This window comes from Rhinopithecus roxellana, chromosome 14, assembly GCF_007565055.1.
Source record: "Rhinopithecus roxellana isolate Shanxi Qingling chromosome 14, ASM756505v1, whole genome shotgun sequence".
In the NCBI taxonomy this organism is placed as follows: domain Eukaryota; kingdom Metazoa; phylum Chordata; class Mammalia; order Primates; family Cercopithecidae; genus Rhinopithecus; species Rhinopithecus roxellana.
The window spans coordinates 57691970-57831317 of record NC_044562.1 but is presented as its reverse complement, the minus strand read 5'-3'; the positions used below and the strand labels follow the sequence as shown (position 1 = coordinate 57831317).

General features: G+C 56.8%; 4 protein-coding genes and 1 long non-coding RNA gene across 6 annotated transcripts; 2 read left to right on the top strand and 3 right to left on the bottom strand.

Annotated features, from left to right (window-relative positions):
- Positions 1 to 15714: 15714 nt before the first annotated feature.
- Positions 15715 to 18560, bottom strand: LOC104673092. Its single transcript, XR_749472.2, has 4 exons — positions 18421 to 18560; positions 17927 to 18025; positions 16052 to 16188; positions 15715 to 15779 (listed from the first exon to the last, which is right to left on the bottom strand). It is a non-coding gene; the product is annotated as an uncharacterized LOC104673092 (long non-coding RNA).
- An 8382-nt stretch (positions 18561 to 26942) lies between these two features.
- Positions 26943 to 37602, top strand: AGXT (alanine--glyoxylate and serine--pyruvate aminotransferase). Its single transcript, XM_010377020.2, has 11 exons — positions 26943 to 27500; positions 28211 to 28403; positions 29666 to 29730; positions 30375 to 30475; positions 31670 to 31740; positions 32665 to 32749; positions 33804 to 33899; positions 34631 to 34700; positions 36029 to 36124; positions 36513 to 36641; positions 37204 to 37602. The coding sequence occupies exons 1-11, from the start codon at positions 27270 to 27272 to the stop codon at positions 37309 to 37311; spliced, it is 1245 nt and encodes a 414-aa protein (XP_010375322.1). The 5' UTR covers positions 26943 to 27269; the 3' UTR covers positions 37312 to 37602.
- Positions 37603 to 39699: 2097 nt separating this feature from the next.
- On the bottom strand, positions 39700 to 49719 carry MAB21L4 (mab-21 like 4). 2 transcript variants are annotated; one of them, XM_010377017.2, is made up of 5 exons: positions 48418 to 49719; positions 44518 to 44743; positions 43007 to 43160; positions 41310 to 41666; positions 39700 to 40199 (listed from the first exon to the last, which is right to left on the bottom strand). In XM_010377017.2, exons 1-5 carry the CDS (start codon positions 48929 to 48931, stop codon positions 40107 to 40109), a joined length of 1344 nt encoding a protein of 447 aa, XP_010375319.1. In that variant the 5' UTR covers positions 48932 to 49719; the 3' UTR covers positions 39700 to 40106. The 2 variants fall into 2 exon arrangements, with proteins under 2 accessions (XP_010375319.1, XP_010375321.1); XM_010377019.2 differs by lacking the exon at positions 48418 to 49719 and adding an exon at positions 44859 to 45244 and having other exon boundaries at positions 44518 to 44748.
- A 10115-nt stretch (positions 49720 to 59834) lies between these two features.
- CROCC2 (ciliary rootlet coiled-coil, rootletin family member 2) lies at positions 59835 to 138219 on the top strand. Its single transcript, XM_030916117.1, is given in 33 exon segments — positions 59835 to 59912; positions 70834 to 70984; positions 71805 to 71956; positions 74362 to 74468; positions 76453 to 76609; positions 80494 to 80597; positions 81235 to 81432; positions 82616 to 82712; positions 82994 to 83224; positions 83450 to 83661; positions 83988 to 84170; positions 84659 to 84803; positions 85244 to 85390; positions 85687 to 85917; positions 97025 to 97108; positions 97110 to 97219; positions 100062 to 100180; positions 100614 to 100783; positions 101418 to 101594; positions 106950 to 107063; positions 110311 to 110454; positions 114630 to 114847; positions 115508 to 115667; positions 116374 to 116511; positions 116629 to 116986; positions 117219 to 117403; positions 118341 to 118461; positions 119130 to 119263; positions 129249 to 129398; positions 133925 to 134056; positions 135898 to 136077; positions 137432 to 137514; positions 138003 to 138219. Coding segments are annotated over 33 exon segments (5187 nt in total).
- LOC115893262 lies at positions 127886 to 131159 on the bottom strand. Its single transcript, XM_030916821.1, has 2 exons — positions 130992 to 131159; positions 127886 to 130052 (listed from the first exon to the last, which is right to left on the bottom strand). The coding sequence occupies exons 1-2, from the start codon at positions 131065 to 131067 to the stop codon at positions 129739 to 129741; spliced, it is 390 nt and encodes a 129-aa protein (XP_030772681.1). The 5' UTR covers positions 131068 to 131159; the 3' UTR covers positions 127886 to 129738.
- Positions 138220 to 139348: the final 1129 nt, after the last annotated feature.

Sequence of the window (139348 nt, the reverse complement as noted above, 5' to 3'; positions counted from 1 at the left end):
GGAAAAATGGTTATGACAGAGCAGGTAATTGGAATGAGTCAGGGTGGAGCAGGTAATATGAATGAGTCAGGATGGAGCAGGTAATCTGAATGAGTCAGGGTGCAGCAGGTGATCGGAATGAGTCTGGGTGAAGTAGGTAATCAGAATGAGTCAGGGTGGAGTAGGTAATCGAAAAAGGTTGCTTTACAAGGAAGTTAAGTTTAACAGTAGAAGGCAAATAATTGAACATACTGACATATTGATTCTTTGAAGAGAAATTTAGACCTTATATCTAACAACCCCCTCTTGACCAAAGAGACTCCGCTGAAACCTGAAAAGCTGAATTCCCAGCCATGATAGCAAGTAGAGTCAGAAATACCTTATTCCCCTCCCTGTTGGGATTTAAGCACAGCTGGGTAGCATTAACCTTGAAGTGGAGATCATGAGAGTGACAGAGCAGACTCCTTGTGGCAATAAGACACCAAATTCCAGCCTGACTCTGGTGTAGCCTCACATGACAGATGGCAGACCCTGAAGGAAATCAAAATGTTTTACTCCAAACCATATTTCTTTGACATATTTTGAGAGGGCCCTGCAAAGCCGTCTTTTGTGGGGGAAATTTGCATCTGTAGAGAATCTCCATTAATGCAGCCAGGCCTTTCTTTCTAGGCCTTTCCCGGATCTAAGGGAGATTAAATGAGAGTCTGACACTTTCAAAGTCAGAAAAGAGACATTCACCTTCTATTTTCTGAAGACTGCGACCTAGGAGGCTTCATCTGCATAGCAAGAACCATCGTCTCCACAACCCCCTTATCTTAACCCAAGCCTGCCTTTCTACTGACTTCTAGTCTTTAAACAAAGTTTAGCTCTTTCAACCAATTGTCAATCAGAAAATCTTTGAATCCACCTATGACCTGTAAGCACCCCGACTTGGAGATGTCCTACCTCTTTAGGCAGAACCAATGTACACTTTCCATGTATTGATTTATGTCTTTCCCTGTAACTTCTGCCTCCCTAAAATGTATAAAACCAAGCAGTGACCCAGCTGCCCGGCCACCCAGCTGCCCGGCCACACTTTCTCAGGACCTCTTGAGACTGTTGTCCAGGCCGTGGTCACTCATATTGGCTCAGAAGAAACTTCTTTAAATATTTTAGAGTTTGGTTTTTCTTTGGACAGGTTACAGAAAGAATGGAGGCTCAAGCACAGCCAAAAACAAATCCCAGTGGCATGGCAGGTTATGGGAGGGGGAGAAGAGGAGGCCAGACTCACCAGGTTATGGGACCTCATAGCTAGCAAATGGTAAACGCTTCTTCTAGCCTTTAAGGGTGACAGACTGACATGGTTTGGCTCTGTGTCCCCACTCAAATCTTACCTTGAATTTTAATAACCCCCACATGTCAAGGGTGGAACCAGGTGGAGATAATTGAATCATGGGAGTGGTTTCTGCAACGCTGTTCTCCTGATAGTGAGTGGGTTCTCACGAGATCTGATGATTTTATAAGGGGCTTTGTTTGGCATTCCTTCTCCTTCCTGCCATCATGTGAAGAAGGGCATGTTTGCTTCCCCTCCCACCGTGATTGTAAGTTTCCTGAGGCCTTCCCAGCCCTGTGGAACTGTAAATCAATTAAACATCCTTCCTTCATAAATTACCCAGTCTCAGGCAGTTCTTTAAAGCAGCATGGGAATGGAGTAACACCATAAATTCTTACCACAGAGAGTGGGGTGCTTCTATAAAGATACCCAAAACTGTGAAAGCAACTTTGGAGCTTGGTAACAGGCAGAGGTTGGAACAGTTTGGGGGGCTCAGAAGAAGACAGGAAAATATGGGGAAGTTTGGAACTTCCTAGAGACTTGGAAGGTTCAGAAGACAGAAAGATGTGGGAAAGTTTGGAACTTCCTAGAGACTTATTGAATGGCTTTGATCAAAATGCTGGTAGTGATATGGACAATGAAGTCCAGGCTGAGGTGATCTCAGATGGAGATGGGGTACTTGTTGGGAACGGGAATAGAGGTTACTCTTGCTATGCAAAGAGACTGGTGGCATTTTGACCCTACCCTAGAGATCTATGGAATGCTGAACTTGAGAGAGATGATTTAGGGTATCCGGTGGAAAAAATTTATAAGTGGAAAACTGTTCAAGAGGAAGCAAAGCATAAAAGTTTGAAAAATTTGCAGCCTGATTATGCAATAGGAAAAAAAAAACATTTTCTGGGGAGAAATTCAAGCCAGCTGCAGAAATTTGCATAAGTAACGAGGAGCTGAGTGTTAATCACCAAGACAATGAGGAAAATGTCTCCAGGGCATGTCAGAGACCTTCACAGCAGTCCTTTCCATCACAGGCCCAGAGGCCTAGAAGGGAAAAAGGGTTTCCTAGGCTGGGTCCAGGGGCCCCCTGCTGTGTGCAGCCTTGGGACTTAGTGCCCTTTGTCCCAGACACTCCAGCCATGGCTAAAAGGGGCCAACATACAGCTCAGACCATTGCTTCAGAGGGTGCAAGCCCCAAACCTTGGCAGCTTCCATGTGGTAATGGGCTTGTGGGTGCCCAGAAGTCAAGAATTGAGATTTGGGGAGCTCCACCTAGATTTCAGAGGATGTATGGGATTTCCATGATGTCCAGGTAGAAGTTTGCTGCAGGGGCAGAGCTCTCATGGAGAACATCTACTAGGGCAGTACAGAAGGGACTGTGGGGTCAGAGCTCCCACATAAGAGTCCCCATTGGGGCACTGCCTAGTGGAGCTGTGAGAATAAAGCCACCATCTTCCAAACCCCAGAATGGTAGATCTACCGACACCTTGCACTGTACATCTGGAAAAGCTGCAGACACTCCATAGCCAGCCCATGAGGGCAGCTGGGTGGAGGGCGGGGGGTGCTGTACCCTGAAAAGCCACAGGGGCAGACTTGCCTAAAGTCATGGGCAATGGGCAACCACCTCTTGCATCAGCATGACCTGGATGTGAAACATGGAGTCAAAGGAGATCATTCTGGAACTTTAAGGTTTAATGACTGCCCTGTTGGATTTCAGACTTGCATGGGGCCTGTAGCCCCTTTGTTTTGGCCAATTTCTCCCTTTTGGAATGGGTGTATTTACCCAGCACCTGTACCCTCATTGTATCTAGGAAGTAACAAACATGCTTTTAATTTTACAGGCTCATAGGCAGAAGGGAATTGCCTTGTCTCACATGAGACTTTGGACTTGGACTTTTGGGTTAATGCTGGAATGAGCTAAGACTTTAGGGAACTGTTGGAAGGGCCTGATTGTGTTTTGAAATGTAAGGACACAAGATATGGGAGGGGCCAGGGTGAAATGATATGGTTTGGCTCTGTGTCCCCACCCAAATCTCACCTTGAATTATAATAATCCCCATGTGTCAAGGGCAGAACTTGACACGTGAATTGAATAATGGGGGCAATTACTGCCATGCTTTTCTCATGGTAGTGAATGAGTTCTCATGAGATCTGATGGTTTTATAAGGGGTTTCCTCCTTTGCTTGGCACTCTTTCTCCTTCCTGCCTTCATGTGAAGAAGGATGTGTTTACTTCCCCTTCTGCCATGATTGTAAGTTTCCTGCGGCCTCCCTACCCCTGCAGAACTGTGAGTCAATTAAACCTCCTTCCTTTAATAAATTACCCAGTCTCAGGCAATTCTTTATGGTAGCATGAGAACAGGCTAATACACAGACTCTCAGCTTATCTTTCCTAAATGCAGACAAATGAGGGCCTCAGCAAAAGCCTGACTGCATCAATGCAGGTTTTCTATACAGATGCAAATTTCCCCACAAAAGAAAGTTTTGCAGGGCTGCTTCTGTTTTCAGGCCCTCTGAACAGTCATCTCAAAATACGGCAAAGAAGTCTATTTGCAGGGGATATATTTTGGTTTCCTTCCTGGTGGAAGCTCAGATCCTGGGGGAACGTGAACCTCCAGGCCTGCCTCCTCCTCTCCCTCTCCGCTGCCCAGGAACTCCTGGGACAGGAAGTCTGGACCCTGGTGAGACAGTCTGAGAGAGTGGACTGGCCAGGCAGCCCAGGCAGTGGGCAGCCACACAGCCCTGCAGAGAGCACTGGCCAGACTTGTGGCACAGTTGGCCTCCTGCCAGGAGCTGCCCGTGTGCCAGGCGCCATGGCCAATTCTTTCCCTGTCAACCCTAAATAAAGAGATTCAGAAAACAGGATGAAATGGACAGTTAACTTGAGCGCAAAGCATGAGGACAGCCACCTGGGAGCACAGACTCCAAAGAATGGGAATCAGCACTCCGAAGTTCTGAGGGCTATTCATATAGATAAGGTTTGGGAAGCTTACCAGGTGATATGGTTTGGCTGTGTCCCCCAAATCTCATCTTGAATTGTAGTTCCCATAATTCCCAGATGTCATGGGAGGAACCCGGTGGGAGGTAATTGAATCATGGGGACAGTTTCCCCTATCCTGTTCTCATGATAGTGAGTTCTCACGAGATCTGATGGTTTTATAGAGACTCTTCCCCCTTCACTCTGCACTTCTTTCTCCTGCTACCATGTAAAGAAGGATGTGTTTGCTTCCCCTTCCACCGTGATTGTAAGTTTCCTAAGGCCTTTGCAGCCATCTGGAACTGTGAGTCAATTAAACCTCCTTCCTTTATAAATTACCTAGTCTCAGATATTTCTTCATAGTAGCATAAGAAGGAACTAATACAACAGGGCTTTGATACATTCCACACAAGTTTAGCACATAGTTATGTCAGAGGTATTTGAACCAGAGCAACTCCATCTTAGATAGGGGCTGGGTAAAACAAGCCTGAGACCTACTGGACTGCATTCCCAGACAGTTAGGTATTCTCTCTCACAGGATAAGACAGGAGGTAGGCACAAGACGCAGATCATAAAGTGAGACATGAGGTAGGCACAAGATACAGATCATAAAGACCTTGCTGATAAAACAAGTTGTGGCAAAGAAGCCGACCGAATCCCACTAAAGCCAAGATGGTGATGAGAGTGACCTCGGGTCATCCTCACTGCTTCAGTCCCACCAGCACCATGACAGTTTACAAACGCCATGGCAATATCAGGAAGTTACCCTGCATGGCCTAAAAAGGGGAGGCATGAATAATCGACCCTTTGTTTAGCATGTCATCAAGAAATACCCATAAAAATGGGCATTTTGGTGCAGTGCCTCATGGACATTTGCTCCCATTCAAGTATGAGGACTGCAGCTGTATATTAGAGGTGAGGAACACCACTGGGCATTAGAGGGAGAGGAGCACCACTGTACGTTAGAGGGTGAGGTGCACCATTAGGCTTTACAGGGTGAGGAGCATGGGTGTGCATTAGAGTGTGACAAGCAACAGTGTACATTGGAGGGTGAGGAGCTCCGTTGTGTGGTAGAAGGTGAGGAGCACTGCTGTGCACTACAGAGTGGGGAGCACCACTGTGCGTTAGAGGGTGAGGAGCACCACTGTGCATTAGAGGGTGGGGAGCATTACTGTGTGTTAGAGGGTGAGGAGCATGGGTGTGCATTAGAGTGTGACAAGCAACAGTGTACATTGGAGGGTGAGGAGCTCCGTTGTGTGGTAGAGGGTGAGGAGCACCGCTGTGCACTACAGAGTGGGGAGCACCACTGTGCGTTAGAGGGTGAGGAGCATGACTGTGTGTTAGAGGGTGGGGAGCATCGTTGTGTGTTAGAGGGTGAGGAGCACCGCTGTGCATTAGAGAGTGGGGAGCACCACTGTACGTTAGAGGGTGAGGAGCACTGCTGTGTATTACAGAGTGGGGAGCACCGCTGTACGTTACAGGGTGAGGAGCACCACCATGCGTTAGAGGGTGGAGAGCATTACTGTGCGTTAGAGAGTGGGGAGCACTGCTGTATGCTAGAGGGTGGGGAGCACCGCTGTGTGCTAGATGGTGGGGAGCACTATTGTACATTAGAGTGTGAGGAGCACTGTTGTGAGTTAGAGGGTGGGGAGAACCGTTATATGTTACAGGGTGGGGCACACCGCTGTGCGTTAGAGGGTGGGGAGCACTGCTGTCCATTAAAGGGTGGGGAGCACTACTGCGTATCAGAGGGTGGGGAACATTGTTGTGCGTTAAAGGGTGGGGAGCACCGCTGTGTGTTAGAGGCTAAGCAGCACTGTTGCACGTTAAAGGGTGTATTAGTCATTCTCAATGCTATAAAGGAATACCCAAGACTGGATAATTTACAAAGGAAAAGAGATTTAATTGACTCACAGTTATATATGGGTGGGGAGGCGTCAGGAAACTTATAATCATGGCAGAAGGAGAAGCAAACTTGTCCTTCACTAGGCAGCAGGAGATAGAAGAGAGAGGAACGAAGGGTGATGAGCCCCTTATAACACCGTCAGATCTTGTGAGCACTCACTTACTATCACGAGAACAGCATGGGGAAACTGCCCCCATGATCCAGTCACCTCCCGCCAGGTCTCTCCCTATATATATAAGATGGAGATTAAGGGGATTACAATTCAAGATGGGATTTGGGTGGGGACACAACCAAGCTACATCAGAGGGTGAGGAGCACCACTGACACGAAAGCTTGAGTCCTGGGCCCCACAGCATGTGATACGGGACCTTGTTTACATCTCAATTCTTTAAAAAGATGTTTTTTAGATGACTGGGCAAGCATGTCTATGGCCAGGCTCCCAGACGATAGGAAGGAATTGTGATTAGTTTTCTAAGTGTGACGATGGCATTGAGGCTGTGTGAAAAAGGTCCATCTGTTTAGGTGTGCACTGGAAGATCTGGGTGCAAGAACACATTGTCGGGGTTTGCTTTAAATCTTCAGCAAAATTAAACGAGTAATATGGAGGGGGTCCTGAGAAAAGAAGCTGGACAGCAGGACGCTGCCGGCTGTTGAGACCGGTGCTGGCGCCCACAGTTTCGCAGTCCTCAAGTCTGTGCCACTGGAGAACATCCTCGTTACTTAGAAGATATTTTAAAATGGGACTGCTGGGACGTGTGCTTCAGTGGGAGGCTCCCTCCTCCCTCACAAGGAGGCTCGGCTTCCTGCCCCACAGATTCACCCCATTACCCCAGGGCTAAGCTGAGGGAGGAACAAGAGGGCTCACCCCACAGACCTTACAGAGTTTCAGTTCAACCCACTGTCCTGAGGAGAAGTGGAGGCTGGGCCAGGGATGGGGTTTGCCCAGGGACATGCTGCAGGTTGAGGGCAGAGCCAGGCACTGAGCTTGTCGAGAAGGCTGAGAAGCAGCCCCGATGCGCAGGGCCCATGGCTATGCCGAGTGCCATCAGGAACCAGGCTGTGGAAGCCCCTGGGGGATGACCAGAAGGCCCAACCTAGGGGCCTTCAGAGCAGCGCACTCACAGCAGGGAAGACACAGTGCCCGAGCAGTGGAGGGCGGTGGGCGCCACCCAGGGCAGGCCCAGCCAGGGAGGGTGGTCAGGCTGGTCTGGGGGCCTGAGCCCCGCATGAGAAAGCCCCATCCGCTGCTTGTTGATGACGAATGGTGGCAGACGGGGGTCAGAGGGCACTGGGAGCACCAAGGCTGGATGGGGAGATGAAGACAGGCTGGCTGGGCTACAGAAGGCAAGAGGCACATAGACCCCACAGGCATTTTCACTGCAGCCCCCGTCAGAGCCACCTGGACACCCTCTGAGTCATTCAGGTGGAAAAACAAACCCACAAACAAGTCCCTGCCTGCTTAAACCTGACTGCCTCCTGACCGTCCTCTGGTCACGTCTGAACTCCTGGCCCCCTGCGGCCGTTCCCTGCTGCATCCACCCCACGTGCAGGCTGCTCCCACCCCAGAGGCCTCGGAGGCCAGGGACCCGTGGGGTCCCTCCGTGACTCGGCATCCTTCCCCTTGCTGTCCCCTGAGTTTCCTGCAAATCGAGAAGCCCCCACCGGCCCTGGCCCGCTGGGTCCCTCCCCGAGATCCAGGTCACCTGTCACTGTCTCTCACCATCCTCAGCCCCATGGACTGTGCTGCAGGAGGCCACTGCCACGTCACCGAGGCTGAGCTCGCCCGTCGGGATTCCCAAGGCAGGGTCAGTGTCCAGCGGCTTCTCTGAGGCTGCAGGCCCAGGCGGGCTGCAGAGTCTGCCCACATACTGCAGGCAGAGCTTGCTCCAGGCAGGGACGGGGTGGGAGACGCAGGTCCTCTTTGGGCCTTTCTGCCATTCCTCCTGCCCCACGTGGACATCCCAGCTGTCACTCGCACCATCAGGAAGAACCAGAACCCTGTGTGCCCTGCGGTGGGGCCACAGTCGGCCGCTGGGTGTCACTGTTTCCTCGGAGACCGGCACATTGTCCTTCTCTCTGGCTGGCAGCTCCCCGGGCAGGGTGGTGACCTCTGACCCCAGACCCGTCCCCCCTGCGCCGGTCCTTGCTTCACTGGGAGCTCCGTCCCCTGGGCTTCCTGCTGATGTGTATGTCAAGCCTGAGCTGCTGTGTCAGGGCCATTGATCTGGGCAGAGCTTCGTGGGGTCTCCCAGGGGCTCAGACATTGGCCAGGACCCCACAGGGTGGATGCTCAGGTCAAAAAGATGCCCGTGCTCCGGGCACTGCCCAACGCTCTTAACTCTCATGCTGAAAACGGCTTTGTGTGCTGAGTGCTTCGCACACCCGCAGGCCCCGCACGTTCTGCCTTCTGTGCCCTGTAATCCTCACCTCGCCCACCCGGGAGTGGCAGGGCCACCCGCTTCCGGAGGAGCAGTGGAGGATCGGACTGTTTAGAGCACACACGCTGGGGAACGAGGGGCAGAGTTGTGAAGGGGTTAAGCAGAAGAAGCCTTTCTCCTGGGCTTGTAGATAGCCATCTTCTCCCTGTGTTTCCACATGGCTATCCCCCCTGTGTTTGTGTCCTAATCTCCTCTACTTATTAGGACACCGTTGGGTTGGATTAGGGTCCATCCTAACAGCCTCATTTAACCTTAATTACCTCTTTAAAGACCTTATCTCCAAATACGGTCACATCCTGAGGGACTGGAGGGAAGGACTTCAACACATACATTTTGGATGGCACAATTCAGTACAAAACACCTCCCAGCCCCAGCTGGCGCCTGCCTTCCCGAGTAGACACTCCAGGCTCTCTGTGCTGTGATCTGCCATTGCTGTAGGTAGAGTCCATCCTCCCATGATTCCGTGGGGCTCTCAGCATAAACCCAAATCCTTCCTGTGGCCCCCACACACCCTCTGGCCACCCTGCAGCCTCCCCCTGGCCACACTGTCCTTCCTCTGATCCTGGTTGCACCCGCCCCTGCCCCCAGGGGTCTTGCAGGTGCTGTCTGGCAGGCCTGGCCGCTCTGGGCCCCACCTTCATGCCCAGACTAACCCTTCTCCCCAGGCAGATCTTGGCTCAGACATGGCCTCCACTAGAAAGTCTTCCTTTCCCTCCTGCTCACTCCCTGCCGTGGCCACCTCTCCTCTGAGGTCGTACCACGTGGTTGCCCAGGTCCCCGCTTCTGGGCCGGCACTTTGGAGCAATGAGCCTGTGCGTTTTTCTCACTGTTTTATTCATGATCGTTTATTCTCTTATGATTGATCCAGGGAACATTATCAATAAATGATGGTGAATAAACAAAAACATGAATTAATGAATCAAACCTCAGAACTCTCCCGGGACGGGAGAACAAGGTTGTCAGCACAGAGGACGGTGACTGTGGCTCTAACGAGAATCAGCCGTGTGGAGGGAAACCACACCATTGCCTGAGGTGGAAACAGGTGGCTGTGCAGGTTAGCCAGGGCTCCAGGCTGACAATTCTCCAGGAGGACTTGCTGACCTTTGATTTTTTACAAGGAAAGGACACACACACAGTCAGCACAGGGCAGGGCACGGGGCAGAGCATGGAGGAAACCGGCGCAAGCTTCCAGCGTCCTCTCCAGGTGCAGCCCACGGGATGCATGTCTTTCCCCAGCACCGCATTATGGTGACGCGTGTGACATGTTCCAACCATGGAAGCCCTTCAGTGCCTCACAGCCTCAGCGCCAGGGCTGTTCTGGGGCTGGTCATGGCGCACCCTCTGCCTGGCATGCCTGCAGATCCCAGATCCCCGGGAGGAAAGCAGGTGCCCAGCAGAACTGCTTGTCTGCACAGACAGCTTAGGCGCAGTGGCCCCTCTGATCCGCCAGGGTGGTGAGGACCCCCAAAATCCAGTGCCGAGGGAGCACCCAGCCTGCTTGTCACCCTTCCCTACACGAGGGTGATAAACCGCTCGCTCTCCTGGCATCCAGCAGATCCAAAGAAAGGAGATTCACCCTGGAAACGCCTTGGTAGAACGTTCGATTTAAGCTGTGGCCAAATCACTCTGATGCACATGGGTAGCGACGCTGCCTCTTTAAGTGCTATCAGATGACTTCAGTTGTTTCTTTCAAAAATTTTGTGGGATAGTAGACACTGATAAATCCACCAGGGTCACACAGTGCACAGCACCAATCTGTCCTTTCTGTTACCTTCCACTGGGGCCCAAGAATCTTCTGGTGTTTACTCCATTCGAATACCAGTGCGTATTGAATGATTTCAGTTATATGGACCAAAATGTGGCAAAATAAATATGAGAAACTGACACGCACCCCCACTGTTGTAAAAGTGGGCTTTGGCTGGGAGTGGTGGCTCACGCCTGTAATCCCAGCACATTGGGAGGCCAAGGCAGGTGGATCACGAGGTCAGAAGTTCGAGACCAGCCTGGCCAACATGGTGAAACTCCGCTTCTACTAAAAATACAAAATTAGCCAGGCATTGTGGTGCACACCTGTAGTCCCAGCTACCTGGGAGGCTGAGGCAGGAGGGAACCTGGGAGGCGGATGTTGCAGTGAGCTGAGATTGTACCACTGCACTCCAGCCTGGGCAACAGAGCGAGACTCTGTCTCAAAAAAAAAGGGGGGGGCTCATCTAAATAGAGGGTATTAAGGCATTTTTAAGGTATTTAATTTTTTAAGCAACGTATTTTGATGTTTTAAAAGTATTTACAGGCCGGGCGCGGTGGCTCACGCCTGTAATCCCAGCACTTTGGGAGGCCGAGGCGGGTGGATCACAAGGTCAGGAGATCAAGACCATCCTGGCTAAGACGGTGAAACCCCATCTCTGCTAAAAATACAAAAAATTAGCCGGGCACGTTGGCAGGCGCCTGTAGTCCCAGCTACTCGGGAGGCTGAGACAGAAGAATGGCGTGAACCCGGGAGGCGGAGCTTGCAGTGAGCCGAGATCACGCCACTGCACTCCAGCCTGGGTGATGAGCAAGACTCCATCTCAAAACAAACAAACAAACAAACAAAAAAAGTATTTACAAAGAGCATACAATACTTTTACTGTAAAAAAAAAAATCAATTTAAAAAGTGCATCTCAAGTAGGCATCAAATTGGTTTTCCTGGGAAAACCCTTGAGAAGGGCAAGACCACCAGCTTCTCATCGGCATCAGGGCTGAGCTGATTTGCGGCTGTAGTTTCCCGAGTGTCCTCTTGTTACCGAAACACCAGGAGTCTGGTCTCGGTCCTGCAGCTCACCACACAGAAAGCCAATAAGAAGGCTTTAATGGGAAGCAGCAGCCAAGGAGGTGGGAGATGCATCTCAAATCCATCACCCCGATCAACTAAAATTAGAGGTTTGCAGAGCAGAAATGTAACTACCTGCAGGAAAACAGGAACGACGGAGAGTGAGGAAGAGGAGTTGGTCAGGAGGAAGCAGGTGGCCTGACAGGCAGCCATGACGGGGGAAGGGTCTGGCATCTCTTTGTCTAGATGCCATGATCTGGTGAGTCTCCATTCCTTCAGACTACCTGGGAGGGCTGAGGGCCAGTTCCTGAGAAAGGAACTCAGATAAGACAAATGTAGCTTTCTCAAGTTTTAAGACTGGGAAGGCCAATTTTTATGTTTATTTAAAAGAAATCATCAACATCCTTCTATGGCACAATTGGGCATGTTTCACTGTGGCATGTTATGCCCGCTGATGCTCATAAAATCCCTGAGATGCAGGCCAGGGTGGGCGTGGACATCCCCCCTCCACAGGGCAGAATTCCAGGTGGAGAGGCTCGTGAGTGAGTGTGGGCCATGCACAAAGGAGAACCCAGCTTGCTCAGACACCCTTCTCCTCAACGGCATCCGTGCCGGCCTCTGTGGAACAACCATGTCCCAGCTGGGGCTGGAGCCCTCACTGAGGTTCAGGCTCGGGAGGCCGGAACCGGCAGAAGTTCCCAGGGCTGGTGCCTTCCCTGCCACGTGGGGCTGTTTCTACATTTTTCTATGAAGAGCGGAGTGTTTTAAAAGTTTTTACAAGCACATGCTGGGGCTGCACATGGGCACCTGCCTGCCTTGCTCTGTGGCCACTCAGCTCCTGCCACCCAACGGGCGGCCATGATGCACCGCACGTTCCTGCCACGGTCTGAGCTCTGCACAGCGCCCAGTTGTTTCTCAGAACTGTGTCCTTCTGCGGGCTGGTGTGGCCAAAGAATCGTTCCCACATGTGTGCACGTGCTGGATCAAAGTCTCAAAAGTCTTAGTAAGGAAGGAGACCACTCCTACTCCTGCTGCCCTCCTCCCCCACACCTTGCCTTGTTCACAAGACAGGAAGAAAGAGAGAAAGAAACAAAAGTAAGATAAATAGCCAGACAACCTTGGCACCACCACCCGGCCCTAGGAGTTAAAAAAAAAAAAAAGTAGTAATAATAACATCAACCCCTGACCTAAACTACTTGTGTTATCTGTAAATCCCAGACGCTGTATGAAAAAAGCATTGTAAAACTTTCTGTTCTGTTAGCTGATGCATGTAGCCCCCAGTCACGTGTCCCACGCTTGCTCGATTTATCACGACCCTTTCACATGGACCCCTTAAAGTTGTAAGCCTTTAAAAAGGCCAAGTATTTCTTTTTCGGAGAGCTCGGCTCTTAAGACGCAAGTCTGCCGACGCTCCCGCCGAATAAAAAACCTCTTCCTTCTTTAATCCGGGGTCCGGGGAGTTTTGTCTGCAGCTCGCCTGCTACATTAGGAGGCTTCAGAATGGAAAGAACAAGGAAAGGGTGTGAATGAGACTCTGGCGGCCCTTTGAGGAGCCGGGCACAGGCCACGTGACCAACATGAAGCTGGAGGGCCCTGGAGAGACGGGAGTTGGTGGGGGCGGTGGCCAGCGCTCTGTGGCAGACAGCTCTTACAGATGATGACAAAGGCCATTGGTGAATTCAGGCATTAGGAGCTCATGGATGTGCTGTGCAGCTTCCCGAGACTGCAACACAAATGACCTCAGGCTGGGTGATGTAAAACAACAAAAACCTTTTCTCTCTCATTTCTGGAAGCCAGAAGTCCAAAATTAAGGTGCTGTCAGGGCCACGCTCTCTGAAGCCTCCCGGGGTTGGGGGTCCTTCCTGGCCTCCTCTAGGTTCTGGTGGTTGCCAGCAGCCCCGGGGCTCCTTGTCGCAGCTGCACCACCCCGCTCTGTCTCTGGCTGCGTGGCTTTTTCCCTGTGTGTCTGCCTCTGTGCCTGTATCCAGCTTTCTCTTTTCTCAGAGGGACACCAGTCACTGTGATGCAGGGGAGATTCCTGGCTTTGCTCAGGAAAGAATTCAAGTGTGAGCCAGCGGTGAAAGAAAGCAGCTTCGGGGAGGCAGTGGCAGTGCCGCAGCTCCGTGCCTGCTCCGGTGGAGCGGGGCTACCCATGGGCAGGGAGCCGCATGGGTGACCAGCAGCCGTATTTATACCCTCTTTTAATGGCATGCAAATGAAGGGGCAGGTTATTCAGAAATTGCTAGAAAATGGGCGGTAACTTCCAGTTGTTGCCATGGAAATGGGCCGTGACTTCCGGGCATTGCCGTGCCGTTGTAAACTGTCCTGGTGCTGGTGCGGGTGTTCTGGCTGATGGGCAGTGAGGGTGGTCAGAGGATGTCCTCCGTGCTGCTTGCTGCTTTTGGCCTGTCTTCAGTCCAGTCTGGAGAATGAGTCCTGCTGGCCTCCGACCTCAACTGGGCTAGGGCCCACCCTCATCCAGCATGCCCTTTACCTGATCACATCAGCAAAGGCCCCAGTACAAGGCCATTTTCACAGGAGTTAGGACTAGGACACGATATTCCTGGAGCTGCAATGCACCCCGCACCCACTGCTCGCCGCTGAGATGTGTGGAGGGTGCTGTTTCCCCAGCGGAGCTCCCCAGTATCCAGAACGCTGGCCTCATGAAGGCGGGGCAGGGGCGGCAGATGGGGCCAGCCCCTCACAATCTGAGGCCACACCTGCCCGGGCAGCCTCTTTATCAGCTGTTCCACTTTCTGGTTCGGATTCTATGGTCACTTGGGAGAAAAGGGTGATGGGCTGTCTTGGCATTGGGGTGCTAGGGCCCTCCAGGGTGTTGGGGGTCAAGTGGCGGGCCCAGGAGCAAAGTCCAGAGACTGCGGCAGTGGGCAGCTGCCCTCTCCCCACAAGTCACCGTGGCCCTCACTGCCCAACTGCCTGTCCCTGCCGTGCAGATGAGGACGTGGGGTCCCAGTGGGATAAGCAGCTGCCAGGGTCACACAGCTGAGGTGGCCCTACCTGTCCTGCCCCCCGCAGCCACCTCCAGGAAGGGGGCCAGGCCTATCCTGTCCAATCCCACACAGGGTCTCTGCTCACATCTCTGTGGCATGGGCTTGGGAAGGTCTTGAGGGCCAAGGCTTCCTCTCCTCTAGGAATGCAGAGTGGACGCCAGGAAGACAGTGCTGGATTCTACACCACCTCCTGCCCCCACCCCACCCACCAATGCCAAGAACTCGCCACAGCCAGAGGCTGGGGAAAGGAGCCCTGGAGGCCGCCTGGAAATCCCTGATGTCCTGGCTTCTGAGTCCTCCAGCATTTAGGGGGCTGTGCTGACTCCCAGGGAGGTGCTCCACATGTCCCCGACCCCTGTCTGGGAGGACCATCAGTCTGGCCAGGGTCACATGGGGAGGGGGCAGTGCATCAGGGCGGCCTTGGCCCAGGTGGGAGAGGCAGAGCCGGATTTGTCCACCACAACCCTCATTACTGTGATCACACGTGGCCCCTGACATCTGCCCTGTCACCCCAGGTGAGAACTTTACTCCACTTCATAGATAAGAGGTCCAGGGACAGCCCTGCCTCCACACGGCTGGATTCCTGGCCTAGCATGGGCAGGCTGTCCACACAGGGCTTGGTTTTACGCCCAGTCCTGGGCACAGGCACCTGTGCTAAGCAGGGACGCAGCAGCAGGCTCAGCATGGGAGGGGTTGTTCCAGGGATGGGGTCACAGCATAGGCATGTGTGGCAGCCCTCATGGCACACCAGACCCGGGTACAGCACCCAAACATGCACCCCAGGACGTGGCGTATCATCAGGAGCCACTGGGTGGCATCCGTTCAGCAGGACCCTCACCTGCCAGAACCAACACTCCTGCCATTCAGGCCGTGACCTGGAGGGAGTAACTTGTGCTGGACACCCCCGAGGCACCACTGCATTACATGCACAAGCCCCATGGCCCAGGGGTCCCGCCCTCAAGTTGAGGCAGTGGGTTTTACACCAATCCTCCCCTTTCTTGGAACCCAGCTGCCGCCTGTGAAAGGGCGAATGCCCCCAATGGCCACCTGCAGCCTGGATGTCCCGACAGGCTGGTGTAGCCGGGGTTCAATTAAAATGGTGCACGGCGGGGACGCCTGGCAGGAGCAGCGAGAGCACCGTGAGACTGGCAGGCCACACATCATCTCCCTAGAGCACCTAAGGGTGACGGGCTCGCCTGCCTCAGTGAGACGGGCATCAGACCCAAAGAAATTGTTTGCATTATTTTATATAAATTACAACAAAACAAGTTAAATTTTTGAAAGAGACTCAGTTCTTGACCTTGTGTGTCAGGTAGCAGGCCGGCTGGTTCCACTGGTGACTTCGTCTGGGGAACTAAGACAACCCCAGGTCAGTCCGGCCCAGGAGGGCAAGGCAGGCCAGTCCCGGCTCCTGACCCGGACTTCACACCCCATCCTGCCAGCCCAGGCCCACCCCAGGGCCCAGAAAGGCAGGTGAGCTGAGCAGCTGGTGCCCTCAGCTCCCGTTTCACAGCTGCGAGAGGCCATTCCCAGGGCACTGCTGCTGCTGGCCTTGGCTGGAATGGCCTGGGCACCTGTCCAGGTGGCCCTTATCCCCTGGACTCCTGGGAGACAGAGGTCGGTTACCTGCCCTGCAGCTTGCTGTCGTCAGTAGCTCCTAAGCTCCCAATAAGCTCTTGGCCTGAGGAAACACCCTCCCTTGGTGGTTGCAACAGCTTCTCCAGGTTACGTTGACAGAGGACAAGCGAACAACACCTTGCGTCCTGGAACAAAGCACACACACCTCTCTGGCTTTCCGAGGGCGGTCCACCCACCCTCCAGGACCAGTCAGCCAACTCTGTGACCAGACCTTCTATGCTCTCACACATGCCATGCCGGGCACACAGAGCTGCATAGAGGGGGTCCTGCCCCAGGGAGGACAGGCAGTCAACAGATGATGTGACAGGTGGGGCAAGTGGCCTGATGGCAGCTGAGGACATTGGACAATTGGGATGACTCCCTGGGGAGGGACGGGGAGCTGAGCAAAGACAGGAGCGAGCACTGCTGGCAGAGAGGCCAGCTCACAACCTGTGAGCTGGCTGAGGCCAGCAAAGACCACCTGGTGACCATCAGGCAGGCCATCCAGAGGCAAAGCTCCGTATTTGAGGAATTTAGAAGTAATTAAACTTCTCCATCATCTAAAGTTGGCACCTGGTTCCAGGCCTCCTTTCAACCTAACGTTTATAAGTAACTAGAATTTCTATACATCTCTGGAATGCATGGCTGATGAAACTCAGTGTGCACCCCCTGCCGTCACTAAGGCACCAGAATGTCTACAAATGTAGCATTTATCGTGCGAATCACCCTTCAGCTCCCGCCGTGAGGTCCAGAAATGCTCCTAAGGAAAATCCCCAGTGGTGCCGAGTCCTCCGGCAGAGGCACCCACTGCCCTCCTCTGCAGCATTCTTTCTTCCTAATAAAACTTTCCTCTTCCAAACCCATACTGTCATTGGTAAATTCTTCTTACCAGCCCGCGAGTCGGCCACTTCCCGATGCTGGGACTCCAACACCTCGCCCGGCACCTTGGTTGTGCATGTGGGACTTCAGTGGGATTTCTCCCTTTTTTTTTTTTTTGCGACGGAGTCTCGCTCTGTCGCCCAGGCTGGAGTGCAGTGGCCAGATCTCAGCTCACTGCAAGCTCCGCCTCCCGGGTTTATGCCATTCTCTCGCCTCAGCCTTCCAAGTAGCTGGGACTACAGGCGCTGCCACCTCGCCAGGCTAGTTTTTTGTATTTTTTAGTAGAGACGGGGTTCCACCATGTTAGCCAGGATGGTCTCAATCTCCTGACCTCGTGATCCGCCCGTCTCGGCCTCCCAAAGTGCTGGGATTACAGGCTTGAGCCACCGCACCCAGCCGATTTCTCCCTTCTTTTCCCTCCCTGCTTCCCTTGATGATCTGGTTCTTTACTCGGGAACTGAGGGCCCTGGCCAAGACCACTCTTCAGTGGGATCCTGAAGCCCTAGAGAAGAGATATCCTTCCATCATTGCCCTTAGGGGTGAGGAATTAGCCAGGGTTCTTTTCTATTTTCAAACCGCCAGGGAACCAGCTTGAGTACTCTTCGGCAATTGAGGGTTTCTGGCCAAGGGCGCTACCTGGTGTTACCTCAAGGCCAAGACAAAAGAGCGAATTTACTATTGCCCTTTGGGGTGGCAAGTCCACTGTCACTTAATGCCCTGTAAACCACGCCTTGGAAACGAGCAGCAGTGACCCCCACTCTGCGCAGACACACCCCACTGGTTGCAGACCCACTTTTGGATTCCACTTCAGGCGTAAACCGCATCCCAAGTTACGGGTGAGTTCTCCTTCCCCTTAGGTCTGAGCTGACCACTCAAACACGGCACACCTGGAGTGGTCATTCAGGCAAGGGCAGGCCCTCCATCTGTGGTGGACACCCCCGAATAGAGTGAGCCAAAGAGGCGAGGTCCAAGTCCCTCAGGGACACCTCGGGAATCTTGCAGTACCTGATGTGAACCCAGCATGGGTCCAATTCATTCTTCAATTCCGTCTACTCGCCCTTGGATTGCATTCTTCAAAACTGGTCTCATTTTGACCCACAAACTCTGAAAAGGAAGCATATGGTTTTCTTTTGTAATATATCTGGGGTTCAATATATGCTCCCCAATAATTTATATTGGCCTCTTAATGGGGCCCTGGATTGGAATATTATTTTACAACTAGACTCATTTTGCTGGAATCTCAGAAAGGATGCAGAGGTCCCATGTGGTCAAGTCTTTTTGGCTTTATCCCAAAACCCAAAATTACACAGAAATTGTCACATATGCTTCTAAGGAACTTCCTCCCTCCCCGATTCTGATGTCTTAGATGACCCTTCCTTTTGCCCATCACACTCTCTGCAGCCTGCTCCCGCTTCACCTGCACCCTCTCCATCTGCTCCATCCCCCAGTCAACCCTCCTGCCCCCATGACCAGATACTCTATCCCTCTCACATACTCACACATGCCACTAGCAAAGAGTCCTCAGAAGATCCCACAAGCGTTTTACCTCTCCACAAGGTGGCAAACGGAGATTTGGGAACAATTCGAGTTCATGTCCCTTTTCCAATGTCTGATCTTTCTCAAATCCACACTGGGTTCATTTAGCTAGGATCCCACTAAGTTCATTCAAGAATTTTGAGCTTTAGTTATTGTCTTTGATTTAATCTGGCAAGACATATTTGTGGTGTTAACTACTTGTTGTTCCCATGAAGAAAAATCACACATATGGTCTTTAGCTCAAGCTGGGGCAGATAAAGCTCACGCTCATAATCCTAATGCTAATAGAGCTGGGAAAAATCTGTCCCCAACACAGAACCCACTGGCAATACCAGGCTGCTGAGGTGGTCCAGACAGAGGCAGGGGCAGATGAGATTATAACTTACTTGTTGGAAGGAATGAAAAAAGATCTAATAAACCCTGTTAATTTTTCTAAATTACGAGAAATCACTCAGGAGCCACCTGAGAACCCCTGCTCTTTTCCAAACTAGACTGGTGTAGGCCATGCATAAATACACCAACTTAGACCCCAGAACCCCTGAGGGCCAAGGCTCAATTGGAGGAGGAAAAATGGCATGGTCAAGCTACTGACATGGCAACAGCATTGGCACATTCTTTTCATTTGCTACTAACCCCAAGGCTTGTCCCTATAACACTAGCAGAACAAGGGCCTGTCATTATTTCAGGAATCCAGGACACCGGAGTACAGAATATCCCAAACCTCTGAGTTACAAGCTGCCCCCAGGACCCTGTCCTTACTGCACACAAGAGGGTTGTTGGAAGCGTGCATTTCCCTCTCTCCCCCACGACAGGGCGTGGGACACATCTTCCTTCTGGGCCATCACAGCCACAGCCGTGCCAACCTACCCAACAAGGGAGTCCTGCAGAACAAAGACAAGGATGAGGGCAAGGATGGCACCTCTCACTCTCTCCAAGCCTCTGAAAGTCATTCTCCAAATGACTGACGGGGCTGTGTGGCCCTAACCTCTCTGTCTCGATGGAGGAGCCCTGGGGAAATCTGATTGAGACTGAACAAGAGGCAACGTTCCTCGGAGATACAGGGGCCAGTTATTCAGCTTCAAACACTTACTGTGGCCCAATGCGCTCGTCCTTCATTTTCCTCACAGGTGTGGATGGAAAACACCGACGAGGCTGCTTCACACCACCACTCCCTTGTAAAACGGAAGGCTATTCCTTTACCCACTCCTTTTTAGTCCTGCCAAACTGCCCTGTTCCATGATTAGGGCATGACTTACTCACAAAATTACAAAGCTACTTTGTAGCTAAGGCTTCACCTTCTCGCTGTTGTAACTCACACATCACCAAAAGAGCTGCTACAATCTATAGAACCTCACATTCTAAAACAAGTGCCATTTGAGGTTTGGAAAACTATTCCTGGCCGTTCAATATCAGCTGCTCCTGTCGTCATTCAGCTTAAAAATCCCAGTAAGTTCCCCAGAACCCCCCAATACCCCTTGAAACCAGAAGCATGAAAAGGGCTAAAACCTCTAATAACAAAAATGTCTAACCCGTGGATGAGTGTACCCATGCAGCTCGCCTTGCAACACTCCTGTTTTAGCTGTAAAGAAACCAGATGGCTCCTACCTTAGAGTCATCACCGAAGCTGTTATTCCTATTCATCCTGTTGTCCCAAACCTTTGTACCCTTTTTGGACAGATTCCCTCCACCACAGCTTGTGTTACAGTTCTTGATCTTAGGAATGTGTTTTTCTGCATTCCTGTATGCTCAGATAGCAAATATTTGTTTGCTTTTGAATGGCAAGACCCAGATACTCAAATAACTCAAGAGTTAACTTGGACAGTTCTCCCCCAGGGATTCAGAGATAGCTCCCACCTTTTTAGACAGGCCCTAGTTAAAGACCTGTCCACACTGCAACTTCTCCCAGATGGCAATCTACTCCAGTATGTAGATGACCTATAATCTGTAGTCCTAGCAAAGCTGCTCCAGACCAAAACACAGTATTAGTACTAAACAAACTTGCTGATTATAGGTACAAAGTATCTCCTTCTAAGGTACAAATCTCCACACAGGGTGTTCAATTTTGGGGTCTTATCTTAACTCCCAGCACAAAGAGCCTCTCTAGCACTTATAAAGATCTTATCTTAGGCCCGGCACAGTGGTTCACACCTATAATCCCAGCACTTTGGGAGGCCGAGGCAGACGGATCACTTGAGGTCAAGAGTTCGAGACCAGCCTGGCCAACATGGTGAAATCCCATCTCTACTAAAAATACAAAAAAAAAAAAAAAAGTGAGCTGGGCGTGGTGGCAGGTGCCTGTAGTCCCAGCTACTCAGGAGGCTGAGGCAGGAGAATCACTTGAACCCAGGAGGCGGAGGTTGCAATGAGCCAAGGTCATGCCACTGCACTCCAGCCTGGGCGACAGAGTAAAACTCAGTCTCAAAAATAAATAAAATAAAATAAATAATAAATTTAAAAATAAAATATGAAATATAAGATCTTATCTTAAACATGACAACTCCAGGAACCAAACAACAGCTTTGGTCCTTAGGGGGTATGGCCAGGTTTTGCAGAATATGAACTCCTTCCTTTGGATTAGTAGCAAAACCTTTATATGAAACCCTCAAAAGAGCTGAGGAACAACCTATCACGTGGGCTAATAACATGAAGCTCTAAGGACTTTAAAACAGGCTTTCATCTGAGCCCCGGCCTCAACCTTACCAGATCTGACCAAGCCATTCTTTCTGAATGTACATGAATGAAGGGGAAGTGCTTTGGGAGTTTTAGCCCAAGATCTGGGGCCCTCTAAGCTCCCTGTAGCATATTTTTAAAAACGTTTACTTGGTATCCGAGGAATAGCGCCCCTGCTTACGAGGCTTAGCAGCGGTGGCCCTCTTCGTCCAAGGAGCCTCAGAAACAGCGCTCTAGGACAAACCTTAACCATTTTTACCCCCTCATCAGGTCTTGGATATTCTAAATTTTAAGGCCTTCTATTGGATTTCGGATAATATAATTCATAAGTACCAATCACTTCTTTTGCAAACTCCTGAACTCTCTATAAAACCTATGGCTTCTCTTGGACGTTCCTGTGTAGAAACTATTGATCTTACGTGCAGTGCTAGGGCTGATCTAAAGGACACTGCACGTAAAATTCCTGATTCCACCTGGTGCACTGATGGTGGTAGGTTCATTTTAAAGGGAGATAACACATTTCAGACTGTGCTATACTTAGCCTAACTAAAGTCATAGAATCAGGTCCTCTACCCAGAGGAACCACCTTGGCTCAAAAAGCTGAACTAATATCCCTTATCACAGCTCTCTAACAGGGGACTGGAATAAAGCTCAAGTGACTTACATCCTGACTCAGCCTGTGCGTGTCACGTGACGCGTGTCCATGCAGCCACTGTAAGGAAAGAGGATCTCTCACAGCCCATAACACAACCACTAACCATGCACTTCTCACAGCCCATAACACCCCTATTCAGCATGCCCCTGAAATTTCAACCTTGCTAGAAGACATACATTTCCCAACTGTATGTCTTCTAGCAAGACAGTGAAGCAAAATCCTTCACTGTCCGGCTCATTAGAAAGATAACTCGAATCCTGCCAAAGGGAATAATTAAGCAGATAAACAAACTAAACCAGCTGCTGGGCCACCCTCTTTCCCCACCCAACCCCACCAAAACCCCAGCACACCCCACAAAAATTACAAAAGGCACTAAAACAGGGTTTCACATTCATTCCTGAGGGATGGCTTCAAAACTCTGAAAATAAATTTCTCCTCCCTGAGGCTCCACGATGGAAAATCCTCTAAAATCTCCATCAAGCTACCCACCCGGGGAGCGGAAACTTTACAAGCCTTCAGAGACCCTCTTTTTCAAGGGCCTAACCCCAACTCTGTGAGACATTTCTCAATCCTGCCCAATTTGCTGTCAATCAAATCCTGAGGGTGCAATGAACTCCCTGGCCTTCCTCCAACCTATTCAACGTAGAGGGCCTGTCCCAGGGAGGACTGGCAAGCTGACTCTGCCCTCGCGTAAGCGATTCAGATACCTTTTAGTCTTTACAGACACTTTCACAGGCTGGACTAAACCCTTCCCCACTCAAACAGAAAGAGCCTCAGAAGTAACTACGGCTCTTTTAGAACACTTTATTCCTTGATTTGGGGTCCCTCAATCCCTCCAATCAGACAATGGCCTGGCCTTTATTTCTTCTATTACTCCAGAAATCAGCGAGGCCCTCCAAATAAAATATCACTTATATGCTGCTTACCACCCACAGTCATCAAAGGGCCAATCTAGCTTTGAAAACCCTTCTACTAACTCTCTATAGAAACTCAACTGTTTTGGATAACTCTTCTTCCTATTGCCCTGTTAAGATCCAGAATAATTCCCAAAGGTTTCAACCCACCTTAGCCCTTTAGAAATTCTTTCTGGATGTCCCTTTTTACAAACGGACTTATTACTTGATCCAGAGGCTCATTATCTGTCTCAATATGTTGCCTCCCTGGCAAACTATCCAGGCCACTACTGCATACCAGGACAAATTTTGTCCAAAATCCGACCCCTCCTCATCAGAAATAAGCCCTTTGTTAACCTGGGGGACTGGGTATATTTAAAAACTTTGCCTCAAGACAGAAAAGCCCTTCCGGCCCTCTGGACTGAACCCTTTCAAGTCCTCGTAGCCTCTCCCACAGCTGTCAAACTGCAGGGATTCTCCCCTTGGGTCCACCTTTGCCGCATAAAGTCCGCCCCAGCACGAGAACTCCAGTCTGCTTATACTCTGAGCCCTTGGAAGATCTATGATGTTTGTTTTGCAGACAACCAGGTGACGCTAACCTCTCTTCAGAAGCAAAGGATACCACGTAAGCCTTTGGCTGTCTTTATCATTCACTTTCCTTCCCCTCCCTTGTCCTTTCCTTACGTGCTCCAGACGGGTTTCTAGGTCCTCCAAGTTTCTGAGATTATCCTCAATTCACTTTTTTTTTTTTTTTTTTTTTGACACAGAGTTTCACACTTGTCACCCAGGCTGGAGTGCAATGGTGCCGATCTCAGCTCACTGCAACCTCCGCCTCCCGCATTCCAGTGATTCTCCGGCCTCAGCCTCCCAAGTAGCTGGGATAATAGGCACCCACCACCATGCCTGGCTAATTTTTTTTTTTTTTTTTTTTTTTTTTTGTATTTTTAGTAGAGACAGAGTTTCACCATGTTGGCCACGCTGTTCTTGAACTCTTGACCTCAGGTGATCCACCCGTCTCGGTCTCCCAAAATGCTGGGATTACAGGCATAAGCCACTGCGCCCAGCCAATTTACTTAATCTTCATCCAACCCCCATTTCTCAAGACCCAGATACAATTATTCAGCTTGCGCTAGATTTTTATTTGCAAAGTGGTTTTTCTAATTACACTTGGAACAACTTTTGTAACCGTCCTTGAATTAGAACAATGAGACCCCTTTTTTCTTTCTTACAAGTTTTTCTCTTTATCTCTCATATAAAAACTTCCCAATCCTCTTGGTTTGACAATATCATCTGCAGCATCTCATATGCTATTGTGAGAGGAGAAAATCCTCTGTGTGGCTGGCTTTGCCGTCCAAAACCCGCTACTCCAAGCCACGTAGATTCTTCTTTGCAAGCGCACCCTGTCTCCAACCAAACCATACTGTTGGGGTTTCATTATTCTTCTCACCACTCCTTCCCACCCCGACCATTTCCTTCTGTGCTGGTAAACTGGAAATCATCTCCCTCCTGGTGCTATCACGTCCCTTCCCCCACCATCCATACTTATAATATCACTGAAACGGCCTTAATTCGTAATGTTATTTTGGGATGTACACCTTGTTATAATAACACCCATGTGGCTAACTTTGACCCATTTGAGGCCTTAGCCTCCTACAGTCAGAACTCTGACTCTGACCGGGCACGGTGGCTCACAGCTGTAATCCTACACTTTGTAAGGTACAGGAGGTGGATCACCTGAGGTCAGGAGTTCGAGACCAGCCTGACCAACATGGTGAAACCCCACCTCTACTAAAAATACAAAAATCAGCCGGCCGTGGTAGTGGGCACCTATAATCTCAGCTACTCGGGAGGCTGAGGCAGGAGAATCACTTTAACCCGGAAAGTGGAGGTTGCAGTGAGCTGACATCATGCCACTTTGCTCCAGCCTGGGCGACGGAGTGAGACTTCATCTCAAAAAAAAAAAAAAAAAAAAATCCGACTCTATCTCATCACTGCCAGTTTATAAGCCGTTAAACTGGACCAATATAGCGGGGCTCCCAGTATACACCACCCCCTGCACTCCTAATACCATCATGTATGTTACTATAATGATGTAACCAGTGCAGGAAATAACCGTCGTGCCACCTAGTTTACATCCTACACCATGCACTGGCACCCGCCTGCTTTTAAACCTCCTCCCTCAGCACAAAAACATAGTCTTTCCCCCATATGAGGCCTCTTAAAAACTGTCAAAAGGCCCATTTCCTTTTTTCCCAACATTTTAATCAAAATAATCATCCTGCCCTCCTGGGCTCTTAGGGCCAAGCAGCCTCGCTAATAACTATTTAAACCCTTTCCCAGCTTTAGCCCTATCCCACCTTGATCATTCTCATCACCATGGTGATTGTAGTCTGGGAACAACAGCTCCCACCCAAATCACTGTCTTGAACATCATTTCCAATTCAGAATTCTATTCAGAAGGAAAAGGGCCCTGAGACTTATTGTGACCAGAGTTGTGGGAACTATCACAACTCTTACCCGTTGGGGAGGTTTTACTTACCGGGAAATCACAACTAAGAGAACCTACTGCCTCCCTTGAAATAGCAAACGCTGGCACCTGTCTGTCAGCTCTACAAGTTGCCAGCAGGAGTTCGCTGCTTGGTAACAGGTGATTCTGGGTTACCTCCTAGCTGAACAAGGAGGGGTCTGTGCTGTCATCAACAGGACCTGTTGCACCTACATTAATGTTTCTGGAGAAGTGGAAACCAATGCCCAAGAAATCTTCAAACAAGCCAAATGGCTACACACACTTTCCCAAAGTAACCAAGACTGGGCCCAAACTTTTCCTGACTGGTTTTCAAAAAACCCCTCGGCTTCTCCCGTTCCTCAGACCTTTCTCTTCAGCGATTTTTCTTTTCATAGTTGGTCCCTGCCTTTTTTAATGCTCTCGTTAAGTTTCTATGTTCCAGATGACAACAATTCCACCTGCAGACGGCTATGCAGTCCCAATACCGGCCTGCAACGGCAGCTCGATTTACATGGGGCTTCTTGACGGAATCCCGTCACGCACCTCCATGCATAAGCTTTCATGACCCTTTATTCCCTTCACGACCAGAGCAAGAAAGGGAAAAACATGACCTATCACCCGAACTCCCTTTCAGCAGGAAGTAGCCAGACGCACTGGACACCCCTCTTCACTGTGCCAGTTCCCCTTTCTTGAGACCCCAACAGGAAGCAGGTGGACATGAGCATAGCAGAAAAGGAAGGTCAGAGATTTCACCAAGATAGTTGTCAGAGGGAAACTGAGGAGAGCAAAGATCACGTGGTGACCATCAGGCAGGCCCCGGGGGCTGTGGGGGGAACCTCTGCATTTGGGAAATGTAGAAGTAATTAGACTTCCCTATTATCTGAAGTCGGCACCTGGTTCCTCTTTTCAATCTAAAACGTATACATAACTAGAATTTCTATACGTCTCTGGAGTGCAGCATGCCGAAACTCACTGTGCAACTCCCCGCCTTGTGTGTGTCTGCACACCGTGCAGGTTTGTTTGCTAAATTGAGCCTGTAAACCAAGAAGTACCTGAAACAGGTCTCAATTAATTTAGAAAGTTTTTGTTGCCAAGGCTGAGGATGCACCCGCGGCATAGCCTCAGGAGGGGGGACATCCTTGCCACGCTCAAGGGTGCACCCCGACCACAAGTGCCCAAGGTAATGGGGGCACAGCTTGCTTTTATACATTTTAGGAAGACATGAGCATCGATCGAATGTTGGTTCCATCTGGAAGGCTGGAACAACTCGAATTGGGGGCTTCCAGGTCATAGGGAGATTTAAACATATTCTGATTGTCAACTGATTGAAGAGTTTGTATCAGCAGAAAGGGGTGTCTGGGTTATGAAATAGAGGCTGTGGAGAGCCGACGGCGCCTCCAGGTAGCGGGCTTTAGAGAGAAAATAGATGGTAAACGCTTCCTATCAGACTTAAGGCCTGCGTCGATGTTAATGCTGGCGGGGGATGCTGTGGCATGGCCGAACGTCTTCCAGGTTAAAGTTTAGAGTGCCGCGGCGGACAGGGAAGCCCGTTCAGACGGTTGCCGGGAGGTCTTCAAATTTTATTTTTGGTTCACAAGCCTTCCCATCAGCTGTGCCAGGGTCAGCAAACTGCACTCCATGGGCCCAGTCTGGCCTGCCACTGCTTTTTGTAAATAAAGATTTATGGGAACACGCCCAGACCACTGGCAGCTGCTTTGCAAGCACACGGCAGGGTTGAGTTGTTCCAACATAGACCACAGGGCCTGCAAAGCCTCGACGATCTGTGCTCCCGCCCTTTAAGAAACAGTTCTCTGACCTCTGAGCTAAGCAGGATCGGAGGGGCTGGACGTGCAGGACTCAGAGGGTGAGCGAGGAGGGCTGGGGTGAGGACACCTTTGTCACACGCTGCTTTTCTGTCACTCAGCCCTGGAGGATCCCTCTGCCTGAGGGCTCAGTCCCCTGCTGCCTGACCCTGACCCGCAGGACAAGCACAGATAAGGCTCAGGGAACAAAAGCAAAAGGCAGGGCTGCCGTGGAAGCCTGTCCACCAATCCTCACCTCTCACCTCTGTGTCCCGCCTACCGGGAAATGTTACAGGCTCTGGTCAAGTCCAGTGCAGACCCAGGTCCCCAAGCGGCAGGTTGGGTGCAGACCATGGCCTCTCACAAGCTGCTGGTGCCCCCGCCCAAGGCCCTGCTCAAGCCCCTCTCCATCCCCAAGCGGCTCCTGCTGGGGCCCGGTCCCTCCAACCTGGCTCCTCGCATCATGTCGGCCGGGGGAATGCAGATCATCGGGCCAATGGACAAGGAGATGTACCAGGTAGGAGCGGGGGGCCACTCGGGGGCCTGGGTCTCACCTGTGTTCCCACCCGCAGATCACAGACGAGGGGAGAGGTCACTGTCTCTTCACTCGCGGGGGCCTGGGTCTGACCCTGTATCCACCCACAGATCACGGACGAGGGGGGACCGGGAACCTGGGTCTCGCACTGTTCCCACCCGCAAATCACAGACAGCGGGGCAGGGAGCCTGGGTCTCACCCGCTACCCAGCCACACGCAGATCACAGACGAGGGGGGGCGGGGAGCCTGGGTCTCACCCTGTTCCCACACACAGGCAGATCACAGATGGGGGGGCGGGGAGCCTGGGTCTCACCCTCTACCCAGCCACACACAGATCACAGACAGGGGGCACCATCTGTGGTCCACGTTATCCATTGGGGTAGCCCCTGGAAGCCGAGCCATGGTGGGTCAGGGTGCTGGGCCCCAGGCCCTCAGTTCTTTCCTGGCCACTCCTTGGTGTGAGGCTGGGAACTTCCAGAGCAGTGGAGTCTGCACCCTGCACATGCCCACGGCCCTCCCCTCGCCTGGCCTCCCCACTCCCCGTGAACGCAGTGCCTTTGGCCTCCCGGAGGGTGGGCAGAAGAGTGCCAGGTGCTGGAGGAGCCTGGGGAGGCCCTTCCAGCCTGGCTCCTGCCCCTCCTGCCTCGGAGGGCGGGGAGCCTGGGTCTCACCCTGTTCCCACACACACGCAGATCATGGATGAGATCAAGGAAGGCATCCAGTACATGTTCCAGACCAGGAACCCGCTCACACTGGTCATCACTGGCTCCGGACACTGTGCCCTGGAGGCCGCCCTGGTCAATGTGCTGGAGCCTGGGGATTCCTTCCTGGTCGGGGTCAATGGCATTTGGGGGCAGCGAGCCATGGACGTCGGGGAGCGCATGGGTAAGGGAGAGAGCCAGGTGGGGACGGCCCTGGCTCCATCCTTCAAGGCCTCCCTGGTCTCCCTCTGTTTGAAGCTGGCGGCCCTGTCCCTGGGTGAGCGCTTACCCACCCTGTGGCCCTGCACGCACGTACCTCCTCTCAGCCCACTGCCTCCTCCAGGTGGTGTCAGGGCACTCATGGAGCCTGACTCTGATAGGGCTAGGAGTAGCACAGGTGCCCCGATCCCTCCAGTCGCCTCGAGCTGTTTCTGGAGCGCGTGGGGGATGGCACTGCAGGGAAGCCTCTGGTCCCAGCACACACTCCTGAGAGCTGCTGTCCAGGGCCCCAGGCACCAGCTCTGCTCTGTGACAGGGTGGGGTTTCAGAAGCTGAAGCCTCCCCTCAAATCTCAGCAGCCCCCCTTCTGGAACCTTGATGTGATCTACAAAATACGGAGGTATGGACAGAGTACTTGCCTCTGGAGTACACTTTTCTGGGAGAGACAGGAGCAGGAGTGTGCCCTGGGTTTAGTGCTTGATTGTGGCATTGAGGGACATCGGCTTGGCCAGCTCCACAATGGCCACGCTGGTTAATACTCAACCAACCGCCACAGCCAAGAGGGTCCCGATCCCAAGTCCACAGACTTTTCAAGGGGACCCAGGGTCGGCAGAGGCCAGGACCCCAAGTGGACATCAGGGCACCCAGGCTCAGATGCCTGCGGTATATGGCCTCCCCTGTCCCCATTCTGTACCCTCCGCTGCAGGTTCTTCCCCTCCCACAACCCTGGCCACGAACAGCACACAGGATAGGGGAGAGAGAAGGAGGGGACGAGGGCCTGATTCCTGAAGTCCCCAGCTCCAACAGAGGGCAAGACTGCTTCCTCACTCACCCCTCATCCTTCACTCTGTCATCCACCACACCAGTGGTGTGCCAACCCTGGGCCAGGTGCACTCCTTGTGCCAGCCCTGGGCCAGGTGCGGCCCCGACCCCCGGGAGCTCACTCTGCTTGGGGAGGTGCTGGCCAGTGTGACCTGAGAAAGGGTGTTTGAGCTGAGCTCTGTCAAGAGCACCCCAGGAGCCTTGGCTCCAACAGTCGGGGGTCAAGATGGCCCTGGCTCTACACACAGAGAGGCTCTCACTGGGCAGAGTGCACCCTCCTCTTCAGGCAGCCAGGGTGGGATCCAGCCCTCACAGGGCCCCCCTGCTCAGCAGGGCCACGGGTGCCCAACACTGGCTTCTGCAATGTGTGCGGGACACTCACAGCCCACTCTGTCCCGCACCCAGGAGCCCGAGTGCACCCAATGACCAAGGACCCTGGAGGCCACTACACACTGCAGGAGGTGGAGGAGGTAGGGAGACCCCGGGTGGGGGTCAGGTCTGGAAGGAGGTTGGGGGGCATGCTGGCTCATAGGCTGCCTGGAAGTGGCCAGCCAGGGGGTGGGATCAGAGCCGGAAGGCTGGGCCCATGGCTGGCCCTCAGCCCATCCTAGCATCTCCTGAGTGGCCACAGGGGAGGCTCCATTACCTGGGAATGGTGGGAAGACTGGTAGGGAGGCTTCTGTCTGGCAGGGAAACTGAGTCAGGAGCCTGGTCCTGTGGGCAGGGCCAGAGGGGCTGGAGGCAGGAGGCAGGGTTGTGGTCAGGGCTGCAGAGCATGACCCTGACACTCAGGATACTCCACCCTATGGGCTGAAGTCAGCCTCAACCTACCTGGAGTGTGGGGACTCCGTCCATCTAGCAACAGCCCTCACAGGCCGGGCAGCAGGCTGGGGCCACCTTTCCTCCATCTCTGCACAAAAGTCCTGTTCTTGGAAAAGCCCTCCTCCCAAATCGGAGATGCCCCAGCCTCCTCCTCGCATGCACACTGTCAGGGAGGGGTTGAAGCACACCCAGCCCCTCCTGCCTGGAGCTGCGCCACCCATGGGGGGTTTGTTGGGGGGGTCCTGGCCCCTGCCCCTCTGAGCTTCGCCTGCAGCCATCCCTGCTTCCCCAGGGCCTGGCCCAGCACAAGCCGGTGCTGCTGTTCTTGACCCACGGGGAGTCGTCCACCGGCGTGCTGCAGCCCCTTGACGGCTTCGGGGAACTCTGCCACAGGTGAACCTGGCCCCAGGGCGGTGGGCAGGAGCACAGCTCAGAGCCAGGCTGTGGGGAGGGGTAGGTACTGGTCCCTCTGGCGCTTCTGCCCCTGGTCCCCACCTCGGCCTGTCACATGGTGTGGGGTGCAAGCACCTCCCAGGTCCTCTTTGCTCTGGGCTGAGTCTAAAGACACCCCCAGGCCCCGGGGCAGGCTCAGGTGCTCCCTGGCCGAGTGCCCCTACGGTGCCCACTGACCTCTGTCCGCATGACTGAAGAGGGCTTGGCGCAGACCTCCAGATCTTGCCAGGGCCTGTCCCCACCTCGCCCCGAGATTCCAAGGGCACTAAAGCTGCCTGATGCCCTCCACTTCCCTCCTCCAGCCTCCCTCACCCCCACATGGGGGTGCACAGGGCAGGGCCTTGAAAGGAGTCAGATGGGATTCCTGAGAAATGGGGACAGAGCCCCTCGGGACCTAGCGGTCCGGTCGGCAGGTCTGAGCACAGGACAGAGGAGAGAAACTCCACGGCCAGGGAGGATCCTTCAGCAGGGCCCCCAGCCCGGACAGCTTGCTGCATGGACCGTGGCCATGAATAAAGCTCACAAACATCACCTGGCTGGCTTCAGCAACACCCAGGCCGTCCCCACCTGCAGCCAGCACGAGATACTTTCTGTATCTTTTTTTTCTTTACAAGAAAACATGAAGGTGGAGGAGGGTGAGAGTTCGGAGGGTGAGAGTTCGCGGTGCTGCTGTTTGTGCTGTTCCGGGACTCTGTCCCCTCCGGCCCTGGACTCTGGCCAGTGGCTGGGCCGAGCAGCTGTTGGCAGAGGGAGGCCCAGCCTGGTGCCACCCTGGTCCCTGGGGTCCACACAGGCCCTCATGTGCCTGCTGTCCCTGGGGAACCACAGACTGCCCGGCTGACCCTCTTCAGCACCGCCGCAGTGCCCTGCAGCTGGGTCCCACCAGGGCCGTGATGCTCCCTCACTCCCCCAGCTCCTTCTGCTCCAATGATGAGGGCTGGAAAAGGAAGAGCCACAGGTCCTGATGGATCCTGACAGGCAGGAGAAGGCAACTGGCCAACTCCTGGGGTATAGGTGGGAGGCACCCCCCTTTCTTACCAGCCTGAGGCTCAGAAACCCCATCCAGGCTGGGGCCCAAGCCCTCCAGCTGCCCCTGCCTCACCTGCGGCCCTCTGTTCCATCCCCCCTCTCTAGGTACAAGTGCCTGCTCCTGGTGGATTCGGTGGCATCCCTGGGTGGGACCCCTCTTTACATGGACCAGCAAGGTAAGGGTGTGCTCTGAGGGCCCTACCCAGCCCAAGCAGCCAGGGGCTCCGCGTGCAGGAAGCCCTGCTGGAAGCGCGCGTCTGGCAGCCAACACTGCGGGTTCGGCCTCATCTCCACCAGGCCCAGGGAAACTCTCACTCCTTACCGGGGCAAGAGCAGCTCCATGAACTACCCCGGCACCCCAGTGTTTCCACTGAGCTTTCAGATCCAGGCATGGGGACTGGCAGGGGGGATAGCTGGTGGGGGACATTTGAGAGGCCCCAGAGCTGTAGTAGAAGCAGTGGGAAGAGGAAGAGCCAGGGCTCCAGTCAATCAGGTGTAGGGGACCCCTCTGCCAACCCCCAGAGGCTCAGTTTCACATCCACCCTGCACCCCGCCAGGCTGCCCATAGCAGTGAGCACCACTGCACAGGATCACCTTGCAGGGAACCTCAGCCAGGCCGGCCGAGGGGACCAAGGAGCCTCCTGTGCCCATCGTTTACGGGGGAGAGCCTGCACCCTGCACCCACTGCGGTGCCTGCCCGCCCACTCCATGGGAGCCTCTCTGTTTCTGCAGAGCCCCTCCTGATTTGGGAGATCTCAGGCAGGAAGGGAGGGATTTCTGGGCTGATCCTCAAACTACTACTGAAAGCAGGGACCTGGGGAGGGACCCAGGGACATGGTGCCAGGGGTGGCAGGGCTGTCCCTGGGGACCAGCACAGTGGAGGGAGAAGCTGCACTAAAAGGCTCAGGCCTGAGGTCATGGCTGCCATGCAGCAGTGCTGAGATTCAAACCCAGGACTCCCTTCCATGTCTCCCCTCCCATCATGTACGGATTCTTGGTGGGGTCGTAGCCCACCAGCCCATTAGCTAGGCAGGCACCCCACTGGACTGGCCTGCCCTGTGGTGGGGCTCACCCATCCCAAGCAAACCACCCATCTACAGGCATCGACATCCTGTACTCAGGCTCCCAGAAGGTCCTGAACGCCCCTCCAGGCACCTCATTCATCTCCTTCAGTGACAAGGCCAAGTGAGTGACCCACAGACCCTCACCTCTGTGCAGGGCTGGGCTTGCAGGGAGCTCAGGTGGCCCGAGGCAGGAGGGGCAGGAGCCAGGCTGGAAGGGCTCCCCAGGCTCCTCCAGCACCTGGCACTCTTCTGCCCACCCTCCGGGAGGCCAAAGGCACTGCGTTCACGGGGAGTGGGAGGCCAGGCGAGGGGAGGGCCGTGGGCATGTGCAGGGTGCAGAGTCCACTGCTCTGGAAGTTCCCATCTTCACACCAAGGTGTGGCCAGGAAAGAACTGAGGGCCTGGGGCCCAGCACCCTGACCCACCCTGGCTCGGCTTCCAGGGGCTGCCCCAACGGACAACGTGGACCACACATGGTGCCCCCTGCAGTCCCAATCTCACCTCCCGCTCCTGGTGTCCAGATTCCGAGCCAGGCCAGGCAGGGGTGGGGGAAGAGGGCCAGGCCTCACAGGCGGTTCACATCCAGCTGCAGCCTGGCAACTGGAGGTGCCGTTCCCCAGAGCAGAGAGGACTTTGGGGTGAAGTCAGGAATTCGGTGTTGGACATGGGAAGTCTGAGATGCCCGCTGGACCACAGGGGAGGGTGAAGGAGGCGGCTGGGTGTGAGTCAGGAGCCTGGGGAGAGACTGGGGCTGGCCCACCAACTTGGAGTTGTAGAGATGGACATATTTAAAGTTTCAAGCCTGGCCAGTGTGCCCTGGGGCCCGAAAGCAGTCACCTTTGGATGATGTGAGAAATGAAGGCTGACCCTGTAGGAAGGGCTGGGGGAGAGAAAGGGGCACACCGAATGGAGGTAGCTGGCCTCGGTGCCCCCCGCAGGGTCACACCCACATGGGCAGAGGTGCAGGCTGGGTCCAAGGGCCAGCGGGACTGGACAGCTGAGGGACCCAGGACCTGCCCGGTCTCACACTGGCCCCTGAGTACAAATGCAGCTGGGGCAGGCCCTCCTGGGGGCCCCACCCCACCTCACTCCTGTGAAACAGGACAGCCAGCAAGACTGCTCCGGCCTTCAGCCCAAACTGAGGGGCCGGTGCTCAGGCTGCTTTTCCTCCCCAGAAAGAAGATGTACTCCCGCAAGACGAAGCCCTTCTCCTTCTACCTGGACATCAAGTGGCTGGCCAACTTCTGGGGCTGTGACGACCAGCCCAGGATGTGAGGCAGGGACGGGAAGGTGTGGGGGGGCTGGGCATGGCTGGCTGGGGGGACGCTGACCTTTCAGTGCACTCAGGGATTCTCCGAGCCCCCCACCTTCATGCTGCAGGAACCCCAATTGGAGTCCCAGAATTCACCTGCATCAGGCAGTCAAATGCCCCACCCTGGGTTTCCCCATTCCTCAATTGCCCCGAGGCTCTGGGCAAGGGCATGGCCCCCACTGCCCCTTCCACAAACACTGTCCCCGCCGCTCAGAGGTCCCAGCACATCCTCGGGCACTTTGGACCTGGCCCTGCCATATCTCCCCACTCCTGGGCCTCAGTTTACCCCCTCTCAAAAGACAACCTTGACCATAAACCCAAGGCCCCTTATGTTACACACAGGGACAAGGCTCCAGGAAAGCTGCCCTAGCCCAGTGGGCACAGAGGGCCAGTGCTGGCTTCGTGGGCACGCTGGGCCTGAGGGGCTCAGCAGGGTGGCGGTGGTGCGTGTCTCTGCTTCTGTACCACCCACTGCATCCTGGCCGGGCCCCACATAGAGCCATGCTCTCTCTGGCAGATGAAGCTGCCTTCCCAGTCCACAGTTCTGAACCCAGATGAGACTCCTCTGTGGGGGATACTGGCCTGTGCTCAGAGAGCCTGGGCTGTTGGGGCTGGGGCAGACAGAGCTAATGCCCCGTCTGCCCCCGAGCCTGCCCATGGTGCTGGACCAAGCCCCCTCGTATCTTCCAGGTACCATCACACGATCCCCGTCATCAGCCTGTACGGCCTGAGAGAGAGCCTGGCCCTCATTGCGGAACAGGTGCGTGGGCTGCACTCCACAGGAGGAGATAGGGCCACTGGCTGGATGGTCGAGGGCATGGCCTGCAGAGAAGAAACCATTCCTGGTGCACAGAGAGAAGGGAGCCTGCCTGAGAGAGGCCCTCAGTGGGGGGGAGAGAGGACGGGCCCCGGGCGCACTGGCTGTGGGCAGGGCTGGGAGGACACAGCCCCAGGGACAGATGCAGCAATGGGGCAAGTGTGGACGCTCCCAACCATTCCACTGCCGTGTGAAGCAGTAAGTGAGGCCCGGTGAGTGGCGGGCTCAGAGAAGGGGAGGCCGCCGAAGGGGCCAGAGACATGCAGCCTGCGGATAGGTGGGCATGGATGTAAAGTGAGGGACTGGAAGGTCCTGCAGGCTTGTCCTGTGTCCCACAGGGCCCATTGCCAGCCACCAGTCCAGAGTCCAGGAAGGGTGCCCAGGCTGCAGTAAGCTTCCCGTGAGGTTGCAAGGCCGTGCCCGCCATGTTAGTTCTCCTGGGTCCACTCATAAAGCCACTGCCTAGGGCTGGGTTAGTGCCAGGGTACCCCCGTAAGCTGGATGCCACCCGCACCCCTGGGGGAAGGCGAAGGGTCAAGCGCTCACACAGGGAGAGGCTCTAGCGTTGTAAAGGTGGGTGGGGGTTGTGAGTCAGGCAGAGAAGGGAGAGAACAGGACCAGGGCACAGTCAAGGGTGGAGGCGTGGGGACCTGGCAGAGTGAGGATTGCAGGGGCACGTGTTCAGGGAAGACAGGCCAGGGCCAGAGTAGAGAGCAGCTGCTGCCCCGGGGGACCCACCTGGGGTGGCCATGGGAGCTGGTGGCTGGAGACCGGGAGGACCCGAGGTGATGACACTGAGAGGCCCAGGGCTGGGAAGACCACCCCTCACCTGTCCGGAGCTGAGACAGGAGCAGTTCTGGGGAAGATGCCAGGTCGGGGAGCCGGCCATGAGAGGACAGGGGGCCTGGAAGCCAGCAGCCTGAGCCCTGGCCCTGATCCACCCCAGCCCTGTGTAGCCCAACAACCCTTCCCCTCCCTGCTCAACCCCCTCCCCCCTGCAAGGCGTTCTCCCCTCCTCTCCTCCGGGGCCACAGGCAGACCCCCCACCCCGTCTCTCGCAGACCCCTCCTCTGTCTCTCCCAGACCCAGATGTTTCCTCCTGCCCTGGGGTAGTCCCAGGCCCTGCTCCTGGGCAAAGCCAAACGGGGAGCTCCAGGTGCTCCCCTGCACCAAGGCCCGCAGAGTCAGGTTTTTCCTCCTGCACCACAGAGGGCGGGGCTTCCTGCCTACCCCACCCATGCCACTGCCCACTGGTGCCATCTTCCACTCAGGGCCTGGAGAACAGCTGGCGCCAGCACCGCGAGGCCACAGCGTATCTGCACAGGCGCCTGCAGGCGCTGGGGCTGCAGCTCTTCGTGAAGGACCCGGTAAGGAGGCCCCTGGCAGTGGGCAGCCCTGCACCCATGGGGAAGGATGAGGGGCTCCTGCCCAGCTCCCTCAGGAGGGACACTGGCTCCTGAGAAGAGGGGGCGGCTGCCGGGTGGTGTGGCCCCAGGTCCAGGGAGCAGTATCGACAGGAGCCATGAAGTCACAGCTCCCAGCCTCTGATGCCAGATCTCAGGACGGCCTGTGATCTCCCAGTAGGAAGTTGCCCATCCACTGCCTCCTGAAGGGTGGGGACCCTGCTCTCCCCCAGCCCTTTCTCCCCCGGCTCCTCTGTAGCCTGAAACCAGGGCAGATGGCCCCAGCCAAGAGCTGTCACGAAGGCCCGTGTAGGGCCTCTCACCCACTCACTGAGCCAGGTCCCTCCTGCAGGCGCTCCGGCTGCCCACGGTCACTGCTGTAGCTGTGCCTGCTGGCTATGACTGGAGAGACATCGTCAGCTACGTCTTGGACCACTTCGACATTCAGATCATAGGCGGCCTCGGGCCCTCCACGGGGAAGGTGAGAGGGAGTGCCTCGAGGGCCTTTGGCAGAAACCAAACCCACCACCCCTCCTTGAGCAGGACTGTGCACCAGGTCTGGGGGAGGCCAGGGTCATCCAAGAGCCCAGACCGAGGAGCGTCCAGAAGGGTCTGCTCTCCAAGGGGTATCCAGTAAAGTGCGTCCTGTCTCCCCTGCTCCCACCCCAGCCTGCTGAGGTCACCAGGTGCAGCCTTTGTGATTCCACTCGGAACGTCCTTCCTTCCCTCTGAGCAGACCCTGGAACCAGCCGGGAAGCCCCACACCTGGGTCCGGCTGTGTCTCTGAGTGGCAGTGGGGAGGGGCCTTCACTGCACCACCCTGCCCTCCCGTATGGCTGCGGGTGCAGAGGGAGGAGAGCCTGCCCTGGCCTGGGTGTTCGGGGGCCTCCTCTGCGACCTGTACGGGGCTCTCAGCTCCCCTCATGGACACTGGGTGGGTGGTCCTTGCTCAGGAGAGCCCATCCTGGCTCTGGCCAGCCGTTGGTCAGGGTCAGGTGGGTCCCAGGCGGGAGGCTGACGTCGGCCTGGCCCGTGCCCCCCAGGTGCTGCGGATCGGCCTGCTGGGCCGCAATGCCACCCGCGAGAATGTGGACCGCGTGACGGAGGCCCTGGGGGCGGCCCTGCAGCACTGCCCCAAGAAGAAGCTGTGACCTGCCGGCTGGCACACACCCGGCCCATGACCAGCCCAAGGGATCAGGAGGATCAGGAGCAAACAGACCCTGCAAGGTCCCCCAGGCCTGGGGACAGGCAAGCCACTGACCCAGCCCGGGAGGCAGAACCAGGCAGCCTCCCTGGTCCCAGGCAGCCCTTTTCCCTCCAGCAGCACCTCCTGGAAACAGTCCACTTGGGCGCAGGACCCAGTGCCTTCCAAATGAGTGGCAGTTCCCCGGCCATGAGCCTCCCGGGAATGTTTAATAAAGGGCCTGGCCACCTCTCCTCACTGTGTGGGATGGTCTGTGAAACAGTCTGACAGGAGAGCATCTCTGCTCCTTCAGCTGCCTGATTGTGGACTTTAGGGGGACACTCCTCATCCTGGAGCCCACAGGGTAGATCCTCTCCTGGAGGAGGTGCCGTCACTACACTCTAGCCCCAGATGTCACACCCCCAAATGTCCACACGCATCACCTCCAGGTGAACCACACGGCCCACAGGGCTGGTTGGAGACCCCTCTCACGGACAAGGGCACCTGCGTGCTCGAGAGCACGCAGCCAGGACCTGAGCCCATGACACGCGGAAGCCTCCAATGGAAGGTCCCCTATGCTCCCGTCCAGCCAGTGCCCACCCCTGGACTGCCTGGCCTCTGTGGCCATAGATCAGCCTGGCATATTTTAATTTATTTATTTATTTATTTGTTTGTTTGTTTTGAGATGGAGTTTCACTCTTGTTGCCCAGGCTGGAGTGCAGTGGCACGATCTCAACTCACTACAACCTCTGCCTCCCGGATTCAAGCGATTCTCCTGCCTCAGCCTCTGGATTAGCTGGGACGACAGGCACGCACCACCATGCCCGGCTAACTTTTGTATTATTTAGTACAGATGGGGTTTCACCATGTTGGCCAGGCTGGTCTCCATCGAACTCCCGACCTCAAGTGATTCACCTGCCCTTCCATTCCATTAGGAATCAGGTGGGAGCCATGATTCTGCCCTTCCACCAGCCCCCATTCTAACGGGGGAGGAGCAATGGCATTTTGTGTCCCCTTGGGTGTCGGCTCAGGCCCTGGATCTTGCAGCCTTCAAGGGGCCTGGGCATCTCCTGTTGTGAGTGTGCGCTTTCTCTGGCAGATGGCCAGAAGTCCCTTTCGAGGAGGCTCCAGGGAGCTGCTGCTGCATGAATTGCAGGTTCCCTCCAAGAGCTTAGGGTGTGAGCTGCGGCTCAGGCACTGAGGGGTAAATGCCCCTGAGAGGTCAGAGGTGGAGAACAGGAAATGTCCAACAGGCAGGACCCATGCAGGTCACCGGCTGCAGGCAGGCAGTGCTGGGCTGATGAGAGAATGTGAGGTGCGGGGGACACAGAATGGTAAGGACAGAGTGGAGGTGGCATCAGATGCCAGGAGAGGACACCTTACATCAGAGAGAGAGGATGTATTAGGAGGTTCTTGTACTACTGTAAACAACTACCTGAGACTGGGTAATGAATAAAGAGGTTTAAATGACTCACAGTCCTGCAGGCTGTGCGGGAAGCATGGCTGGGAGGCCCCAGGAAACTGACTCGCAATCCTGCAGGCTGTGCGGGAAGCATGGCTGGGAGGCCCCAGGAAACTGACTCGCAATCCTGCAGGCTGTGGGGGAAGCATGGCTGGGAGGCCCCAGGAAACTGACTCGCAATCCTGCAGGCTGTGGGGGAAGCATGGCTGGGAGGCCCCAGGAAACTGACTCGCAATCCTGCAGGCTGTGCGGGAAGCATGGCTGGGAGGCCCCAGGAAACTGACTCGCAATCCTGCAGGCTGTGGGGGAAGCATGGCTGGGAGGCCCCAGGAAACTGACTGGCAATCCTGCAGGCTGTTCAGGAAGCATGGCTGGGAGGCCCCAGGAAACTGACAGTCAAAGTGGAAGGTGAAGGAGAAGGAGGCACATCTGACATGGCCGGAGAAGGAGGAAGAGAGCAAAAGGGGAGAGGGAGGACCCACACACTCAAACAACCAGATCTCATAAGAACTCACTCACTATCAGGAGAACAGCAAGGGAGAAATCCACCCCCATGATCCAGTCACCTCCCACCAGGCCCCTCCTCCAACACTGAGGAGTACAATTCGACATGAGATCTGGGTAGGACACAGATCCAAACCGTATCAGGGGCCACTTCCACGGGGACAAGAAGAAGCAGATGGGACTAGTCCTTGGCAGGTGGGCTCATGGCTGTGTGTGCACCCTCAGTTGCCTTTAGTTTGCTCTAAGAACAAGGTAGGAGTGGGGGATGGCTGGGGAAGGGGGGGTCTTTCACAGAGAATGGAGAAGACTCAAAATTATCCGTCTGCACACGAGCCTCTTCTACTTCTAGGGGAAATACTTTCCACACAGATATACAAAAAGTGGAGAGTCCCCTTTCTGCTGTGTATACCCAGCACATTCATTTTTTCAAGACCAAATATACAGCATTTCTTCTCCAAGGAATGGCACACAGTGCAGGCAGGGCCAAGCCCTCAGCTCCAGGTCTCCTGCCGAGGCTGTTTGCTTAACAACACCATGTGGCTGGGTCAACATGCACCACGTGGAGTTTGGCACCCGCATCTAGGCCCTGACCCAGGGAGGAGGTGCTCCAAGAGGGCTGCCATGCCCCACCAGGCACTGAAAGACTCTGAGAGACCACTCCTGGGGACAAAATCCCTCCACTGTCCCCCTCAATGAGAAGCCCATTCCTTCCTCCAAATGTCCCAGGAGCCTCCCATGGCGCAGTGCAGAGTCTGTCAGGCAGCCGAGAACAGGTGGCCAAGACCAGGTGGCCCAGCTCAGCTCTCCTGGCCGCCCAGAGTCCTGGTCTTCTGGAAGATGCTCTGCATTGCAGAGATGCGGTCTTTATCCTGGATGTTGAGGACCTGGAACTACAGGCAGGGTTGCAGGGGAGAAGGGTTACGAGGACCCCGGAGCCCACGATCAGCTCTCAGGGCCAAGAGCACAGCACGGAACGACTGGCCGTCCCTGGGCCATGCCGGGCCTTCCTGTCCCGGGTATCTGCCTGGATGGGCATCCCAGAAGCAGAGCGGCCCCGGCCTCTGCTCCTTCCTGAGCCCCGTCTCACACACGGTGCCCTGGCGTGGGCCTGCACAGAGGAGGCCCCACGGGGTGCTGCTTGAAGCCTGCCTCTGGCGACCACCCCACCCTCACCCCACCCTGCCCACACAGGTCTGCTGAGAGCAGAGCATGGCCCTTGCCCCCTAATCTGCAGGCTCTGGGGTAAAAATTCTTAAGTGCTGGGCATGAGGGGAGACCCCAGGAGGCCATCAGCATCGCAATAGGCAGAAGTTTGCTAAAATAGGATAGGAGATGCCCAGCAGAGGGCAGCTACCCTGTGGCCTCACTGTGACTAGGACACGGGAGAGGGTGGCTGAGAAACCCCCAGTGTGCCCTGGAAGGAGACCGTGTTTGTTCCTGGGATGAGGGTGAGGGCTGGGCCCTGGGCGAGGAGCAGGGTGGACTCTGGGCAGGCTTGGCAGAGGTGGCAGAGCCTGGGACACAGGGAGGGACAGTTGGTGGAGCGTCCAGGCACCCATGAGAAGTGGCCCAAGGGACACAGGGTCCCAAGGAGCATGGCTGTGGATTCTTGAGTCCAGGGAGAAAAAAATGTTCCCTGTGGGGCCCAGGTAAGGCCACAGCCCTTCACGAGGAATGGAACTCCAGGGTGGGCAGCTGGGGCTCTGAGCATTTACCAAGTGTGAGCTGGGGGGCAATTCTGGTGGGAAACGGAAGCAGGGTCAGACCCACTGCCCTGGTTCCAGGGAGCAACCCCAGGCCCTGAGGGGACCCACCCATGGCCCGTGTGACCCCCAGACATCACACGTCCCCACAGACGCTCTCCATCTGAGCCCTGACCTGGCCTCAGCATTCCTGGGGCCACTGACCCGGGAAAGAGTCGGCAGGGAGCTGGGCCAGGGCTCCGCCCCCACCCTCCCACGCCCCTGGGCCTGCCCAAGGCTCCCGTGGCCAGCACCCACCTTGTCCAGCAGGACGTCGAAGTAGGCAGTGGCCCAGTAAGTGGGGTCACTGGCCGGCAGCTGCAGGAGCGCCTTGAGCCCGGAGCCGATGCGCGGCGGGGGGCTGCGGCCCAGGTGGGTGGCGTGGATACGCAGGGCTGCCTCAGGCTGGCTGGCAAAGCCCTCCACGCGCTGGTAGATGGCGCCGAGGTCCAGGCCGCTGCCCTGCAGCAGGTTGCGCTGAGGGTGGAGGAAGTGGGGCAGCTTCCGTGTGGCCAGGCAACAGAGCAGCACCACCAGCAGGCGGTACACGGCGCCCTGCAGCTCTGCCCAGTCCTCGGGCGCTGGGAAGAGCACGGAGGCCCACAGCAGCACCGTCTGCGGGACAGCAGGGTCATCCCTGGCCTCCTGTCCCACCTGGCCCACCCTGTACTCCCACCCTGCACTCCCACCCTGCACTCCCACCACCCTCACCCTGGCTGCCCCTCCCTGCTCCCACCCGCACTTCTCCCTACTGTGCGCCCTCCCCTCCACGTCCCAGTCAGAGTCCTAGGCCCCTCCCACCCGCTGCCCTCAGCCTGCTGGCTCCCGAAGGCATGAACCCCCTCTCTCTCCTCCCCTGTCTGGCTCTGGCCCTGGCGCCCCACCCCAGCTCCTCCTTTCACCCCCCAGGACCTCCCTTGGGGGCCTCTGCAGCTCTCAGCATCCTCTGGGCCTTTCTCTCCTTCCCTCTGCTGCTTTGAGCTCCTACTCACCCCCTACAGCCCAACCCAACGGGCCCATAGCATTGTCACAGTCCTAGTCTGTGTGCTCACGACCCCTGGCCTGAACCACAGACCTGGGCAGCCCCAGAGACCCTTCCCCTCCATCCTGCCCCAGGCCCTGTCCCACAGTGGCTTTTCAAACCCTCTTCTTCTACCGCCCCCTCACCCTGCAGTTGAATTTGGGGCTTCAGAACCACCACGCATCCGACCTCAAGGGGGGCTGGAAGCTCCAGGTCAGGTGGAGGCCTGAGAGGGCGTGGCCAGAGGTCACCTGGGGATTCCCAACACCAGAAGGGGCACCTCTCCCTCAACACTGAGCCAGGTGGAGGGGCCAGCCCCATCTGTGGAGCGGCGCCCGGCCAGCTACGCACTCTAGGGAGCGGCCAGCCGAGCAGACACCCCAAGACAGCACGGCACCTGCTTCCTCAGGGTTGGGGTAGGTTGGAGTCCCTGGCCCCTGCCTGTTTCTTGTTCTTCTCAGCATTTGACACTACAAAGCCCCAGGACAGAGCTCTGCAGAATGGCACTGTGGCCCAGGAAGCAGAGACAGGGGTGTGCCTGGGCTCTCCTGGGAACCCCAGAGGGAGGTGTCCCAACCGGTGACACTCCCAGACACTGGGAGGAGGCTCACTGGGCAGGAACACTGGGCTCTGTGAGGCCCCACCCTGAGCTTCTACCCAACAGTGTCCCAGGGCCAGGAGGGCCGCCAAGGTCATGGCCCAGGGATGGCGAAGGCCAGCCTGCAGCACCACAGCACCTGCGGCCACGTTCCCATGACCCCCATGAGCCACGGCCTCATCTCAGAACCTGGACAGGCCCTCAGAATTCCCCCAACTCCGACTCAGGGCTCATACCAGCTGCCCACCAGTCAGGGCTGACAGGAGGGACTCGCCTGGGTGCACCTACCCCTGGGCCCTGCTGACAGACAACCCCCCTGAGTCCCGCCCTGGGTACCTTCAGGTGGCCAAAGGTCAGGCCGTCAGTCTGGCCGCCGTCTCGCCAGCTCTCGTGGTTGACCCGGTCGAGGATGGAGAGGCTGTCCAGGCGATGGCCCTGCAGGGAGCCCAGCTCCCCCAGCAGCCTGGTGAGCAGGTAGTCAGTGGAGGTCCTGGGGCCCAGACAGATGCACTGGGTCAGCCCCCGCCGCTGTTGGCCCCCAGCATGGGGAGCTCCTGAGCCCCGGAGGTTCAGGCCCTGGCCGGGGTCATGCTGTGCTGCGTCTGCTGGTGGGACCCAACCTGGACCCCAGGCTTCTCGGGAGCTGCGGTCATCAGCTGTGCAGTGTGCACGCCTGCTTTTCATGGAGACTCCCTGGCCCTGAATACAGAGGGAGGTTGGAGCCTCCAGGCCAACCCGGCCCTTTATGTAGACAGGAAGGTGCCTCTCAGACCTGCCCAGGTTGGAGCCACCCAGCCCGGGGGTGTGACAGCTCCACCCATGGCCCCTTCAGGAAGCCCAGGGCAGCAGCCTCCAGTGGTGACCACACGATGGGCTCAGAATCTCTGCTCTACACCCCAGCCCCGCCAATGCCCATAGCTCGGAGCAGCTCATACCAGAGGACTTGCTGTGCGCGTGCTGGATGGGGTGAGGTGGTGGAGCTTTGGCACCGCACCCTCATGGGCCCACCCTTCACGGAGCCACAACAGAGGACAGTCATGCGCCCAGTGTCTCCCCCAAGTCTATGGGACGTGGAGCACCAAAAGTGTCATTTTCCCATTTAATTGCAAAAATGACTCTGCCCAGCCAGCCCTTCCCCTTCCTTGGCAGGCAGACAGGTAGTTATTCCACAAGCCTGGACACCGCCCCTGCCTTGCACCAACGGGTCAGCGGGAATGCAGGGCAGGTGACTGGCGCTCCGCCGAGCCTTTCTCTTTTGGGGAAATCCACAGGAGGGGCATGACCAGCTTTGCAAAGCCCCCCACTGATGAGCGTGGATTCGACCATCCTTCCAGCGAGTGAGGGGGTGTGAGCCACCCCGAGGGGCTGTTGCAGCGGTGTCAGGTCTGGATGGGGTGAGGTCCCTGGCCAGGTCTCCAGGGGAGCTCAGCCTCTGCCCAGTGCCCCTTTCCTTCCTCTCACAGACACCAATGTGGACGCACCCCCATTGTGTGGGGACCCTCTCAACTTCTCTGGGAACCCTCCTGCCTGGACAGGTTGCCTGACCTCTCAGCTATTTTCCTGCCCCAAGCAAAAGCTGGGTAGTGGACGGTCCCATCTAGGGCAGCCAGGTCTCTCATCACCCAGCGTCAGATGCCACCAGGCCCCTTTCTACTTGGGAGAGGACACATCTCCACCCTCCCTACAGCCAGAGACCCCAGTAATCTCAGTGGAACACATGTGCCCATGGGGGCAGAGGCAGATGGAGGACCCTGCAGATGCTCCTGGCTGGGGCCGGGGGAGCATGGGGGCAGTGGCACCTTCCTGCCCACTCCCCAGGAACCTTGTGACCGGGAGGGTGCACCTACCTCCAGAGCTGGGTGCTGGCCGGCACCAGGTCTACCCCTTGGCTGAGGATCCTTCTCAAGCTGCCCTCAGGGAACCCAGGCATCTGCTGGGCCCCCTCCAGGGCAGGCACCCCAAGCTTCCTTCTCACCACGGGCACAACGTGGAAGTTGATTGTTCTCCAGCCGCTGGACACCAGCAAGGACAGGTGGAGCTGCTCCTCCCTCAGGCTGGCTGCGTTCAGCGAACCTGCAAAGACCCAAGTCACACGCTCCTCCTCGACCCGCCTCAGCCGCCCAGGACACTCCACAGCCCTCCTCCTGCTGCCAACTTGGCTCCTGCCCCTCATCACCTCTCCCCTGCAGCCCTCTCTGCTGGCCCCCACCAGCAGGCTGCAGCTCCCCAACCCTGGACACCTGCGTGCATCCCTGGACCTCAGCCGAGTGAGGAGCTGGCCACCATGCCATGAGTGAGGAGATGGCCACTGGTGACCATCCTCGGCACAACTGTCAGCTCAGCGACCTGCAGCATCAGTGATGACAGCAGCGTCCGACGTGAGGTTTTCCTTTGCCAGGCACTGCCCTCACCCCGTACCTCAGGACCACGCCTGCTGTGCCTTCCCAGGCCTTCCTAAGCCTGCTCGCTCTGCCCCAGCCCCCTACCTTCTGACGATGGCCCTGGTGTCTCTGCTGCCTTCTCTGCGGGGAAGGAGGCAGCAGTAGTCCAGGCTGGGGCCACAGGGCTCCCACTCCAGAACTGGAGAGGGTGGAGCGAGGCTAGGCCTTTCCTCCCCAGAATTTGCCTCCTCCTCCCCATGCCCCCTACCCCTGCCCCTGGAAGCTTCCCTGAGAGCCCCCTCCACTCAAATCAACTGCATGCACAGGAACCCCATGTTGGACCCAGCTAGCGGACCAGTCTACGCGATGAGGGCAGCTGGGGCAGGAGGGACAGGCCCAGGCCGGGACTCAGTTCCCATGGAGAGAAGAGGCGGCGGCGGCCGCCAGTCGTGGGGAGCCAGCTTGGCCACCTGTGTTTCTGGGCTGCCCAGGCCAGCAGGCTCACAGCGAGAGCTCAGCCGCTCTTCCTGACCAGGTCTGGGTCCTACGCTTCCCAGAGAGCCCCTGCCTGAGAGCCCCATGGCCTCTGTCACCCCACGGGGGGCACATTCTGGCCAAGAGGTTTCCCACCCCCTTCCCTACTCAGACCCCACCCGGGGCCCAGCCCAGTGCCCACTTCCCTAACATGGAGCCCAGAGCCCCCGGAGGGCCCGTTCCAGGGTGTCATTGGGCTGGGGCTGGGGGCATTCTGGTGAATCCAGGGGCCCTCTGACCTCTGCCTCAGTCACCCAACCCCCCCAAAACAAATTAATACCTGAGAATGAAGAGGGTGAGGTGTCACTCAGGGTGACTGCAGACACCGGCACGGCCCCCGCCCAACACTGGCCCAGGGTCCAGGGGAGAGGCCGCCCCTCCCCTCCCCAGCACTGTCCAGCTGGGGTGCCCAGGTCACAGGGAGCGGGGCCCAGGCAGAATGCTGGCGTGTCCCCAAGGGAATCTTGGCATGTGCCTTGGGAAAGGTCTCCATCACGAGTGAGCATGGGGCCTGCCTTCCCCCCATCCCACCGCCCTGGGGCCCTCCCAGAGGAAGCCTGGTGCCAGCTGTGTGGGACCTCAGCACCCACAATCTCCCGCGGGGCAGTTCTAGGGACACCTCTGGGACACACCTCAGGGCAACCCTGGCTCTGCTGCCTGGGCAGCCCATCCCACAGGGGCCTCAGTTCCCATCAATGAAAGAGAAGGAGGCCCCCCCAATCCAGCATTTGAGGTGCCTGCCATTCAGAGCCGCCTCTAGTGGCCACACACTGCATCTGCCGTGGCCCACACACGCTTGCTGCCCATGACGTGGCAGCTTGGAAGGCAGCCACAACTGCACCAGCCCAGCCACAGGCCACAGCCCTGGGCTGGTCTCACCGGTTCCCAGGGTGGGGGCAGCCTGACCCCTGTCACCCAGGCTGCCACTTCCCTTTTAAGGTAAGTGTCAGGAAACAATGCCTGGAATGTCCCTGCATGCCCAGCCCAGCGCGGCTTCAGGGGCCGTGGGCGCGGCCTGCAGTATCGGGTCGGCTTTCTCAGAGCGCACTCTGGGGGTGTGAGGAGCCTGGCAGCTTAGACTTAATCCTAACGACTCAGGGCCTGGCACAGCCTCCTGCTCACCCCATTGGGTGGGCCTGTCTCACAGGTGGGGACAGGGCCAGGTGAGGTCGGCAAGAAGATAGAAATACCCGCCCCACAGTCTGCATGATTAGAGGCTCAGAAGATGCTGGGGCAGGAAGCCCGAGGGGCCAGGGGCAGGGTGAGGGCTGGCTGGGAGCACCAGAAGCTGACACCCCAGAGGTCAGGTCAGTCACTCATCCCAGGGCACCAGACAGGTCTGGGGAGGGCTTCTGTTAGAATCCACCCTCCTGGCCTTCCAGTATGCAGACTGGAGGTCTGGCTGTGTGCGGCGGCAGCAGCACACCCTTCCCCAGAACTCAGAGAAGGTACCCCTGCCTCCAGGCAGGCCCCAGCACTGGGCAGCCCCAAGCAGGTCACGGCCTCTCGCGAAGGTGAGCTGACCCCACCCGCTGACCTCACGAAGGACATGAGGGTCAGATGAATACCAGAGAGGTGATTCGAGGCAACAAAGTCCTATGAGGACTGTGGTGACTCACATGTGACAAATTCTGTTCCAGTCCCCAGTTCCCTTCCAGGACAACCTGATCCCCCGGAGGATGGCTGCACTACTCAGGGTCCCCATCATCCTGGCCCCTGCACAGGCCAAGTCCAGTTCTCTCAGCCACCCTCGCTGTCAAGGCAGCCCCTGCTGAAGGAGCCCTGGGCTCAGACTTGCCCTGGATCATATCAACAGGGCCCCAAAGGTTGGGCCAGGCGCGGTGGCTCACACCTGTAATCCCAGCAGTTTGAGAGGCCCAGGTGGGCGGATCATCTGAGGTCAGAAGTTCAAGACCAGCCTGGCCAACATGGTGAAACTCCATCTCTACTAAAAATACAAAAATTAGCTGGGCGTGGTGGCCTATGCCTGTAATCCCAGCTACTCGGGAGGCTGAGGCAGGAGAATCGCTTGAAGCCGGGAGGCGGAGGTTGCAGTGAGCCAAGATTGCACCACGGCACTCCAGCCTGGGCGAAAGAGTAAGACTCGGTCTCAAAAACAAACAAATAAACAAACAAAAAGTCCCAGAGGAGAGACTGAGGCCAACCCCTGGTCCATGCAGAAGCCCAGCCTCAGAGCCCACTTGGGGTTCAAGACACCAATAGGCAACTCAGCCACAAGCTGATAAGACATGCACACACACATGCACACGCATTCACACCCCTGCACTCATGTGCACGCAGGCAGGCACACACACACCCCTCCCACCTGGTGCAACATGACCAGACACTGGAAGTGGGCGTGGGACGGCCTCGAGGATCCTTGAGGTCACAGGCTGTGACAGGCAGCAGAGCCACCGGCCCGCAGCTGTGTGAAGGACCCTCCTGCAAATCCACCAGCAAAGCAGCTGCCCCGGACTCCAGCCACTGGACGAGCGGCAGCCATGGAAACCACCGTGCAAACACACACCACACGGAACACATCATCTGTCTTTAGAGGCATTTGGAGCTGGAAGACCTAAGTGAGGTCCCCCGACTTTTGTGCCCCAAGATGCTGTTCACACTTGCACAGTGTCACACACGTGCACACGCCTGTGCATGCAGTCACACACAGAAGACAGTCGCCACCCTGTGTGCACATACACGGCAATCACACACGTGCACTCATACACTTGCACGCAGACACCCACACAGTGAGCAGGTACAGCCCTGTGAGCACCCACACAGCAGCCCCTCGGTACACACAGATACACGTGCAGTGGGCTGTGCCTGTACCTGGCCTGATGAGACTGTGGTGCTTGCAGTGTACGATGGCTGCCACCAGCAGGTCCTTGAGGACACACAGGACCTTGCTGGGCACAATGTGTCCACGGCACTTGGCGTCACTCTCCGAGGAGGCAGTGAAGATATCGTCGGTGGTCCACCGCTCCAGGCCAGCCCCTTCCCTGGGCACGCCCAGTCGGCATACTTCAGGGACATCCTCCGACTGGGTGGCCTCTGGCTCCTCAATCAGTAGAGCCTCGGCATCCACCCACAGGGGCACCTCCATGTCCAGCGGGTCCTCAGAGGAGCGCAGGGCGAACTGGAAGGCCTCCAGGCCGCGGGAGTAGTCCACGATGAAGCGGGGGTCCAGGGCATGCACGCGCTCCAGCACCGTGAGCAGCACGTTCTCTGCGCGCTGGAAGTCCTGGGCACGCGGCGCCTCCCGGGACCGGATAGCCTGCAGGTAGTGGTGCCACAGGGGCACCTGCACGGCCATGGCTGAGGTGGGGACAGCAGGGGCAGGCATCCCTTCAGTGGTGGCAGGTGAGGGCCAGTGGCCCCTGAGGACGGCTCCGCAGGCCGGCTGTGCAGATGGGCTGGGAGGAGGCACCTGCCCAGGTAAGCAGCAGGTCTGCAGGTGGGGCCTCAGCTCCCGCAGAGCAGAATTCCAGAGTGACAGCACAGTGCGGCAGGTTAAATAGCTGAACTATTTAAGGCCTTTGAAGTGGGGGTGAGTCAGTCCCCAGCAATTGGGAATGTCACAGGGGCCGTGCAGGGCAGGCAGAGGCTGGGCTTGGTTACCCTCCTCCCTCCCATCAGAAGAGCTCTCACGTCTTAGGCCCAGGCCCCTGTCCCAGCCAGGCTTGGGGTCCCTGGAGAAATCCTGCCGCTGGACTGCGCCGTCCCTGGGAGGGGAGCCTGTGTGTATTCCTGATGGGCCTCCTTCCACCCTCCTCCCCACAGCCCAGGGGCCAGGTCTCTGGATCAGGCCCCCCTGCCCCAGCCTCCCTGCCAGGTTGGAGGGAACACAAGGCACCCCATGGCTCAGTGAGAAAGGGGAGGCAGGGCGGTGGCTGCCCAGACCCCGCTGTGGGGGAGCCCTGGACTCTCTAAGGCTGCCTGGAAGGCGGGGAACCTGGAGGCTGCGTCTCTGCAATGTTCCCCTCAGACACCTGTGCCCGGCTTAAAGGAAGACACCTCAAACGTGCACAGGCCACAGTCCTGGCATGGCTCCTGCCTCTGCCCCAGCTGTGCGTCCAGCCATCTGGGCCCCAGACCCCTGGGCTACCAGTCCCCACCCCACCCCACCCTGCCCGGCCTCCAACCTGAGAGGAGCTGGCACCCACCTAGCCTGGGAACTGGAGCTCATCTGGTTGTGGAGAGAAGCAGCCTCCGTGGCTTCACCTCACCCAGGTGGAGAACTTCGCCCCACCACCCCCTCCAGCACCTGCGCCAGGCACCCTGCCCGCCCCGCCCCCTCCCTGCGCAGGGCCGTGCAAGTCCCAACCAGCAGGGAGCCGCCCCACCGACCCTTGGCCCTGCCAGCTGGCTGGGTGCGCTGGGTGCTCAGCTGCAGGGGTGTCTGCAAACAGCAAACGTGGAGACGGCCCCACTCGGCGTCGTGGAGATGCCGCCCCTGCAGCCACCGCACATGGGCCACTCTCTCCCTGGGCAGCTGCACCTGAGTCAGAGCTGTGGGCAGAACCACGACCCCGGGGGGGTGGGACAGGGGCAACAGCCACTCGCTTCCTGGTGCTTGAAAGCCCCTGTGAGGGGCTGCAGCCCAGTGAGTGGGTCTCTGCTTCCATGCCTCCCAGGACAAGGAGCTCACCTCCTCACAGGATAGCCCACGGTCAAGAGACAGATATCCCTCCTCCACGCTGGCCCACTCCTGTTCACTGGAGTTGGTTAGAGTATGTGTCCCCCTCCCCAGGGCAGCTGTTCAGGTTCGAGGGCCCATTTGTCCTAGGCCCTCACCCACGGCCTGCCTAGGTCCCCACACACAGCCGTGTGCCACAGTCCTCCGTCTCCACAGGACTCTGGCCTGCGGGGAGGTGGATGATGACACCTTCAGTGTCCCAGCTCCTCCTTCCCAGGAACCTCCCAGTGTTCTGAATTCACCCAGGAGACCCCCGACCCCACCCCAATCTACCCAAAGTGCCCAGGGGCTCTAAGCCATGGGAAAGGCTGGCTCCTCAGGCCCCAAGCTGCTCCCTCCAGCAGCCACAGAGCAGGGCCCTTCTCCCTCGGGCACAGCCCCCAGGCTTTGCATCTCCCTTTGCCCCTAAAGCCCCCTCTCCGCTGCTGTCAACACCAAGGGCCCAAGACCAGGCCCCCCTCTCCTCTCCTCGGCAGGGGATTCCACCTGGCTGTCCCCCTTGTCAGTCCTGGTTGACACCCTGTCCTGTCCTTCACTGGCTCTGGCCTCCTGGCTCCCACCAGTTCCTGAGCCGAACCCAGCTGGTTGCCCCAAGGGACCCCACTCTCTCCACCTGTGCCCCAGCTGAGGTCGGAGCCTCCGATGGGCCAGGCCCCATCCTTGCCCCTTGGCCCCTCTGGTGGGTGGCGAATGACATGGTGAGTTTCCTGTGGCTGGAATGGCGTCACATTCCTCAGTGTACCCTAGAGCTGGGCATGGTGCCTGGCACACAGGAGCATGTGGACCACACCAGGGAACTGTGGGCAGGCAGTGGTCCCTGGGAAGCCGTACCCGTGCGAGAGAGAGGAGAGCCGCTGCTGACGGAGGGGTTGCGGGCGCCCGCCCTGGACGGCTGGGCAGCTTTGACCACAAAGAGCCAAGTGCTCCAGAGGCCTGCAGGCAACCACTGGCCACAGTGCACCCAAGACTCCAACTCTGACCCCAGGAGGGCAGCATGGTGAGGGTGGGGAGAGTCAGAGAGACCAGACGTGCCATGGGGCCTTGGCAACTCAAGAAGGGGTTCCTTGGCACCCGTGGCAACCGCAAATGCTCAGATGGGCATTGATTGAGTCTCTCAGCAGCGCTCAGGGCCACAGCATGGATCTTGTATTTCAGGAAGTCCCAGATGTGCTGGAAAAGGCGGGGTGGGAAGGACACATTCCGGCCTGAACAGAGTCCCTGGGCTGAAGCGAGGGAAGCACCAGGGGCGCACCCTGAGCTGTGGAGGCTCCATGCAGCTGCAGCCCACAGCAGGGGCGTTTCCGGGGCTGTGACAGACCACAGCGGAGGTAAAATGACAGAAGCAAATTCTCACAGCTCTGGAGGCAGACGTCCAAGAGCACGGTGTTGCATGGCCGAGCTCCCTCCAGAGGCTCCAGGGAAGCGTGGCTCCCGCCTCTCCCAGCTCCAGTGCAGCCGCGTTCCTTGACCACGTCTCTCCATCTCTGCTGCCTCCGTCCTCACGTGATCCTCTCCTATGGGCAGCTGTGCTATCTCTTTCTGCTTCTCTTACAAGGACACTGGGGAGAACATTTAGGGCCACTGGGCTGTCCCAGATAATCTCCTCATCCCACAGGTCTCAATTCACCCACAGTTCAGTCTGTTACCACATAAGGCCACACTGTCTCCTGTGCTTTATGAGGTCCTGTTCACAGGTTCTGGGGACTAGGAGGTGGCCGTTCCTCAGCCAGCCGCAGTCAGCAGCCCCACACGACCACATGCCAGGAGCCCAGCCGAGAGACGCTGCCTGCAGGGACCTATGCTCATTGCCCCTCCCCTAGCCCAGCCACCTGTTCGGGAACAGCAGACACAGCTCTGTGCAGCCTCAGGGACAGGGATGCAAAAGCAACCAAGATGGGAGTCTCCATCTGTGTTCTACACCAGCCACCAACGCCGGAAGTACTCCGGGAAGGAGACCCTTCTTCTGCATCGGGCCCTTCTCTCCAGGACGCTGTGGTCCGATTCAGCCAAGGTGCCCAGAGTACCTGCCAGGCCTGCTCAGGCTCAGGTGCGGATGCAGAAAAGTCAGACTTGAGCGGACTTGTGAGACCTGAGCAAGTCGCTGCCCAGCCTGGGCTCCAGGTCCTCAATGGACGGTGAAGAATCCACAGGAGACAGGCTCTCAGACAGAATCCAGCAGCCCAGAGACCAGACGCCCTTTATGCAGACACCTCTGCAGGGAAGCAGTTTCCACGCTGACATGGCCCGTCTGGGCTTCAGGATAAAGCGGCGATGCTCACCACGAGGCACAAACTCCCATCCTGACTCCCAGACCACAAGCCCGGCCCCTTCAGCCTCCTCTACTCCCAGAGCACACGACCGGCCCCTGCAGCCTCCCCGACTCCCAGACCACACGCCCGGCCCCTGAGGCCTCCCCTTCGTGGCCTAACTCTGCACCCGGGTGGCGAATAAAATGCGGGACACCCAGTTGTTAGGATTAATCTGAAGTTCAAATCTAACTTGCATGGCACACAAACATTTATTGTTGTTGATCTGGAGTTGGATTGTAACAGGGATCCCTGTATTTCCACTGCGAAGCCTGGAAGCCCCCTCAGAGCAGCTCTGAGCGGTAGGGGTGAACCCCCACTGGGAGGAGCAAAGCAAAGAAGGGACTGTTGCCTCTGAAGCACCGCCCATGCTGAGAAGGTCAGGGCCGTAGCTGCTGTCAGCAACACCCATGCTGAGAAGGTCAGGGCCGTAGCTGCTGTCAGCAACACCCATGCTGAGAAGGTCAGGGCTTCCTGTCCTGCTCTGGCCTCTGCAGCCCCCACCTAGTGGGGCAGGACAACACCAAGAGCCACTCTGGGCCTCAGCTTGAGTCTCCTGTGGGATGGGCAGGTACTCAAGGTGAAAGTTCTGAGGAAGCACAGGGACTGGGCCGCTTTAGGGAATGGGAGTAGCCCTGTTGGGCTGCAGGAACGGGGAGGTGAAGCCGGGTGTGAGGCCTGGGCTGGGCGGGTGATGGGGGCTGCCCTAGAGAGCCTGTCCAGCCCCCGCCCACTGAGCCAGCCTGTCCTGGGGAAGGCAGGTGTCCGTGGTCACCCCCAGGGAGGTGAGGAAGAAGCTGGCAAATTGAAAATAACTGCTGGGAGAAGCAAGTCCTCCTACCAAAGCCAGCCCAACCCCACCAGGGCACCCCGTGTGGCCCTGGGCCAAGCCATGCCATGCTCGTTCCCTGGGATTGGGAAGTCCAAGTCATGGAGTGAAACCGACTGGACGGAAAGGACGAGGCCAGAGGAGGCAGCAGCTGCCAGGAGCATCCCCAGTGGAATCCCAGGTGGCTCCAGCTGGGACTTCAGAGCAGGACCCACGTGATGCTCAGGCCATGGGAAGGTTCGGCAGACCTCACTTCTCCAGGGATCCCCCACCTGCCTGGGGCTCCCCTGGAACCCTTGCCTGGCCCAGGGAAAGACTGGGTAGGAATGACAACCCCAACATGGCAAGGGCTTGCAGAGAAGGGAGGCGAGGCCCCGGGAGGAGGAGGGAAATCCCGCCCCACCTGACATGACCGTGGCCAGCACCCTGCCTGGCTTCACTCAGGACGGTGTTTTCCCAGTGGAGACCACAGGAAGAGACCGCCTGCCCCCACACACGCCCTTTCTCACTCAGCCGTCCCTCACCCTCCTCACCCTCTTCCTGCCCCTGCAGTCCCCTGGTGCGTCTAAGGAGCTGCCCGCTCAGGCCCAGGCTCATCTGAGTCACTCACCATCCCTGTTAGCGGACTGCAGACTGTGCCTCAGCCCACAGCACCCACGGCACCTGGTGCAAAGAGCCCCTGAGGGTGTGAAGACTTCTCAGTCCCTGACAATTTCTTGAAGGCCTCCTCCACCAGGTTACAGGACGGGAGCATTTTTGCAGAGCTCAGGAATTAAGTCCTCACCCTTCCTCCACCCTTGGCCCATAGGCTGTCCTTCCCACCACTGCCCAGAGGGAACACCGCGGCCCACAGTCTGCTTCTCAGAGAAGGAGGTATCTGCAGGCGTCCCCCCATGCTGTCCTCCCTCCTCTGGGGCAGAGGGAGGGTGTGGATGCTGTGCGGTGGGAGTGCAGTGGGTAGCAGGCAGGAAGCCTGTGCCTCAGGGAGCTCTGGTGTACACACACAGCCTGCCTTGCCCTGTGGCTCCTACACGCAGGGGAGCAGGGGCTGGGGGAGGAAGGAGGTGATGGGCAGTTAAGCCCCAGGTGGACAGAGAGGGCTGGGGTGTGCTCAGCTGGGGAGCAGTCAGGTGTGTGGTGGGGTGGGGAGATGCACCTGTGGGTCATGGGCTGGGGGCTACTTTGGACCACCCTGAGGAGCTGAGCTACCTGGGGCTGAGGGTGGGCTAATCCCTCACCTGGAAAAGCCAGTGGGGAGCAGATGTTAGAGCAGACTCATTTTTCTTAGGCAGGAAGGAAGCTGGAGGCAGGCTCAGCCCAGGACAGGGGGTGGGCAGGGACCCCGGGAAGAGGGAAGCTCAACGGCACAGCTCAGGCTGCAGTGCAGTGGTGCCATTCGGCTCACTGTGACCTCCGCCTCCCGGGTTCAAGCAATTCTCATGCCTCAGCCTCCTGCATAGCTGGGATGACAGGCATGTACCATCATGCCCAGCCAATTTTTTTGTATTTTTTTAGTAGAGACAGGGTTTCGCCATGTTGGCCAGGCTGGTCTCGAACTCCTGACCTCAGGTGACCCACCTGCCTCAGCCTCCCAAAGTGCTGGGATTACAGGTGTGAGCCACCACACCCTGCCAGAATTCGTTACACATTCCGAATACTAATCCTTTATCAGATGTAAGATTGGTAAATATTTTCTCCCATTCTGTGGGTTTTCACTTTCTTCATAGCGTCCTTTGATGCACAAGTTTTAAATTCTGATGCTGTTCAATTTATCTATTTTTTTCTTTGATTGTCTGTGCATTTGATGTCATACCCAAGAAATCACTGCCAAATCCTGTGTCATGAAGCTTTTCCCTACATTTTCTTCTAAGCTCTTTATGGCTTGGGCTCTTATTTTTGGATCTGTGGGCAGGGTGGTAGCCCCAAGCCTCCTCCGGTCCCCAGGCAAGAGCCCCCTCCCCAGGCACTTTTCTTCACTGTGCTGTGGTGTTCAGCCTCTGCCACGCTGACAGAAAGTGACAGAAGGCAGGGTCCCCAGCCAGCCCTGCAGCCTCTCCCAGGACCCAGGTCCCCCAGGGCCTGCCCATGGCAGCATCCACCAGCAACCCCTCAAGTGGATAAACACAGGGTGGGTGAAGAGCAAGGTCTTCTCTCCCACCCCACAGAACCTCTCAGGACCTGCCTGCCCCCAACCATCTGGATCCCCCCCTAAAACCCAGTACATGTATCCAGCTGGCCTCCCCTCTCAGGAGAGTGGACGAGACCTTGACAATCACGCCGAATGCTTTGTTCTCCTGCATCAGACCACCTGCCTCGCCAGCCACCACCCCTGCCCTCAGCTGGCCTCCTGTCCATGCCCGACAGATGGGGGTGGGATGGTGCCACTCCGCTGCTGTGTGCAGGATGGGGTGGCACTTCCATGCCCTCTGAAGAAAGTTCATGTGCAGGGCAGCTCGGCGGAGCGGGTGGGCGGTGGACAGAATGTGGCGCCCTCTGTCCCAGCATCACAGCCTCCAGGGCTGCCCATCCTGCCGTAATCACACTGGAATCTTTCCTGCCTTCCGTCACTGTCTCAGCTCATTCGGTGACTCTGCACCCCCTAGGGCTAGAGCTGAGTCCACACTTGGCAGAGCGGACTGTCTGAGAGGACAGCCAGTGACTGCTTGAGAAGAGTGGCTCCGTGGCTCCCTGGGGCAGACCCGGGTCACAGTCTCCTTGGGTTCTGTCCGAGGCACATCCCCTGCTGGTGCTAGACAGAAAAAGACACCCGTGGCCGGCTGTGGGTGCCCGGCAGCCAGTGTGTCTGTGCCTGCTCGCCATCTGTTCCTGTGTCCCCACGTGGGCCCAGCACAGCCAGGATCGGGGACTGTCCCCACGGAGATAAGGCTGTAACCCCAGCAAGGTTTCCTGTTTCAAGGGAACAATGACAAAACCCGGCGATGATGTATCTACAGACAGGTGTTCCTCTGAGCCCAGGAGGGTTCTTCCTCAGCGTCCGAAAGCCAGGCAGCTCGGGGAGGACGAGGAGGACCGCAACCAGAACAGTCATGGGTACCGAGTACTTCCCGCAGTCCCGGGGAGGGAGGCATGAGGTCCAGAGAACAAGAGCTCAGCCGCCATCAGGCTGTGGGTCAGGACTGGGCAGGGCCCCCTGAGCCCCACCCTCCCTGAGAACCCACCCCACAGAGCGCCTGCACCCGGGGAGGACCCTCTACCCCATCCTCCACTGTCCCAGGACGTTCCCTGGGGGCCCAGCCAGGCTCCGGCCAAGGCCTGCCCTGTGGGTTCTTCTTCTAGTCCAGCCACAGCCCTGGTCTGGGAGCCCCATGATGGAGCCCAGCAGTGAGGCCTTGGGAGGCGTGCACGGGGCTGGGCCAGCCCTCGTTCCCTGGAAAAGTGTCCTGGGGGAATCGGGACCACGGCCAGCAGGCGGGGGCTTTCCTGCACAGCCAGAGGGGCAGGGTTAAGGGGGAGAAGCAGCGTCAAGGGAGACGTTGGGTGGCAAAGAAACAAGGATGTGTCTGGTGGAGCAGCCAGGACCCCAAGGCTACGAGGAGGTGGGCGGCGAGGAGGGCCTGCCTTGGGTTGGGGCCCCACCAAGAGGAGGGACCAACCTTCATGGCTCACCGGGACTCTCCCAGGAAATCCCTCTTCCCTGGGCAAACCCTCCAGTGCCTGAGGAAGAGGCACGGGAGGTCATCTGGGAAAATCATGGACTTGGAGCTGCCGCAGGCAGGGGGAGGTTGAACTGCAGGCGGCTATGCCCACCCCAGATGGCACAGAGGCCCCAGGTGATGCCCTCCTGGACCCAGAAAATCCCATCCTTACCTTTGGTCTTGTCCGGGGCAACTCCACAGCCAGAAGGAATTTCTAAAATGCAGGCGGGGCCGGGTGCAGTGGTTCACACCTATAATCCAGCACCTTGAGAGGCCAAGAGGGGAGGATTGCTTGAGGTCAGGAGTTCAAGACCAGCCTGGTCAACATGGTGAAACCCCGTCTCTGCTAAAAATACAAAAACTAGCCGGGCATGGTGGCACGTGCCTGTAATCCCAGCTACTCCACAGGCTGAGGCAGGAGAATCACTTGAACCTGGGGGGCAGAGGTTGCAGTGAGTCAAAATCATGCCACTGTACTCCAGTCTGGGCAACAGAGCAAGACTCCATCTCAAAAATAAATAAATAAATAAAAATAAAATTAAAAACAGATGGGAGCCCCTGCCACCAGCCCTCCTGAGAGCTGTCACCTGCAGAGGCCACACGGGGTGCCTCCACCTGGCTGGGCCCAGTGCACGTCACCTTTGGCCTGGATGTACAGCTTCAGGTCAGGGCGTCCCTCCAACACCCCCATTCAGGCCACCGGCCTGCCCCTGAGCATGGGCATCTGTGTCAGGACTGACACAGGACTTGCTTCTGGCGTGGGAGGTCTTATCTCCACCTATCGAAGAGGCCCTCATGGGAAATCACACCAGCCTCCCAGCCTCCTCGCCACTCCCCACCGTCCACAAGTTCACTCAGATGCCCCTTCCCCACTCCACCCACCCTGCCCCCAGCAGGAACTCTCACCAGAGGCCAGGGCCACACCCTCTAAGCCCCAACCCCCCTCAGGGAAGTTCAGCGAAGCCCCAGCAGGTTAACACTGCCCCTCCCACCTCAGGCTGAAGCATCGAGGGCAGGGCTCTCCATGGCCACTGGGCCGCCCAGGACTCTGAGGGTGGGCGACAGGCAGTCTTGGGTGCCTGGGGGATCTGGAGGCTGCTCAGGGAGGGGCCCAGCCCATGGAGTGGGTGTCCTGGGTCTGGACCTGGAGCCAGAGGTCATGCTTGGGCCAGAAGCACGAGGCTCAGAGGGACTGACCAGGCCCCTGGCCCCCCAGGGACTGTCCAGTGAAGCCCAGCCCGGATGCCCATGGGGCCGTGTTTGGCCAGAGAGCCTGGCCTGTCCCTGCAGGACCACCCTGGAGGTTGTCCTCAGGAGTGGGGGTGAACAGAGCACAGGCGTTTCTCTAGGAGGGCTCCTTTAGAGTACAGGTGCCTCTGCTTCTTGAATTTCGCCTCTGAGGAGGTAGCCTGGGCCCTCAGCCCTCTCTCGGCAGCCCCAGGGACAAACATGCTGGTCCCCCAAGTTGGCATCCACCTCCACTGCCCAGGCCCCTGTGGTCTTGCTGGGCAGGTTGCCTCCCAGTCTCCTGGGCTGGCTCCGAGAACCCGGGTCTCTGAGAGACTCAGAGATGTACCCGTCCCCAGAGGACCCTGAACAGGGCAGCCTTTCACGTGAGGGCAGCCACTCCTGCTGCAGGGCCCACCTTTGTGGCTGTCCCTTCCCCAGAGGGACCCCTGCCAGCATCAGCTCAAGGAGGTCCCAGCTCAGAATGAGGAGCCCCAGAGGGAGTGGAATGGGGCAGAAACGCTGGCATGGCTGCCTGCCAGGCACCTGACTTCATCTGAGACCCCGGGAGGCCCAGGCTCAGAGCCACAGAGCTCTGGGTCTGCAGGGACAGCCGGCCTGGAGGTGGCAGACATGGTCCTGCTTCCCTCTCATTGCCTCACCTATGGGAAGCTGCCCTGCCCTGGCATCCCAACAGCTCCTGGCAGCCTCCGGGGTGGGAAGCTGTGGGCAAGCTCTGCAGACCCGCTACCACGCACGCGGACCGGGGCCTGCTCTCCTCCAGACAGGGTGGCTGGCGGTCCTTTCCGGTTCCAGAGGGTGGGAAACGGTGCAGCTTCCTGGGACAAGGGTGGGTCCATAGGCAGATGACTCTGAAGGGCTCTAGTGGGAGTCAGACCCCAGGAGGACTCACAGGTGCAAGGCCAGGAAGATGAGCTTCCTTTGCGCTCAGGCAGGCAGCGTCCCTCCCCAGGCCTCAGTCCACCACCTGTGACAACCACTACATTCTTTGACAAATGTTTTTAAAAAGCCATAGTTCGTGAGTCCAGATCAAGGGAGACCAGTGATCCACGTGCTGCCTCTGCCTGCCGTGTGTCCAGCAAGCACACGGCTCCCGTTGGAGCGAATGCGGGGGATGGGGGCGTGTCTGGGGGGAAAAGGCCAGCTCCTCCCAGGTGCCGTTGCTCAGGTAGACAGTTTCACCCAGGGCGTCTCCAGGTCTCCGGGGAAATCTGCTTCCAGCCAACAGCGTTCCTTTGTCCCCATAGCAACAGGGTCCTGCACTCCTGTTTCCAGGGAAACCCAGCTCTCAGCGTCCCGATTGCCACAGCAATGCCTACGGGCTCAGTTGGCCATACTGTCTCACCCACAGGGCGAGGGCAGCTGGGTGCCCAGGCTTGGGTCGCAGGACTGCAGAGCCAGGTGCCACACAGGTGTGGGGCCCGTGCCCCAAGGAAGGCCCTGGCCAGTTGGAGGAGATTTGCCGGGGAGCAGAGCCCGGCCTTCTCTGGGGTCCTGTGTTCTAGGCTGCAATGAGCTCTGCCTCCAGTGAACCTGGCAATGGGGATGCCTCCCAAAAGCCCCCATTGGGGCTGGACGTCGTGATCCAGGTCAGTGGGGTGGTCTCTTCCCTTCTCCCTCCTGCGAGCAGGTTGGACATGGCACAGAAGGGGTGGCCAGGCGGGACCTTCCTGGTTCCCGGGGCACTTTCCACTTGCTCACGTGTTCGCCTCGAGCGTGCAGGCAGTCACGGATGCAAGCAGGCACACCTGTACGCACACACCGGCAGCCTCCAGCCTGGAGAGAAAGCCTGGGGGGAGAGAGCTCTGGGCCGCTGCTGGCTATGGACGTTCAGGTGGCCAGCGTCCCTGGCAGCCACAGGCTTGCAGGCTGCACACCAGGGTGGGGACAGGCAGACAGCCCTCGGCACTGACATTCTGGGACCTCTTTCACTGCCCTCCCGTGGCAAAGTGTGGGGGCCAGCGGGGCCTCCCTGGGGCAGTGTTCCCGTTGCTGCACATTTGTGGGCAGTTGTGGCTTCCAGATGTTCTGGTTCTGTCTTCATAGCACCTGGTGTGTGCAAACAGTGGCTGGGAATTGTCCCGTGTCCCTCTCCCCTGGCCTCCCTCCTTCCCACAGCCCAGCCTGCCGTCCCACCTCAGACATCCCTCCTCCCTGAGCTGCCATCACCTGCTGCTGGCCCCTGCAGCCAGGCCCCACCTCCAGCAGACCCCTCGGGATCCCAGGGAACCCCTGACGAACTGGCCTACTCGCGGTTGCTTGTTAACCCGGCTCTTAACATCTCAAAACTATGCCACGGCAGGCTGACACGGCCCTATCCAAACAGCACAGGTCACCTGAAAAGAGAGGTGGCCACAGCTGGTGCAGGTGACTGAGTGACAGGGTAGACACAGGATTTGCTCACACACAGGGCCGCACGAGGACTCAGGGCAGGATATTTGAATCAGGTGATGCAACGAGACAAAGCGATGCCATGGGGTGACCTCTACCTCCTCCACCTGGGGTGACCTCTGACCTCCACCTCCTCCACCTGGGGGTGACCTCTGACCTCTACCTCCTCCACCTGGGGTGACCTCTGACCTCCACCTCCTCCACCTGAGGGTGACCTCTGACCTCTACCTCCTCCACCTGGGGTGACCTCTGACCTCCACCTCCTCCACCTGAGGGTGATCTCTGACCTCTACCTCCTCCACCTGGGGGTGACCTCTACCTCCTCCACCTGGGGTGACCTCTCACCTCCACCTCCTCCACCTGGGGGTGACCTCTACCTCCTCCACCTGGGGGTGACCTCTACCTCCTCCACCTGGGGGTGACCTCTCACCTCCACCTCCTCCACCTGGGGGTGACCTCTACCTCCTCCATCTGAGGGTGACCTCTGACCTCTACCTCCTCCACCTGAGGGTGACCTCCACCTCCTCCACCTGGGGGTGACCTCTACCTCCTCCATCTGAGGGTGACCTCTGACCTCTACCTCCTCCACCTGAGGGTGACCTCTACCTCCTCCCCCTGGAGTTCAGCCAGCTCGGCCTGGGTGTCGGCTCCATGAGTTCTGCGAGCAGGGCTGGTGAATGCAGGCTGGAGAGCTAGCATACTACATTTACAGGACACTTGCCGCCCTGTGAGGACTCTCATCCCCTCGGATGTCAGGAAAGCTGAGGCCTAAGGGTTGGAGGGAGCTGCTGTGGTTCGTGGCTGGTCTGAGGCCGGTGCTGCCACCAGGCAGGGGCATGAGCGCCGTGCAGATGTGGCTGAGGGATGCTTTGCCTGACCCCAAATTCCCACTGTCCCCGGGAAACTCATCTGGAGGCTACACAGGCCCCAGTGAGGTCAGCTCTGCCCGCCCTACCGACACCTGTTATTTTCGCTGGAGTGATTGAGATCTTGATGCCATTACCCCAGAGTGAGCAGGCAGCAGACGGGCGCCAGATGCCCAGATCAGCTGTCCAGATGGGCGGCAGAACCGTAGGGATCCTCCACCCTCTAGCTACAGCCTGGGAGACCACAGGGCCTGGAGAAGGCTGTGACTTGAGGATGCAGGAGCCTGCCCCGTCCGTGACTAGGGATGGTGGCTATGGACAGACGGTGAACATGCTCCCAGGCCGGGAGGAGCCCTCTGACATCCTCTACCTCCGGCCCCAGCTTCTCTCCCCTCCTCTGGAAGCCCCCCAGCAACCTCTGCACAGCACCCCAGAATGCCCCCCACCCCAGAATGCCCCCCACCCCAGAGCTGGAACTGGATTTAAGGGGGCAGGCTTGGAAACTCTCAACCTCTGTCCCTGGGGTGAGCAAGTCAGACATGCGGAGCGCAAAGCCCCCTGAAATTACACATGAATTGGGGGTATCTGTGACTGCTTCGAGGGGTGGGGGGTGTGCCCTTCCTCAGAATCTCCCGCATCCAGACCCACAGCTGATGGAGAAGCACGGTGCACAGATTCCCGGCCGAGGAACCCAGCACAGGAAGTCCAGTTCCCTCAGAGCTGGGGGCTCCTCAGACTCCATTTCTCTGGGCTTGAGTTTTGATTCATGCTAGTTTTTTAGGAAATTGTCTATTACATCTAAATTTCCAAGTTTATTGGCAAAAGTTGTTCACAATATCTTCCCCTGTCTTTCGGGTGTCTGCAGGATCTGTGGGGTGACCGGCTGGCCCTCTTTGCTGGGGGGGCTTGAGACAGGGGTTTCCCAGGACTCCAGACAGCCTTGGGTCCGGAACCCAAGTGCCGGGCACAGCGGGGAGGAAGTGGCTGTCCTGAAGTGGCACCCCCTTTCTCGTTTCTGACGCTAGCCGCGTGCTGATCCTCCTCATAGCGTTCTTAGCTTGTGTTTCACTAACCTACATATCCATTCTTCCTTTGCTTTCAGTTTATCTGGGTTTGTTCTTCATCTAACTTCTGGAAATATGTGCTTGATTCATTGATTGTTCAGCCTTTTTAAAAATTTCTTTTTTCTGGCCGGGCGCAGTGGCTCACACCTGTAATCCCAGCACTTTGGGAGGCCAAGGCGGGTGGATCGCTTGAGGTCAGGAGTTTGAGACCAGCCTGGCCAACATGGTGAAACTCCATCTCTACTGAAAATAGCCGGGCGTGGAGGCGGGCACCTGTAATCCCAGCTACTCAAGAGGCTGAGGCGGGAGAATCGCTTAAACCCAGGAGGTGGAGGTGGCAGTGAGCCGAGATTGTGCCACTGTACTCCAGCCTGGGAGACAGAGCGAGACGCTGTCTCAAAAAAATAAAATAAAATTTTTAAAAATAAAAATAATTTTTTTCTCTTTAAATTGTGGAAAAGTACACATAACATGAAACTGACCATTTTAACCATTTTTAGGAAGAATTCTGCAGCACTAAGCACATTCGCAGTGTTGAGCAACCATCACCACCATCCATGTCCAGAACTTTTTTTGAGACAGAGTCTTGTCTTTATCGCCCAGGCTGGAGTGCAGTGGTGCGATCTCGGCTCACTGCAACCTCCGCCCTCCCATCCTCAAGCAATTCTCGTGCCTTAGCCTCCCCAGTAGCTGGGACTACAGGCACACACCACCATGCCCAGTTATTTTTTGCATTTTCAGTGAAGACAAAGTTTCACCATGGTAGCCAGGAGGGTCTTAAACTCCTGACCTCAAGCACCGTGCCCGCCTCGACTTCCCGAAGTGCTGGAATTACAGGTGTAAGCCACCACACGCAGCCCCAGAATATTCATCTTCCCAAACTGAGGCTCTGTCCCCGTTCGACATTCGCACCCCATTCCCCACTCTCTCGGCCCCTGCCATCCTGCTCTCTGGCTCTACGAACTTGGTGACTCTGGGAGCCTCGTCTAAGGGGATCAGATGGCATTTGTCCCTTCATGGCTGGTTTATTTCACTGAGCATGACACCCTCGAGGTCCACCCATGTTGTAGCAGGTGCCAGCATTTCCTTCCTTTTTAAGGCTGAGTAATATTCTGCTCATGAAGGGACCACCCTGTGCTTATTCGTTCATCTCTGAATGGATGCCTGGGTGGCTTCCGCCCGTTGGCCGTTGTGAAAATGCTTGCTGTGAACCTCGGGGTACAAATATTTCTTCGAGCCTCCACTTTTAATTCTTCCGGGCAGATGCCCAGAAGTGGATGGCTGGATCGCAGAGAGTCTACATTTACTTTGGTGGGGACCCATCATGCCGTCTTCCACAGCCACCGCACCGTCTTACCTTCCTGCTTCTTTTCCTCTCTGATGTACGCACTTCCCTCCAAGCAAGGTTTATCTGTCCAAACTGTTGTTACTCACACCACTTTTCACACCACATGTGTGGGTTTCTCCTGACACCAGCCAATTCTCCAGCTCTCTGGACACCATCTAGCCATCCTACAATTCAATCCAGTTCGGACCCTAACCATCCAGAGCTGGCACAGACCCACAGTTTAAGGACTCGATCCCATAAAGCTGCCCCACCTCAGATGCCAATCACAAGTCCTAGGCCTCCCGTATTCTGTCTGACCGGCTATGAATTAGGGGTTCTGACAACTCCCTGCTCAACTTGATAATTTGCTGGAACAGCTCACAGACCTCTCAAAGTGACGTTCCCATTTGATTACCTGTTAATTATAAAGGACACAACTCAGGACTAGCCAGAGGGAGAGGTGCCCAGCTCAAGGTATAGGGGGCAGGGACGGAGCCTCCAGGCCCCTGGGTACACCCACCACCCACAGCACTGCCTCGTATTCAGCAACTCAGCCTGCCCTGTGGTTTGGGGTTTTTATGGAACCTTCATTAAGTAGGCAAAATTCATTTAATCATTGGCCATTGGTGATCAGCTCCAGAGACAGCTCCTCTCCCCTCCCCAGATGTCGGGGTGTGAGGCTGAAAGCACCAATGCTCTAATTGTGCCCTGGCCTTTCTGGTAACCAGCCCCTACTTTGTGGCTATCCAGGGGCCCCAGCCATCAGCCGTGTCCTAGGCCAACAAAAGACACGCTTATCACTCAGGAGATCCCAAGGGCCCAAGTCTAGAGTCCCCACCACAGGACAGGAGTAGTGGATGGTTTCCAAGTGGCCAGGCCATGGTGCCCATCACCGAGCCCCACACTGTTACAAGCAAGCCAGAGGCAGACGCTCAGCCCGTCTCCAAATCTCCCAGGCCACATCTAGGTCTTGTCAGGCACAGCCAGGGCCACTGTGCTAATGACACGGGTCCATCCTCCCACTCAGGAACCCCTACCAGCCCCGTGGTCCAAGGATCGCATCCCACAGTCCTCCACACAACATTCGAGGCCCTCGCAGTCTGGCTCCAGGTTCCTCCCCACCCCATTCACTCCCATCCCCACTGGCCCTCTCCCAGGCCCTGCATGGCTCCCTGGAGACACACCCCCTCCACCTTTGCTTCCACAGCTTCCTCCACATGGACACAGTGCCCAGGCTCACTAGCTGGTAGGTTCTTTCTTATCCCACCTCCCCCAGGAAGCCTGCGTGGGCACCAGGGACACAGGGACAAAAAGGAAAGACAGCGTCCTTGCCCTCCTCTAGTTCCTTGTTCTGGGTCATTTTGCTGTTAGTGATTCGGACCTCAGGCAGCTGCGCTCTTAGTCTTCTGAGCAGTGCACTGCATCCAAGCCTATCTGTGTGCCAGGCATTGTGTTGGGGGCATAGAAGGGAATGAGAAGTTTTCTCTCCCCATCCACAGTCCCTGCCTCAATGCCTGGCCGGGTCCTTCCTGCAGGGGTAGCCGAGATTTATCATCACCTGAAGAGCAAACTGACACCCACAGAGGCATGTTCCCGCTCCTGGGTGATGCCCAGGCCCAGAGTGTGCTCCACAAACACGGAGACTTAAACTGAGCAGTTGCTGAAATACAGCATTTTGGAGGCCAGGTGTTATCCCAGGCACAGAGAAGCTCTTTTTCCTAAGGAAATGGAGCCTGGCAGGAGGCCACCCGGCCCAAGGCCCTCTCTGCGGCGGGCCAGGCTGCGGAAGGACGGCAAGCAGACGTCCGGTGGCTGGACTTGGCCAGAGGCCCTGTCTTTAGATGCGTTCTCCAAGCTGTGCCTGCTCCTGGCAAGGCCAGACTACCCCGCCCGGGGATGCTGGGAGGGCCATGGAGGGACCGGGAGGGAAAGGCAGCAGCCACAGCATGGCTGGGCTCAGAGACAGGAGGAAAGAGGCTGCTGCCCGGCCCAGAAGCTGCCTGGTTCCCTGCCCTTTGCTCAGGCTGGGGAGGGGGCACACAGGGGAGGAGACCTGCAGCAGAGCCAAGTCCAGATGCCGCCACTGGGAAGGCTCATCAGTGACCACCCTTGTGCGCGAGTGGGGGCCCAAGGCTGGAGTCCCAGTCCTAACGCTGCTGCTGAGCAGGTGCCCTTGAGCAAGTCTCAGAGGTGCCAAGCCTCACCCTCCTCACCCATTAAGGCGGAGGCCAGAAGCCTCCAATGCAGGTCAGGACAATGGCTGTGAAAACGTTTGCAAGTGGAGAGTGCGGAGAACCCTGCGGGCTGATGCTGGCACGTGCCTTCACTCTCGCAGACAGACATATTTCATTTTCCACTGAGCACTGGTCCTTGATGCCGTCCAAACCCCCAGGCCCAGCCTCCCTTCTACAAGAGCAGGACCTGGCAGTCCCCTGCAGCGCTCCTCGCGGCCACACGGGGGCACTGTTGGAGCTTGGGGAAGGCACCCTCCACCCTCTGGCTGGGAGCTGCCCCCATCTCACCCCTCACTCAGGGGGTTCGCCCTCCACCCCACCCCTCACTCGGGGGTCCATCCTCCACCCCCTCAATGAGGGTGACCCAGGCTGACCGAGGAGCCTGCTGGTGGGTGGGCGGGGGTCCCAGTGGACATGCTCCCCCTCCCTGCCCCCATCCTGCCCCCAGCTCAGGCAACTGTCCAAGCAGGATGGGACAGCAGGGGTGGTGAGGTTGCTGAGGGCTGGTGGGGCCAGTGCCCCTTGGGTCTGAGCTTCAACAGGCCCCTGACCGTCCCTGCTTCAGGTGGCTTTGACGAGGGTTTGGGGATTTCGCTCTGGGGCTTCTGACCCCTGACATCATCTCCAAGGTCATGCCCCAGGCGCAGGGATGAGAATCAGTGCAACAGTGTGGCCTCCAGATGAAGCCAAGACTTGGGTTGTTCGGTGCAGGCCTAGAGTCCCTGTGCCCTCCCTGCAGGTGGAAGCCTTTTGCAGGCAGTACAGGCTGGCAGGTGCATTCTGGCTCCAGCCCACGCCAGTAAAGAGCTGGTGTCGTGTACCTGGTCTCAGTTTCCCCATCTGCAGCATAGAGTATGATAAGGCAACCTCCCGGCCCCCCATTCCGGGATCTTGGCCAAGACCCCGGAATGGGGAAGGGGTATAAGAGGAGAGGCCCTGGCAGCGGCCCCGAAACCCCTGGTCCCCAGCAAGTGCCAAAGTGCAGGTGGAGCCCTGGATCCACAGGGGGGTTCTGAATCCATCAGAGGGTGGAGGTCATTTGCCTCCAGGCAAGATTCCAGCAGCTTGCATTTCCCAGGAGCTGGTGGCCAGTTGGGGGCAGGCAGCCGAGGCCGCACGTGGTCCATCCACTGCACCCTCACAGAGCCCCAGCCCACGGCCCTGGGACCCAGGAGGCCCTGGATTGCCAATGCTCCCATTTCACAGATGGGGACATGAGGTGGGGGGTAGCACACCCAGGGTCTCTGTTTATTGGTGGCATAGCAAGGAACCCAGTCCAGCTCTCTTAGAGGGGAGCCTTGCTCTGACCCTGGGGAGGCAGAGATGTGGGGAGCCCACATTTCCCCCCAGGTTTGGCTGTCCCTCTCCACATAACCAAATGGGGTGGTGCAGCGGTGAGGACCCGCTGGCTCTCCCTGCTGGGCCACCCCCTTCAGGGCCAGGATCCGGTTGAGCAGGCCAGCTGCCCCTAGGGTAGCTCCACGCAGGGGCTGTGACCTCCCTGGGGTCTTTAATGCAGGTTGAGTTGAAGAGGGTGCTGGGGGCAGGAGGAAGATACACCGGGCTCAACTGTGAGTCTGGAACCTTAAGGGAAAGTGACCTCCAGCCCTGGGGTTCCCTGCCACAGCGAGGCCTTCTAGAATAGAAGCCCCCGACCCGACCTGGGCCCCAGCCTGGGCCCACCCCTCAGAGGCCCCGGGCAGGAAATGGGCAGGCCCAGAAGGACCCACAGGCCGCGGAGGGAATGCCCTGCCCGGACCGCTGGTGCAGGTGGCAGCGCGGAGCCCTGGGGAGGGGCCTCGGGAGTGAGCGGTGCGGACCCTCAGGACCACCCTGGAGCCACGGGAAGGAGGCAGCTTCGGGTGGGTCCCAGTCGCTTAGGTTGGTGGCACAGGCCTCCGGACACGCCGACCCCCACCTCCCCTCCCCTCCCCTCCCCTCTCCTCCCCTCTCCTCCCCTCCCATTCCTGGCTCTCTCCTGCTTGCTCCTTCCCTCAGCCCTTCTCTCCTCCGGAGGTTCTGTGGGGGCGGCGCTGCCCTCACACTCCAAAGTCACGCCCCTGCGCCCCCTCTGCGTCCCCCCGCGACCCCCTGCTGGTCCCCTCTGTCCCCCGTGCCCCCTTCTGCGTCCCCTACCCCCGTGCCCCCCGCACGCCTCCTGCGTCCCCCGCGCCCCCCGCGCCCCTCCACGCCCGCTGCGTCCTCCGCCCCCCTGAACGCCCCCTGCACCCCCGCGCCCCCCGCGCCCCCCTCCGGCTCCAGCTGGGCCGCGGCCCGTTGCAGGCACCCGTCCACAGATGGAACCCATTACGCCCCAGCGCCTCTCGGGACGTCCCGCTAATAAGTGACCCTCTGTAAATGTTAGGAATGAGTCAAGTTTACGCCACGCTGCTGCCTTCCCGTTAGCGGGTGGCGCCGCTGATGCCCGGGGGAGCGCAGGGCGGGAGCTGCTGAGCAGGCGGAGGGAGGGCGGGGCAGAGCCCTTCCAGGCCTGGGGGGTTGAGCGTGGCCTGACGGTCTCTGATCAAGGAGCCTGGGGTGCCTCTTGCCACCCTGCTGGGCCTCCATTCTCCGCTGTACAAAATAAGGGGTTTAGAACAGAATAGCGGAGCCCCTTCCGGCAGCTCTCCTCCTGGTTGGTGGTCTTGGCACCTGGGTCCCAGCTGGGCCCGGGAGGAAAAGCAGGGACGTCCCTCCCCCTCCCCCACTGGGCTGCTGCTCCCAAGGGGGTCCCATTACTCCCTCCAGAAGAAAAGGCAGTGGGGGAACCTGCAGTGCAGGGAAACCGGCAGTGAAGACGCCTCCCAAGACCTCCCAGGGGACTGAGATGCAGACTCTGGTGCATTTCCGGACTCTGGAGCTGTCCGGAGGAAGGCTGGCTGGCCCCAGACCTCCTCTCACACTGGGAGGCATTTGCTGAGTGGCTGACCTTCACAGGGCAGCAGGATCAGAATAGGGCCTCTCTAGGCACCATGCTGAGCCTGGGTCGGTGGTGACTCTCCAGCCCTGGCAAGGGGGGCTTAGATCTTTGGGTTGCAGATGGAGGATGAGGCCTGTGTCCAGGAAGCATCCGAGACAGCCAGGACAGCACACACCAGGTGCAGAAGGCCTGGCTGGGGTCAGGAGGAGGGCCAGGGTTGGGGAGCAGGGCACAGCCACCAGCCCAGGCCTGAGGTCAGAATCCAGGGATGCAAGCAGGGTCTCAGGCAGGGCCAAGAGAAGATGGGAGGCAGGAGGCGGCCAGGTGGTCACCCACAAGGGCCCTGGGCAGGAGGACGATCCGGGAGGCACAAGGTGGGGGAGCTGCTCTGTGAACCCCAGGGAGAGGGGTCCTCTGTGCTGACGTGGGAGCCAGGCAAGGAGGACTTGAGCAGACTCCGGAGTGTCATGCTGGAGAGCCCCTAGGAGTGGACATCCCCTCCCAGCTTCCCTGGCAAGCATCCGGTCACCCTTTAGCAGTTAATTCACTGCCTGAAATTTAGACATCCTTAAGGCAGCAGGCCAGGGGACAGCTGTGGCCTTGTGTACTCCTGCGGGATCCTGCCTGGGCTTCTGCTGACTTGGCACAGTCGACTTCCGTGTTCACAGGGCCCTGTGTGTCCTGCCCACAGTCAGTAATCTAGTCCACCTGGCGGGAGTCCCCTGCCCTGGTGCCTCAGCCCTCCCCAAGCTGTGCCCTTGCCCAGCAAAATGCCATTAGGGCCCAAGACCCTCAAAACCAGGCTGGGATACCCAGGACACCCAGGCGCTCCTGGGGCAGAAGGGCAGCCACTCAGCAAACACCTCCCGAGTGTGAGCTCGGGTCCTCGGCCTTCCTGCCCGCTTCTGGGCCTATTGGAGTCTCTTCCCTGGCAGTCGGCTTTCATGAAGGACCCACCTGGGAAGGAAGGCTGTCCTCGCTGCCCTCACTGCCCCGGCCCATGCAGCCCTCTGAGGGCAGCCTAAGGGTGGGAGTCCCAGACTCTGCCCAGAATTCATGGCCTTGGGAGGAGAGGGCGCCACGGGCTCTGCTCATCCTCAGAGCCTCAAGCATGCAGCCCCAGGCCTGCCCACCCGCCCAATGCACCAAGCCTGTGGAGGGGCAGCGGGCAGCTGAGCAGAGAAAGATGGGTTCAGCCTCAGCCCTCCAACCAGTCCTCAGCCCCCGCCCCACGCCACACACACACGCTGGGCTCTGTGACTGCTGCATGAGATCTAGGTCCCTCCTCTGGCCCCACCGTGCAAACAAGCTGTGAGACCACCTGCTCCGGGTGGGCGAGGATGTTGGGTTTCTTATGGAGCAGAGGCAAAGGCTCTGCTGTCAGCATCCCCTAGGGGACCGGTGACCACTTAGCCAGCGCTCAGCCCAGCCCCCACCAAGACAGGGCAGAGCCCCAAGTGCAGTACCTGCTGACCTCGGCTGGGTGTGGTCCTCCTCTCCGGAACCTGGGGACAGGCACAGCCCCACTCCACAGGTGGAGAACTAAGGCATGCCCCTGAGTGACCTGCCCAGCCTCACCCTGTCCTCTGCAGGGCACTCCGCTGCCTTGGGGTGGCCCTGTGGTGGCTCCATTCAGTGGGATTGTGGGGGGGTGCCTGGCAGCTGCTGGGGGCTGCCATCTCCAGATATCTCTGGGGGTGTCTTTCAGAGACTGGAGGACGCCATACTGAGTCCCACGGCCAGCAGGGAAGACCGGGCACTGACCGTGCGTGGGGAAGGCCGGCGGGCCTCACCCACCCCCGTACCCGCCCGCATCCGTGAGATCGTGGCCGGCAGCCTGAGTGAGGAGCCACCCCAAGGTGACGGTATGGGGGACAGTCCTGGGCCCGGGGCTGGCCCCACCCCCCACAGGGCCACCCTCAGGGGCATCACATCAATACCCACAGGGCACTCAGCAGGGCCTGAGCAGGGCTGCCTCTGTGTGGCACCCTTGTGTCCACCTGAGTCTCTGCTTCATTGGTGTTGGTTTCTCCCTCAGCATGGAAATGCTAGACACGGGCACTCAGGGAGCCCAGGCGCCCACGTCCCGAGCTCTGCCCTTCCTGCACCCGCCCCAGGCCCCTGTGCTGCCTCCAATTGTCCACCTGGCGGCTGTTCAGCTCCAGGCCGCCTGTTCAGTGTGTGCCCAGGACTCCTTTGCGCGTGGGTCCCAGGGATCCCTCTCTCCCAGGATCTGTCCGGCCTCCTGCAGGCCCGGGGAACTGGCTGTGTGTGTATTTACAAAAGCACCTTATTATTCGGGGACCAGGTCCCTTCCCCCAGAAGCAGCAGGGCTCTCAGCTTCACAGACAGGGCGAGTGCCCAGCGTTCAGGCCGCCCACATACTCTGCTGCCATTGGTTTAGGGCTCGGCCTGGGCCTGGGTCTGCACTGGGGTTCCCGGTACTCTGAGGTGGTAGGATTCCAATTAACATGAGAGGAAGCGGGGCTCAGAGTGTGAAGTCTGCCTCCCTATGTCAGGGTCCCCGGCTCAGAGCTGGGGCCCCTCCCAGGAGATGCGGGCAGGTCCAGCAGCTGGAGCCCGGTGGCCAGCCCAGGGTCCCACCATGGAGAGAGGGCACAAGACTGAGTGCGGGTGGGCCCTGGTCTGGCCACCCAGGCTGAACCAGGTACCGTGCAGCAGGGGTACAGGAGCCGACAGCCACCATGGCCCGAGTGCAAGAGGAGAACGAGCTCCTGCAGGAGGAGCTGACCCGGCTGGGGGACCTGCTGGCCCAGGCCAGTGCCGAGCGAGATGAGCTGGCCAGCAGGTGCCGTGTGGTCAGTGAGCAGGTGAGTGTATGCAGTAGACTCAGCACAGGCGGGAGGGGGCAGCCTGGCCCTTGGTGAGGGGTCACTTTGTCGGGCCTGCAGTCAGAGCCTGGGACCATCGGCAATTTCTAAGACTGGGAAAGACAGAGTGTCAGCCACCGGACATTCAAACCCTGGGCAACAGATGAGGAAACTGAGGCAACCGGTGGGATAACAGGCAAGAGGTGGGAGGCCAAGCAGCACCTGCCCAGGCTGTTCCCTGATGCCCAGCATGTCCCCGAGGTCTCGCAACCCAGCTTAGGCACTGACTGGTCCCTGTACCTGCCCAGGAGCCCTGTGGGGTGGCCTGGCGAGTCCTGACCCACGGAGCCCAGTGCTCAGCCCAGCATCAGCACAAAGTGGGCACCTGCATGGCAGAGGACAGCAGGCCAGCGGGCACCGATCCCACCCCCAGACGGAGCTCACAGAGAAATGGCTCCACCCCAGCCTCCTGACCCTTTCCTGACAACTGAGGCTGACTGGGACCACTTGGACCTCAGAAGACAGGGAAGGGGCCAGAGGCAGGGCTGTATCTTTGGTCCCCTGGTGGCTGCGGTGCCTTCCAGGGTGACCTGTGAGGTGAGCGAGGGGCATATTTAGTCACAAAATGTGGAGCTGGGGAGGGCCTCCCATTGTGTAGCCAGGGAAACCGAGGCAGAAAGATCAAGAAACCTGCGAGGCCAGAGCCTCTCTCCTATGTCGGCTGCCCCAAGGCACGCTGGCTTCTGAGGCAGGACTGGGTAAGGAGCCAGTGCGCGGAGTGGGGTGTCCAACCCACCTTGTGGGGGCTCAGGGCCCCTGCCACACCCACGCCATCTTCAGAGCCCCCATGGTTCTGCGTGGCAGGTCAGATGACCCCACTTTCCAGATAAGGGAGTCAAGGCTCAGAGCCAGCCAGTGATCACCCAGGACACACCACCATTACTGGGGCTGAGACCTGAACCCCTGAACCAGATCTGGCCCCTTCTTAGCCACGTGACCAGTGGCCAGTATCAGGGACCAGTGGGGTCCCCAGTGGGCCTCGCCTTCTGGAAGGGTCCTTCCCAGGACCGGCGATAGCACCAGCCCCATAGGGGTGCCCTCAGCTCTCCTAGGAGCCCACTCTCTGCTCCCCACCCAGTTCTATCACGCCCTGACCCCCCACGGGAAACACGTTTCCATTGTTGCTAGCACCCCTGGGAGCCCCTGAGGGCAGGACCTGGGGTCTACCCCACCTGATGGGGGCCCCAGCGCGTCTGTGAGCTGCCAGCTCTTCCTGGGAGCCCCTACAGCTGTGGGGAGGCCTTGGGGGAGACATCTTCCTAGCACAGGGTGGGGAGATGTTGGGAACAGGCCGCTGGGAATAGAAGCCGCAGAAATGCTGCCGACAGATTAGTAAGCCGCATGAGTCAGATCCGAACGCGCCAGCAGCCCAGTGCACGCCAGCTCCCAAGTGGCTCAGCAGGCAAAGTGTGGGTGCCAGGAGGCTGGGCCTCACTCCAAGTTACCCCCAAGACAGGGGGAACGGGGTCTGGGTGGCCAGAGTGCCTGAGCTGGGGTGGCATCTCCATCCTGGGGTGGCACCCCCAGACCCACCCGGCTCTTCCAGGGTCTTCCAATGCCCCCTTCTCTTCCGGCTGGTGGCTGAGGAGGGGCCCCTCAGCTCTCCCATGCGTTCAGCCCTGGCACAGCCACAGCTGAGGCACCAGGCCTGCTGCCTTCCCCTCCACCCTTCTACCTGGGCCATCCTTGGCCCTTGATTTCCTGGGCCTAAGTTCAGTCTTGGCCCAGTGATGGCGGAGTGGCCCTGGGCAGTGGGCCCACATCATGGTGGGTGTGGTCCTGCACCCTGTAGGTGAGGTGCTGGACTCAGGCAGGAGGCCCAGGTGGAGGGGAACCACACTCACTCACTCTCCAGGGGCAGCCCCAGAGACAGCCCAGTGACTTTCCATCCTGCCCCTGTGTGCCTGAAGCAAGCCCTGAAACCCCTCCCCCTGCCCTGACGGCTGGGCTGCCCGGGTAGCTGGGGCAGTGGGGCCTCAGTTCACCCATCTGTAAATGAAATGTGGGCAGTGCCCCAGTGGCCCCTAGAGCCGTGCCCCCACTGGGCCACCATACTCACGCTGTCCTCAAGACCTGATGGGATCGGCACATCAGTGCAACCCAGCGTGCCCCTGCCCCTCCCCTCCTCTGCCAGCTACGGGCACTTGGCACAGGGCAGGAGGCTGCCTGTCAGGTTCATTGTGTGAAAGGGCCTGGGCCTCACCAGACCCAACCCCAGCCCCTGCTGTGGGGCCCCAGGGAGCCCTCTCTTCCCCACCAAGGTCGGCTTTGTGCCCAAGATGCCCCTGCCCCTGCCTGGCGGGTTCAGGAACAGCCAGACCAGGTGGGCTTTTGCTCTTCCCCAGCTGCAGGCCCGGTTGGAGACCACCGAGGCTCAGCTGCGGAGGTCGGAGCTGGAGCACAGCGTGGATCTGGAGGAGGCCCTTGGCCGTCTGGAGGTTGCCGAGGAGAGGTGAGGCCAGGTGGGGGGCAGTCAGGGCTCCAGGAAGCACAGCCTTCCCCCCGAGAGGCAGTGGGCCCCTCTGTACCTTGAGGGCTACCGACAGCTCTTCCCAAAGCAGCTGTGAGTTCAGTTTCCCTGTGGGAGTCAGCCCAGGCCTCCACAGCAGGGCAGGGGGCTGGAGAAGGCGCGGCTGGGCACGGGGACTTGAGTGGCTGGGCAGTGTGGGGGCCTGCAGGGCGCTCCCTCTTGCCATGGGGAGAGTCCAGGCCAAGTGGAAACAGTGAAACACTCAGCCTCCCGGGCTCAGCGTGGGCCTCTCACGCGACCAGGCACCGCCATCCTGGCCTCCGAGAGCAGCTCAGCAGCAATCCTATTGTAGTAGCAGTGTGACGACTGTACCCATTGCTACCAGACCCCTCCCTGGCTCCACACCCCAGGAGCAAGGGCTGCTCACCGTGGGGGATGGGGCTGGTGCCAGCCTTCCACATGGCAGCCTCTCCACGCTCTGCCATCCTCCCTGCCACGGGTCAGCCTGGCTCTTGAATAACAGGGAGGGATCGGCAGAGAGGGAGAGCCCCCCCACCCCCGCTGTCAGTGAGCGCTGACATTAGGACCCTGGCAACAGACCCAGGCCACGAGCCACACCTGATTCCCGGGTGTGGATCACCCACTCTCACACCCTGAGATGGTGCTGACGAGGTCACGCCTGGGCTTACTGAGGGGGCCACTGCCTGGTCCCACCCTGCCCGCACTAACCCAGCCCCCACACTAACCCAACCGCACCCACACTAACGGAGCCCCCACATTAACCCGGCCCCCCACACTAATGCAGCCCCCACGCTAACCCAGCCCCCATGCTAACCCAGCCCCCATGCCAACCCAGCCCCCACATTAACCCAGCCCCCCACACTAACACAGCCCCTATGCCAACCCAGCCCCCACGCTAACCCAGCCCCCACACTAACCCAACCCCACCCACACTAACAGAGCCCCCACATTAACCCGGCCCCCCACACTAACACAGCCCCCATGCTAACCCAGACCCCATGCTAACCCAGCTCCCACACTAACCCAGCCCCCATGCTAACCCAGCCCCCATGCTAACCCAGTCCCCCACACACCCAACCCCATCCACACTAACGGAGCCCCCACATTAACCCGGCCCCCCACACTAACCCAGCCCCCCACACTAACCCAGCCCCCATGCTAACAGCCTCCCACAGTAACCAAGGCCCACCAGTCTCCCAGACCTGGGCAGGTTAAGTTGTTTGTAGAATATTGCCACATTTGGTTCATCCTCCAGGAATCTGGAAAAGGAATCAAAGGGCTGAGAAACTTTTGAAAACCGGTTTTGAGGGGGAAGAAAAATAACCCAAGAGGAGGCTTAGGCTGATGGGCAGAGAGGAGCAGTGAGTGAACCACAGCGGCCTGAGGGGGGTGCCGGCCCCCGAGGTCCACCCACCTGGCAGACTTGCACCCCTACTGCTGCAAGTGTGGACCTACTTGTGGCGGGGAAGGCCCCAGGGTACAGCAGAGGCCGTCCCCCACCCCGGGCAAGTCCAACTCCCTCTCCGGGTCACCCAGCCCCGCGAAGGGCACCTCCCTCCCATCCCCTGGCACCTTGTCTCAGGCATTGAGGGGTGGGCAAAGTTTGTAGAGGCAGAGCCAGGAGAGCTCGGGGCAGGAACTTGGGGGAGGACAGAGGGCAGATGTCTCAGGAAGGCGGGAGGGCACTGGGCTGGCACCTGGGAGAGCCACCTTGATGCTGGCACTCGGTCTAGGGGTCCCTTGTGGGGCCCATGGCAGGTAGGGGCAGAGCAGGGGCTGGTGGGGCCCATGGCAGGCAGGGGCAGAGCAGGGGCTGTGCACCTGAGCCGGGATCAGTTGGGCCAGAGGGTTTGGGGCTCCATTCAAGCCCCTTGACTTGGGGACTCTGAGCGCCTCTTAGGAGAGGCTGCCTACCCCGGCCACTCCCTGGGGGCTCTCTGTCCAGGAGCACTGGCCTCTGCCAGGTGAACGCGCTCCTGCGGGAGCAGCTGGAGCACATGAAGAAGGCCAACGACGTGCTGGCCCGGGAGCTGGCTGGGACAACGGGCAGCATGCAGCGCCTGCAGGGCGAGCTGGAGCTGAGGCGCTGGGCCCAGAGACAGGTACTCCCCCAACCCTTGCCCACCCCGCGGCCACCTGTCTGGATGCCTATGCCTGGGTAGCAGGCAGGGACCTGGTGAGGGTGCGCTGGCTCAGCAGCTGTCCCTCTTGGGGACAAGGCCACAGTTTCTTGCCACACCATGTCCCCAACCTGGCTTGGCCACAGCAGTCTGTGGAATGAGGGACTCCCTGGTCCACCCCTAATGCCCCCCCCCCCCACCCAGAGAAGGAGGGCAGGGCTCTGAGAATGGGGCACTGGGGCCGCATCCCGGCTCTGGTGTGGACCACCCTGTTTGGAGAGGCAGGTTGTCGCCATAGGCCCAACTCCTGGCCAGACTTCAGGAGGGGGGAACCCTGGAAGGAGCCCGGGGCTGCACCGCTGCTCATGGCACCTGGCCGTGGCTCCCCAGGTCCCCCTGTAGCCTTACTCACTCCAACTTCTGAAACCCTGAGGCATGCAGGGGGTCAGGGCACAGGGTTCCAGGCACCAGCCCCTGTGGGAGGGAGACGTCCAGGTGTTCATGCCCTGCTCAGATCTCTCCATGGTTGTGGGATCCCCTGAAGCTGCTATAGCCTTAGGTAACGCGGCTCTCCAGTCAGGCAGTCCCTGAGGGCCTGAAGGTGTTCCCAACAGCCCTCCAGCAAAGGGGGCCTGGACGCCCAACCCCTGCACGCTACAGGCACCATGGGCAAGGATTTCCCCAGGAAGAGGGGCCCCCCGGAAGATGTGCTGTGCCAGGCGGAGGCAGGAGCCGGAGGGGCAGCCGCAGTTCTGGCCTCAGGCTGCCTCTACAGACGTCCCTCAGACAAGCCTGTCCCAGAAGGGCCGCCACTCACCCCCACGGTGGCCAGGTCCCAGCCCCGAGCCCCGCCACAGCTGCTTCTCCTAAAAGGCGGATGTCAGACAAACCAGCCGAGGTTTACACCCTGAGAGGGAATGCCGGCCCCTGCAGAGCATCAGTGGGACCGTGCTATCAGCCAGGAGTCATCGCCTGTGCTAGGCCTGCTGGCTCGAGGCATTTGAGCAGATCTCCTGTTCCCCCCAACTGCCTGATCCCCGTCCTCGTCCTCAGACCGCAGGGCAGGTCATCTGATGAACACAGGAGCTAATTCCGCTGTGTGAGAACAAATGCCGGAAGGAGAGGGTCCCTGAGTTCAGTTTGGCATTCAATCACCCAGGTCTTTATTTTCCCTTTGTCCTTGAGAACTGTTCTCACTGGTTGACAGCTGCTTTCTCTCGGCACGTTAAAGATCTGCTTTCTCCTTCTCCTTCCACTGCTGCCGTTGAGAAGTCAGCTTCCAGGCTGCCTGGATTCTGACTGGCTCCTTATCAAGGTAACGTGTCTTCTCACCTGGCTGCTCTTAAGACCCCTGCTCTGACTTGGTGGTTGTGCCATGTCCCTGTGTTGGGTCTGTGTGTAGATTTATTTGTTTATCCCGCTTTAGGGTTCGTGGAGCCTCTGCGTCACTTGTTATTTTTGGAAAGTCAATATTCTTCAAACATTGCCGGTGCTCACCACCCACCTCCCCTCCTCTGAGCTCCGGCTAGATGTGTGTTAGCCATTCTTTTTTTTTTTTTTTTTTTTTTTTTTGAGACGGAGTCTCGCTGTGTCGCCCAGGCTGGAGTGCAGTGGCGCGATCTTGGCTCACGGCAAGCTCCGCCTCCCGGGTTCCCGCCATTCTCCCGCCTCAGCCTCCGAGTAGCTGGGACTACAGGCGCCCGCCAGGTCGCCCGGCTAGTTTTTTGTATTTTTAGTAGAGACGGGGTTTCACCGTGTTAGCCAGGATGGTCTCGATCTCCTGACCTCGTGATCCGCCCGCCTCGGCCTCCCAAAGTGCTGGGATTACAGGCTGAGCCACCGCGCCCGGCCATACCCTGGACTATATTCTAGATAATTTCTTCAAATTTCCATCTCTGTCTATCAGTTTTCTCTTCTGATGTCTAATCTCTGTTAAATTTGCCTACTTAGCTTAAATATGGTATTTTTCATCGCTAAGAGTTCTGTTTGATTCTTTCCCATATATTAAATAGCTTAGTCTTGACTCACATTTTCTTTTTTTCCTTTTTGAGACAGAGTCTCGCTCTGTCACCCAGGCTGGAGTGCAGTGGCAAGATCTCAGCTCATTGCAACCTCTGCCTCCCGGGTTCAAACGATTCTCCCGCCTCAGCCTCCAGAGTAGTTGGGATTACAGGTGTACGCCACCGCACCTAGATAATTTTTGTGTTTTCAGTAGAGATGAGGTTTCACCGTGTTGACCAGGCTGGTCTCAAACTCCTGACCTCAGGTGATCCGCCCGCCTCAGCCTCCCAAAATGCTGGGATTACAGGCGAGAGCCACCTCGCCTGGCTTCTTAACTCACATTTTCAAGCCTCTTATTTATTTATTGGAGCATGTTAAAAATAGTCTTTTTGTAGCCTGTGTCTGACTATCTAATATCTGAAATTCTTTAAGGTCTGGTTCTGTTGTTTCTGCTGATTTCTGATCATGGTCCTTTGTTTCCTTGTGCCTTTGGTGATTTTTTATTTTTTAACTAAAGAGGGGTGTCCCATCCAGAGGGTGTATGGCCAGGTATGGGTTCAGAGAGTTGTGCCCTCGGAGGGTATACAGACAGGTGGAATGGGCACAGAGGGGCATGGCCTCCAGCGGGTGTATGACCAGGTGTAGTGGGCACCAAGGGACGTGTTCTCTGGAGGGTGTATGGCCAGGTGTTATGGGCTCAGCTGGGGGGAACCTCAGGTGTGGGATCAGGTGAGGGGTTCAGGCAAGCTTCATGGAGATGAGATGATCTAATACTTGAAGTTCTTCAAGGTCTCGTTCTATTGTTTCCGCTGGTTTCCGGTCATAGTCCTCTGTGCGAGTTCTGGAGAATGGGCAGGATGTGAGTGCTCTACCTGAAGGCAATCTGGAGGAGCAGGGGTGGGGCTGTCACAGGCAGGGAGAGGTGGTAGGAACACAGTAGACCCCTGAGTTCCAGAGGTCGGCGAGCAGGAGAAGGTGAGTGCAGGGCCTAGCAGGTGGTGTGGAGACTCTGAGACTCCTGGCTTTCAGCTTAGCTCCCTGCAAGGCTGGAACCACTGAACACACACGGTTCCCCATTCCTGCCCCCAACACAGAGTCCTCCCACTCTGCTCCGTTACAGCCTAATCACTGGCCTTATCTCAGCAGTGACTTCCCACCTTCCTCCCTGCTGAGCCTTGGGCCCCAGCACTAGAAGCATCTAACTTCAGTGGCTTCTCCAGCCTCCTCTCTGCTGAACCCCAGTGCTAGAGGCTTCTAACTTCAGTGGCTTTGCCACCCTCCTCCCTGTTGAACCGTGGCCCCAGTCCTGAGGCTTCTAAATTGCTTCTGTGTCCCTGGCACCTTTGAAGTGCCAGACCAACACCTGGACATCTTCAGGAGCCTCCAGAGTAAGGAGAAAGACTGTACTGGAGAAAGGAAGCCCATCCTCTTCCCTCAGAGTGGGAGGGTAGGAGCCACGTGCTGCAGAATTGTCTCCCCCATGCCTCAGCAGGGGACCGGGCCTGGTTCTGGAGTGTTCTGAGCCTGAGCAGTTCCTGAGAGTAGCTGGGGAGCTGAGACTGAGTCAGCACCTTCTCTCTTCAGGGGCCGACGAACCCCACCCTTCTACCTCCATGCACGCAGGCTGGCCTGGAAGGGCTGAATGTGGTCATATCCCCAGGTCATCTCCTGGAGAGAGGCACACTATAGCCCCAGGGTGGGGTTGGGGGAGCCCACGGCTCCTGTGCCTGTGAGATATGGGGGCTTGGGATGCTGGGTCCACTTCCAGCCCCCATGGAGGGGGACACGGCACCTGGAAAAGAGTGGGCTTCGGGGAGGGTAAAGGCGCCCCAGCCTGGAGTAGACAGGAGGCCTCTTGCTTTCAGACCCAACCAGGGGGCCTGGGGAAGCCCCGGGACCTCCTCCTCCTGTGGAGACAGGCCGTGGTGCTGGGGACAGACCTGGCGGAGCTGCGTGCAGCCACTGAGAGGTGAGTGCTGGCTGCCCCACCTGGGACCAGGCACCAGGCTGCAGGGAGCTGAGGCCCCCTCGGAGAGGGGGTAAGCGGTGCCTGGGGCGGGCCCTTCCGTGGGTGCAACAGCCCTGGCCTGCCGGCTCCTCTGGCTGGGCCTCAGCCTGGGCAGTGGGAGCAGTGATGAGGACGGCCGAGGAGGGCAGTCGGGGAGAGGGACAAACAGGCCAGGGAGGTAGGTGGGGGACACCAAGGAGAGATGAGAGGAGGGCAGACAGGACATTGTGGGGTGGGGGACACCTACCCAGAAGGAGCTTCTGTGGTCTGTCCAGCCTTGCTGGGTGCCACACTGGAGGTCAGTCCTGGTACCACCCCGCTAGCCCTTAGGTAGGTAGCAGCTCCTTGCACAGGAAGAGTCAGGGGCTCGGAAGGTCGATGACTCAGTGAAGGCGGCTGCAGTCTGGCCCCGCCCCTGCTCACTCCTCCCCAGCTGCCTTCCTGGCATTTGGTGACACATGGGAACAATCAGTGCTATGCAGAGGGGGCTTCTCCTGAGGATGGCCAAGGAGGGGGTCCTCTGTGGGACTGATGGGACCAGGCCCTCCCTCTGCAGATAGGTCCTGAGTCAGCCACAGGTGCTGCCCTTGTCTCCCAGGGGCCTCGCCGACCTGCAGGCAGACACGGCCAAGACAGCCCGCCGCCTGCACACCGCCTGCCTGAACCTCGACTCCAACCTGCGACTGTCGGCCAGCAGCACGGCCAGCACCCTGGGGCAGCAGCTTCGGGACAAGGTTGGGGAGATGCTGCAGCTGCAGGTCCGCTGGGACGCAGAGAAGGTGGCGCTCCAGGCCAGGTGGGCGCCCAGGGTCAGCAGGCTGGCACAGGGAGGGCCCGGAGGGGTGGGACCCATCCAGCCTGCCCAGCAGCTGTGGATCCCAGATGTGGTCACACCGTACCAGGGGAGGTGGGGCCCTGGCATCACTGGTGGTGCACACTCTTCAGAATCACCATCCCAGTGGCTGCAGGGCACTCCCCTAATGCCCGGGAGGCAGGCACTGGGCTTTCCTACAGTGAGGGTTTCAGGAAGCACAGCAGGGAACTCACTGGGTTTGTGTCCTGGGGCTCAGCACCCAGAACTGGAGTTTTCAGGACTTGAAGCAGGGCACATTATTCCAGGGGAAGAGCTCACCTTAGGTAAATTGTTTAAAAACTGAGGCAGGAAGAGGGACCAGGCCTCCTCCCACCTCACGTGAAGGGCACCCACACCCTCTCTGGGGTCTGTGAGCCTCGCCGTGACTGTGGAAGATTTCAGACCCACCACCCACATCGGGGGCTCAGAGGTCTCTTGAGGGCAGCTTCAGCAGAAAGTGGGGAGGTGGCTCCCCAGTGGAGGTCTAATCTGCTGGCCGTGGGGCCGACGCCTCACAACCGGGGATTCGGGGCCCACTTGGCCACAAACACCCTGCCAGGCTGCCAGGCAGAAGCCCTCCCTACCCTCAGGGGGTCTAGCTGAGTCAAACACACCACAACCTAGCCCCAAACGAGCAGGACAGGACGTGGGGGCCCAAGGGCTGCAGGGGCAGCACACCAGGGCCTGAGCCACAGGAAGGGGGACCTGGGGTCTTTAGTAAGAAGGTGGGTCCTGGGAAGGAAGGAACAGTAAAATCACTTATTGTTAGACTGATGGTGACAGGTGCTCCAGGCGGAAGGACTGGCCGGACAAAGGCCTGCAGTGGGCAGTCCCTCTGTGGTGCCATAAGGACAGGGCAGAGCCTCGGGCAGTCACTGCATCTGAGGCTGGAGAGCTGGTCAGGGTGTGGGCCTTGACTTCTGAGACCGTGGGAGCCACTGAAGGCTCTGTGGCTGGAGAGACAGGTGCTCAGACCAGGGACGGAGGCCACTTAGACAGAGGCATTACCCAGCCCCGGTAGGGGGGGCCACTGCACGGAGGAGTCTGGGCAGAGCCAGGGCATGCTTGGGTGCCCATCCTCTGGGCCCTGCCCTTCACCCTCCCCCCCATCCCCAACTCCTCCCAGACTCTCGGAGCAAACGCTGCTGGTGGAGAAGCTCACAGAGCAGAATGAGCAGAAGGCGAGGACCATCGCCGCCCTCAGAACCGACCTGCAGAACCTGGTTGGTGGGTGGGACGGGAGTGGCTGTGTGGTGGGGGTCTGTCTGCCACAGGAAGCCTGGTGCAGTGGTGGCCTGGGGGGGCGGCGGATGGCCTGCAGGGCAAGGTGGGGTCCCTGCAGTGCACTTTGAGGTGCATCAGGAAGGTGCGGCCCCTCGCCTGTCCTCCCAGTGGCGAAGATGGAGGTGGCCCACAGGGACCCTCAGGACTGTCTGCATGGTCCCCATCAAATCATGGCCCTGTGCTCTGGGCCTTTCTATCCCTTCCTCTCTGCACCTCGAAGGTGGCCCAGGAGGACGCCCAGTGCCTGGAGCTGTCACGGAGCAGCAGCATTGAACTGGGGGAGCCACGGCGCCCACTGAGGAGCCCCCAACGGCGCCCACTGAGGAGCCCCCAACGTGCCACATCCCCCCATCAAGGGGCGTCCCCACCACATACCCGCTCCCCGACCACCCTGGACCCTGTACTGCAGGCCGTGAGGGCAGCCATCGAGAGGCGGCGGCGGCGGGAACAGGTGGGCAGCCACAGCCCGCAGGATCCCCTGTCTCCCTGAGGGCAGAAACATGAGCCCCTCAGGCTGAAGGGTAGTTATGGGGCCTGCCCCTGAGCCCCATGGACCCAGGGAGGGGCTCCAGTGTGTGTGTGGGGGGTCCTTTTGGGGAGTCTCAAGCCCTGGTGTGCCTCAGTGGGCAAAGCTTGCCTAGGTCAGAGGGACCCACACCGCACCCCACCCGAGCAGGAGCTGTGCCTGCAGCTGGAGTCCTCCCAGGCACTGGCAGCCGGGCTCCGGGAACAGCTGTCCGAGTGCCGGCAGGAGCTGTGGGCTGCACAGAAGCTCCAGCAGGAGCGGGCTCGGGAACAGGCACGGGAACGAGAGGCCCTTCGGGGCCAGCTGGAGGCCCAGAGGCTCGAGGTGCAGCAGTGCCGGGCGTCCTGCAAGCTCCTGGGGAGGTAACGGGGTGAAGGGGTTGCACAGCCTTGCACAGGGAGTGTGGGATCCTGAGGGCCCAGGGCTGCTGTCAGGACAAGCACCTCTAGAGCTGGAGGGGATGCAGCCGGGGAGGGGTCCTTTCCTTCCAGCAGAGTTCTGTGAGCACAAGTTGAGCATGGGCCGGGGTGGGCCACACCCGCCAGTGAGACCCTGTGGGCTTCTCGGGCTCCCTCTGCCCATGCAGTCTCACAGGCTGGCATCCACCCAGCCCCAACTGTCCATCAAGGCACATGGTGCACTTTGAATGTGTCCAGGGCCGCCCCAACTCTGCCCCTTCCAACCCCAGGGAGAAGGCTGCTCTGGAGATGGCGGTGGAGGAGCTGAGAGAAAAGGCAGACGCTGCAGATGTGGAGAAGCAGGGGCTGGAGGCAGAGGCCACGGAGCTACAGAGAAGCCTCCTGCTGCAGGCAGAGCGGAGGGAGAAGCTGGCTCTGCAGAGGGAGCGGAGCTGCAGGGCACTGGAGACCAGGTGCACAGCGGTGGCTGGGTAGACAGGGCCCTTCCTACAGGAGAGACCCCACTCTGCCACCATCAGCCACTTGGCCCTGGGCCACGGGTCTGCTTCTTTACCTGTCTCATCTCAGGGTGTGGTGGCGGCCCTAACAGGGCAGGGGCGGGGACTCTCCAGGCTCCTCCCCAGGCTGCACCATCCTCCAGACCAATCCTCACTCCCTCTGGCCCAGTGCCCCACTTGGGTGCACATCTACCACCCTGTGGGCCCAGCAGATGTGGGGCCCCATCAGTCCTGTCCCCCTGGAGGCACCTGTGCCTCCCCTGACCCAGAAACGAAGCCCGGAAGCAAAGGGTTCCCTGCCTTCCTGGTCCTCCAGGGACTCCATGCTCCTCCTGGGCCTCCCTGGGCTTGGAGGGAGTTGCAGGCGGTTGCCTGCCTGAAATCCCATGGGGCAGCCACTGCTAACCCTGAGGGACCTCCCGCCCTCTGGTCTGCGGCCTTAGTCAAGGCCGCCTGCAGCAGCTGGAGGAGAAGGTCTCTGGCCTCAGAGAGGAGCTGGCATCAGCCCGGGAGGCACTGAGCACAGCACAGCTGCAGCGGGATGTCGTGGAGAGCGAGAGGGAGGGCTTGCGCAGCGCCCTGGCGCGGGTATGCCTCTGCTCCCCCCAACCCCACCCCCGCTCCCATCTGCCCCCACCCACCCCAGCCTCACTGACCTGGCATCCCACTCCCTCTCTCTTGCCTGCCGGGACCCTCAGCCCATCACCAGAGCTCCCAAAGTCACCAAAGGCCTCTCCCATCCCCAACCAGTAGGCACCAGCCTGGCCCAGCTGCTCTCAACCCTGCTGGCCACGTCTGCTTCTTCGTGGCTTCTCACTGGCCCACCAGCCACCTCCTCTGGCTGGAGCCTCAGTGTCTGGAGCCACCATTGGTCCTGAGACCTCCCCACTGTGGCGACCTTCCCACCATGTCTGCCCAGGAGCTCTGGCTTGCGCACCTCTGCAGCTCTGGGCTCACTCCTTTCCCACCACAACAGCCCTGCCCTGGAAGCTAAAGGTCCCTCTCTGGCATCCCCCTCCCTGCCCCAGGCCGAGTGCAGCAATGCGGACCTGGAGCTTCTTGTGAGGCGGCTGAAGTCAGAGGGAGTGGAGCAAAGGGACTCCCTGGCTGCAATGGCCGCCTTGATGGAGGCGCTGGCTCAGGACAAAAGTGACCTGAACCACCTGACCCTCCAGGTGAGACAAGGGCCAGCAGGGCGGGCCTCGCCAGAACCTGTTTCCCAGGTGGCTGTGGGTCTCCCAGCCCTGGGCCTTCCTTCCATTCTCCCAGATCACTTCCTCTCCTGGTCCAAGGTTTTGGGGACGAGGGAGCCTGACTGGCTCTGGCCAGGTCTGAGGGAGGGAAGACGGTGCCCCTGGGCCAGGCCTGAGGGAGGGAAGACGGTGCCCCTGGGGCAGGCCTCGAGGGTGGCTGGCCTACAGGGACTGAGGGTGCAGGGAGTGGATGCAGAGCCCCTGACACCTGGTGGCAGCTGGAGCAGGAGCAGGACCAGCTGCGGGAGCAGCAGAAGACTCTGGAGCAGGAGCAGGTCCAGGCCAGGGAGCAGCTGGCACAGGCGGAACAGCAGCTGGTGCTGGAGCGGGCAGAGCGCAGGGGCCTGCAGCAGGCCTGTGGACGCCTGGAGCAGCAGCAGGAGCAGCTAGAGGGGCAGGCAGCCCTGCTGGGGCGAGAGAAGGCCCAGCTCCAGGAGCAGGTGGGCCAGGTGAGGACGTCTGCAGGGCAGGCTGCTGCCGTCTGGGATACGGCTGGGTCGCAGGTCCTGCCTAAGGTACTTCTGGGAGTCAGGCAGGCTCAGGGTACCCAAACCCGCTCTTTCTGTCTGGGTAACGGATCAAGCCCAGTGCTGGCCTCCCCGTGGGGGTGGGGGCTTCCCGTGGGGTTGGGGGCAGGGCAAGGGTATGCAGAGAAGAAGATTTCCATCAGGCCTGGCCTCTATATCCCTCCCGCCACTTGGCGGGGGAGCCCGGGCCTGAGGCCAGTGACTTCTGCACGCTGCGCCCTTAGAGAGCTTTGCTCTTTCCTCCTCTGTCTTGCTTCTCCCTGGTCCACCTCCACACAGCTGAACTCTGCGATTGCGTATGCACTGGTGCCTTCGTGCATTCATTCCCGATTTCCCCATCCTTTGCTGAGGAACCTCAACTCACTGGAGAAAAGAACAGTCTTGGTTTTTTCCAATCCTGCCTTGTTCATCCACGCAGAAACCCTGCCCATACTGGGTTTCAAGCCCCCGTGGCTCAGATTCCGCAGCCCCTGTTACATTCAGGACAGTTAATCCTCCTTCCGTTTTCAGATTCTGTCTTGTCCTTTTTTGGGGTCATCTTTTTCCTCTTTTTCTATTGACATTTAATAAGTCAGTGTACAGTGTCAAAGAGTTCTGACCATTGTACAAACCTGGGTAGCCGCCACCAGGATCAAGACACAGAACATTTTTGTCAGCCCAGCAGGTTCTCCCACGTGCCTTCAGCCATTGCCCAAAGCCCCTGGCTCCCACCCAGGCGGCCTCTGCTCTGATGTGCAGTGCCACGGACTGGATGCACCTGTTTTAGAGTTCCTTATGAATGGAGCCATGCAGTACAGATGCTTTTGTGTCCAGCTTCTGTCTCTCAGCATCACGTCTGTGAGATCCATACATGTTGTTCAGTGTATCCCTAAGCCCTTTGTTTTTAACTGCATAGCTGTATTCCTTGGGATGAGTAAACCACACTTGCTTACTCATCCACTTGTTGCTGGACATTGGGATTGTCCACACAAGTCACACAAGACTTGCTGAATCAGAAACTCTGTGGGGGGTGCCCAGAAATCTGGATTTTAATGAGCCCTCCTTGGGACTCTGCTGCACACTAAAGTGTGAGAACCACAAGTGTATGGTATGATGTAAGAACTAAGGTCCATTATTTTTCATACTAATACCCAGTTTTTCCAGCACCACTTTTTAAAACTCTCTCCTTTTGTCCTTGATTAAGTTTGGCAACTTGTTGAAAATAAATTGATCATATATGTGGGATTTGTTGATCTGTGCAAGTCAATCTATTCATTCTTTCACCAGAACCCCACGGTCTTGATCATGATAGCTTTTTAGTAAGTCTTGAAGCTGAGTAGTGTACACACATCCACCTTTGTATTTTTCAAGATTGTTTTGGCTGTTCTAGATCCTTTGCATACTCATATACATTCTAGAATCATCTTGTCAATTTCTTCTTCCCTCCCCTGCAAAATAGCCTGCTAGGACTTCGATTAAAATTGTTTAGAATTTATAGATCAACTTGAGGAAATGGACATCTTAAATATATTGAATATTATATCCATGAATATGGTATATCTCTCCTAGTCTTTATTATTCTCAGCCACGTCTGTAGTTTTCCATGTAGAGGTTTCTTGCACATCTTTGATTAGGTTAATTCTAGATTTTTATATCATGAATTATATTACTGTTTTAATGTCATTTTCTTGTTGTTCATTATTGTAGAAATAGAATTTCATGTGAAATACAATTTCGTATGTTTATTTTGAGTCATGTGACCTTGACAAATTCACTTATAAGACTAAGTACAGAGCAAAGTTAAATATAAGTGGTGAGAGTGGCCATACTTCCACCAATGCAATCGTGGGGAAATAATTTGATGTTTCACCATTTAATATGATGTTATCTGTAGGCTTTTCACAGATGCCCTATATCAGAGTAAGGAAGTTCCCTTTCGTTCCTAGTATGCTGATATTTTTTAAAATTTAAAAATGGGTATTGGATTCTGCTGAATGCTTTTTCTGGAACTATTGAGATGATCACGTCATTGTTCTCCTTGTGTTGTTAATGCAGTGAGTTATACTGGTTAATTTTTTAGATGTTAAACTTGCATACCTAAGTAAGCCCTACTTTGTCATGAGTTAGTGTCCATTTTATATATTTTTTATTCAACTTACAATATTTTGTTAAAGATTTTTGCATCTCTATTTGTGAGTGATATTTCTGTAATTTTCTTTCCTTGGAATCATCAGATTTGGAATCAGGGTTGTGCTGGCCTCCTAAAATACACTGGAAAGTAGTCTCTCTTCCTCTATTTCCTGAAAGTGTTTGTGTAAAATTGGTATTACTTATTTCTTTTTTTTTTTTTTTTTGTATTTTTAGTAGAGACGGGGTTTCACCGTGTTAGCCAGGATGGTCTCGATCTCCTGACCTCGTGATCCGCCCGTCTTGGCCTCCCAAAGTGCTGGGATTACAGGCTTGAGCCACCGCGCCCGGTATTACTTATTTCTTAAATGTTTGGCAGAATTCACTAATGAAATAATGTGAGCTTGGAGTTTTCTTTGTGAGAAAGCATTTGATAATGAATTCGGTTTCTTTAACAGATATATACTCTATTCCAATTTCTTATTTGCTTTTATGGCTGTTTCTTCATCTGCTTCCTAATAATTTTGCATGTTGTGTTTTTATTATCAGTCAATTCAAACTATTTTCTCTTTTCTCATGTGATTTATTCTTTGCCCCGTGGATTATTTGGACGTATATGGCCTAAATTCCAAATAGGGTTTTCTAAATGCCTAATTGTTATGAATTTCTAATATAATTCCATCATGATCAGAGGACATACTCCATATTATGTGAATGGATTTAAATGTCCCAGTCTATCATCTATCTTGAACATGTCAAAAGAATGTGTATTATGCTATTGCTGAGTGCATTGTTCTACAAATATAAATTAAATCAAGTTGCTTAGTAATGCTGTTTAAATCTTCTAAGCCCTTACTGGAGTTTTTTGTATGTCAATTTATTTCTTTGATTGGTTGTTTTTGTCTACTTGCTGCATCAGTTAGTGACAGAAGGGCACTAAAATCTCTATCTGTGATAATGGAATTGTCTGTTTCTTTCCCTAGATCTCCCCTTAGTTCCTTCCCATAGTCAATTTTTGCTTCATGTGTTTTAAATTTCTATTATTAGGTGTATATATATTTAGTAATTTATGTCTTTATGAGGAATTGGCTTTTTATCATTGTAAAACATCCCCTCTTGTCTCTAGCAATATTCTTTTTTGATATTTACTTTTTTGAAATTGATATAGCCACTTCCATTTTCTTACGCTTAGTGTTTCCATGGTATATCCTTTTCATATATTTACTTTCAACTTATCTGTGTCTGCTTATTTAAAGTGTGTGTCACCATGATCAAGTGGGCTTCATACCAGGGATGCAAGGATGGTTTAACATACGTAAGTCAATAAATGTGATACACCACACAAACAAAATTAAAAACAAAAATCACATGATTGTCTCAATAGATGCAGAAAAAGCATTTGACAAAATCCAGCATCGCTTTATGATTAAAACCCTCAGCAAAGTTGGCACAGAAGGGACATATCTTAAGGTAATAAAAACCATCTATGACAAACCCACAGCCAACATTACGGTGAACGGGGAAAAGTTGAAAGCATTCCCCATGAGAACTAGAACAAGACAAGGATGCCCCTCTCACCACTTCTATTCAACACAGTACTAGAATTCTTAGCCGGAGCAATCAGACAAGAGAAAGAAATAAAAGGTGTCCAAATCAGTAAAGAGGAAGTCAAACTCTCACTGTTTTCTGATAATATAATCGTATACCTAAAAAACCCTAAAGACTCCTCCCAAAAGCTCCTAAGCTGGTAAATGAATTCGGCAAAGTTTCGGGATACAAAATTAGTGTGCACAAATCAGTAGCTCTGCTGTACACCAACAGCGACTAAGCTGAGAATCAAATCAAGAATTCAACCCCTTTCACAATAGCTGCAAAAAAAAAAAAAAAAAAAAAAAACTTAGGAATATGCCTAACCAAGGATGTGAAAGACTTCTTTAAGGAAAACTACAAAACACTGCTGAAAGAAATCATAGATGACACAAACAAATGGAAACACATCCTATGCTCATGGATGGGTAGAATCAATATTGTGGAAATGACCATACTGACAAAATCAATCCACAAATTCAATTCAGTTCCCATCAACATATCATCATCATTCTTCACAGAGCTAGAAAAAAATCCTAAATTTCATATAGAACCAAAAAAAGAGCCCACTGAGCCAAAGCAAGAATAAGCAAAAAGCAAATCTGAAGGTATCACATTACCCAACTTCAAACTATACTACAAGGTAACAGTTACCAAAACGGCATGGTACTGGTATAAAAATAGGCATGTAGATCAATGAAACAGAATAGAGAACCCAGAAATAAACCCAAATACTTACAGTCAACTGATCTTCGACAAAACACAGAAAAACATAAAGTGAGGAAAGGACACTCTATTCAAGAAATGGTGCTGGGATAATTGTCAAGCCACATGTAGAAGAAAGAAACTGGATCCTCATCTCTCACCTTATACAAAAATCAACTCAAGATGGATCAAAGATTAAATCTAAGACCTGAAGTCATAAAGATTCTAGAAGATAGGCCAGGCACGGTGGCTCACACCTATAATCCCAGCACTTTGGGAGGCTGAGGTGGGCAGATCATGAGGTCAGCAGTTTGAGACCAGCCTGGACAACATGGTGAAACCGTGTCTCTACTAAAAATACAAAAATTAGCCAGGTATGGTGGCACATGCCTGTAATCCCAGCTACTCAGGAGGCTGAGGCAGGAGAATTGCTTGAACTTGGGAAGCAGAGATTGTAGTGAGCCAAGATCATGCCATCGCACTCCAGCCTGGGTGACAGAACAAGACTCTGCCTCAAAAAAAAAAAAAAAAAAAAAAAAAATCTAGAAGATAACATCGGAAAAATCCTTCTAAACATTGGCTTAGACAAAGACTTCATAACCAAGAACCCAAAAGCAAATGCAACAAAAGCAAAGACAAATAGATGGGACTTAATTAAACTAAAAAGCTTCTGCACAGAAAAAAAAAAAAACAGCAGAGTTAACAGACAACCCACAGAGTGGGAGAAAATCTTCACAATCTATACATCTGACAAAGGACTAATATCCAGAATCTACAAAGAACTCAAATCAGTAAGAAAAACAAACAAACAATCCCATCAAAAAAGTGGGCTAAGGACATGAATAGACAAGTCTCAAAAGAAGATACACAAATGGCCAACAAGCACATGGAAAAATGCTCGACATTGCTAATTATCAAGGAAATGCAAATCAAAACCGTAATGCTATACCACCTCACTTCTGCAAGAATGACCATAATCAAAAAATTTTTTAAAAAAGATATTGGCATGGATGCAGTGAAAGGGAGCACTTTTACACTGTTCGTGGGAATGTAAACTGGTGCAACCACTCTACAAAACAGTGTGGAGATTCCTTAAAGAACTAAAAGTAGATCTACTGTTTGATCCAGCAATCTCACTACTAGGTATCTACCCAGAGGAAAAGAAGTCATTATACGAAAAAGATACTTGGACATACATGTTTATAGCAGCACAATTTGCAATTGCAAAAATATGGAACCAGCCCAAATGCCCATCAATCAACAAGTGGATTTTAAAAATGTGATATAGATATGTATATACACACACTCCATGGAATACTACACAGCCATAAAAAGAATAAAATAATGGCACTCACAGCAACCTGGATGGAATTGGAGACTATTATTCTAAGTGAAGTAACTCAGGAATGGAAAACCAAACATCATATGTTCTCATTCATATGTGGAACCTAAGCTCTGAGGATGCAAAAACATAAGAATGATACATTGGATTTTGGGGACTCGGGGGAAAGGGTTGGGGGTGGTGAGGGATAAAAGACTACACATTGTGTACAGTATACACTGCTCAGATGATGGGTGCATCAAAAATCTCAGAAACCACCACTAAAGAACTTATTCATGGCCGGGCGTGGTAGCTCAAGCCTGTAATCCTAGCACTTTGGGAGGCCGAGACGGGCGGATCACGAGGTCAGGAGATCAAGACCATCCTGGCTAACACGGTGAAACCCCGTCTCTACTAAAAAATACAAAAAACTAGCCGGGCAAGGTGGTGGGCGCCTGTAGTCCCAGCTACTCAGGAGGCTGAGGCAGGAGAATGGTGTAAACCCGGGAGGCGGAGCTTGAAGTGAGCTGAGATCTGGCCACTGCACTGCAGCCTGGGCGACAGAGGGAGACTCCGTCTCCAAAAAAAAAAAAAAAACAAAAGAACTTATTCATGTAACCAAGCACCACCTGTTACCCTATTGAAATAAAAAAATTTAAAAATCAACAAATAAAGTGTGTGTCAAAAGCATACTTGGGTTTTGCCTTTATATTTACTCTGACAACTTCTATCTTTAGAGTATTTATTAGACCACTTACATTTAATGTAACTATTAATATGCTTTATTTACATCTAGGTATTTGCCATCTATTTATCTCATACTTTAAAAATATTTTTACATTCTTCCTTTCTGGCCTTCTTTGGGGTTAGCTGCATATTTATTTAGTATTCCATTTTATGTTCTCTATTGATTGTTTTTGGCTGTGTTTCTTTTTGTTAGTTTTAGTGATTACCCTAAAATTATGATATGCACAGTCTGTATCCAAATACTATATTACTTCACAAACAATGTAAGATCCTTCCAGCGATATATTCTGTTTATCCCTTGCTATGTTTCGAATGTGTCCCCTCCAAAATGTAGGTGTTGACACGTAATGACTAATTGTGACAGTATCAAGAGGTGGGACCTGTAAGAGATGATTTAGGCCATAAAGGTTCCACCCTCATCAGTGAGATTAAAGCCGTTAGAAAGGGGCTTCCTGCAACATTTGTGTCTCACTTCCCCTTATGCCTTCCACCATGTGAAGATGCAGCACTCTTCTCATCCGGAAAATGCAGCTTCAAGGCACAGCCTTGGAAGCAAGAGTAGTCCTTGATAGACAATTGAACCTGCCAGCACCTTGATTTTGGACTTCCCAGTCTCTAGAACTGTGAGAAGATAAATTAATACATTTCCACTCATTGTAAATGACCCAGTCTCAGGTATTTTGTTATAGCAGCACAAATTTACTAAGCCATCTCTTCCATCCTTTTCGCTCTTGTTGCTCTATGTTTTATTTCTGTATATGTCGTTATAAACCTTACACTGCTTTACTAATATTTTTTATTTTAAAATGATTATTTTTAGTCATTCATCTTTTCACACACTCATCTTTTCACAAACATTTCAGTTATTTGGTAACATTCTTTACCTTCTTGAGTGTGTTTTTAAACATATTAATTACAGTACATTTTTGTGTCTTTGTCTGATAACTCTAACATCTGGATCCCCTAATGAACTATTTCTATGGTCTTTTATTTATTTATTTTCAGTAGTTTGGCCTTGTCTCCTAGGATGCTTAATTTTTTTATTTTTTTATTATGCTTAATAATTTGTTATTGAATTTGTGTTTTTTATTGAATTTTTATTGACTTTGTGTTTTTGTAAATGTAATTCATAGACATAATTTAAGGCTTTGAATGGTACAAGCTTCTTCCAGAGGGAATTTGCTTTTGACTCCGGGAAATCAGAATAGGGATAAATCACCTTTATCCAGTCCAGGATTGAGCTGCTTTGTGACTGTACTTCAGTGTTTTCTGAGGAGTCGTCTATCTCTGGCTTACCCCAGGGTATAATATAACTCTCCTCTGTTCCTCATTGGAAATCTCAGGTGTTTACCAGGGTTCCTACTCTTTAGTTAGCCCTAAACTCCAGGTTTTATTTTCTCAACTCTGTAAGACTTTCAAAAGTCCTATCTGACTTCCCAGACTCTCAGCTGCTACATTTTTGTTCAGATTCTTAGTCTCCTGGTCCTTTACTGCTTCTGAATTATAAAAAAATACACACTTTTTCAAAGCAGTACCATTTATTTTGTTTTATGAGACAGGGTCTTTGTTGCCCAGGCTGGAGTGCAGTGGCATGATCATGGCTGACCGCAGGCTCAACCTTCTGGGCTCAAACGATCCTCCCACATCAGTCTCCCGAGTAGCTGGGACTACAGGCACACGTGACCATGCCCAGCTAATTTTTGTGTTTTTTGTAGAAATGGGGTTTTGCCATGTTGCCCAGGCTGGTCTCAAACTCCTGGGTTCAAGTGATCCACCTGCCTCAGCCTCCCAAAATGCTGGGATTATGCGCTCAGCCAGCAGTCCCATTTATTAAAATCACAATATAGAATCTCAGCTTTACCTCCAGGCATTTCCTTCCCTTCTGATATCTGCTCTTCTTTTCATTCCCTGGCTGCTTTGGTATCTCTGAACTCTTAAGTTATGTCGCTTCAATCTCATAAGCCTGCTGAAATCTTAGGCCATGTTCCCAGTCTTTTAGCTAAAACTTTTTTTTTTTTTTTTTTCAAGCAGAGTCTTGCTCTGTCACCCAGGATGGAATGCAATGGGGAGATCTGGGCTCACTGCAACCTCCGCCTCCCGGGTTCAAGCAATTCTCCTGCCTCAGCCTCCTGAGTAGCTAGGATTACAGACACACGCCTAGCTAATTTTTATATTTTTAGTAGAGATGGGGTTTCGCCATGTTGGCCAGGCTGGTCTCAGACTCCCGAGCTCAGGTGATCTGCCCACCTCAGCCTCCCTAAGCGCTGGGATTACAGGCATAAGCCACCAAGCCCAGCCTAAAGCTTTATTATTGGATCCTGAGGCTCTACACCCCATGTCACTTAGGACTTGGCAGATACCCCAAAGGGGAAACCTGTTGTAGTCATAGAATTTCAGACTCACTTTAATATATTTCTCTCTGTAGCCTGAACACCAGGGACCTGACTGCCTTAGTATCTCTCTAATGTTTTTAAACAGATTATTGGATTGTACGTTGTGTCACTTTTCCAGTCGCTTTAGGTGGGAGGGTTGGTCTTCAACAACCTACCTCACCATTATCAGAACCAGAAAGTCCTGGTTTTCACTTTTGAAGAATATTTTCACTGGGTATAGAATCCTAAAATAGCCATTATTTTCTTTCAGAAATGTAATGAAGTCATTCCATTGTCTTCTGGCTTTCATTGTTGCATGGAAAGTAAATGTCAGTCTTGTTCATTTCATGGCTATGTGTCATTTTCCCTTTTTTTAAAAAAAAATTCTTTATCTTTGGTATTCAGAAACTTTACTAAGTTGTATCTCTGTGACATTTTCTTTCAATTTATTCTTTTGGGGGTTACAGCTCATTTTAAGTCTGTGGCTAGATGTATTTTACTAGATTTGGAAAATTCTTGGCCTGTATCTGTTCAAATATGCCCTCTCATCTCATTCTGAGACTGTAATTACACATATGATGGGCATTTTTAGCTTGTCCTATATGTCTATAACACTGTTTTGTGTATTTTCCATCCTTCTTTCTCTTTATGATTCAGTCTGAACACATTCTTTTGTCTCTCTTCCAAGTCACTAGTCCTTTCTTTTATTCTGTCTAATCTGCCATTGTCTATTAGTTTTCTTACTTTTTTGGTTATTATATTTTAAATTGTATTTTTTATATTTAGTATCCAGTTCTATTGTTAAACTTTACATCTTGCTATCCATCTTCTTGAACATATTAATAAACTATTTTAAAGTTTGTGTCTGATAACTCCAATATCTAGATAACCAAGGTGGGAGGATCTATATCTATTTTCTGTTCTTATTTGTGGTTTTTCTGTCATGTGGTCCTGTCTCCTAATAGGCCAGATCTTGATTAAATAGTCAATCTTATATATAATAAATTACAGAAATAATTTGAGGATCTTGACAATGCTATTCTTCTTCCAGAAAGAGTTTATTTTTGTTGTTGTTTGTTTGTTTGTTTTTGAGAGAGTGTCTCACTCTGTCACCCAGGCTAGAGTGCAGGGGCATGATCTTGGCTCACCATAACCTCTGCCTCCTGGGTTCAAGCGATTCTCCTGCCTCAGACTCCTGAATAGCTGGGATTACAGGTGCATGCCATCATGCCCGGCTAATTTTTGTATTTTTAGTAGAGATAGGGTTTTGCCATGTTGCCAGGCTGGTCTTGAACTCCTGACCTCAAGTGATCTACCTGTCTTGGCCTCCCAAAGTGCTGGGAGTTGCCGCACTCGGCCAGAATTTACTTTTGACCCTGGCAGGCAGTGAAGGTAGAAGGTCCCTGTAATCCAATCAGTGACTGGGGTGATTCACACCTGAGCCTCAGTGTCCATGAAGGATGGTCTATTTCTGATTCACCGCTACTACTAGGATCAAGTCCTGCTGTGAATACAACTTGATGTCTTGTGATATGTATCAGAGCCTCTCTGCTTTGGTGGCTCTGAACCTTAATTTTTGTCCCCCTCAAGCCATGGTACTGCCAGAAGCTCTTCTTGGCATCTTAATTTTTCAGCCCAAACTTTTAAATGAGCAAATGCCTTAAGGGAAAAGGAGACACCAAATGCTGAGCTCATTCCTCTGTGTCTCCCTTCTCTCCAAGATCTTCGCTGCTTTAGTCCCAGCTGTCTTTTCAGCTGTCTTTTCAGCTGTCTGAGGTCTCTTACATATTCTTGTGATATATTCTATCTAGATATTTATGATATTCTTGGTGGAAGTGTTGGTCTGCAGCAGTCTAGTTTTCCGTTACCTTCTGTTGCCATTTCTGTGCAGTGTTTCCTGACCCCTGGACGCTGCAGGACAAACAAATGGTACCACTTAGATTGACAGTTGGCTCCTACCTTGGAGTGCCCAGTTCCATACCATCCCCATCGGGGTACCTGAGTGGATGCCCCCTCTATTGTAAAGACATCCGTGTGCTTCTGAGGTCCACCCACTTCTTCCACTCTCACCTCCATGCCATTCTGCGTGAAATCACTTCTTCCGAAGTCCTTTCTTCCCCTCAGGAGGCCCATGCTCACCCACCCACTTACTCTCTTTCTCTGCCGACTGTCCGCTTCCTACCTCCTCTAGGTCACATGCCAGAAACAGGCCCTGGAGGAGCAGCTGGCTCAGAGCCTGCAGGACCAGGAGGCCCAGATGGACACTCTGCAGCAGGTCCCTGCAAGACAAGGATGCTCTGTCTGAGGAGCGGGCCCAGCTGCTGGCCAAGCAGGAGGCCTTGGAGAGGCAGGGCCGGCTTGCAGCTGAAGAGGCAGCTGATCTCAGGTATGCAAGGGTCTGCCAGTCAGGGCATGTCCCACACGTCCTTACCCTCAGAGAGTCTGCAGTGTGGCAGCGTATGGGGACACGCACACCATGGCATAGGACTGGGAGGGAGTATGTGCACATGAAATGGGCTGTGAGTGACAGGCAAGCACAGTGCCTTTGGGTTGGGGCAGGGCATCTAGAAGAGGTCAACCCAGTGAAAGCACTGGGGTCACCTTCCTGAAGGAGGTGGTGGCAAGTGCAGAAACACAGCTCAGACCAGTGGAAGGCAGATGTGGAATGTCTTGCTCATGGAGCTGTGGAGTTCAGGGTGAAGGGATGGCTGGATTCAGGCACTCCCACAGTGCCCTTGGAATCCTGCTTCTCCCTCCCTCAGCACAGCTTGACTCTGAGATCTTATTCCAGGCAGGCTCACTCTGAGAGGTGGCAAGATGGCCAGCAGCCACTCCAGGGTGCCCCTTCCAGCAGACGCAGGGCACCCTTCTCCCCACAAGGCCTGAGAGTGGCAGCCATGGGCCATGTTGAGCTGCGTGATATCCCTGTACCAATCCTGGGAGCCGGGAGTCACAGGGCTTGATCCCAGGCTTGGGTGGCACACCCATCCCTGGAGCCCGGAGCAGGGCCAGCCCAGGGACACACGAGGTGGAGAGTGTGGGCGGGTGAGCTCAGAGGCCCTCAGGGCAACTCCCAGAAGTTGGGATGGGCACTCGCAGGCAGGAACAGGATGTGTGTAGGTGCCGCCCGGTGTGTGTGTATTTAGGTGCCGCCTGGTGTGTGTGTGTGTGTAGGTGCCGCCCGGTGTGTGTGTGTGTGTATTTAGGTGCCGCCTGGTGTGTGTGTGTGTAGGTGTCGCCTGGTGATCTGGATGGATCCTGCAGCCTCTGCAGAAACCCAGCAGCTGATGGCTTCTGTGCCTTATCGGCTCTGCTTAGGGCCCTGCTCAGGCACTGCTAAGTATTTTTGTTGAAAAGATTTCCTCCTGGAATTCTAGAATCTGAGAGGCATGAGAAACATTGGAGTCTGAGATCCTTGAGCTTCTTCGCAGACAAATCCCTTCTCCAAATGAAAGCTTGCACGGCAATCGGGAAGGAAAACCTGAGGGAGGCTGCTGTGGGTTCAGCTCCTTCCCATGCTCCTTTCTGGGCCCTGGGGGCTGCCAGGACCAGGGGTGGAGGTCCCTTTCCTGCTGGTAGGATCTGCTGCCCAGAACACAGGCCCTGGCCAGTGCCCTCAGCAGCCTGGGTCCTGCCCTGACAGCTGCCCCACATCTGCCCTGCCACTGACCCCCCCCTGCACATGGCAGCCCTGCGGGCCCCAGCATCAGAGGCCACCTGAACTGGGGGTCCTGACGACCAGTTGAGCCTCTGGTGACAGAGGGGCTTGACCTGAAGCCACGTCTGCCCGGACACGCTCTGTGTGTTTATCTGACTGGTTCAGTGGGGCCGCAGAGTGTGGACGCTGCCATTTTGATGAACTCACAGGTAACATTGAGGACCATTAAGTGCAGGAAATCCTGCTGCAGCTCCTTGCTTCTGATGAGGCCTCCCCACGGGTCTGCTTTATGAAGGGCTCCACTCTCGGATCCTCAGGCCCTGACAAGGCTTCTGCAGTGAGGACCTGCTCCCTCCCTTCATGGAGTCCTGGCCCGCTTGTCAGGCAGCAAGATGGACCAAGGTTCCTGCCGGCCCACACCCCAAGCAGCCCTGCCCTGCTCAGAGCACCCCATGGGGGCCAGGCCTCCAGTCCAGGGGCTCAATGGCGGAGCCCCTGGAGTTGCTCCTGGGCCCCCATGGAGAGAGAGAGACTGGGCACAGGCTCAGGTCCCCAAGCTTCAGGCAAAGACATCCAATTTCTGAGCAGCAGAGGCCACATCCCTTACAGGAGACCAGGCAGGCCTCTCGGAGGAGGGGTTTCCAGGCTGACTTGAAGGGAGGGTTTCCTACACACAGAAGGGAGAAGAGCTGCCAGGTGAAGAGAGCACTCAAGCCTGGGAGTGTGGGATGGGGGCCATGAGGAACACTTAGGGGAGGAGGGACTGGAAGGGGAGCAGAGTAGCATGCAGCAGAGTGAGGTTTCTGGGGGTTCTGACCTGAGCCCAGAGGACCTCCCTCTGCAAGCCCTGGTGAGCCCCCAGAAGGCTGGGATGTGCTCTAACCCTGATGAAGGAGGTGGCAGTGGCCAGAAAGATGGAAGAGTAAATGGAGGCAGGGCCTGGTCCAGAGTTGCCAGGGTCCCATGGCCCATGGCCTGCCCTGACCTCATCTGTTTGGGGTTGGGCACCTACCATTTGCGTGTTCGTGTGGGTGTCTGTGCTTGAGCCCTTGCGGTGTGTTTGTACCTGTTGTTTGGTGCCTTGCTTTGTTCACTGATAAACACCCAGCCCAGGGCAGCAAATAGCAACAATGAAACTTGCCATTGATGGTTGGATCATTGATGAATTAATTGTAGAAATGTGAGGTCTTTTATCACCCCTCCCTCCCAGGCACAGGCACTGCTGTGCGTTGGCGTGTGCTCCAGGTGTCTTCTGAGCAGTGGCATCTCCGTGCACAAATGCACCACGCAGGCTTTTCATGTGATGGAATCACGCTGCATGTGGGGGTCCAATTGGGTGGCTGACTTTTTGGGGGGACTCTTTTCATGACATTAGAATAGAAAATAGTTTCCTCATCCTTGTTAACAGCACATGGTGCTCCAGAGACAAGATGCACCATAATTTCTACAACATTCTTCCATTGATTTGCATTTCAGCTGAGTCTCCTTAACACCTGTGTAAAGCTAGAGAGAGCATTTTATACACAGGATCTTACGGATGACTTGCCCATTGTTTGCTGTTCCTTTGCAGGGCGCAGAGGGACTCCCTAGAGAGCAGCCTCCTAGAGGCCCAACAGCTGGCCACGAAGCTGCAGGAGCAGCTGGAGGAGGAGGCCCGGAGCACAGGACTCGCTCGGCAAGCCTTACAAGGTGCTCCAAGGGCACTCCCTCAGCTCCTTCCCCAAAAGTCAGCCATGCAGGGGCCCCTGGCGTGGAGCTCAGTGCCCACACATGCTGCACCCCTCTCCGGAGCCCACAGGGGCACGAACGTGAGCCTTGAGCTCATGTGACGAAGCAAGTTGGGCCACCTCGCCCGTGAGGAACAGCAACACCCTGCCCAGGCTGCACCTGGTGCCTGCCTGAGGCTCCGAACGGGGTTGTGGCCGCAGGGTCAGCGTGTAGCCTCCAGCTGCAGCCCTGTACCCTTGACCCTGCTCAGCCCAGCCTGCCGTGGGTTGGCCGCCCACTCCCAGAGCCTAGAGTGGACAGTGGTCGCCCCCAAGGCTGTCACTCCGTAAGGAATCCCAAAGGGTTCGAGGGTCCACATGCCAGGCCCTGGCACACCTTGCCCATCACCCCACAGTGGAAATGGAGCAGCTACAAAGTGACTGGGAGGTCCAGGAGATGAAGCTGCGGCAGGATGTGGGGCGGCTCCAGCGACAGGTGGCACAGCAGGAGCGGGAGGCACAGCGGGCCCTGGAGAGCCAGGCATCAGCTCACCGTGAGGCCCTGGCACAGCTCCAGAGGGAGAAGGTCTGCTTCCCAGGAGCCCACCAGTAGCCTCCTAGAAAGCTACCAGGTCCCAGGGAATGGCAGGCCCTTGGGAGGAGGGGGCCTGGGAGACTGAGCTCAGAGACATAGGCACCTGGCCAGGGAAGGCTGGGCAAGGACCTGCTCATGCTTCATAGTTCACGTGGGCATCCAGGGCCTTCCTCGTGGAGCCCTCACACTGGGCTTGGGTTGGTATTTGGGGCGGGCCTGCCTCATGGAAGAGGCTGGACATGCCGTTGGCTGGTCTGGTGCGGTCTGAAGGACAAGGGCTGGAGGGGGCCCTACACCCATTAGAGCCGTCCCGCAGGTCCCAGGCTTCTGGAGGCCTGGTTTGACGTGTCTTTACACCCCTCCATGGCAAGGGTGCTGCAGAGACTCAGGAATGGTTTACAAACTGATAGATCAATGTGGGATGACAGGTGCTGAGACCCAGAGAGGCCCTCCCTGCTCTGGTGACTCTGAGGGGAAGATATGGGGGGGGTGCAGCTGGCTGGACCGGACAGCCCCTGGGGCCCATCAGCCCTGGCGTCCCATGGGCGAGGTCTCACTCAGGACCAAAGACAACTGCTGGCCTCACCTGCCAGACCTCACAGCCCACCCCTTTACCTTGGTCCAGGAGACCCTGAGCCTGTCCCTGGCAGAGGAGAAGGAGGCAGCCAGATGCCAGCTGGAGCAGGAGAAGGAGCTGGTGACAAAAAGTGCAGCTGAGAGGGAGGCTCTGAAGGGGGAAATTCAGAGCCTGAAGCAGGAGCGGGACGAGCGCCTTCTCCAACTGGAGCACAAGATGCAACAGGTGATGGCAGGGCTGGGGGGCAGCGGGGTTGCTCACACCCACTGCACCTGTCATCTCTGGCCCAGCACAAGGGCTGCATGTGGCCACACCTCAGGCAGATGCAGCCTTTCCAGGTCACTGCAATTGCAGCTTCGTTCTTCCACAGAAGTCATGATGGACAGATGTCCAACCACCTACCCACCCATCTGTCCATCCATCCATCCATCCATACATCCATACATCCATCTATCCACTGACTCACCCACCTATCTGTTAATCCAGCCATCTGTCCATTCATTCACCCATGTGTCCACCCATCCACCTACCCATCCATCCATCCATCTCTCCATTCATCCCTCTATCTGTCCATTCATCCACCCACCTACACCTCCATCCATCCATCCACCCATCCACCCACCTACCCATTCATCCATCCATCTGTCCATCCATTCACCCATCCATCCATTTATCCATCCATCCACCCATCATCCACGCATCCAACTGCTCATCCATCCATCCACCCATCCACCTGTTCATCCATCCATACACTCATCCACTCACCTACCCCTCCATCCATCTATCTATCTGTTCATTCATCTATCTATCCACCCATCCATCCATGCATGTGAATGTCCCTCCACACACTTGTCACCATCCACCCACTCACTTGAATATATCCATTCTTCTTTCCACACATTTAGCTATCCACCCAGATATATGGCCATGCATCCACATTCCTAGCTGCCCATCTGCACACCTCACCATCCATGTAATCATTCATCAGTTCATTTGACTATCCATCCAACTATCCATGCACCCAAACTTCCATCCACACAGCTATCCACAACCCATCTGACCATCCATCCATTCATCCACTTAACATCCTTTCATCTGTCCACAAACTCAGCTGTCCAGCCACATATCCAACCATCCATCCATGTGTCCATCCATCCATCCACCTGATCCACCAACCAGCCAGTCATCCAATCATCCATCAGTGTATCCAACTCAAACACCAAGCCAAGCACAGAATTACCAGCCACACATCTGGCCATCCTTCCATCCCAGCAGCAGTTGAGACTCAGCCACTGGCCCTATAAAAGCTACCCTGAGTCTAGGCTGTTCCGGTATATCATGCCACCCTGAGGAATTCACCGTGGAGTGAAAGGAATGGACACATGATCACGTCCACATTGTGTCACATGCGGTGATAAGGACTATAAGATGTTGGTACGACATCTTATGTTGTTGTGGCTCACACCTGTAATCTCAGCACTTTGGGAGGCCGAGGTGGGTGGATCACTTGAGGTCAGGAGTTCAAAACTAGCCTGGCTAACATAGTGAAGCCCTGTCTCTACTAAAACTACAAAAAATTAGCTGGGCATGGTGGTGGGGACCTGTAATCCCAGCTACTTGGGAGGCTGAGGCAAGAGAATAACCAGAACCCAGGAGGCGAGGTTGCAGTGAGCCGAGATGCAGAGACTCCTCAAAAAAAAAAAAAAAAAAAAGACAAATTGCAGGAGGAGTTACAGTAGCCGAAATAGCCAAGATTTATTGTCAAACTCTCTGCATTTAATATTTGATTCTTGCAACACTCTGAGGCACACGCTCTAATTATCCCTATATTAGTGGTGAGAAAACTAAAGTCCACAAATATTGAATGCCTTGCACAGGGCTGTGCAGTGCACCTGCTGGGCACCGAGGTCTGTGCTCTTAACTGCCCCACAACTCTGCATCCTTAGGTGGAGGAAGGGAAGGCCTTACAGGAGGAATAGTAGTGTTGGATGGAGAGGACGTGGACATTGGCAGGATGTCTGGGGGTGGCATGAAGTCCTGCACACCTGCCAGGCTGCACGTGAGCGGAAGCAGTGAGAGAGGTGTGCAGTGGAGCAGGGATGGGCCTTGGGCACCAGCATCAGGTGACAGGGAGCCAGTGGATGTTCTTGAGCCAGGGTGATATGATAGGAGATGGGTGGAAAAGAGTCTGGGTCCAGGAGGCTAGGGAGAAGCTGAGGCAGGGTCCATGCGAGAGGGGCTGAGAGCCAGGCAAAGGAGGAGAAAGGTAAGTTCAAAGCCCCTTGGGATGTGGTGATATTATTCCCATTGGATATATGAGAAAAGAGGCTGCAGGGGAAGCAATACATCTGGGGAGTGGATGGCCCATCAAGGCCCCCACGCAGCCCATCATTCCCATCTGAGACCAACCACAGGACAACGTGGCCTGTTCTCATGTGATTATTTAATCCCAGCTTCCCGGTGGCACACACAGCCCTCCAAGAGAGGGGACCTCGGTCAAACAGGAGTGCAGGCTTGGTGGCTCATGCCTGTGATCCCAGCACTTTGGGAGGCCGAGCCCAGCAGATCATCTGAGGTCAGGAGTTCAAGACCAGCCTGGCCAACATGGTGAAACCGCGTCTCTACTAAAAAAAAAAAAAAAGACAAAAATTAGGTGGGTGTGGTGGTGGGTGTCTATAATCCCAGCTACTCAAGAGGCTGAGGCAGGAGAATCGCTTGAACCTAGGAGGCAGAGGTTGCAGTGAGCAGAGATCATGCCACTGCATTCCAGCCTGGGTGACAGAGCGAGACTCCGTATCAAAGCAAAACAAAACAAAACAAAATAAACAGGAGTGCAGGCTAAGAGGGCAGACAGGCACCGTGTGCTAGTGCCCTCCCTTCCCTGGACTCGCAGCAAAACCACGGTAAGAGGCACCCCAGGGGCAGAGCACAGACAGGCTGGCCTGTGGAGCCCTTGCTGGTACAGCAAGCTTTGCTGGGACCTCTGCTCGGCCAGCTGACCGTTATCCTAGGTGGCCTGTGTAGAGAAATTGAGCAGAGCAGTGGGGCTGGGGGATCTAGCGGGAAACTTCCCCACACTTCCCTGAGGAAGCTGTGATGACCCAGTCGGGGATCTTATTTCTACAACGAAGAAGAGGAATTATATGTGGAGCAGGAGCCAAAGACCTGGAGCTGCTGGCCCAGGAGGGGCTGCCTTCACCGGAACCCTTCATTCTCTTACCCACTGCGTCTGAATGGCGGTTTGCCCACACCTGTTTGCAAAGTGAAGCCCTCACCCGAGAGAATGCCACACTTCTATATTTGATGAAGTTTTGCCTAAAATTCTAACAAATACTCCCTTGTGGTGCCCAGTCATGAGGGGCACAGGAGGGAGAGATAGGGCCCCCACCCTTGCAGACCTTATAGTCCAGTAAGGGCAGATTTATAAACAGCCGGCAGGTCTCTAGCCGAGCAAAACAAGCAGGGCCTGGAGGGAGGGAGGGAGAGAGGGAGGGAGCAAGGGGGAGCATTGATTTTTAAAATAGTTTAGAGTATAGAAAGCCATTCAATGAAAAGTCCCCCGCTCCGGCCCTCCCTTCACTAGGCCACTCAGGGAACAGTTGCCCCCTCTCTTTGATTCCCCTGTAACACGCCCATGCAATTCTGACCCAGAGATAGCACAGACCCCACAGGGCAAGGTCCCCAGCAGGACGCCCTCTCTCAGACACCATCCACAAGTCCAGGGGTCTCCAGGTCACCCACACTTCTGACCACCTGACTACAAGTTTGGGGGTTCTCATGGTCCTCTCAGGTTCAGCCATTCACTAGAATGACTCACAGAACTCAGGAAAGCCTCTTGTTCCTCTTAGAGTTTCATTATCAAATATGGAATTCAAGACCAGCCAGAAGACACGCGGGCAAGGTGTGGGCACATCACAGACAGAGGCTGCTGTGCCCTCCCTGTGGAGCCAGCCCAGCACCCTCCTGCACCCCGGTGTGCTCGCAGCCAGGAGGCTCCACTGCACTTTGGCGTCCAGAGTGTTTACTGGGTTTCACCGCGTAGCATGATCGGTGGAGTGATTGGTTATGGGACTGAAGCCCGCTTCTCTGACTGCTGGGAGGCTGGGTTGACATCCTGTGGCTCAAAGCCTCAACCCTCTAATAGTGGTCTTTCGGCAGACAGCCCCCATCCTGAAATTCAGTAGGAGTGCACCCTGAGTCACCTCATTAGCATAAACTCCGGTGTGGTCCCAGGGGCCCGCCAGGAATAATGCAGGCACTCCTCATTTTGGGAAACTCCCAGTGTTTAGAAGCTTCCTCCAAGGACCCAGGACACAGACCTGATAAATCTTTTGTTATGCAACACTCTCCAAAGATTGCTTGCAAACAGAAATATACAGCATTACCTCCCCAACACTGCACTTTTTTTTTTTTTTTTTTTTTTTTTTTTTTTTTTTTTTTTGAGATGGAGTCTCGCTCTGTCGCCTGGGCTGGAGTGCAGTGGCCAGATCTCAGCTCACTGCAAGCTCTGCCTCCCGAGTTTACGCCATTCTCCTGCCTCAGCCTCCCGAGTAGCTGGGACTACAGGTGCCCGCCACCTCGCCCGGCTAGTTTTTTGTATTTTTTAGTAGAGATGGGGTTTCATCGGGTTAGCCAGGATGGTCTCCATCTCCTGACCTCGTGATCCGCCCATCTCGGCCTCCCAAAGTGCTGGGATTACAGGCTTGAGCCACCGCGCCCGGCCAACACTGCACTTTTAATACAAAGGGAACGCAAAGTCCACACCGGCTCCTGGGCCTTTCTCTTCTCAATCATCAAAGTGTCTCGGTGACCTTTCCCAACTGTGTATCTGCAACTTTGTTCTCTGTTTCTGGGCTGCATGCTGAGCTGCCAGGACTGGGTCTTCCTGTGGCTGGCTGTTCTTCCTTCCATGGACATCTGGGTTGCCTCTAGCTTTGTTGCCATTACAGCAATGTCAGAGACGTTAGTGACACTGCACAGAGGTCATTCCACACAGGTGCACGCATGTCTCTGGGCTGCCCTCCCCCAAATGGGCCTGGGCATAGAGAGAATATCCATGTGTGAATTTGACAGGCATTGCTTCCACAGCCTGGCCCATGGAGCAGCGTGCCACTCTTGGGCTGAGGGTGTCTCGCTGACACACGCCTTCCACACCATCAGGGAGATGGAGCATTTTCAGGCTTTTAAGCTTCCTTCTCTGCACTGCAGCGGGTGTTGCCTAGAGGGATGGGGGTGGCTCATGAAGGCCCCCAAACTGCATGGGAAAGGGCAGGATTTTGGAGAGGCAGAGGAAGGTGATGATGATACCCCAGGGATGGGCCCAAGGGCAGACACAGAGGTGAGATGATGTCGGACAGAGGGCAGGTGCTCAAAGGGTGAAAGGGCCCACGGCCCAGGGCTGCCTCTGTGGGAACCACCTCTCCTCTCCAGTGGCAGGGATGTACAGACAGGAACATGAACATGCTGTGTCCAGGGGAGCCTCTGCACTCAGCATTCTGCCACAGCCTCTCCTTCAAGGGGGGCCTCATCCCTCCCCGCAGCCTCCCCAACTTTCTCACAAGCATACCCCGTCCTGTCCAGGCCCTGTCCCTGAAAGAAGCAGAGTGGAGCCTTCTGAGCGAGGAGCTCTCCAGGGCCAGGAGGGTGCTGGAGCGGGTACAGCAGGAGGCACAGAGCCAGCAGGAGCAAGCGCAGGTGAGCCCCATGCAGCCCGGCCACGTGCACAGCCAAGCAGGTGCTAGCTGACCCCAGGGAGCCACCCCTCCTGCCTGGTCCCAGTGGCATGTCCCTCTCCATCCCCTCCCTTCCTGAGCTTCAGTTTCCCCCCGGTGCCTCCAGGGCTTCTGGTGGGAGGGGCACCCAATGGGCAGGAAAGGTCCAAGTGAACCAAAGCAGTTCTCCCTTAGCTTCAGGGCTGGCAGGGGCCAGAGAGGGGAGGCCTGGCCCAGCTGGGGGCCACCCATGAGCCAGCAGCAGCAAGCGGCTGAGCCCGTATGTGCACTGGAGCTGCTCATAGAAAAGCACAGCTGGGGACATGTGCACCAGCCTCGTGGAACTCACCACAGAGATCCTTCCAAAGGAGAAACTGAACCTGAGGCAGCTGGGCCTGCACCCGAGGAAACTCTCAGCAGGAAAGGACACCCACATTGAGTCCTGAGTGGAGCCGGGAGAGACGCGTCCACGGAGGGGCTAGCACAGCCCCCCAGCAAACAGCTGCCCACCCTCAGCCAGTGAACAGAGGCTCTCCCATGCACAAAGGCTGCTGCAGGCAGCCAGTGGGGGTCACCTGGGACCCCTGAGTCCTCCCCTGGAGCCCAAGTCCAGAGGGCTGGGTGGGCAGCAGCAAATAGGGCACTGAGCAGGAGGGGTATAGGGAGGAGGGCTCTGGGGAGGAGGGATCTGGGGAGGAGGACTCTGAGGCCTATGCCTCCAGCTCGTGGGCAAAGCTGGGCACCCACTGTTATTGCTTGCAGAGCGCCAAGGCTTCAGCCCATCTGTGACGTGGCACCAGGTCCCACATGGGAGACAAAGAGACTGGGCAGCGCTCATAGGGACTGGCCAAAGCCCAGTGATAGAACATGGATGGGGGCCTGGCTCACAGGCGGGGAGGCCAGAGCCCAGCAATAGGACATAGATGGAGGAGCCACAGCAGGGCCTCCAAAGGTCCAGGGGGCCTGAGGAGGGGCTGTTTGTGTTGAGGTCGTGGCTGCTGTCCTAGGTGGCAGGGGCTGGCCCTAAACAGACACAAGTGCCAGGGTGCCCTGGGCAGGGAGGGAATGGGCTCAAGGCACCGGACGCTGCTCCTCTCCTTTCCAGAAACAGGTAGGATCGAGGGTGAGGCTGATTGCTGACCCCAGCTCTGACCCACTCTCTGCCCTCTCTGGCCGCACACACCCCATTAGCTGGGCCCACACCTGCCTCCTGCCTCTATCCCAGCTCCCAGCATGTTCAGTGACGAGGCCGTTCATTCCCATACTTCTTGGCTCATTTTAAATTCGGGTAAACCTTTTCCTCCCTGTCCCTGGCAAGGAGGCAGGGTTGGACACCTACCTGACTGGCGTTGAATGTATGGCTCAGTGTGCAGTGAACAGAACACAGGCCATGGTGCCAGGCGCGGGAGGCAGGCCCCTTCTGTGCCCATTCTGAACGGGGGCCCTTCTCACTGACTGCACAGAGGCATACACAGGCCGCCTGGTAGGGGGTCAGAGTGTCCAGGCAGCAGGGCCTTGGGGACGCTCGGTGACTCAGAGCCAGGATGGAGGGCTTGTGCCCCATCCCCAGGGTGCTGCGCACCGGGAGAGGGCACTGCAATGAGGAGGCGGCTACTGGGGTGTCACTTCGCCCCCTCCTGCCCAATGCCACTACCTGGATTCCTAGTCCCTCCAAGCAGGGCTGCCCAAAGGAACGCCTGGCAGCCCAGGGGAGCCTTGCCCCTCACTCCGTGGAGCCCTGCCCTGCTCTGTTCCTGCCCTGAGGCCTAGAGCGTTCCATGGGGCCCAGGAGGACCAAGCTTGGCATCGGGCCTGTGACCGTGCCCCTCCCTCCTCCCGACCACTGGCCCAGCAGCTCCCTCGGCTCCACCTGTGGGCAGGGACCCAGGAAAGCCCTCCTGGGAGCTGACGCCTGTGGCTCACAGAGAGGCCTCCTCTGGAGTCAGTGCTGGCTTCTGGAGCCTTCTCTTGAGCTGGCCCTGAGTCTCCCCGGGACTCGGGACCAGGCCTGCCAGCCAGCCGGCCTCCCTGGGGAGCTCATTAAGGGCTCCTTTGCCACCTCGGCTCAGAAAATGGAAATTAAAACTGTTGAGAGCAGCGGGAGGAGAGGAATGCTGGCCAAGGAGCACCAGGCTCCAGATGACAGGAGAGCGTGTGCCCCCAGGCTGAGTCACCACTGCCGCCGGGCTCCCGGCCGATGCCCTGTCCCTGAGGCCCTCACAGGGGTATCCTGCAGCCAGGGCAGTGCTGGGGCATGCTGAGGCACAGAGCCATGGCCTGGTCACCCAAAATGGCCCTTGTCAGTCCAGAGAGACCACAGGGGGTTGTGGAGAATGAGGACAGGAGGCAGCAGCATGGCTCCTTTCCCAAGAGCAGGGGTCACAGGCTGCAGGAGCCCCCACCCTAGCAGAATCCAGGTGGACAGGAGGGGGTCCCAAGATCTGGCACAGGGGCAGCCATGTGGGCACCTGTGCCCCCGGGAACACTGAGCCAGCTCTGGAGGGAGCCATCCCCCACCAGCCACCCCCTGCCAGCCGCCTGCTGCTGCCTGGAGGCTTGGTCCGGTGCCCCGAGCCCAGGGGTGTGGAACCTGAGCAGGGCAGGGCTCTGACTCTTCATGTTGGGGACACTGAGGCCCAGAAAGCTGAGACCCCGTCTGCCCTGCTGCCTAACCTGGGCAGGGGTGCAGAGGGGAGGGTCTTGAGAGGAAGCAGGGTGGTGTCCCAAGGGGCCTGGGGCTTGGGGTGAAGAAGACGGCATTTGTCCATGAACAAGGGGCCATGGGCCGAGCCTGGGGCCTCCTGGCCCAAGGATCCCTACTGGCCACACTGCCCCAAGGCCCGAGAGGACACCTCGAGTGGTGCAGGCAACAGGGAGCTAACTCCAGCTGAGCTCAGTCCCAAATGGAGGGTAGAGCTGCCCAGTGTGTGGTGGTCCCTGCAGGGATGGGCCCCGCCCCAGGGCGCACGCTGAGCTGAGCGGCTGCCTCCTGCTGTGTCCATGGGCACTTACACATCACAGCTGGCAGGGACTGTGGACGTCTCCTCATCTCAGCAGCCTGTCTGACAGTTTAGGAAACACCAGTTACCCCGGACCTGTGTGATCAGCAGCGCCCAGCTCCCCCTCCCCAGCCACTGCAACACCTCCTGCTCCAGGGTCCTGGCCTTACCTCACCCTCCACTGCCGGGCCCGGCTCCCTGGTGCCACTGTGGCCTCCCTTCTCCCCGCAGGCCACCATTAGCTCCACAACTGAGGAGCTGAAGGCCCTCCAGGCCCAGTTTGAGGATGCCATCACGGCCCATCGGAGGGAGACCACGGCTCTACGCGAGAGCCTCCGGGACCTAGCGGCCGAGCGGGGCGATGTGGAGAGAGAGGTGAGGGGCGGGGCTGGGGGGCTCCTGGGGATGCCAGAGGAGAGAAGAAAGCAGGGCAGGTACCGAGAGAGGAGAGAGTGGGGGTGCCAGGAGGAGAGAGAGGCTGTACCACGGAGGAGGGAAGAGTCGTCTCTGGGACTAGGAAGAGGCAAACAGCAACAGGGACTGTGGGGCTAGGGGCCCTCATACCAGGCAATAAGCCAAGCCTAGGCTCTCAGAGCAGATGAAACGGTGCCTGGCACAGGCCATTGGCTAAGGGAAGCTGACACCGGTTTTCAGGGAAAAGAAGGCATCATTTCTAAGCCTCCTGAAGGGGTGAGTTTGACTTTGGGGTGCAAGTGGGCTTGGCTGAGTCAGGTGGACTTGGCTGAGTCAGGGTGCCAGCTGAGCAGGAGGGGAGCTTTCTGCAAGCTGCTATGGGTCCCGATGTGGCTCCTGCTTGTCCTGGGAAGGTGCACAGCACACCTGCCAGCTCCCAGGGCACTGGTGGGGCACACCTGCTGCTGGGAAGGCCAGCATGTGAAAGGGTGGCCAGAGCCACGCAGCCGAAGGCACTGGGAGTCCGGACAGCCCCCTCGTTCCACACACAGTTAAGAAAGTGGAGTCAGGAAGGGCCTGATTCTGGAGGCACTGGGGCAGCTGTCACCTCCCAAAGCCTTTCCGAGAGACAGGCATGACCTGGGGCAAAGGGGAATTGGGACCCTTGGCCAGGAGACCAATCACTCCGTCCACTGAGGCGTGGGGAGGCCCCTGACGAGCTGGGCTCTGTCCACACAGCAGGAGGCATGGACTTCATTGGTCTGGACACTAGGGTGGGGGGAGGCTGGACTTAGGGCAGCGGGCAAGAAAAGAAGTGGGTTAGTGGAGATTTCGGGGTGGGCCTGGGCCTGGCCAGGGGCCCGAGGTTGACACGGAGGCCCCCAGGAGCCACGTGATGGTGACGTGGGGTGGGGGATAGTCTTGGGCAGGGGGCAAGAGTGGCCAGGGCTAGGCTGGCCCGGGCTCAGCAGGCAGGCAGATTGGAGAGGCGTTTCTGAGGGGGGTTGGCAGGATATGGGGATGCCTGCGTGTGGCAAGGGCAGGAGGGCACATGGATCTGGGCTGGAAGAGGGGAGGGTCAGCTGGAGCCCCAGGGGGGCCCATGGGGACGGGGCGGCCTCGCACACTCCCTGGGCTGCTTGCCAAGGCTGGGGGCTGCACAGCTGACCTGGTGCTAGCACACACCACACCCCAGAGGCCGGGCCACCAGGCAGGGGAGAATGAGGAGAGGGGCTCAGCCCTCCCCAAGCACCCCCGAGAGGCTGAGAGAGGAAGAGAACATGATTTAACATGACCGGCTGTTTACATTGGCCCCAAGGAGAAAGGTCTCCTTTCAACAGATTTCAAAGTCAGGCCCGGTCAGCGACCACACGGGGAAGCAAAACGAGATTTCAAAACTAGGGGCAGCAGGGGGAGGGGAGCGGGAGGAGGAGGGAGAGGTGTGGAGGGGGTGGGGGTGCACTGGTTCTGCTGGCCTCAAGAAAGGGAGTGCAGGCCTCATGGGAAGGTCAGGCTCTCAAAGGAGCGGCCCCCGGAAGGGAGTGGGGGCTCCCGGAACAGAACAGGGTGCCCAGAAAGGGAGTGGGGGCTAAAAGGTGAGGACGGCTGAGGGGGACAAGAGGAGCGATCACAGAGAAAAGCAAGCAGAGCCCATCCAGGCGCCAGGCTGGCCCAGGGTCACCATGGAAACCATAACATTTTTCACAACCTTTAAACTGGAGGAGCTTCCAGGCTCTCAGACCCTGCCCGAGGTCCACACGTGTGTGCACACATGCATACACATCATCCACACAGTGAGACCACACACACCTGTGTACACTCAACACTCAGAGTAGTGCATGCATGCTGAATGCACACATGCCCCACGCACTAACACTCACACAATTCACGCTGGAATCACATACGGACACCACACAGTGCACACAGGCGTGCACAGAAACGTGCACCAAGTACACACATGCATGTGTGCACTCATATGCACATGCCTAGGGCACACACAGGCATACAGACTTGCACACACATGCATGCACACACACGTATGCACACCATGGACAGAGTGGACACCTGCACTGGCTCACACACACACTCATCACACACACACACGCACTCACACACACTCATCACACACACATGCACACATACACGTAGTGCACGCACAGGCATACAGATGTGCACACACATGCATGCACACACATATGCACACCACAGACACAGTGGACACCTGCACCAGCTCTCACACATACACTCCTCATCCACACTCATCACCCACACTCACACACACATGCACACACAGACTCACACACATGCACACACACACACTCACACACACTCATCACACAACAGACTCACACACATGCACACACACAGACACACTCATCACACACACGCACACACATGCACACTCACACACACACTCACACTCATCACACAGACTCACACACATGCACACACACTCATCACACACACGCACACTCACACACACTCATACACACAGACTCACACACATGCACACACACATCACACATGCACTCACACGCACACTCACACATACACTCACACACACTCATCACACACAGACTCACACACATGCACACACACATACACACTCATCACAGACTCACACACACTCATCACACACACACAGACTCTCACACACATCACACACGCACACTCACACACACGCACCCTCCCCTGCTGTCCCTCCACAGCCCTCCTCCCCTGCAGAGCTCTGGAGCTGCCTCCCTGCAGGAGATTTTTAAAAGAGGCTGTTTATACAATTTCTAGCAACGAAATAATTATTATAATCACATTAAGTGATTTGGCTGTAAAATTCCTGTAAAAGGGATGGCTGTTCTCATGAGGCAGAGGGAGCGGGTGGAGTGGGGGTCGGGTGGGGGCGGCCCTCCTCCTGCATTTGTTTTGCTTGTTTTCATCTCCTCTGCCCTGGGAAATGAAAACAGTTTCTTTTATGATGCATGGGCCCTTGTGCTGGTCCTTGACCTTCTGGGCGGGTTTCTGCTGAGCTCGGCGGAAAATGCTCGGCATGGTCATGGCTCCCACGTGTGGGGGTGGAGGGGAGCGGAGGGGAGCCTCTGGCCCTTCCCAAAAACAGAACAACAATAACAGCGGCAGCCTCGGGAGCCAGGCCGGCCGGGGGCCTGGACAATATCCCGTGAAAACAGCCAGAAAGAGGGGTTTGCTTTTGGCCAGCCAGCGACTTGCCATCGCGGAGTCTCTGTGGCTTCCATCCCTGGGCATGCCCCACTGGCTCCCTCCGTCTCCTCCTCTGGGACACACGAGAGCCGGAATGGAGCCCTCTCCAGGGTTTCTGGCCAGGCCCAGAGCTCAGACCTGGGAGGCAGGAGACTGGGTGCCAGGGCCAAACCCCAGCAAGTCCTCACCCCAGAGCCTAGGTGCTGGGGAGGGCCTTCCTGCCAGGCTGCAACTGTCCTCCAGACCCCACCCCTGGGTTCTCCTGGGCACTGTGAGATGCCTGGTATCCAGAGTGGGGAACCAACAGCCTCCTCCCACTGCCCCCCCATCGCCAGGGACCCTCCTCCCACTGCCTCCCATGTTAACGGGGGAAGGAGGGCCGAGGGAGTGGGTGAGCCCCACTGTGGCAGGGTCACTGTGGCGAGGTCACTGTGGCGGGGTCACTGTGGTGGGGTCAGTGCCCAGCCTGCCTGCCGAGGCTGCTGCCCACACTAGGACAGGCAGCGACCTGGGCACCACACTGTCACCTAAGGAGAGGACTAGATGCGGGGGGCGGGAGGTGGGAAGGGCCCTGGGCGGTGACAGTGAGGGCACGTGTGCTGAGCCACATCCCAGGTAGGCTTTGCTTACCAGTGGTCAGCGTCCCGGGGGTCCAGGGAGGCCGCAGGGTGGGGCTGGTCCCAGGGGGTCAAGGTAGGCTCCTCTGGGCTCTTGGGTTGGCCCTGCCCCAGCTGGTGGAAGCTGCCCTTCAGTCTCTGCAGCAGCAGGGATTGGTGGCTCCATGGGGTGAGCAAAGCGCACGGGGACCAAGTTGGGCAGGGCACCTGTGCCTGCCACACCAGCGTCAGAGGCCACAGGCCCCTGTGGCTATCCCTGGAGCAGCGGTCCCCAGGGGGCCTCTAGAGCTGCATGCTCCTCCTCAGGCTGAAAGACTGCGGGCACAGCTGACCATGGCCCAGGAGGGACTGGCTGCACTGCGCCAGGAGCTGCAGAGCATCGAGGAGAGCCGGGAGGGGCTGCGCAGGGAGGCCCAGGAGGCCCGCCAGGCACTGAGCGCCGAGGCCCGCGAGAAGGACGTACTGTTGCTTTTCAACAGCGAGCTGCGAGCCACCATCTGCAGGGCTGAGCAGGAGAAGGCCAGGTATAGCGGCCACCCAGGAGCAGCTGGGGGTGCCCTGCAGCCTGCTGCCCACCCAGGCTGTAGGGAGGATGGGGCAAGGGGTTAGGCAGGGGCGTCCTGCTGATTTGGTCTCCACTGCTGGTGGGGTAGACATGCCAAGCAGGCCTCCCGCTGCCCAGTCCAAGAGGTCTGCTATGCTGGCCAGTGCGAGGGATGTCTGGGGACACAGACACACCTGTCCCTGCCCACAGGGGGTTCCCATCCAAGAGGCAAGATAGGTCACAGGTGGCCTCCAGGAGGTGGTGCAGAGCTGGGGAGCAGAGGGAGGCCAAGGGCCTGGCTGGGGCTCCAGAAAGACCGCTGTGGGACGGCACAGCCCTCACAGCAGGTGGCAGAGGTGACAGGCTGGGATGGATACTGAGTGTGAGGGAGAAGGGGAGACAGGGAGGGATGAGGTGAGGAGGTGCTGAAGAGGTGGATAGGGGCCATGTGGCCGGGCACTGGGACCTGGGTGGACATATATCCGTAAGGTGACAGGGAGCCCTGCAGAGGCTGAGTTTGAGGACACTGTGGAGAGAAGACTGGGGCCAGTGTCTCACTAGGGGAGACAGAGACCTGCTGGGCAGCTGTGCTGGGCCCCCCAGGAGGTGCAGGGACCCCAGCCTGTGGCACCCTTGTCAGTTTTAAGCGGTCCAAGGAGGAGAAGGAGCAGAAGCTGCTCGTCCTGGAGGAGGCCCGGGCAGCGTTGCAGCAGGAGGCCAGTGCACTGCGGGCCCGACTGCGGGAGCTGGAGCAGGAGCGGGCGGACGCCCGTCAGGAGCTCCAGGAGCTCCACAGACAGGTAGGGTGGCAGGGAAGGGTCAACATCCAACCAGGCACCCTCCCGCCTGGTGGGTCCTGGCTCCTCCCAGGGCACACTCTGGCTGCAGTGCAGGAGGCCCCAGACCTGGCCTTGCTGCCGCCTTTGAACCACTCTGTCCCCAGACTTTGGGCCGTGCCCTGCTCAGGCTCACAGGGTCCGTGGTTGGGTCTGTGCCCATGGGGCACAGATGACAAGACTGGAGAGGGCGAAACCAGGAATGCTCTAGCGAGGAGGAAGGGAGCCATGCACAGCAGCACACGGAAGTATCCTACATGTAACACCTTCCCGAGGCGCTCGGGAACTCAGGCAGGCTAGAGGGGAGGCCTGGCCTCTGCAGGGCAGGGTGCTGGCAAGCCAGGTCTCCCAGAGGCCTGGCTCCCTCCCATCATGGCAGCCTCGGGGCAGTTGGCTCCAGTGCACCCCAGACACTGCTCACACTCCCTAATCCCCACCGGAGCCTCCTCCTTGTCCCAGGTCCTCCAAGGAGGTCCCAGGTAGGTGTCTACAGAGTGGCTGAGGGTGACAACTCCCAGGGCAAGGCCCTTTGGGAACAGCTCAGCCCAAGACTCCTTGACTGTGGCCAGCTGCCCTCAAGGGACGTGCGAGCGGAGGCAGGAGGCAGGGAGGCTGCCTGGCTTCCAGCACAGAGACCAGTGACCCTGTCCATGCGGCCCCACGCTCCCAGGTGAGGACGCTAAAGGCTGAGAACCAGAGGAGGAGTGGAGAGGCCCATGAGCTGCAGGTGCAATGCTTGCAGGAGGTGCTGGAGCTGCGGAGGCAGGCAGCCAAGGCGGAGGCCAAGCGCGAGGGTGCCTGGAAGGAGGTGGGAGGGCTGCCTGTGCTCAGAAGGGAAGGAGCTGGGTGTCGGGGAGCAGAGGGCGGAGGCCCACCCTACTTCCTCACTGTCTCCCATGGGCGCACCCCAACATCCCTCCTACAGGTCCTGGGGCTGCAGAGGAAGTTGGCAGAGGTGGAGGCCGCAGGGGAGGCCCATGGACAGCGGCTCCAGGAGCACCTCCATGAGAGCCGGGGGGCTGAGCAGACCCTCCGTGCAGAGCTGCATAGTGTCACCAGGAAGCTGCAGGAAGCCAGCGGTGTGGCTGATGCTCTCCAGGCTCGCCTGGACCAGGCCTGTCACCGAATCCACAGCCTGGAGCAGGAACTGGCCCAGGCTGAGGGTGCAAGGCGGGACGCGGAGGCCCAGCTGGGCCGGCTGTGCTCCACACTCCGCCGGGGCCTGGGGCTCTGGAGACAGAGCCCATGGGTCTCCCCGGAGCAGCCTGGTTCCACCACCAAAGGTCAGAATCCTCAGTGGAGACAGGCTGGCCCCTGTCCCAGCTCAGTTCCTGGCCTGGGCACCTCTCTTTCAGGCCTCGCAACTCGCACAGTGAGGGACTTGGACAGGCAATTGTAGGAGCCTGCGACTGGCTCCTCAATCTCCCATGGCTGGGGCAGCAGAGAGGAAGGGGGAAGGGCGAGTATCTGTCACTGTGTTCCTGCCCACAACCTTTCCGCTGTCACCTCCCACAGGCTCCGACAGCTCCCAGGCTCTCCCTGGGCACCAGGGTGCCAGCCCCCCAGCTAGGCCCCACTCGCCCCTCCGATGGCCCTCGCCTACACCCGGAGGCCGCAGCTCAGAGCTTGTGGATGTGGCCACTGTGCAGGACGTCCTGCGGGACTTTGTGCAGAAGCTCCGGGAAGCCCAGCGGGAGCGGGTAATGGGGGCTGGGGTCCTCCCACCCACGGCGGCACCCCCTGGGGGTCTCTGGGAAGAATACCTGCTGTCCACCCATCCGCACGTCCCTGGGTCTCAGGGTCAGTGTCCAGGCTATCCTGTTTGTTGTGCTAAACACCAGTACCACCACGGCCCCCAAACCCAAGTGCCTCGGGTGGCTGGGGGCTGCCCCTTTCCTCAGACCAGGCTGAAAAGCCCCTAGAGCCAGGCCCTGCTGCGACACCCACCAGGGCCCAGGGCAGGGCATTCTGCAGCTCATGCCACCCCTGAAGAGCTACCAGGGCAAGTGCAGGACAGAGCCAGCTCCCCTCAATGCTCCCGCAGACCCCTCCTGTGGGGCCAAGCTCCCCAGGGGCTGCTCCTGGCTTCAGGGCTCCCACAGAACCACCCGTGAGCGGCCCCTTCCCAACTCGCTGGGTGACAGTGGGCAGGGGACTCTGGTGGGCAGGACTGTGGGAAAAACAGAGGCAGGCCCTGAGCCCTGGCCGGGGTCCTCCGTGCACACTCATTCCCTTCAGACCCACCTTCCCACCGCTGCCAGCCCCAGGGGGCAGGGTCCCGTCTGCACTCAGCCCCAAGTCCTGCCGGGGCAGCCCCTGCCGGTCCCCCGACAACAGGCTGTGGGCCACCACCTGGCAGCTTTCCCACACCACACCTGTGCTTGAAACCTGGACCCTTCAGGCCCAGCCCCAGTGGGCACCTCCACCTCCTCAGGCCTGCAGGTCAGCTCAGCTTCCCTGTGGGACCACCTTCACCACACCTTCCCTGAGCCCACGACCCGCCCCACCCACTGCCCTGCCCTGCACACCACAGGCTAGACTGTGAGCGGCCCCAGCTGGCCCCGACCCTCTAGCAGACACCTCGGCCCTCCACCCGCCCGCTGGGCTGCCCTCACTGACCTCAGTCCTTCTGCCCAGGACGACTCCCGTGTCCAGATGGCAACCCTGAGCAGCCGGCTGAGCGAGGCAGAGTGCAGGTGTGCCCGGGCCCAGAGCCGTGTGGGGCAGCTGCAGAAAGCCCTGGCTGACGTGGAAGAAGGTGACCTCCCTTGCCCTGCCCCGACCACCCTGGGAGTGGCACCACCATGTCCCCACTGCTGCCAGCTATAAGCTTTCAGCCCCTGGGTGGGAAGGGAGCCTGGGGACAACACCCAAACCACCAGGCCTGGCGAGGCTGGGCCAGTACTTGGCATCGGAGTTCTCAGCAGTGACTTCCCCAGAACAGAGGAGTGACGTCCACAGGCCCCTCAGGGCCCTCCCGATCTGGCCCCCAGCATCCTCTGCACCCCTGCCCCACCCTGGCCTCCTGCAGTTCCCACTGGGGGCCTTTGCCGGGGCTGTGCCCTCTGCCTGGCACCCTCTCCCCCAGACAGCCATGAGGCTCTCCCCGGACAGGTCCTGCCCCTTATCACCCCCTCAGAGAGGCCCCTTCCTTCTGCCCCCCACTGCCTCACACACACAAGTTTCTCTGCTTATTGCCCCCTTAATTAAAGGAAAGAGGCAGGAGGGAAGGATGGGTGGGGAGGAGGTCCAGAGTCCAGACACAGGAAGCTGGACCCTGGGACCGCCCCTGGACCCTTGAGCTGTGAGGATGGACCCACACCCCCACGTGGGAGCCAGTCACTCAAGTCCACAGAGCCTCGCATTGCCTGCCTGTGACCTGGGAGAGGCGTGGGAGCCCCTCGAGCCACCCTGCTTGCCCCACAGCCCGGCGCCGGGTGGAGGGTGCTCTGAGTAGCACCCGGGCAGCGCGTGCCCTGCAGAAGGAGGCGCTCCGCAGGCTGGAGATGGAGCACCTGGCGAGCATGCGTGCAGCAGGCCAGGAGAAGCGGCGGCTGCAGGTGGGGCAGGCGGCAGGGTGGGTCCCAGGTGGGGCACAAAAACAAGGCCTCTTGGTCACCCTCACACCCTGCAGGGAATTCCACAGGGTCGGGAGGTGGGAGGGGGGATCTGCAAGGGCTTCTTTGGGTGTTCAGGGCTGGAGCCAGTGGGCCAGCCCAGCGGGGCCCTGGGGCAGAGGTGCAGGCTGGGTTGTGGCAGGCAGCTTTGGGGTCATCAGGACTGGGGCTGTCCTTAGCAGAGCTGTCTTTAAAGTGGTTCTAGCCCTTGTTTTACAGATTGGGAAAACTGAGGACTTGGCCCTGGGAGCGCAGCGCCCCAAGTCCAGGCCCTTCCTTCTTGCTGAGGCCACACTGGCAGGCATGGGGTGGCCCTGGCCCAACCTTGGGGCTCTTTATGGGGTCACATGTCCTGCTCCAAGACCACTTTTCATTCTGTGTCACTCAGACACAGAAGGGGTGTCTCAGGAAGGGCTGAAGTCAATATCCCTACACGCCAGGCTTTGTGCTGGGGAGGTGGCCGCTGGGTCTGAGGTTTTCAGGTGAGGAGCCTGGGCCTGGAAATGGAATGGCCAGGCCGGAGTGGATGGAGGCCTGGCCCAGGCCTTGGTTCTCAGTGCTGGTGGGGAGCCCCAGGCCCAGCCCAGCCCCACAGGTCCAAACAGCCCCTGGGGTGTCCTGAGATTCTCTTGTCAGGACTGGACCAGGGGACAGCTGTTCCGCTCCAGAGCACTCCCTTGCAGGCCCCAGCGGCCAGGGAAGAGCGTGTCTGGCTGAGGTTCCCCAGGGCAACTGCCCCCAGGCGTCCCCCAACCCATTCTGGAAAGAGGGAGCCCGCACAGTGCAGAGGGGACAGGGCACAGAGATAGGGGAGCCACCCCTCTCCAAGTGTCCCTCCAATGAGGGAGGCCTGGGTGAGCTATCAGGAGGGACAGCCTTGCAGGTTGGCAGAAGGGCCGCAAGGGCAGCCGGCCAGGCCTCGACCCCGAGGTCAACTGCAGAAGCCACCTGTGGTCCACGCGGGGCTCAGCCTGGGAGCCTGGTGGCCCTCAGAGGCCCCCAGAGGGCTGTTAGCACTCAGACTAGCAGGCAGGCCCTGAGTCCCCCAAAGGCCCTGAGCCTCTGAGGAGGTGGCTCCTGCAGGGGAGAGGGGAGGGGCAGAGAGCAGAGACCAGGCTGCAGAGAGCAGGGTCCTCATTAGCCAGAAGCTTGGAAATTTCTGCTTTGGAAAGACCCCTCCGGTGGCAGCTGCTGGGGCAGGAAGACTAGAGACGTCTGCGGAAAGACCCAGGTGGCCTGGCCAGGGATGGGGTCAGGACTTGTGAGATGCCCAGGAGGTGGGGGGACCTAACAAGTCAGGGGACCTGGAGCGGGCTGAGCCGGGCCAAGCTCAGCCTTTCATTTTATACGTATAGTCACATGTATGCCTCCCACATGCGTTCAGAAATAACGTCCTCTGTTCACAGGTTACACATTTTGAAACAGGCCTTCTATTTTATTTTATTTTTTGAGATGGAGTCTCGTTCTGTCACCCAGGCTGGAGTGCAGTGGCACCGTCTTGGCTCACTGCAACCTTCGCCTCCCAGGTTCAAGCGATTCTCCTGCCTCAGCTTCCCAAGTAGCTGGGATTACAGGCACCTGCCATCACACCTAATTTTTTGTATTTTTAGTAGAGACAGGTTTCGCACCATGTTGGCCAGGCTGGTCTTGAGCTCCTGACCTTAAAGGGTCTGCCCACCTCGGCCTCCCAAAGTGCTGGGATTACAGGCGTGAGCCACCGTGCCCAGTTCTGAAAGAGACCTTGAAGTCAACCTTTACAAATGCATTATTCAAATAGGCCACATTTGATCCAGTTCCTGAATTTATCAAAGCTAAGGATGATGTGTTGAATTTTCCCACTACAATTCTTTTTGTCAATGTCTCCTTTTATTTCCAAGGGTATTTGACTTCTAGATTTCTTGACTCTTCGAATTTGAAGTTTCTTAGTTAAGTTTTCCTGAGTGGCCTGCATGTCCTGTGACTGCTGTTTGTCTTCCTCTTGGCCTCTGCTTTTTTGGTGTTTGTGTTTTCAACCTTCATTTCATCGGCCTGGCTTTGGTTTCAATCCCACCTTAGCGTCTCTGCCTCTTCTGGGGGAATTTGTCCCACGTAGAAGTTTTGTGGTAACCCATGCTCTGTTTTTCCTTAGGCTGCTGATAGGACACTTTCTCCTTTCCGTGTGTCTTTCCTGCCTGTCCTGTTTTGCATGGTAGGGATGATTGGTTCATCCTCTTTTCCCTTAGCATTTGCATCCAGGGCCTCTTATGGCTGGCCCAGGACAGCACCCTGCCCCCTCCGGCAACCGTGCCCTTAGCATTTGCATCCAGGGCCTCTTATGGCTGGCCCAGGACAGCACCCTGCCCCCTCCGGCAACCGTGCCCTTAGCATTTGCATCCAGGGCCTCTTATGGCTGGCCCAGGACAGCACCCTGCCCCTCCGGCAACCGTGCCCTTAGCATTTGCATCCAGGGCCTCTTATGGCTGGCCCAGGACAGCACCCTGCCCCCTCCGGCAACCGTGCCCTTAGCATTTGCATCCAGGGCCTCTTATGGCTGGCCCAGGACAGCACCCTGCCCCTCCGGCAACCGTGCCCTTAGCATTTGCATCCAGGGCCTCTTATGGCTGGCCCAGGACAGCACCCTGCCCCTCCGGCAACCGTGCCCTTAGCATTTGCATCCAGGGCCTCTTATGGCTGGCCCAGGACAGCACCCTGCCCCTCCGGCAACCGTGCCCTTAGCATTTGCATCCAGGGCCTCTTATGGCTGGCCCAGGACAGCACCTGCCCCTCCGGCAACCGTGGGTCTTCTCCCTTCCCTCCCCAACTGCACTGCTTCCACCTGTGTCCTAGGAGCTAAGACTTTTGTTCCTTAGAACTTCCTGCTCTGGACACTCCCCTTTTCCAAACCTGCCCCCCAGGGGGGCTCTGGGCTCTCCTGCCTGTAGGCTGAACTTCTCTTGGTGTGTGCGGACCCCAGGGCTGTCTACCCACAGCAGCCCATACCTGGTGCACTACTTTTTGCAACAAATTACTGAAGATTTAACCCCACTTTTGAGCCCCCAGTCCCATGGGTGAGAAGCCTGGCATGGTGTGACTGGCATCTCCCCTCTGGGTCTCACAGTCATGGGGTGGGCTGGGCCACCCAAGGCCCCAGGGAAGAGTTCTCCTCTGGGCTCATCCAGGTGCTTCCGGGGGCATCCTGGCTCATCCCAGCATGGTGAGTCCAGCTCCTTGCGTTGTCAGGCTGAGCCTCATTTCTGGGCGGTCAACCAAGGGCTCCCCACTCCTAGCCCAGGGCTTCCTCGGCTGCCTCACAGGGTGGCAGCAGCGCCTGCACCCCACGCCGCCCGTCTCCACGTGCCTCACACCTCACGGCTCCCTTCCGCCGACACCCAAGGGCGTGCGTGAGTGGCTGAGGCCCACCTGGGTGGTCACCCTTTGCTTAACTCAGAGTCAACTATTCGCGTCCACAAAGTCCCCTGGCCTGAATCCAATGTAATCACAGGATAACGTCGGGGCCAGAGCTCACGGGGCCCTCTGAGGGCTCTGCCTGCCACATGGGTCCAAGCAACGTGTTACCAGCTTTGGTGAACTCCGTGCCTCTGGTATGATGGCTGGGGCCGCTCATGGCATCTCTCCTGGAGGGGCCTGGTTTTCGTTTGATTCTGGACTCCTTGTTTGCCTCTGAGCTTGAGTTCAGATGGGTTCAAGAAATGTGCGGATTCCCTGGGTTCTTTGTGTTTTTCTTAGGACTCTTTCCAGAGCGGCAGCCAGAGGCCTCCATGTCTTTGAAATTAAAAAATGTCACCAAAATGTGGGCATGTCGGCCCCTTTCATTATTTTTACCTACCCTGGCAAGCCCTCCCTACTTGCAGAATCAAATCTACCTTCTGTTTACAGAGGTTCCTTCCACTGTAAAAAAAAAAAAAAAAAAAAAAAAAAAAAAAAAAAAAACATCTATTCTCCTTCTCCCTCTTCTCTGTTCTCTTGTCCTGGAATTCTCAGCATCCCAATACTGACCCCCTGGACCTGTCCTCCTGGCTTCAGTCTTGAATTTCTCCTTCTCATCTCAGTTTTCCCCAAGCTCCCAGGAGAATTTCAGGTCTTACTCCTCCTACTCAGCTAATCTCAGGATCTGCCGCATCTCATCTGCTGCTCCTGCCCCCACAGCGGCCTCCTTCGGCCTCAGTTTTCATTTTGGATTGTCCACCTCGAGACCCCTGCCCTGTCCTCACCTTGAGAACGCCAGTTACCATCTTCTGATGCGTGTCAGTAGGTCACTTCTCTGTTTAATTAGAGACTCTCAGATCTGATTCCTCAGATCGACTTTATTTTCTCAAACCCCAGTAGACACTAGTTTTATGATTTTTTTTCCTTTGCATATCTTTAAAGAAAGGAGTTCTAGCCTTGTTTGAAGTTGGGAGTGGAGAGGAGCCCGTCAGGGACTTTATGTGTCCCCATCCTAATATTTCAGGCTCAAAGGGAAGGCAGAGAGAAGGGTTCCAAGATCCTGCAGCCACAAGGAGCCACTGGGGAGTGTAGGGAGCCAGTAGTGGAGTTCTGGCCCCTCCCAGAGCTGTTCTGTTCCTGAAGTGGGCTGGGGGTGGGCGGGGGGTGTGCTCTCTGGTGCACAGTCTTGGTGAGGTCCTCCACCTCCCCAGCTGCTTGCCTCACATGGATGGAGGGCTCCCTGGGTCCCCCAGCCACAGCAACCCTCTTTCCTGAGGTCCTGGTGGAATAGAGTTGCCTCCCCAACACCCCTGCAGCTCCCTCCAGTCCTCCCCCTTCTGAGCCAGGGTATGGGGGTACGGGGGTCCCACTTGTGCAGAGGACACCTCTGACATTGATCAACCTTTGTCTGTATGCATTTTTCTGCTTGGTCTAGAATTTGCTCAACTTTTTTAGTGAAATGTGCTAAAATCTATCATGTTGTGTCAATGTTTTCTTATAATTCTGGCAATCACTCTTTCACCTATTTTTAGGCAAGTTGGTTTCATCTGCCCTCGGGAGTCCTCCAAGTCCCTGGTCTCCAGCTCTGAGGAAAGTTTTTCCCAACTTTTTGTGATCTATTGGTCATTGTGGTGGGTTTCTGGATTCAGACACACCTAAGTCTCCAGAGGCCCCCACTTTTGACACACAGCAAACCGAGGCAGGGAGTTCAGGGTTGAAATTTTCTAGCCAGCCAGGGGGCTGGGAACACACAGCCATGCTCCCTGCTGCCCCGTGCCCCTTGCTGAGCCAGGGGGGTGCTAGGGTCCAGTAGGGCAGGCCTGGCACCTCTCCTGGCTCTGCCAAGCTCCCAGCACAGTCTAGAGCCAGCTCTGCATTTGACACAACTTCTTTCACTTTCATGGATTGGTTTTTCCCCTGTTTCACGTAAGCCAATGTGTTTGTCAAGAGAAAGTTAATTAAAAACATATTTTTCTAATTAAATGGTAGGCTGTGCTATGCAAACAGTAAGATTCTTGTTTGAGAGCAAATCCCTCCCTGTTTCCAAGGCTACCCTGGGAATTTGATAGAACAGCCATGCAGGACCAGCCCGTGGCGTCAGGACATGCGCAGAACGCAGCAGCAGTGCCCAAGTAGCTGGTCAGGTCTCCAAGCAGGCGGGAGGCCTGGCACTCACCCAGCATCACCCACAGCCTCATGTGGGCTCAGAAAGGCCCCCCATGCCACCCTTGGACTGACGCCTGGTCACAGCCTCCAGTCCTCAGGGAAGCTCACGGCGTCCTTGCACTCTTGCCCAGGCCTCCTTCCCCTGCTGTACCCACGTGCCACACCCACCCCACCAGCTCCCCACCTCCCCAGTGCCAGCCCTGGAGTTCACCCGCCTGTGGGGGCTCAACTCAGCATCAGTCACAGGTTCTAAAAGTTTCTGGGGTTCACATATGCCCAAAGCTAGCAGAGCAGCTTAGGGCTGGTGGGGTCCACAAGGTGGACACTGAGCCACAGTCGGACTTGATTTCTCTCAGTGTTTTGTCAAGAATTTTTGCATCTGTAATTCCTTTATGGTGACATATTTTTCAGATTTGTGTTAAGAAAATTTTATTATTTTATAAAATGAATTGGTGGGCTTTCCATTTTTTCCATCACCTGGAACACTCAAAATAACTTTTCTTGAAAGGTTCGTTGAACTTCCCTGTACATATTCCGCAGCTCCTGTCATTGTAAAGAATACAATTGAATTCCCTTTCCAATCTCTTTTCTGTCAAGGGTCTGTTTCAGTTTTCCATTTCTTCTGGGGTCAGTTTTGCTCTGTGGGAGCATAACTCATCTTACACGTTCAGTACATTGCCAAAGACCTGCACATACATCTGCTCAGCATCACCTTCGTTATATACATGGTCTTGTCAGCAGTTGCACCTGCTTTATATGCATAGTTGTGCCTTATTTACATGTGGTTATAGCTGTTTCTGTCCTTCGTGTTGGAGATTTGGTTCTTTCCCTTAGCCTGATTTGCCAGCAGTTCATGTTTTATTCCTCTTTTCAAAGAATCAATTTATCTCTTCTTTTATTTTAGTCTAGTTTATTGATTTCAGCTTTTGTTTCTATAAACACTCTATTTTTATTTTTAGTTTGCGTTTTTAAAATTTTTTTGAGGGTCTCGCTCTGTCACCCAGGCTAGAGTGCAGTGGCATGATTTCGGCTCACTGCAGCCTCTACCTCCCGGGCTCAAGCGATCTTCCTACCTCAGCCTCTTGAGTAGCTGGAACTACAAGCACATGTCACTACACCTGGCTAACTTCTGTATTTTTATTTGTTTGTTTGTAGAGATGGTATTAAACCATATTGCCTAGGCTGGTCTCGAACTCCTACATTCAAGTGATCCACCCACCTCGGCCTCCCAAAGTGCTGGGATTACAGGCATGAGCCACCACATCCAGCCAACACTCTCTTTTTGTTGTAATTTTTCTGATTTCTTGAAAGGAATAAGTAATTTGTGTTTGGGCTTTGTCTTTCAATAGTAAGAGCATTTAATGTGATCCTATTTTCCCTAATTGTGGTTTGGTATGTGTCCCATCAGATTTTGATGTGAGTTCTTTTCCTTTTTACCAGTTTTCTAGATGTTTTCATTTTTATTTCTTCTTGAATACGAGGGTTATTTGAAAGCATGAGTGCGTGTTTGTGCCACTTTTGGTTGCTTATGTCATCTTCCTGGAGAGGCTGTGGCTTGGGCAGGGATGACGGTTTTCTTTTGATCAGCTTCTGGGTGGATCTTTGTTTATGCTCCCACTTTGTCAGTTGTTTGTCGGTAATTTGCTTTTTTGGTTTGGTTTTGTCTATTTGTTTGTGATCTGTTTAGAGAATACTGGACAAGCTGATTGCAAAGTTTACAGGAAAGAATAGATGTTTGAGATTTTCCAAGAAAATTTTGAAAGTGAATAGTACAACAGGCTATAATGCTAGTATGGTCAAAGCAGGAGAGGCTGGCAGAATAGATACAGAGGCAGCAGGGCAGGCCACAGTCCAGAGGAGGCCCTGCCACCATGAACTAGCATCAGACCCTGCCCTCTGTCTGGCCCCAGAGTCCCACTGTGTGGAGTGAAGGGCTCCGACACCCTTGTATCTGAGGACTGTCCAGAGCTAACTCTGTCCTGTGACTGGCCTGAGGGCAGGATGGGGCAACTGGCCAGTGCAGGGAGCCCAGGGGATACCTGCCAGTGGGCAACCGAATTGGCCCATCGTTGCCCAGTGGATAAATGGGTATCAGACTGAGGACCCCAATTGCAAGAGCCCAAAGGTTGGATTCGGCGAGTGTTTGTGGCCTGCCCTGTCCTCCTCTGTGCAGCCGGCAGGATGCTTAACGAGGCCTTTGTCCCTTCTGCTTGTGTTCAGCTATTTCCCAGCCTTCCATGCAAGCCCTCCATTTGTAACAGCTTCCCTGGGGGCATCTCAGAGTCCACAGCATCCTCTCAGTCTTTTTTTTTTTTTTTTTTTTTGAGACAGAGTTTCGCTCTTGTTGCCCAGGCTGGAGTGCAGTGGCGTGATCTTGGTTCACTGCAACCTCTGCCTCCCAGGTTCAAGTGATTCTCCTGCCTCAAGCTCCCAAGTAGCTGAGATTACAGGCACCCGCCACTATGCCCAGCTAATTGGTTGTAGTTTTAGTAGGAACTGGGGGGGGGGGGGCTTCATCGTGTTGTCCAGGCTGGTCTCGAACTCCTGACCTCAGATAATCTGCCCATCTCAGCCTCCCAAAGTGCTGGGATTACAGGCATGAACCATCACACCCTGCCCCAGCCTTCTTTTGGTCCCAACAAGACCCCTGTGAGGCTGCCTCATACCTGCGCCCCAGATGGGGAAACTGACACTGGAGCCCGCATGCTGGCTTCAAGCCCAGGCTCTCCCCTGCTCCGGCTCCAGGGTAGGAGCCCCTGGAGCCCAGGCTCATCCCTGAGCACTCAGCTCTGGGGGAGAAGGGGCTAGGGTTCTTTCCTGCAGCTACTAAAACTCTCAGACCAAATCCACGTCTTCAAGGTTTGTTTTGACAGCCTGACTCTCACACAGCATCAGGATTTAGAGCCAAAGGGACACAAGAGATGACAGCAACTCACTGGGGCCAGTGGGGCTGTGCATTAAAGGAGAACCACTCAATTATTACGGTTCATTCAAATTCCATAAAAGCTGAGTCATTACAAGAGGTTTGGGACCTCTTACAACTGCCATGAAATATTTAAGCCATATTTGAAGAAAACTTCTGCTTTTCTACTGGAAAATTATATAGAAAATTATAATTTTCAAAATTGCACAGAGGGTGACGCATCACAACCTGAGGTGCAAGCATTGTCTTCCTTCTTTTCCTTTTTTAAAGTAACAAAGTGTTGGACCAAAAAAAAAAAGTGTTTTCAGAGTCCAGCCACCCCAGAAGGAGCTAGCCATTTCTCCCACAAAACCCTCAGGAAGGTGCGAGGGTGGGGGCTCATCAAGACCTGATCAGGCCAACTTGCAGTCAACAAGCTTCCAGTGACAGACGCCTTGCAAGCTCCTTCACACGTCTGGGGGCCTCTCAAGGCCCAACAGCTGCCAGCTCTGGGGCTCAGGGGACCTCACGGGTGCCATCCTCCCTCCTGGGGTGACAGGGAGGTGGGATTCCTGCAAGCAGGAGGAGAAGGTGGCAGTGTAGGATGGGGGCGCCACGGGGAAGGCTATGCACAGAGGGCAGCAGGTGCACGTGGTTGAAGTGGTGGTGAGTTCCCCGGGCAGTGTCCTGGGGGCAGCTGAGAGCACCACAGGCCCAGAGCAAGGCAGTGGCATGGCCGATGATATTCAAGTGAAATGCACCCTCAGCCGTCATGGGGTAGCACCTGGGGACAGTGAGGAAACTGAAGTGTTGTCACTGGTCCCAAGTGGATAATGGTGGTTTGGACAGGCTGATGGCAGAGGGGCTGAGAAGAGGGCACAGGGGTGAGGGACACAGCGGGGATCATGGGCCATCCCACCTTCATGGGCTCTGGAGATCCTGAGCTCAGTATGGGACTAGCCATGTCCCCAGATGGGAGCCGAAGCAGGAGAACACACAGTGTGATGGCAGAAGGGGCAAGCAGGGCCTGAGCCGAACATGCTCCAGGAGCCTTGGGGAGGGTCACCTCAGGCTTTATCCCAAGGGCAGTAGGAGTCACCAAAGCTGGAGGCAGGGCAGGGATGCCACTGATGTGCCCTCTGAGACCACTGGCTGCAGCAGAGAACCTGCCAAGCCTGAACCTTTGCCCATGCTGGACCAGACCCCCAGGACTTTCATCTCAGGCTTCCTGGGGGTCCACACCTTTGGTTTACATTGCAAACACAACCGCCTGATCAACACACTTCAGGTTGTTCTTAACCACGTTCTTGCTGTTTTCATCCCAGTGATATGGTCCTGCCAGACAGTCTAGGCAGATGCCCTGAGGTGAGAGTTTCACTGCAGGGCCTCCCACCCCCACTGTCTCCAGGTGGGCCCTGTGTCTCCTTCCCCCAGGAGCAACTGGACACGCTGCACCAGGCCCTTGATGAGAGCAGGAGGCACAATCAAGACCTGGCCAAGAAGGGGAAGCTGCTGGAGGAGCAGCTCACCAACTTGGAGCACAGGTGCCAGGAGGCTGAGGGATCGCTGGAACCCCTGCGACAGGTGAGGGTGCCCAGGAGGGCAGGGCACGCTGTCACCAGGAGGCGGTGAACAGGCCTACAGGGACGAGGCCCTGTGGTCCTTTGCAGAATCAGCCCCTCAGCATGAAGGGAGGCCTAGAAAGATGCTGGAGGCAAGTGTGCAGGCCTGCAGAGACCCAGGCACCATCCAGTCCCCAGCTGACAGATGGGGAAACTGAGGCTGGAGGGGCCCACAGGGAGTCAGGGGCTGGATTTCTTGCCGTCAGTAAGCACCCCTACAACAGAGGAGTCAGCTGTGGACACGCCGTTTAGGAGAAAATAAGCTGAGGCCAGAGCCAGCCTTAGATGGAACGACCCTGCTCTCAGAAACTCGGGCCCTCCCAATCCCTGGCCCACGCCCAGCATCTCCGGCCCAGGTGCTTTGGCGGCCGCAGCAGCTCAGCGGGGGGCAGGAGGCGGCCGAGGCGCAGGCAGAGACGCGCGTCCTGCAGGAGCAGACGGCGGCACTGCGCACCGATCGGTCGCGTCTGCAGGGGGAGCTCGCGGCGCTGCGCGCTCAGCTCGCACAGGTAGGCGGCAGCGGTGGTCCTTAGAGAGGCGGGAGGAGCTCGCGGCGGGGATCCGCACAGGCGCGGCTGGGCGAGGCGCTGGCCCACGCAGGCTTCTCTGTCCTCACCTGCCGGAGGGGTGGCACTAAGCTCAGGGTCCGGACGCCCGCAGGTGCCTACAGACCTACCAGTGGTGTCGTGTGCGCCCTGCCTTGACTCTCCCTGGGCAGGCACCTTGGGTCGGGGCACAACCCTGGCTTTGTCTCCAGTGTCTGAGCCCAGCTTTGCTGGAAACCGAGTGACCTGACACACCGCGCACCCCAGAGCCCCAGAGGTCCCTGCTTATGGTGGAGATCGCCCCTCCCCTGGGGTGTGGCTGGAGCAACAGGTGGGCCAGCCTGTGCAGGTCCCCCACAACCTCCCCTCTCAAAGCTCGCAGGGACAGTGGCCACTGAGCTCCTGGTAGGGCCTGGGCAGACAGGGTGAGAGACCAGGAAGAGCTCAGTAGTCAAGGGGTGAAGTGATGGTCTTCACCCAGTCCTGTCATCCCCTGGCCTCCCGGGTGCAAGACAGGGTTTCGGAACCAAAGGTCAGACAAATGTAGACCACCGTGTCCAGAGGTGGGCTGCAGAGGTGAGGCCGGGTGGAGGCACCCTGCTGGTGGGTGCGTGATCCAGTGATCCTGACCACTGAGCTCAGCCCCCCGGCCACACGTGGACCCAGCTCCCACGCATGAAACCTGAGGTAGCAGAGCCATTTGTGGGGAGATGAGGGGTGCACAGCCGCCAGGTTGACTGATAGGGAAACAGCCCCAGAAAGAGGAAATGGCATTCCAGGAAGCAGGCAGAGCTTCTCAGAGCCCACACCCCAGCCATCACTCTTTGGGCCCACCAAGGAGGCACCTGCTATGTACAGCACCCCCTCCCCAGCATCTGAGAGGCGGCTCTCTTGTCCTCTATAAGCACTCCACTCACACCCAGGCACTCACTCCACCCACACCCAGGCATGCACGCTGGGAGTCTCGCTGCCCCCGACAGCAGGGGCTGGGTGCATGCAGGGGCCCCCACCTGGCAAGTGAGGGCAGAGTGGGCACATGGTCCCAGCCCACAGGGTGGCCTCACACCGATCCCTCTTTCTGTTCATCCTCCTCTCCTTGACACCGGCCCCTTGAGCTGTCTGCACAGTTGGGCTCTTCCCTGATGGGGATATGGTGGCTGTCCAGGGCTGCAGGGCTGGACACTGCCCTTTCTACAGCATGGGTTGTTTAAATGACTCCAGGGCACCATCAGGGTCCTGCACAGGGACTGTTTGGCTCACAAACGGGGCTGACTGGAGAGGCTGGTGCATCACATGGACACATGGGCACAGCTCCCACCCACCCTGTGAGTCCAAGGTGCAGGGTAGGGTAGTGCTGGTGGCCTGAGGCCAGAGTCCCTGCAGAAGCTGTGCCCACCTCCCTCTGGACCAGACGGTTTTGGAGGGGCTGCCTCCAGCTTGGCATCCCTGGACCCTGTTGCCCACTACCCAGGTCTCCTCATGGCCCCTTGACCCCAGAGCCCCACACCCACCCCCTCCCAGCTACTCTCCTGCCACCCTTGCCCACACAGCCACAGAGTGGCCGCCGAGGTCAGGGAGAGCCATGGGAGAACCTGTGGGTCACCCCGCTGGAGGGACAGGCCTGGAAAGTCAAGCCCGTGTTGGTGGCACCACAACCCATGCACAAGCTCTCACCTCCAGTGCCCAGGGGCCGAGCTTGTTCTCCTTGAGAAGTTTGTTTGCCATCCCAGGCCAGATGGCACAGGGGGAGGGGCGGGAAGGGCAGGTGTCTTTGGCCTTCCATCGTGGAGCCTAGGGGACAGCCCCTTGTCCCTCTGCTGGGTGCTGCCGAGGCCCTGCAGGAACAGGGAAGGTGCCCACATGGCCACCCAGGCTGGCCCTGCAGAGCGGGCTGCACCAGCTGTAGGCCCTCACAGCCCCCCTCTGGGAGTAGGCAGGAGGCCCCAGAGTGGGATGGGGCTCCAGAGGAGGCAGCCAGAAGGAAGATGGGCACTCGGGCTGGGGGAGGGGAGGACGGCATCTGCTGAGCTGGCCCCTGAAGGGTCAGTGCCCCCATCTATGAAGTGGGGAAGGCAGGTGCTGAGGCCTCAGGGGTGAACCCCAGAGCAGGGTGGCACTTCCGAAGACCTCACTGCCACCTGCACAAGGCCCTGCAGCCCAGCCTGCCCAGGGGACAGAGGCCAGCAGGCGAGGGCAGTCACGAAAGCCACCAGCCATCTTGTCCACAAAGGACCACCTGCCCTCCAGAGTAGGGCCAGCCAGTGGGGTCCAGTCACCAGCCCCTGCTGCTGTTCCTGAAGGGGGCCCAGCCCTGGGCCATGGAGCCAGGGTGTTGGGGCCTCCCGTGGACGCTGCTGGGGGTGGGGGAGCAGGGGGCTTGCATCAGCCCTGGTTGCGACAGCACTGCCCAGGGACTCAGAGCCAGCTGCGGGCACAGTGCCCGCCGTGAGTCCCTGGAGCCCGAGGAGGGGGAGGGAAGGAACAGCTAATGAGTTCCAGGAGGTCAGCTGTGAGGGGCCCACAAACCCATAAACCCTTTATTGGTGTCTCAGGAGGGGAAACCCGGATGTGGCCGTTTATTTATTTTGGATTTCACTTTTCTCTTCTCTTTATAACATGCACTTCCAGGAGTGTAACTGGATTTTTAAAGAAACAGGACTTCCTTTTTCAGTGCAGGAGGACTCTGTTTTTCTCAGTCCTGAAGAAGAAAGGAACCCTTATTCTTTGTAAAGTTCCAACCACTGACCCCGTAACTAACTTTACCCACGCAAATTATCCCCTCTGTCTCAGGGCCTGAAACCAGGCCTGCTCCAGCCCTGAAGCCAAGAGGGCAGGTCTGTGGTGTGCCGAGTATGTGCACTGAGCCCCAGGTCTGCTGCCCAATCCTGGGCCAGGCCCAGCACCCAAGAGAGGGCAGTGGGGCTGACAGAGGACTGACCTGGCATTCCAGCCCAAGACTGTCGCCCCTGTGGACACAGCCCCAGCAGGCAGGACTCTCGGGGCTGGGCACAGCAGAGCCTAGAGGCAGCCTGGTTTGGAGAGCAGGGCAATGGGTTCCAAGCCTGCCTTAGCGCCTGCCTGGCCCAATAAGCCTCTGACGTCATGGGATCCCATCCACACCAACCACCCATGAGGCATGCCCCAGGCCATCTGGGGGCGCTGGAAGCAGGCTGTCTGGGGCTGGTGGACGGTGTTCCTTGCCTAGTGCTGCTCTCTGTAAGAGAGAACTCTTAGATTCAATCCTTTCCTCCAGAGGGCCCGTTCGCAAGGGAACAAAAGGTCCCTGCCAACTTTCCCACAGAAAATGTCTGTTTCCTGGGTAGCCTTCCCTGATATTTAATCTGCAGCTTATCCCTCCTGACCTGTACCGATGGGGTGGGGAGTGGGTGACTAAGGAGGGGGCTCACTGGGGCAGCCTGCAGCCTATAAGGAGGACGGACGGTGGGGATGGTGATGCCAATGCCACAGGCTTGTTGGGACTGAGACGGCAAGTATGCCTGGCTCTCAGGGCCTGTGCCTGTACGAGCTCAGCAGATCCTGAGTGCCAGCAGCAGAAGGCAAGTGCCAGAGAGTGCAGGGGATCATGGCTCATGAGGCTTGGAGGAACACTGAGAAGACGTTTGCGGGGTAGCTCCTGGGATGTCACCTTAAGAGAGGTAGAGAGTCCCCCATTGAGGATGTTGATGGGGACATCTGCTGCTTTGTAGCTGGATGGGGGCTTGGCCCCATGCTCCTTCTTAAGCTGTCACTCTGGCTGCAGATGTCAGATAGACCTGGGTGAGGCTGGGGTTCCTGGCCCAGGGCAGTGCCCTTCCTGACCCTGCCAGCTCTTAGGGGAATTCAGAGTCCTTCCCAGAGGCATCCCTGTGCTCCCAGAGGAGGGCTGACCTGACCTCACTTCCTGCCACGAGGCCACAGGTTCTGCCTCCTGGGCTCTCTGCAGACGGAGCAAGAGACACTGAAGAGGGAGGAGGATGTGGTGAGGCTGGGGGCTGAGAAGGAGCAGCTGGACCAGTCTCTGAACAGCCTGCACAAGGAGGTGGACGGAGTCCTGAGGCAAAAGCAGCAGCTGCAGGTCAACTGGGCCAGCAGAGCTCTGCGTACCCCAGACTTGGGAACAGACCTGGGGTGGGATCCAGGAGGGTGTCAGTTCCAGAGGGGTGGCTGGTGTACCTCCATCTCACATGTGCACACATGGGGAGGGTGGCTGGTGTACCTCCATCTCACATGTGCACACATGCGGAGGGTGGCTGGTGTACCTCCATCTCACATGTGCACACATGGGGAGGGTGGCTGGTGTACCTCCATCTCACATGTGCACACATGGGGAGGGTGGCTGGTGTACCTCCATCTCACATGTGCACACATGGGGAGGGTGGCTGGTGTACCTCCATCTCACATGTGCACACATGCGGAGGGTGGCTGGTGTACCTCCATCTCACATGTGCACACATGGGGAGGGTGGCTGGTGTACCTCCATCTCACATGTGCACACATGCGGAGGGTGGCTGGTGTACCTCCATCTCACATGTGCACACATGCGGAGGGTGGCTGGTGTACCTCCATCTCACATGTGCACACATGGGGAGGGTGGCTGGTGTACCTCCATCTCACATGTGCACACATGCGGAGGGTGGCTGGTGTACCTCCATCTCACATGTGCACACATGGGGAGGGTGGCTGGTGTACCTCCATCTCACATGTGCACACATGGGGAGGGTGGCTGGTGTACCTCCATCTCACATGTGCACACATGGGGAGGGTGGCTGGTGTACCTCCATCTCACATGTGCACACATGGGGAGGGTGGCTGGTGTACCTCCATCTCACATGTGCACACATGCGGAGGGTGGCTGGTGTACCTCCATCTCACATGTGCACACATGCGGAGGGTGGCTGGTGTACCTCCATCTCACATGTGCACACATGCGGAGGGTGGCTGGTGTACCTCCATCTCACATGTGCACACATGGGGAGGGTGGCTGGTGTACCTCCATCTCACATGTGCACACATGGGGAGGGTGGCTGGTGTACCTCCATCTCACATGTGCACACATGGGGAGGGTGGCTGGTGTACCTCCATCTCACATGTGCACACATGGGAGGGTGGCTGGTGTACCTCCATCTCACATGTGCACACATGGGGAGGGTGGCTGGTGTACCTCCATCTCACATGTGCACACAGTGGGAGGGTGGCTGGTGTACCTCCATCTCACATGTGCACACGTGCGGAGGGTGGCTGGTGTACCTCCATCTCACATGTGCACACGTGCGGAGGGTGGCTGGACCAGCTTGTGAACGTGATGGATACAGACTAAGGCCCCAGGCAGAGCTGGAACCAGGACCCAAGGCTCCTGCCCTTCTTGAGACATTGAAGTCCCCATGGGAGCCAGGCCCGGGCTCTATAAAGCAGCACAAGGGTCAGATGAGGGAGGTCAGAGAGACCTGCGGGACAGGGCCAGAGGCTGCTGCCTGCTTGTGTTGGGGCGGGGGAATCCCCTGAGGCCTAGGGGCCTGACACCCACAGAAGGGGCCTTCATTCTCCCTGTCCACATTGGACACACCCCCATCCTCAGAGACCAGCAGGGGGTGGGGGCAGGATGGGCAAGAATCAAATTTCGATGCCCTCCAGACACCCAGCCCAGACAAAGCGAACCTGGGATGCCATTAAAACAGATTTGAGGCCCACCCTGGAGGCTGTGGCTTAGTCTCCAGCCCAGCCAAAGCCAAACCAAGGCCTGTGGGCTGAACATGTGCACCCAACTCCAGGTCTGCTGGGCAGTCCTAGCCAGGGTCAATACCGGCAGAGGACAGTGGGGCCCACAAGGGCAGGTGGAACACCCTGTGGCACTCCTGCCCTGGGATTCTGTGTGGCCCTCGGTGAGACAGCAGTGAGACGCCCAAGTTCTCACTCCAGGCCCAGATGGCGGAGATGGAGCAGGCCCACACCCAGCAGCTCTGGGACCTGGCAGCCCAGCACCAGCGGGACCTGGCCACAGAGGCAGAGCGTCTGCACAGGGCCCAGTCACAGGCCACGCAGGCCCTGGAGTCCCAAGAATGGACCCACCAGCAGCGGGTGAAGATGCTGGAAGAGCAGGTAAGGTCGGGAACCCAACCCCCTGGGTGAGGGCAGAGGGAGGGAGGGAGGACTGGCATCCCCGCAGCAGCACCCAGTAGGGGTGACTTCTTGAAGTCTTCTAGCAACAGGGGCTCTCCACTGCCACCCAGTGGGCTCCAGACCCGCTCTGGGCACTGCCTGCACTTCTTTGCTCTTGAGGGCACGAGGTTTATCTCATATCCCAGTGAGGTCACTGGGAGGTGGAGTGTGGATTCTGGGGCAGGTCACCACCCTCTCTGAGCCTCCATTGCCCTGTCTCTAAAGTGGGGTAGGGAGGACAGCTCCTGTGAAGGGTCACTGGGAGACTGAACTGTCGCTATGTGTGAGGTGCTTAGACAGCACCTGGCACACACGGTTGTAGCAGAGGCAGCCCCTGCACCTGTCCTTCAGAGTCACAAAGGGAAAACAATGGTACGCGTGGCACATGTGGGAATGAGGTGGGCACAGTGAGGCGTTGTGCACAGCACACCCACACATGCATAGGTGCACGTGACAGACCTGCTGGGCTGAACCACGGAGACTTGGAGCTCAGAGCTGTCAGGACCTTAGAGGCGTCTCTTCATTTTACAGATGAGGAAACTGAGGCCCAGGAGGTGACCTGACTGCCCAGTGTCATCCCCAAGTTAGGGCTCCCGACCACCAAGGCACTTTTGTTAAATTTATTAGCAAAAGGACATTTATTTATTTCCTTATCATTCTGAGTGCCTTTTTTTTTTTTTTTTTGAGATGGAGTCTCACTCTGTTGCCTGGGCTGGTGTGCAGTGGCACGATCTCGGCTCACTGCAACCTCCACCTGCTAGGTTCAAGCGATTCTCCTGCCTCAGCCTCCAGAGTAGCTGGGATTGCAAGCTCCCACCATCATGCCTGGCTAATTTTTTGTATTTTTAGTAGAGACGGGGTTTCACCATGTTGGCCAGGCTGGTCTTGAACTCCTGACCTCAGGTGATCCTGAGGCCCAAGGCCCGCCTCGGCCACCCAGAGTGCTGGAATTACAGGCGTGAGCCACTGCACCTGGCCTCATTCTCAGCACTTTCATGGCCTGAATAGAAGCAGGCCCATCCACCCAGGGTACGCAGTGGCCATAATCCTGAGGCCTCCACAGGTGGGCAGAGTGGGCATCCGTGGTGAGAGGCAGAACTGCGCATCCCTCTGGCAGCAAGGGAGTTGGTCTGACGTCTGCTTGATGTTTCTGTCCCATGCATGCCACCTCTCCTCGGGAGCTGTGGACTGTGGCCTCCAGCCCTTCCTGTCACAGAGCCCTCCATGCCTCTGTGCCCTGGGGCCCTGGCCATGCAGCCTGCCCACCTGACCTAAGCCACCGTTCTGTCCCCAGGTGGCCGGCCTGAAGGAGCAATTGGACCAGGAAGTGCAGCAGCGGCAACAGGCCCACCTCGACCAGGCCTTCCAGACAGGACAGTGAGGCCTGCTGCACACCACCCAGCAGCCTAGCCACCTTCAGCCCTGACTGGCCTGCAGGGGGCCCTGGGGAAGGTGCTGGAGGCCCTGGGCTGCTGGGGGAACCACTGTTGGGAAAACCAATGCCGTGTGCTCTGCACAAGAGAGACAAAGCTCATATGGGGTGGGCATGATGCCAGCAGAAAGCACAGGGTGCAGGTAGCCACCACTCACTCCTCAGGATCCCCAGGCAGCGGCACACTCTGAGCCCACTGACCACAGAGCTCCTCCGGCCCCTGGGGACTTGGCCTGCAGCTGGTGCTGGACCACACTGTGGGTCATTCATCTCTGACAGCCCCTTCCCCTCTGGCAGAGAGCAGGGGCTTGGGCATCCTCACAGCCTGCCCCCACCTGGCATTCCATTTCCACTTTGGAGGAGCTGGTCTGGCCAGACCCCCGGGGCTAGGCCCTGTCAGGCTGGCTTCCCCGGCTTCATTCCGTGCCCTCAGCTCTGTAAACACGGGAAAACACGTGGAAAACATTTCCACCAAGTGGAGCCAAAAACATAATGTCCTGTAAGGCCAGCCACCACATCCCCACGCCCAGCGGCTGCGAGCCTCCGCATCCAGGAACTGTGGCCGTCACGGTGGCAGGTGGCTGGAAGTGACTCAGATTCAAGTCCCCGTGACTCACTGGCCGCCAGAAGCAGGGGAGTGTAACACTTAAAGCTGTTACAGAGCCTCCCATGTTCCCGGCCTGGAAACGCTGGGAACGGTCCTGCGGGACTCTGGCCGGGTTGCTATGGAGACCCAGGCGGCCATCTTGGGCCTGTGGCATGGGCCACCTGTGTCCATCTGCGCTCCTCGTCTCCATCACCATTGCTCAGAGTGACTTGTTCTCCTCTCCATAGGGCCGCATGCTTTATAGGTGGTCATTTGTGATATCTGTGGGGCACCAGCCAGCCCAGTGAATCCCTGCATGTACCACAGGGGCCTCCCGCCCCGGCCGCAAGGACTCTGGCCAGAGGCTCCCGGCCCCCACCCCATCATAGTTACTGTGAGCCGCAGCTCAATGTGCAACAGTGTCTTTTTCAAGATCACTCTGGGACTTAAAATAGTCTGTCCTGGCACACCTGGTTTTCTGGTGGACTTAGTAATGGAGTTACCATATGCTGTAAATTGTGCAAAATCAATAGCTAAAGAGAGGCGGTCAAATAGGCTGCTTCCTGTCACCTCTGCCTAATTGTTGGGGGCTGTGTTGAGAAGGATTCTGAGGTTCAGCCTGGGCTCTGAGGGGAAGAGCTTGGTGACCCATGAGCAGAGGTTACTTTGGGCAAAGGAGGAGTCAGTGGTGGCACAGGTGCCCTAATAGGCACTCCCTGCCGTGGCCAGTCAAGGGCGGAGGACAGCAGGCAGGCCTGCCCCACTGCTGAAGGGCGCTCTGCCAGATGGCAGGTGGAGAGGGTCACGGAGAGGCAGCGTGTGGTGCTAGGGCCTGGCACTTGGTAGGTCTGTCCCTTCCCTGCCTTCCCTCCCCATCCGCAGTCTCCTCATAGAGGGGGACTCCCACTCCACAGCCCTATTTAGACAGCTCGCTCTCCGGCAGTTTCAGGACCCTCCCTGCCCTGGCTGCTCATGGTGAACATTTGAAATGCACTTGGGGGCCTCAGAATTTTGAATTTTAACAAATAGTTAAATCAGCATAGGAGATGCTATTTTAACTTGTTCAACCTAAAGGCATGTATTTAGGAAAAGAGGATTTTTCTAGTGGAAATACATTGGCCTGTTCTTAAACATGTCCAGCGGTTGTGCATGGGCCTCTGTGTTTGGGTCTCATGATGACTGAGAACCGTGCT

Bases quoted from the DNA above. Each gene is read 5' to 3' on its own strand.
- AGXT (XM_010377020.2), top strand. From the start codon at position 27,270: ATGTTACAGGCTCTGGTCAAGTCCAGTGCAGACCCAGGTCCCCAAGCG. The intron at 32,750-33,803 runs GTGAGTGACCCA...TTTCCTCCCCAG, and splicing joins TCCTTCAGTGACAAGGCCAA to AAAGAAGATGTACTCCCGCA. The intron at 36,125-36,512 runs GTAAGGAGGCCC...TCCCTCCTGCAG, and splicing joins AGCTCTTCGTGAAGGACCCG to GCGCTCCGGCTGCCCACGGT.
- MAB21L4 (XM_010377017.2), bottom strand. From the start codon at position 48,931: ATGCCTGCCCCTGCTGTCCCCACCTCAGCCATGGCCGTGCAGGTGCCC. The intron at 44,744-48,417 runs GTACAGGCACAG...GGGTCTTTGCAG, and splicing joins CCACAGTCTCATCAGGCCAG to GTTCGCTGAACGCAGCCAGC. The intron at 41,667-43,006 runs GTACCCAGGGCG...GCTGTCCCGCAG, and splicing joins TGACCTTTGGCCACCTGAAG to ACGGTGCTGCTGTGGGCCTC.
- LOC115893262 (XM_030916821.1), bottom strand. From the start codon at position 131,067: ATGAACAGAAAGAGGGATCGGTGTGAGGCCACCCTGTGGGCTGGGACC. The intron at 130,053-130,991 runs GTGGGGGCCCCT...CCCCTCCGGCAG, and splicing joins ACTCTGCCCTCACTTGCCAG to GTGAGGACAGAGAAGCCTGC.